We start from the raw sequence: 143763 nt of genomic DNA, 5'->3' as shown, positions 1-143763 counted from the left end.
ATCGAAAAGTTTTCCAAGCTTACAAACGTGATGTATAAAAACTCCGCAGTTTTCCCCATTCATTGCAATTGTAAGAAAGTTTTTTGTCTTTCTTCTTAACATCAGCGTTTGAATTCCCTGTTGATTTGGGAGTGTTTTCAAAATGCAGCACATTTGTTTGAAGAGGATCGCTCCATTTGAAAAAGTTTCTGTGCCCAAGTTGTGCACGTTTACTGGTAAAATGATAAAATATAGCAAGTCATTGTACCAAAAATTACTCTTTTGTATTCTTTCGCTAAAGATTAAGATTGGAAAGGCCTCTATTTTCACCTCAAAATATAACAAAGTTCCTGTGAAAAAATACAGGTTATTATTTTGCGGAAAAAAATCGAAATCTGTCACCATACTTGAAAAAAATATTTCATACAGGTTGAATACAGATCAAACAGAGATAATGACCAAGCATGTAGAGGATCAAAACATTGGAAAAGGAGATCATTAATCTCGACGCGACAAATTTTCTTTGGAGGACAATGATTAGTTTCCTTGAATTAGAAGGATATAAAGAATTTTTTGATGGAATAAAATGAGATTTCTAAACCGACAAAACAATGCGGATTTCAGCATCCCTGGCGATTCGAATATCTTGCCCGGAGATATTTTCAGGATTTTTTTATATACTCGTGAAAATGCATAAAAAATTACGCCTTATGATAACATTAAAAAGATAAAATATAATTTAGGCAACAAAATATACAAAAAACTAAAATGCAAAAAACACTTGAAATTCAGCAATACTTTGCTTCTTGACAAAACTGGTTGGTTATATCTTGGGCGAAAATGAAATGCTGCGAACACCGTTTGACATGGACGTGTACTTTAAAAAGGCCTAAGCTTGCTTTGAGGGCGTCCTCACAAAACTTCCTCGGATGGCCAACAAAGCAAATTTTTAGGATTATTTCAATTTATTTTGAAGACCTAATGAGAACATTTTTGGTCGTAACACAGGTGTCGCTAATGAGGGGGAGGTCTACAGCCCTCCCACTCAGGACCGTTAGCCCCCACTGGGGACAATTTTTCCCTGGGACAGGGACGCCGAAAATTTTTTTGGAATACTGGAGTGGGAAGGCTCTACATAAATTGGTGAAATTTTATGGTGGTTTGCCTCCATTATCATTGATATCTCAACTTTAAAACCAAACATCAGCGAAAAGTGGGAGTATAGCCCCAAGCCCCCCTCCTCCGGCGTCCCTGTCCCAGGGAAATATTGCTTTCTTATGAAATTGATAGATAGGGGGGTCATATAAGCTGCAGGTGGACGAAAAATAATTTTTGTTGAATCGAGGCTTGACTTTGTTATCTTTTGGATTATTTGAGGCTCGGGTGTCTTTAATGCTGTTCTAACTAAACATTTTAGAAACAAATTGTTTCTAAAAAAACTTAATAGTTTTTTGGCGTCATTTTTTAGTACACGATTGGTTACCTTATCAAACATCCTCTAGTTTGCGTTAATTCAGAGAAAACTTTCTTTTTAAGTAACGATAAATAAACTTCTCCACGCATGTTATTCAGTGTGCAAGTTCTGATGCTTCTAAAATGCATGCATTAATGGCTCTTGTCAAGGAGCTTAAAAATTTTGTGCATATTTTGCAGAGAATTAAGAGAAAAACTTAATATATTTCAATGCATTAGCAATAAAGGCAGAAACACTGTCGAAACAGCCTTGCCCTTCTTTAACACTAATTATAATCTTAATGCACCCATAGAAGCTTAAACTTCGAGGATAATGCAAACCTATTTCACTAATTTCCCGTTTAGAGGCATTGAGGCATCTTTAAGCTATGGTCTGTAGGATCATATTGTTATTAAATGAAACATTAATTATTAACTTTGTGCGATTTTCTTTGTTTTGTAGGATGAGTCGAAGATCATACAGATCGCGAGACAACATAAGGTTGCATGCTAGGCATCAACAGAGGAATTAGCTGTAAAGGGATCGACTTCCATGATTTTCGTGATAACATTTATTGCTAGTCGTTGCATTGTTCGTCTTAATGTTTACATCTGTAGTCTTGGATAAAGCTATTCAGAAACAATTAAAGTTTCCAAAATGCACAAACATAACTATAACAAAAATAACCATATCTGCAACCTCCCCTCATTCCCCCAAAGCAAAGTCTTGTCGGTAACATCTAACAGCAAACCCAAACACATTCTCGATTAAAAAACCAAATTGGGAAATATTTGGCGGTTTTTGTCTCGAGAGGAAGAGTACAGAGGGGCCACGAGCCTGCACATGTCAGTAAAATATTTTGCTAATAATTGAACATTTTTAGGGAGCTCCAAGCTCGCGCAGCCCTTGAAATGCTGTACATTGATAATGAAGAGGAAGCACCATCTACGGACACCTCTATACATCGGACACTGCTCAACAACGGATATATAATTTTGTCCAATTTTGCCATTAAAGGAACCTCTTTTACAACGGATAACGACACTGATCTGAACGGTGTCCGGTATGTAGAGGACCCACTGTAATAGATAACACTTTTCGCTGGAGGCTCCTACTCTATGTATATAAGATATAAAACATATGCATTATACAAAAACAATCTCTAAAATTTATTAAGTCAAAGAGCCATACCAATATTGTCTCAAAAATAATCCCAACAATGACACCCTTAAAGAAAAAAATAGCACAGTCTGCAATTCTCAATCTGATTCAGTTAATCAAGGAAAAAATTTTACTCCTGTTAACTTTCGTTTAAAGCATCCATATATTTCATCAGCGTGATCTACATAGTAACCGCGTGACATTTCGTGCCCCCACTTCAGAGAGAAACCGAGAACCCATCCTCAGTTCCCTAAGCACATTTTAAATTTTACTCAAAAATTTTTACACTTAGAGTTATTTTAAGATACCCAACAACTAAATTGCCCTTGAAAGATCCTTTTAGCCTGTGTCCCAGACCCCTGCGCAGGCTAGATCCTTTAAGCAAACTTTTTCTGCAATACAATGACAAAACCTATAACCCAAGACTTAGACTTCGGCAAAAGGGGTATTGAAAATGTATCTAAAATAGAAACGACAGTAACAACTTCCCTTTGTAATGTACATTTATGGGGCAGAAGAATACATAGATGATAAGAAAAGAATGGGATAGCTCTAAAAAGATTACTAAAATCCGTAATTGTTGTGCGTCTGGTAACCAATGCACTCTTTAGCATAGCAGTGCAATTGTGATCAGTTCCAAAAAGAAGAAAACAGATCTAAATGGGACAATAAGAGTGATCAAACCAAGTTGGCTGGGCAACAACGTTGCCCAGTAGTAAATGAACGGTTAACGAAAAATCTTGAAGTTTCATTCACTTTGTCATTTAGTGTACAGTAATTTGAAAGCTAATGGTGATATGTCGTCTGAAATTATTTTTGACAATAAAAAAACATATTTATTCCTCAAAGTGAAAAAAAATTTGAAACGTCTATAGATAACCACAGTCTATAGATAGGTTCACTCGTGAATATACGACCTCGTAACAATCATTATAAAGCAAAAACTTTTGCGACCCCGAAACGATGACGTACATGGGACGTCCTAACCTTGACGTACAGATTTCTGTAACAAATGTTGACACAAATACCCAACAACTAAGAAATATTGCTTGTTGGAGGTAGGGGGCGGTGCTGGTGACCTAAATTGGGATCAACTTCAGATACGAATTGACTGCCGTTTAAATGTAGAATTAGGACCGATTCCATCATAATGATCCTTTCAAACAAACTTTTTCAACGATTAAAAAGGGGGCGGGGGGGGATCACATCATTACCAATCACTTTTTTCCATATCCATCATGTTTATTATCAATCAATGCTGAACGCACGAAACTGCATTCATCTTTACCGTATTTCTTCTTAAATCATCTAGTCACACGACACTCCCCTAAAAGCACCTGCGCTTTACACCATGAAAATAGGATAATACCAGTCTCTAAGATCCAAAAACGTATCTAAAACCGTACCAAGTCATCCAGCTCTGGGCTTCAAGCAGATTTAGCCCACCTCCCCCTCAACAAAATTTTGAAAATACCAACACAATGGTAACTAAAATTGTTTTTAAACTACTATGGTGTAAACTAATGAGCCTTAGACACCAAAAAAACATTGGGTGGGCAAAGTGCAAGTACCTTACTTTAATAGGATTGGAAAAGATATCAAACCCTGTAACGAAACATATCAATTTTCTTGAATTTCTCACTAAAGTTGTGGCTCCAAAAAGAAAAAGGAGTGTGACTTGGGGCAGAGACCCTCCTTTCTGGAAAAGACCAGAAAATCTTTCAAACTACCATCATATCTCAGCTAAGGGGGGGGGGGTGGGATATTGTTTAGATTTCCTTAAGGGTTCCTTTCAAGAGGGTTCCTTAGTTAGGCAAATTTTAAACCAGAATTATCAGGTGAACAGCCTTGGCTTCCCGGAAGAAACGAAACTTTTCCAAGAGAAAATGACTCACGAATTCACAGTTCGAAACAAGTTTTCCTATCAACAAAAAACCGCGTAGTTTGGTACTCAACCTTTGCTTAGGGACATCGTCAAAATACAGTACTTGACTATAGTGATGACATCACTTAGCGAAAGACGGACAAATGCCCTCGGGGGTATTGGATGGGGATTTAGAAGAGACGTTGCCATGCGTTTGTGGTCCGCTGCTTGTTGGATATATCTGGCTATTAATTTTCGTAATCCCCTGTCTCGAGCCTATTGCCTCAAGGCAGGCGATGGATCACCTCCAATGAAGCACTGCTTCAACAGACCAAGAGGGTAGAGTCCATGTGAGTTTTCACAAACCATCAAAACCGTGACATAAACAGCCAGACTATTATCGACGAATGCATGTAATTTATGTATAGACAATTCCCATAGAACAAGAGATGTACAAATCTCACACCTTGAACAAGTCAATTGTGTTTTCGTTGTTACCTATCCCCGCGGTGGACAACCCTCCGGATGAGTTAGCGAGCGTTTAGAGCCACTTCTCTCGCTCTTTCAGAGCGATGTCACACCCTTCGCTGGGAAACGTAACAAAGAAAACTAAAAATGAATTATTCATGATGTGAGACTTGAAAAAAGCTACAATAAGACGGTCAGAATTACTCTATTGGATAAAGTGTCCTTTTTCCAGAGATGACTTCAAAACCTCCAGTTTACAAGTCGAGGGCACTCAAGCCGCTAAGGGTCCCGAAAGGGCACTCGGCAGCTCTCGAATTTGTTTACCATAAATAAACTGACCCTGCTAACCACTAGGAGCAGTAGTTTTTATTGTGAATTGCCATAACTGTCTTTCTTGTTACGCTTGGCAGAAATTTTGCTTGAAAAGTCCCTCAGGGCCCCAGCAACCACAGAAATTGTATTTTGAGCGTAAAAGAGAAACTTTGGGGATGACTACCGTAAGGGGGTTTCACCACTAGGTAAAAACTAGCCAATAAAGAAGAACGTATGTTTGTTGTAGAAGGAGAATTTACTTTTAGTAAAAATTTTGAATTCATTTAAAGCCTATAATATATCCTGTTTCATTGTATGATAAACTTCGGTTATAGGTCAATGAACAAACTGAACGGCGTCGTGGAATGAAAAAATGGCTTGCCATATCTTTTTTGTAGGTCTGCGAAATTTATGACCGCGTTTTAGAAGATTGTTATAAGCTAATAAAAAGCAGACGCGCGGACTTCTTATATATGCGCGATGTCCGCGTTTTAGGCCTAACCAAATTCTGATCGGACTTTTCAAAGATTATATTCATGTTTAGATTTATTATCGAAACGCTCCACTGCTGCAGACTGGACAAGTCGGGGCAGTGAGAAAACTAGAACTTCTAGTGCATGCTAGACAAAAAATCCCCTTTATTATGAATGGTTAATAAATTTCTCTATTCATCGATTGGCAACATGACAAAGGCACAAATTCAAGTTAAGCACCAGGGTCAAATTCAGATGAGTTGGTGTGAATTCATTGCCAATGCTTTGTTTCATGGCTTAAAATTCCTTATGAATACGATTCATGACATTTCTTCTAACTGTGAAGGATTTTATGACCTAAAAGGAAATATTTCAACGCAGCTTCAAATGGCCTGCACTTTACGAGACAAGTCAAGTTGAACTTAAAATTTAAGAAGGACAAACGGGCCATTATAATCATGTTGCTTTCATTTTCTCATTTATCAAATTCGGTGGAGATTGAAAAGTCATGAATATGAAAACAAATAGCTCACGGCATTTAAGATAGTAAAGAATGACCTTAATAGCGATGTTGTTCCTATGGTGCTTGTGTTGCATTTTGGGCAAGAATAGGGATGGATCAGAGAAAAGGTTGTTGGGGGGGGGGGGGTAAATGGCTCGAAATGGCTTGGAAAACTTGCCTAAAAAGTGAGATATTTAAAAATCTAGTAATTAAAGTAAATGGCCGCTCAAACAAAAAATCTCAGAAAATTTACCGAGCTTGCCACACTCAAAAAGCTCAATTTCCTCCACCGGAGCAGGCAAAGTGCTAAAAATTGCGTTATTTATCGGTAAACTGTAATACCCATAATACCATAGTATATCGGTATAACGTAATAGCTCTAATACCGTAATGAATCAGTAGAGTGCTATAGGTATAATACGTCCTGTGACCTTATTTAAATCAGAAGGCTCTTCCGCTCAAGTCACTGAAAATTGGTCTTTGTTCCAAAATACATGAACCAGGACTACCTTTTATTGCAAATTTTAAGTCTAATTTAAAGGTTATTATTAGCCTTGAAATTATATACCGTCTGTAACAAAGGTCATAGTTTTATTAACAAGTAAGTATTTCTCCAGTTATCATTAGGATCGATTTTGAATATATAGGTATTCTTAGAATAAGTTTCTAAGAATATATAATCAAAAGTTAGTCATGACAGCCATGACTATTCCCTATCGATAAAGTAAGCGTTCTGTGTTGCTAAAAATCGGTTTCCTGACAGCAAATGTGGCTGGCACAGCCACTGATTTCATTCTTCAGCTAAATACACTAAATTGGATCTTTTAAACAAATAAATCAAATGGAAGGGCAATGGGGCCAAAGCACACTGTTAGCCTTTGTAATTATTAAAGAAAATTATATAAATTTCTGACTTTAGTCCCTTTTTCAAAAAATATTCCTATGCTTTGAACAAAGCATTACTCAAGCAAACTGCATTGATACTTTCATGTACAAAAAGTTCGTCAAATCCAAGATTCCTACAGCAGATAGAAATAAAGCTATCATTTACAAAATAATAAGCAAGAGCTGTGAATCATTTCCCAAATATCCCTGTCCTCAGGCCTGCTCCCTTCCCGCCAAAGTCCTACCTGCATCCCTAAAGTGGATTATGTCCTTCTACAACTTTAGAACCTTGAGAATTTGATGCGTTCACTGTTGGATTTGAAGAGCTATAGAGCTTAGCCTTGAAGAAACTTTAACATTCACTGAAAAGTGCCATTCAAAAAGATGACATAGATTGAAAACTGAAGAAAATAGAATCAAGATACAGAAACAGTGAAAGATAAAAATGGCACAGAAGAAATTATACAGTACATAAATTGATCCATTATAAATTTTATGAAGCAATGCTGAGACCTTTTTGACTATATCCACTGTTATTAATAATTCATGGAACTAAAGATCAAAGTCTGACCTTACAAAATTTGTAAATTATTGCTGAAAACCAAAAATTTGCATAAGCTCATTTTGAGACTTATGAAAAAATAATAAATGATAAATATTTCATTCCATATGTGATTAAAATAAAAGGTATTGTTGAGCTCTTTTTTATTTCTTTGCTAGCAATCCAACAGTTCCAGTTAAAATGTGCTAAATTTACAATGCTTTATCAACTAAACCTCGGAACAAAAAAGACACATTATTTTGATAGAAGTCGGTGAGTGACACTCCTAGCAAATGGGGTAATATGACACCCTCTTAAAAAGAATGAAAACTGAAAGGTTTCCTCATAAGGCAACGTTCCAGTACTTGCCTAGAAAATTGATGTTGATATTTGTATGCAATCAGCTCTCATAATATTACCTTGAGAGTGCCAGTGGGGGGATGGGGGGAATTGCACTTCTCAAAAAGGGTGTTTAACAGAAAGTTTATAAAAAGATATTACCTGTGACAAAAAAAGGCATTTCCTGAAAAGGGGGTCTGGTATCCAAGACATTGTCTAAAGAATATTTTATGACCTTTCCTTTGTTTTTGTCCATAGTTCTGTAATTCTTGATGTAGTTCTTTAGCACACTATTTTTGTAGTTGTAAAGCAATTATGTAGTACAAAGGTTCTAACTCTCCTGATTTGGGCAAGAGTCTCCTGATTTGTGAGTTCTTCTCACCTTCGCCCGCTTTTCAACTTAATCTTCAGCTTTCAGGAAATTTTTCATAAATATGTTCTTAAATCTCATTTCAAAAAACTTGTTTTAGCAAAATAAAGATCTACATGAGTATTTGTGAAGTTTTGTCATTGTATCCTTCTCTCAGTGGTTCGAAACAAATATACTTTTTCGGAAATTCAAGTGATTGAAAATAGTGTTTTTTGGATAAATGTTCTAGAAAAAATGGTTCGATAAGCCATGCAGAGGCTGGTGTACCTGTCATGGCACAGTAGAAAAAGACAACCAACGATTTTATTATCCACGAAAATATGTTTTGACTCCAGTGGCGTCACCAGCCCGAGAAAACAAGGATGGACAAAAATTGTTTTGACCATCCCCTTCAGACTCTCAGAAAACGTACGTGGGATACACAAAAACCTCAACACACAGTCTCTCTCGTCGACAAGCCACATTCATCTAAGCAAAATAGCCTGACAACCCTCTATTAAAACTTAAGAAACGCAAAACAGAAAATAGAGAAAATATTACCTTTTAACGTATTCTTACTTTGTAAATACGGGTTTATATTTGCTTCTTTGCAGTGAAGTTGCATTGTAGCATTGTAGACAGCTTCCATGTTGTGTTTTGGTTTTGGCGCCCATTTCTTTATTAGAACGAGGCTCTTCTGGGAGGGGAGGCGTGGCAAAAATATAGGGTACTGGAGCATTTTTCGAAAAGGGGCCATGCTAGTCCGACCCCTTTTTCTGAAAACTTGACTAAATTCTTATCTCACAATAACAAACAATTAAATTTTAAACAACATTTATAACAGGCCTTCCGAGCCTATAGATCTGCATATCAGGAGTCGGGACAAGCACTGGGCATAGAAAACTGCCCGAAGCCGCAACATTGTTGCCGCCGAAGGAAATCAAAAGTGTATGATTTTGATGCTTCTATCTTGCAGGAAAATGCACACTTTTAAGCAATTCTTACTGAAGTAATTCTATGAATATTATTGAAAATTCTTTTTTTATTGCACAACAGATTGTGCAGCAGATAAAAATTATCAACCAGTGCCGCCGAAAGCAGGATTGGACAGGGGGGGGGAGCATAACGGATAAAAAGAGCACACATATATTTTTCCGAAAAGCTAGTAAGTGCCAAAAATAATACAGATTTCATGTTATTTTGGACATTTATAAAAGTAATGACACACATTGCACAGAGTGAGAACTATCTTCGCTGAAAGTAGACATAGCTTTGTACTCCGGGGACCACGCACTCTTGATCATACCTAATTGTATAGCTTCCCATTTCACGGCCTTCAGAGTTTTTTAAAAGCGTAAATCTTTTTTTCTTGTATGATTAATATCAAATGTTCAGATTTGTTGCAACATACCAACGAATCTAACCCAAAATATGAACTGAATGGAATTTTTGAATTCTAAGTCTTTGTATACTTCAAAGCCAATTCCAGTCCCTCTCCCTTTCAATGCGAAGTTTCAGTCTCCATAATTAACAAAAGCCCATTCGAATAATGTTTTTAATTTTCTTACTTTTACATCTAAGTAATTCAGTCTCTCTTAGTATTCGCACCTTTTCATCGCCACTTAAACACAAATTTGTTCGCCTCCTTGAAATATATTTAAATGGGGCAAAATTTTTAAATTATTTAAAAGTTTAAGTCATCATCACGCAATCAGCTGAAGGTGCGAGCACATTCTTTACTGCCGTAGCAAATTTAACTATTGATTAGATTTATCTTATCAGTCTTGTGAACTACAATCTTTTTTTTATAAGAACAATTTTATAAGAACACGAGCCTCAAAATGGGTCAAAATTTAAGAACAAATTAAGAACAAGCTGAGGCTGAGCTACTGTAAAATGAAATTTTGAACAACGTTTTATCTCAAAAACGAGGATTTTCAGCCATGTGTGGGTGATTTTTCGGTGAATATTAAAACATGGCGGCAAATTAAGTTTATCTCTACATACTTTGTTGGCAAAAGAGGCCTGAACACCTCCCCAGAACGAAAAGCTAGAAAACGCACTGCTCATACCCTATAAATTTAAGAACAAATTAAGAACAATCCAGCCTCAGATTTTCGGAAAAATTAAGAACAATCAGCCTGAACTCAAATTTACTGGTTCTTATAAAAAAAAGATTGTAACAAATTTTTTACTCTAGTTAGACTTGATTCTAAAGGGCTCAGCCAGTTGGTCAAATGTATATCATGTGAGTTCCAAAAAACTCTGAAAAAAGGTGGTCGCTAAAATTCTGGGAAATAGCATAATGACAAAATGGTTGCAGAAATTTACTGATATGATGTTACAAATATTTTTTAGGTAAATCAATGGCATTTTGAACTTTGAAGGACAACTAATTTTGCAACAGCATCTAGTCTTAATTTTTCTAATCCTAGATTAATTTAAGTCTTCGTTCATGTCTTTGCTACATTGTACTCATTGCAAGGACATTATTTTTTCATATCTTCATAAGGAACATTGAGCACAATGTTGTGAAGCAAGCAATATGTTGCAGTCTAAGACCATACGTTTGTTGCTGAAGACATACTAAGGGAACTTTCTTGCGAAATTGGCAGTCTCCTTTGCAATTAACATCATTCATCACAGGAGCTTGAGTTTTTTGCATCAAGACCAAGTAAAAATTTGAGGAAATCCAGTAAATGGTCCTCCAACAACGACCAGAGTTCTGTTGTTTCACCTAGTTTCTTAAGGCAGAATATCTGGCATTGAAAACATACACGCAATATATTTTTCAAAAAGGGCACTTGTTTATACTTATTGCAAACAGGGGGGCCTGTGCCCCCGTGGCCCCTGTGGTCCCTGTGGCCCCCGTGGCCCCCTTTGCTCCGGCGGCCCTGGTCAATTGACCAATCTTCCCATTGTGGAATTCCTTTTGGCGGGTAAAAAAAGTCTGGAGCTCATTGCGAATTTCAGTTGACGCTTCTTTCGAAAAACTGTAGGGGCGACTGGTAAAAGGACACATTTTTACCAAAAAAGGGTCTTTGCTCTCCATTTAGTAAGAACAAAAAATCTTGAAATCATTAATGTTTTCTTTTGTTTACATTCGGGTAAATATCCTATGTAACCAACCGAGCCTTTGCCGGATTTAATTACCTAGAACGTACTTTCCACTGAGCGGATAATGCCTGGAATTTCCTATTATGATACTGTTGAGGGTGTGGCACCCGTTGCACTCCCTGCCGCAACACTCCTGTATGGGACCTCTGGTTGCTTTCTGGGGTGCTTCTTTGGGAGGGGGAAGCTTTCTCATTAAGGCCTGACAGGGGGTCCAGTCGGTTTGAGGGTCGTACCAAATGGCTACCAAACTGCCCATTTTTGATAATAACTCAACTGCTCGGTTTACCTTGCGATTTTTGATAGATAATGGACAAGATTTTATTTTTCCGGAAACAACAACAGTCAGTTGTGAAGAATTTTGTCAGAAAAGGAACAAGGGAGCACAAAAAATGGATGCTGCTAAGGATATAACATCGTTTTTTATGCTACCACTTGAGGGTTGCTGTAAAAAATCTACCATTTAAGAGGAATTTTTTAAAATTTTAGCGTTGGCCCTGTTTGACCCTCACTGGAGCCCCTGTTAGGCCATAATGGGAGTACCCCCCTCCCCTCCGAGGATGCTCTGCACAAAAGAAGAAGTAGCTGGTCCCCATTCGCTGCCTTCTGACTATTTACAGGATACTTGCCTGCGAGTTTCTCCTCTGGAGCCCCAAATCTGCAACAAATCAAGTACCAATATATGCTGGATTTCTAGAGTGACCGGGAAAGTTTCATGTTGACATATTCGTTATTGGCCAGAAATTAAACGGATTGTAGAAGCAAGGGGGAATGAACTGGCTATTCTTAAATAAGCTTGAGCTTGAGATGGCTTTAGAAATAAATTATGATAAAAATCAAACCTGGATAAAGTCTAGTGGCCGGAGAATCTATCACTTTAAAAAACATGTAATCAAAACAACTTTCTAAAATCCCATCTAAAGATCCAATATCATTGGAGACAAGCAGTAGGGTTTCAAGAAGAACTTTTTACGTACAACAAAACTTCATCTCTTCTGCACAATTAGTGTTAAACAATACCCTTGCGAGGTCAGACCGATGTTATCTTTTCTCTAGGCCTTTAAAAAAGTCTCGCACCGCAAAATTTCACTAAAATTGAGAATTTATGATTATAAATTATTCATTAATTTATTCTAGATTATCCCTAGATAAAATGTTTCCTGCACAAAATACGCAAGTTTTTGCATTCTGAGTGGAGAATAGCTGCATGATGGACGGCGAAAAGCCTCCCTTTTGTGAAGTACTTTCTTTAGTTTGAAAGGAAACAGTTTTTGCTCAAGATAATTCCTGTGCTTTTCAAGATCATAGCATTTTACACTTCAATATCAACCTTCCTGCAAATTATTGTGTATCAGACCATGAGAAAAGTATTGAGAGGTTAGCAATACTTTGCAAGGTGGTTTTAATCAAAAGTAGAAACGACAATAAATAGATTCTGCTGTAAAGGGCTGAATTTTTCTCAGTTAGCTATCATGATTGAATTCACAAAAAGACATTTGCTTATTGGTGAATCTATAGATTGGCAACAAAAATTTTGTTTCCACACTTTGATTCTGTTGTCTTGTTTAGAAGGTTCGAGCTTCTCTCTGGCATTATCAAGATAAAATAAGAGAACTAGTTTTCTTATCTTAAATTAGTATTATGTATTATGTGTTACCGAAATACAATATATGGCTGTTTATTATCATAGATGATTTTAGTGAATGTCAAAATGTAGAAAGGGAGAGTGTAATAAAGGGATATCTTGTTTGCATATTTTCCTATTTATTTGCATAATTTGTTAGGACAAAGTTATTATTCGTTCTATCGCATTTTTCTTTGCCGATTTGTGCTTTCTCACCACCGAATAGAATACAGATAATAAAGATGCTTTTAAGAAGTACCTTCATCATAAGTTGTAATAGAAAAATTAAAAAAAAATGAATATTCAACAAATTGCAAAAACAAACAAAAGATTATGAATTTTTTTCTAAGCTTAAGAGAAATCCTAATTTGGCAAGATTCTTTTACGGAGACATATTTCTACTTATAACGCCAGTTATACTAAGCAGAAACATGACTTTAATTGAGTACCGCATACATGCAGTACTATTCGGAAAGTGAGATTGTACAAGTGTGCTGGGTTGTATATAGGATCAAAGATGAAATCAAGTAAAGCAGTTGTTTTGATCTATGTGTGGTCACATTGAGAGGAAGGACAAGGGCACTGCTCAACAAGCCTAGCTTTTAAGTGTCCTAAAAACTTGCTCTGTAAGCTAAGTAGTTGCAAATATGATACAAATTTGAATGGGTGGTGAAGTTAGGTGATTAAAAGAATTGGGTCAGTTGAAAATATTCTTTTATCAGGGCTGGTGAAACGTATTTGAAAGTGGAGGGGCCAAATTAGACAGGGAATTTTTAACAACAATCGAGCAAAGTGCCTAACCTTAGTTTTTGCTCTTGATTTGGGTACTTTAAGCCTTTCTGAGTATTTTAAGCCTTGGATACATTTTTGTAACACAATAGAAATCACGTGATCGATGACGTCATTTTCCCCGGTCATCAAAATTTTATAATTCTCTTTTTTGCCGTAACTTTCCAATCTGAGAAAGCTAGATGCATCGTCAACTTCGACAGACATTCTGATAACTTCATTCTGATAACGACAGCCAACTTCGACAGACATTCTGATAACTGCAACATTGCCTGTAATTGTGATGATTGACTGCAAGAGGTATCAAGTCATGCTTGGCATGTAAGTGCTATTTAATATTGCACTCTCTAGCTGCTGTAAAAGTTGGAGTTCATTGCCGAGCAACAATGCTAACGAATCGACGGTCTTTCATTGCTGACGAAAGCTTCTCTGCAGTATAGCTTTTTTGAAGAAAAAATTTTATTAGAACATTTTCCTTTTGCTTGCATTTTGTTCAATACTTAGTTTCCAGGCGTGCAAATGTATCAGCTCAAATGACATTATTGAGTTGTCGAATAACACAAAGGTCAAAAAACTTCAAAATCGAGGTAAAGCAACCTAAATTATGACCACGAGCCTTTGAATTCCACGTGCTTGAAAACTGCAGAACCGCCATTTTGATGACGTCATGCAAACTTTAAATAGCAATAACTCGTTGTCTGCAGGTCTGATTGAGTTTATTCTTAAAAACTTTTTGCTCCTATTACAATGCCAAACAAGATGGTTGGAGCGATTTTTCAATAGAGAATTAAAAATTTTGATGACCGGGGAAAATGACGTCGTCGATCACGTGATTTCTATTGTGTTACAAAAATGTATCCAAAGCTTAAAATACTCAGCAAGGCTGAAAGTACCCAAATCAAGAGCAAAAACTAAGGTTAAGCACTTTGCTCGATTGTTGTTAAAAATTCCCTGTCTAAATATGAAAGTCTTGAAAGTGCTTAGGTTAGGCCGCCATCATGGTTTGCGGCAAGAAAATGTTAGGATTATTGTACTTTAGGGATGGCCAGAGACTGTATCTAAACTGGATTTTTACTGAAGGAAAATCCGAAGCAATATATTTAAGCTTTGTTTAATCAATATGTACAAGTTTAACAAAGACAGAAGAACTATCAACTAAAACAAAAGCAAATTAAGCAATTTGTCACTTGGGATATTGTTTTGTAACATCTGATCTTAAACATTTCGGAAAAAGGTGCTTTTAACAAAAATCAAAAGTAGTTTTGATAGAATTTACAATTGCGTCTAGATTTTCTTTTTTCGTAGGAATGGATTATCGATACAATCAAATTTTAAAGTTTTCTTGATGTTACTTTTATAGAACAAATCTGCCCATTCTTTCTTTCTCATCTCCTCAAAAATTTTCTTTTTGTCAGTTTCTTTCCCTTCCACATTGCTAGCAATTTCTCTTTTTTGCAATTTTCCTGAGAAATTTGTTGTTAACAAATAGACCTTGTGAGCCACGTTTAGGCAATAGAAAAAACGAAACTCCGTCAATTTGTGCTGGCACCAAGTTATTCTGGGTCAGGTTTCTCGATCTATTCCTAAGCCAAGCTGTTACTCGTTGTACATCCTAGACAATGACCGATTTCTTTGATCTTATTTCCCATATTCAAATTTATACATGTCTTCTATGGTAAAGACATAGCAACCAAGCTAGATCTAAAGGCATATGTAAGGGATTACTAAGCACAGTTACTTACTGAATCATATACTACATTTATTTCCACTTTTGCCTAAAATTTTCATTTAGCTCAAAAATTTTAAAACCTTGTATCAACCCTGGTACGGGCTGATTTGTAAATTGTTCTCTTCTTTATTCTGCAATACCAAAGAAGGATAGGTAACGCCACTTAAGACTGAATACCATGTTCCTTTTTTTTGTCTTTGCGTTTTGATGAGATATTTTCATTCCATGAAATGTAGAGAATGTTCTTATTTTTCACCTACGAATATTTTCAGCTTACATGCGATGATTTCTAAGCTCTGATTTAATCATATGAACTTTTAAAGCAAATATTCTACAGAAACAGAGCAGACACGTTTTTTCATGAGAAACTCACTGGTAAAAGGCCAAAAAATTTAAGAAACTTCCACTAGCAAATTAACAATCGCTAAGAAACTTTTCGATTTTTTTTTCTTGCTTGAAATACGGAAGATAGCCACTGTGCATGGTTTTATCCCCTACGCAAAATATCTGCATTTTATGACAAATGGCACACTTGTGAAATAAAGTGGTTCAGCACGAAGCTTGGGTAATACCGAGTTTTGTTTCAAGACAAAAGCGAAGACTATATTACTCGTGCCGATATCAATAGAGTAGATGTGATGCTCATCAATTAACGTTAGATATACAACTATATCAAATTGATTTTCCAGCCTAACCTTATTTTTCACTTGTTTTTCGATGTTTTTGATTCCATACATGCGTTTTTTTCAAATATCAAATTAAGCATTTTTTAAGAAACTTTTACTGGTAAAATGTGTCCACAAATGCCCTAAAGTTAAGAAACTTTCACCTGTGAAGCTTTAGCTAGGTTTCTTATAAAAAAACGTGTATATGAGACGGTACAACAGAGGGCAAGGTACCATAACAACCTTGTGGCCCTTGCACTAAATAGTAAGAAAATTGTAACCATTTACATACAAACAAACAAAGTTAAAAATGCGGACTGAATATGTCACAGGATAAAAGCTGAAACAAGGCCCCAACAACACCATAACAAAGCTGGAATAAGATCCAAACAAGACCGGAAAAAAATAGGAACAGGACCGGAATATGGCGGTAAAAAGGACGGAACATAACCGGAACAAGATCATAGGAATATGAACGTAGAAGGACGGAATAAGACAGGAACAAGACAGGAACACTACCCAAGCAAAGTAAGATAAAACGTGGAAACCTTTCAAAAATTATGTGAAAACGTGAAAAAATGAAATATTTATAAAAATTTTGGACCTTCATGCAATGTCCTTTGGATTAAGATGAAAAACTGTATCGATTATCGAATACATGCTTGTCAATTTTTTATCAACCAGACTTTTTCTTTTTCATAAAAAAGCCATTTAAGCAACTTTCCTGTTAGTAAGAGGCAGAATTTTCTTAATCTTCAATCGCTTAGATTCACACTGAGGTAGTTTTTCTGCAATGAACAAACTACCACAATTCTTTTATACAAGGAATGCATCCGTAGAGAACTTTTTTGTTTTCGTTTTGATTGGTGCTGTACTAAAATCAAAAGCAAATTTGTAAGCCAGGCATTTCTAGGCTCTTTTTTTCTTCTTTTGTCCTTTGTCACGGTCTTTTCAAAAGAGCATGCATATTACATGGTGAATGGCCTTTGAGTTGAACACTTCAAAACTAACAAAGGCTCCATAACTTTTTGTTCCCAGGTTTTTTTGTTTATGAATTACTGTTGTTCTGAACACTGAAATGAAATTTGAATTGTTTTGCATTCTAAGAAATCGGCAGGTATTTCCTATTAACCTCCTCTTAATGAGGTTGTTCCCGATTTGTTTTTCGGGAATCGGGAAATACCATTTTGCTTGTCGGGATATATTTGAAACTAATTACGAGCGGAAATAAGGAATGTGGAAAATCTAGCGGAAAACCAGGACCAGACCCTCCTTTATTTGATCTCATTCAGGTTCGACAATTATTAATCTGTTATTTATTTTGGATTGTCCTTGATTTTCAACAGTTCTCGTTAAACCCAGCCTTTTTTAAATAATTGAGTTCTATTTTTTCATATATCGCTTAACACTAAGTAACATATCTTATTTAATTTGATTGTAAATGCGAATAAATGTTTGCACGTAGCACCTTATACCTTAAGAAGTTTGCGCTTTTTAAATCTCTGACAGCAAAGTTTATGCATAAATACCTAAAGGTCTAGTTGCTTATTCTATCTGGACTATGGAAAATTAAATTTCATAAAATTATTAACATCAAAGTTAAAACAGTAAAAACTAATTATTGGGAGGACAAAAATATTTTTAATGTGTATCAAATTGACTTCAGATCATAAAGGCGCAATGTTTAAAAGAATATTCTGCTCTGCATTCTACTTAGGATCAATTTAAAGCTAAACTTATCGAGCTAAAAAGATGTATTTTCTAAGGTATCCATTACATGATTATCATCGATGCATTGGCTACGATTTAAAAGATACTACAGTTATGGTTTTAAGTTATTCTCTTTAAGAGATACAAACTCGCAAAAAGTGCTTTAATTTGTTGGTTTGGATTAGTGCCTTGTTGAAGCTAGCGGCAATTTTGGAGAATCATGTTCTTTAGGACAATTGAGGGGGAATAGGGGGAAATTGAGAAGGGAAATTTCAGAGCACCCGGGTTAAAACCTGCGCCAAGGCATTTCATAATTTAGGGAGTAATTGATGGTCTAACTGAGAAATAAAAACGACCACCTGTAAACAATCGATTCATGAAAATCGGGAAAAAATTTGATGATTTAGAAACTTCCGGTTACAATAACTATAAAAACAAATCATTAGACGAGGAATTTAGAAAATTTGTGAGAGGAGAAGACTGACTTAGCAGACACGCAAGAAGCCATCAAGAATGTAAGTCTGAGAATTCATTTAATTTTAATAATATGTCAGCCGATTAAATTTTAGAAAATTGATTTTAATAAGACATTTTTTGTTGGTAAACGCATTCAAGACAAACACCATAGTTCCTGGGAAATAACTTCGTTTACGCAGTAAAAAGGTACAATGATGACTTTACAAATGCCGATTCCGTTTTAAATAACCTTGATTTTTGAAATGTTAGAACTTGGAATCTTATTGTTGGATAAATCATGAAAAAATAGCTTCCATTAATTGGTTTTGTTGTTTCAAATCAATTTTTCACATTGTTGAGTTGTCCTACCTTCTTCAATAAATGAGACGAAGCTAAGAATGCTAGATTAAATGATTAAATTTATAAAGTTTGCTTATCAGGAAAGATTACAGAACGAAAAAGTATTATTGTTTATGGAAAAACTAGTTACACTACTAAAAACGTCTTAGAAAAAATCAAATTCAAGCTCTTTAATCGGCATTGAACAGTTGCCTATTTAGCAAATTATGTGTTTCACGATGCTTAAAATGTCCATACAACTTCGAGATTTTGTGAATAAGACCAATTCTATTTGAGGAAAAATTAGAGCCATTTTTCAGTCATTACAATTCGACGTTTCATTTTTTTTTCAAACTATCAGCTGAATTATCAAAGGGCATTTTCATTTTACAACTTCCAATGAATTACACATTATTTTTAGTTGCAAAAGGCCGCGTTCTAGAGAAAGCATGGAAGGGAAATTTATGCTCCTCACCTTATGTGTTGCGTTCATTAATGTCGAAGGAACAAAGACATACAAGCATGGCACGGTGAAAACGTCGAGCAATGTTCGCAAGGAACTGATTAATATCAAACAGCATATCGACCGAATCGTCAAAATATACGTACGTATTAATCATTAGTTAAGTTAAAGAGTTATGTCTTATTAATTTAATTATTTGTTTACTGTCCTGGGCTAACACTTCAAGCTTTTCTATACAGTGTAGGGTGGTCTGTGCCAATGTTTTGGTTCTGAAGATTCACACTTATGAAGCAATTAACCAACGATGCAGCAAAGGAAACATTAAACGATAAAACATCGATATTACCGTAATGCCTTGAATAAGCGCTCCCCTCGAATAAGCGCCCATCCTTCAACCTTTAGAAACGGGCGATAATTCGAATTCTATTTATCATTATTAAGAAAACATGAAAACAAGTGCTTCAATTTAAAAATACATTCATTTTTTTTAATTACTTCCAATTCTTTTAAATAAGCGCCCGTCTCAATTAAACGCCTCCCTCGATTTAGCGCCCACCCTGGAGCCTGAAAAATCAAATAAGCGCCCGGGTGCTTATTCGAGGCATTAAGTGCTTTATCACGTATAGGCAGAGCCGTACATGTTTCTGGTGTATAGAACAAGTTGATTGCCTCTCCGAGTTTCACGATTTATACGTCATCAAGGAACTCTTCCATCTAATATATTTTCCTTCATCTAGTATATTTATATGTATATTTTGTGCATGTAAGATCATTTAGTAGCATCTGTCTTCAAATGCTCCATTTCAGGATAAAAAGTCTCAGTGTCTTCAGCCACTTGATTTTGGTTTTTTAAAATATTTTAGGCCCAAGAACACTTAATTTGGGTTCAAAGAGATAAGCTTTCAATCAAGAAAAATCTAGCTGTCACATGCAGAAATAGGATCATCAAAGAGAAAATGTCGGTAAGTTTTATATTTCTTTGCGCAAATCGGGCTAAAAAGGATTCTAGTTAAGATGATGACAGAAAATAGTTGAAGAATTTGAACGTCAATATATCATAAAGAAAACAGCTCTGCCTTTATTCAATAATTTATTCAAAGGCAGTTCATTTTAGAAAACTAATGCTTATTTTTATATCAAAATCTGACTGTTTCATAGCTATTTCGACGTCTTTTAATCAGTCTGTGATCTAATATGCTTTTCTTATTAGTTTTTTAACTCTATACATCTTTTACTGTTTCTAATTTACATATTTTTGTTAGATGCAACTTTTTTATCATTCTTTACTTGTTACTCCATATTAATTTCCATTTTCAGGCTATATTTTAAATTATAGAAGCTAATGTATCAATAATCAGCGAGTTTCTGCATGCCTGAATTAGTGACTGAAATGTTGATAATTAAGTTACCTTTCCATCGGTAGACAAAACACAGAGCGAGGGAAATATTAGAGACAATTCAAACAATGGTTAACGAGCTTCAGCAAATGCAAATCGATGAATCGCGCTTACCTAGCGGAAAACAAGATCTTGCAAAAGAGCTGAGGCATTTAGAATTTGACTTGCGAGATATAGCCGAGTCAATGTTCACTAGAACGGTACGTATTGCAGTTTGGAAAAGTAGTTCGAAGATCCTTTTGAATATCATATTCATTCAAGACAAACTGTTGAAAAAAGGAGAGTCAGTATACAAGAACTACGATGATTGACTCGAAATAACTACGACATGAATCCTATTTTTTTTAATTTCTAAGATTTTTCATCGCTCGTCTCTACCATGTTTAACATGATTTTTCAGAGATTAACTTTTAATTTTTATCAAAATTTCAAACAGTACTTTAACCAACTCATTTCGAGACAACGCATCATAGATTGCATCATTGCACTCGTCTCAAAAAAATTTTTATAAGAACATGACCTTCAAAACTGGTTAAAACTTAAAAAAATCAGGTATGTCAAACGTAGCCTTGAACATCGTTTGTTTACATTCCACTTTTAAATTATTTGCATGGTCGGTATTATTATCAAAAAATTTGTTATCAAGAGCATTGTAACGTAAATTATTAGCAGGCATGTTATATATTTTGCAGCTATCAGGAAGCATAATCTGCATTCTACATACCCAAAATGTCTTTTATTTGCTTCCAAATAATTGAAGAAAAAACAAAAAAATTTCCGACCACAAAGTTTGGAAAAAATCAACTTTTCCTGAAGCTCGTGCATTGGCCAATGAGAAAACTGCCTTTTGCATATGAAAAACAAGCCATGCTACTTCATTAGACAATGAATTACTTTGAATCTTAAGACCTGCCGATAGGTAATTTAGATGTTCCTAATTTTTTTCAGGTTAAAAGAATCATTGGTCAGAGTTTTGTTCCATATAGTGTTGGCAGTCTTCCAAACAACCCAAGTCCTTACTGCTGTAGGCCGAAAACTGTGAGAGCCATTAATGTTCTTCAGTTACATATGTTGCAAAGCTGCATTGGGGATATCGTACGTGCTTTGAAGAAAGAGCTGCATTATTTGGTGAACTGAAGACCCAAATTGTCCTTCATTATCTCTATCTATTTATGAGACAAATTTATTGTCAAGCTTTAGTAGGTTTATCTTTACTACGTTTTAAAAGTATTGGAAAGTCTACATTCCAGAATTTTTTTAACACTTTAGTACAATATAATTTCCCCTGTACTAGTATATAATGATAACATATTTGCTCAACGTATGTATACTGTTCAAATATTGGTAACTTTACTGCTGCATTATCATAATTGATTCTATTTAAAAGTCATAGCTTTTTATTGAATGATATATATTGGAAACTGTTATTATTATCAACAGACCAAATTTCATTTAATTTTCTGCTTCACTATATGGCCACAATTTAAGCTTTTTGTGCATAGTGGAATTGCCTTGTTTTTTGGCATCCTATTAACTCATTATTATCCGGAATCAAAATAAATTTAAAGGCACTTGTGCAACCAGCACTCACTGCAACTATATTTTCAAAACCTGTGTCTATTATTCAACAACATAAAATATACAGCTAATTTCTCCCTGCTACTGCAAAAATCAGCAACCACAAAGCATGCCAGTTGCACAAGAGACTTTCAATGAACAAAATTTTGTTGTTGGGTTGGGATCAATCATTTTTCACAAAGAATTTTCAACATTCTTTGCACCATGAAAAAACTTTTGATGAATGATTAAAGCATACATTAGACATAAATTCTCTTGGCTGATGCTATTTCTAGCAAAACAATATTACTAAAAAAACAGACATTGGAATTAAACATTAATTGGTTGAAATAAATGTAAACATACATATTTCAGAAGATCATGTGTGGATTTCTATACAAGAATACCCGAATAAAATATAGGCATTTTAATCATGAAACTTCATTGCCAAATTCATTCAGCATAATTCATTTTGGTTGCTACTCTGGAATGTTTGTTGGCAAAGAAAGCTGCATTGAATCAAACATGTGCTCCAATGCAGACATCTGGTCTGCAGATTTACCATGACGCTCAGTGCTATACTTCTCAATTATTTCTTGGGCAGCCCAATGAGAATATCTTGTATTATTTTTCTTTGATTTAGGATTGCTTTTCATGTTTGAATTCTGGCTAGAAAAGCATAAGAATAAGCCATACAATGCTCTGATGTTGTTGGGATCTAGTTTATAGGCTTGAGCAAAATACTTTCTACTCAGCTCTATACTGTCGCTGGTGCCAATTGTATAGTGAATTTCTGCATAGCGTTGATGATAGAGATGGTTGTGTGGATGCGTCAAAATCAATTCTTCAAGGCAGAACGCTGCCTTGTGATACTCTTGCAGGCTAATATAGAGATCAGCAAGCTCCATCCATGCTTCTTGGTCACTCATGAAAACATCAAGATATTCTGTCAGCTCTTTTACTGTTTCATAGGGATTATTCTGTGCTTTAGTGACTGCTATGCAACGTTTTCTCACAATAAGGTTTGCAGGATCTTCTGCTAATATGTTTTCGTATATCTTTTTCGCATTTTCCCAGTCCTCCAGCGCCTCTAGTCTCATGCCTCTCAACTTCTTTACCCTAAGACTCCTTGGAAATTGTTTATTCAGTGCTCTCAAGCAGCTTGTTGCTAAGTCTAGTCTGCCACTGTCCAGTGCAGCAACAAAAACCTGCTCATGGATGGTCCATAGTTCATCCCCGAGTTTATTGCCATGTTCAAGCAACAAACACTCTCCGAACTCAACAACTTCGTCGCTGTTTCTATAGCCCTCTTCCCGCCATTCTTTCATTTTTCTCCTCGCAACTTCCACGTCAACAACTTCTTCAGATGATGCCATTTCTCTGTTACTACAAAGATTATTTCCAGTAAAGCTAAAGAGATCCTTGGGCAAAGAAATACCGGTATGTTGACTTCACTGATCAGCGGTTGACTTATTATTCTTCTTCATACAGCAACAACAACAATGTGTGGTGTCATTTTTAACTGGCCTCAGTCTGACACCAGCCATTGAGGTCGGGTAAAGGCAAGAACAGTGGGTAAAGGGAAAATCAGTACGAGGAAAAAGACTATCCATCTTTCAAATTGAATAATTTTTGGAGCCTTAGAGCTGATCGAGAATGGTGGTATGTTTCAACTTAGCAAACATCTCTTCAGACCTGCCTGCTATATCAACATAAATAGGATACTTTCCCTTGAGCTTTGACTCGAGGGGAACTCTTGACACTTCTTGGCTCTTCTTGAAAATGCGTCCATTTTCACCGAAATCTCTTTAATGGGTCCCTGGTATGTCTGAAATCCCTGTTTTGTTGCACTCCACGAGAGAACAATGTATCAATATATATGGCATGCTTTCTTTGGCACTTAGCAGCATGACTCTGTGGAAAATTGCAGCCCAGTTATCGTGTTCTTCTGTTTTGCCACATTAAGACACCATAGCTGATTTCAAACACATTTGCAAAGTGGGGTGTTTTATCAAATTCTTAAGGGTGTGTTCAAAAAGAATTTCCCTGGGTGTAAAACCCTCTTTCAAACCATCTTTGGGGATATTTCAAAAGGCTAAATAAAGTAACGGACGGAATATTTAATGCTATAAAAATGTAATAAAACAAGGAATAGCAACACAGCTTTATGATAATGTACATAAGGTACAAATATACAAGTATGCAAATTTTGAAGCAAAAAGGTCAATGGCACTTGAATTGGATACAGGTTATTTATTTGGTAACAGAAGGAGGGATAGATTTCCTAGAATAAAATCTTTATGGAAAATTGTAAATTCTATCTCAATGCTGCAGCATAGCTAGTGTTAGGCTGTTTATGAAAGATGCTACAGGATCCTTCTTTATAAATCATTGGCAAAATTTCAATGTCAGAAACAAAGAAAGTTACCAGTAAAGAGTTTGTAGCATGCACATAAAGTAACAGAAGAAATAGGAATAAAGTAACGGAAGGATGCATCTTAACAGATGTGAACAACTTCAGAATTTTTTCTTTAACCCAACAACTATGACAAATATTAAATGATCTGATACTGTGTAAATCAAACTTTATCCGAAAAACTTTGATGAAAGAAGGAGTAACATCAGATAGAAAGGTTAACAAAGGTCAGCATGCCTTGCACATCTTAACATACATTATTGTAGGTAGAAATTGAACTCCCTCAACAATCTGTGCAAGCCTTAGTTAACAGTACAGTTTTTCAGGGCTGTCAAAAATCTTTAAATACTTAAGAAATCTTAAAATACTTAAGAATACTTGGAACCGTTACAGTGTTAATATTTGCAAGAAATGTACTAAAGCCTTCAAAACAATATCTTGATCAGTTTATCATAATACCATATGAGACAAGTATCACCCTTCTGAATTTCCCAATTTATTTACCAGTTCTGAGACATGAAAATTAAGTAAAATCATGCAAACCTTTCGAAATCATGCACATAAACTTTAAAAGGCCAGGGCCACATGGTACAGAGCACTGAAATCATTGTGGCATTCCAAAATTTTTGCGAAATGACTACCCTTATATTGTATGACAACATCTTTTATAGAATGAGGAGTGAATAATTCTAAAACAGCTACAAATATTAAAAGATAATAAAGTAATGGAAGGAAAAAGCACCAAAAAAGTAACAGAAGGAAAGTTTTAAGATACCCTATACAGTTGAAAGAACACTTTAATTGACAGCAATCTTATTTGATATGTACAGAAAAAGTTCAAATATATGGTACTGTTGAGTTGACTGTTAAGTACCCAGAAGAGAATATTTTTTATATATATAAAGTAATGAAAGGAATTTTATTACTGCAAAGCATAAAATGCTTTTGATTCCTAAATAGAGTAATTGCTATTGTCAGCCCATTATTTAAAAAAGGATGTATCCAATGAAGTAAAGAAAATCTAGAAACTCAAAACCAGTAAGCCAAAGCTGCGCTACTAATTTGTCATGCTTCTCCAAATTCAAAGACCTTCAAAATTCAACAAACAAAAGGCAATAAACAGTGTGACACACTGCCTTTAGCATAACACTATCCGCCAAACCATTTAAATAAGCTAATGGTATTGTAAGTGTCAAGGGAGCTGAATCCTCTTCTGCTCAATGTTTTAAAGCATAATTGCAAATAATTATATATGTTTTTAGAGACTATATTAAAGCTATAGCTGATTGACCTTGTGGTTATCTGGAACTGCCAGGCTCCTTTTAATGCTTCTAAGATGACAACAGATAACTTCTTTTTTGGGCTTAGCTAAACTCCTAACCGAGCCTTGATAGCCTAGTAGCAGTGCTATAAACATATTTTGTTTAAGGAATCCATTCTAGTGTAACTCACTTAGCACAAGTTAATTTGCTTTACTGTTTTTCTTGACTAATTAAATATATTTTTCCAAAACAGCTCCCAATCTCATTGTTGAAAAAGGCCCATAACCATCCAATGGTAAGCTACATTTTTATATTATTTACAGTTATTTTTTACTAAAAGTGACTGTTTACTGAATATTGTTATCTAGTAATTATATAGTGATTTGTAAAATTTTACGAAAATTTATATGTTACTTACTTATAAGGTTTTTCATTTTGATAATTGTGTTCTTAAAATCTAGCCAACATTCACTTATGCTATTAGACAATATTTTGGTGATACAAAACTTGAAAATGGCTTTGAAAAAAGCAAACTTTTGAATAAGCTAAAGCTTTTCGTCTGACACTCTTCAGAGTTTGAAACATCTTAACATAGATTGAAAACTCTACGCTAGGAAATATATATACCCAGTTGTGGATTGAAATAGGCCAAAACTGCTAGATGGATAACTTTATACTTTTGTACTTTTACTTTATACTTTTGTAGCTTGTTGAGTTGAAAAATGGAGAAACATACAATGGACATCTTGTAGCATGTGACAACTGGATGAATATCAATCTGCGAGAAGTTATTTGTACATCAAGGGTATGTTTCAAAAAATTTTAAACTTGAAGTTTAGCATTAAAATTTTATTGTTGGATTCTGTTTTCTATAGAGTAATTTGGTAGGCCAAATATTACCCTTTTAGGGCTCAAGCCTTCAAACCTTCAACCCATCTGTAATCTCATATTCCTTCATCTGGCGATAGTTTTCTAAACACAAATGAACTTGCAGCTTTATTCAACAAACTAGATTACTGTCTTTGATAACTTCCTTTCTCTTAAGGATGGTGAACAGTTTTGGAGGATGCCTGAATGCTATGTACGTGGCAGTACAATAAAATACATGAGAATTCCAGATGAGGTGAGTTCATTTGCTGTATGTGATAAGGGCTGGGAGGGCTGCAGCCTCCCTCATCTTGCAAAATTTGCTGCATTTTGGGAAGTTCTGTCTCATTGAAGCATACCATCCTTTGACGTGGGTGTTTCTCTATTGTTTTTGGCTAAGGATATTTCCAAAATTCCAATTGCTAGATCAGAAAATTTGACAGTCAAGTTTTTGACATCAAGTTTTAAAAGATATTTGAAACAATGCGTTCGTCTTGATCAATTTCAAAACTTTGTAAAAGTTAAAAAATTTAATTTTTCAATTTTCTGGCTACAAAGCTATTATGTTAATGCATACTGTGTTTATATATATATGTTGTTTAAATTGTATCGTCAGTCGTAAAATAAAGCCATTAGAACAATTTTTAGTAGGCCAAAGTTTAAAAAATTCAGGGGGAGCATACCCCCGGACTACCTCAAAAATATTTGCCTCCGGCTTGCCTTGTTAACTATGCTTCGTTCTGACCCGGGTCCACAAATCCTCTCCGCGGCCCTGATAGTTTGTAAATTGTGCAATTCGGTTTGGTAAGTGTGTCTAGAAATTTGTGAAATCACGCAAAATGTTTTGCATCGTCAGTTATTGCTATTTTTCGACCTTAAGATTACCTTTCAAAGGTGTATGTTATGTTTAAAAAAGATCAATGGCCGCGGGGAGAGGATGTTCTAGAGTGTTTAGAGTCTAGTGTAAGTTATTTTTACAGTCAATGCAACTGCTGTTGTTTTTTATTTGTAACAGGTAATTGATTTGGTAAAAGAAGATATCCAGGAGAGATCAAAGTCACAAGGTTTGTTTGTTGTAGTTTGTTGTGTTATTTACAGTTGTTTCATTAAGCATACGAGTGTATAATAGTGCGAACCGATTGGCAGTTATTAATTGTGCTGTACTTGCACTGCATTTTCGCTACCTCCATATCGACGAATGCCTCATTCGGCCACAAGATTCGGCCTGCATCCTTCTAAGATTTTATCAGCCTATAATGTTACATGCTCAGTTTTTTCGTGTTTACTGTAAACAATAAACTGAATTGATCTCATCTCCCTCTGCCGACGTTTATATTTATGCCAATAACTTGGTTACTTTAAATCCGTATGTTAACATTTTGTTGATTTCGATTTTGGGGCAAAGAACATTAAAATTTGTTGGATGATTTTGCTGTGCTTTAAAAATGTTATTAGCCTTGCGGAATCATGGTTGTATTTTTCATAAAATTTGCGGAATTTTTGGTCACGTATTTTCAGAAATGTGCGGAATTATTGGTCCAAATTTTGAACAAAAAAGGGCACGTCTCCGTCTAAAATTAGGCTTAGCTATTTGTTCTGTGTTTAGCTCAAGAGATAAAGATCCATATGATGGTTTGTTATACGAAACAAATAATTCGTTATACGTACTATGTTAGTTAATATCTGCCATAGCGCTCGGCGTATACTTTTATCCTCTGAGTTGAATTTGCTTTTTATCTGTCAGAGTAGTTTTAGTCGAGGGGCAAATCACTCCAAGAAAATCTTGTACACCTTTTGTAAAAATCCTATTGTTTTATCTAAAAATCCCTAGAAATCCTTTTGTTTTAGGGAAAATCTCGTACGCTATTTGCAAGAGTGAATTGCCCCTCGGTTTTAGTCAGGAAGCTTAATGATTGCTGAAATTCGAAGGACATTTTGATAGAGCTTTCTCAGACCGTTTGGACAGTTAATAGCTAATGGTATAATAGAAAATTCATACTTGATGCAGAGTCATTCAAAAATTGGCTGGAATACTTCTTCATCAACCAAGCAAAGGGCAGAAGAATCCAAATTGCAGCATCTAAGCAGATTAAGCCTGCAGATGGGCATAATAAATTCAATTTTTTGGAACAGATCTAAAATATTTCTCTTAAACTCCTATGTTTTCTCTCACTACCTGCCCTTGTACGTGTATCCTGCAGGAAAAATCTACCACCACAATGAAAGATTTTCAGTTTATAAAAGATGTTTAGATTTCCGGTGCCAAGTTATAATGAGCGGGCTGGGGAGGTGTGGAGTAAAATGCTGATTGCCAAAGCAACTTTATATGTAGCTATTACAGATCTTGGAGAACAAAGTTTAGAAACAGGATGCAGCTTCCTTGATATATTTGTGTAAACACTCATTTATAGAAAAACATGCTCTACTTCTCAGCTTTACATATGGCATTTTCCTACTTTCCACGTCCAATTAAATAGAGAAATTGAAATTTTCCAAATCTTCGATCTTAATTGAATCTTTATTTTTCTAGTTGCAAACTTTTCTGCGACTTGTTTCCTGCAACAAATGACAGATATTCACTTTCCTAATTGTACTTGCTCATTTTTTGCTCTTAATTTTCAGCGCGAGGTGGTGGACGTGGCGGTGGACGTGGTGGTGGCCGCGGCGGTGGAGGACGTGGAAGAGGAGATAAGGCACGCCGGGGCGGTAGGAAAGACGAGGGCAAAGTCGATCGATAGATGGACAAAGTTCTGTTGTGTTCCCGATGCCCATTATAGGAGAAAGCATATTTCAGCGCAGTATCTCTCTCTATGAAAAACACTGATATATTACATTTAACATAAAACATCTCTCCGCCCTTCGGACAGAAGTTATTTGAAGTTGCCTTGCTGAGGCAAAAGGGTTGTGACTTGGTTACCTGAATAAGCCTGTTTCGAGGATACTGGCTAAATACTATAAAGCCTGATTTGTTGTAGTATTCGAATGAAACTGTTTTGTGTTGTAAATGCGTTGTTTTCTGATAAGGAAAAGCGAATGAGGTCATTATTGTGACTTTTATTATATCCTGTTCTTCCTTACATATTGGTGCTTGTCATAATACCACCCAAGTCCATTATAATTGGTTGTAAATTGGGAGACGCCCAAGGTGGTGCCGCATAAAGCATTTCTACTGCACTTGCCCGAACCAAACATTGTTTTGATATTTTGTTGAAACAAACGCTGAGAATGTTACCCTTGGTGCCAGAGTCGTTCGTCCAAACTTTGCTGAACATCATATTTGGCTTAAAAAGGCTAATTAAAACCAACAACTAAGCTAAACAATATAGCTAGATAAAAATGATTAACAAAATAACAAGGTAATTTACGATATTGTGCTAAATCGACGAATTCGACGTTACTTATGCACAGGTCAGAGATGCATTTTAATTCAGTGAAGGTTTTTTTTTATAATTCATGTTTTATCATAGTGAAAACTGCCAAAGATTTAGCATTTTTCATTCCATTTGGGACATTGTTCCAAATTTCACCCCATCATTACGAGTCAGTATCAAATCCGTAAATTTTATAATTTGGCTCTAAGCTTTTAAATTTTGCAATATTAAGTTACCGTATATCCTCGAATTCCCCCCCTCCCCGAAGCCCCCACCCTAGAACTACAAATTGTCAATAAGGTCCCCCTCCTCGAATAAGCCCCCACTGTTACCGTAAATTCTCAAATTGGACTCCTCAATTCGATGATTTTTGCCACCTGAGGTTGCCTATGGCGTTTTATTGAATTACCACAACAAATTCATACTTTTGGTAGTAACTAATTAAATGCTCATAAAGAAATTTCTACTAAAATAAACGAGGTCTTTTAATAATGTTTTCTTAATGTCTACAATAATTTTATAAGCCCCCTCCTTATATAAGCCTCCCTCGAATAAGCCCCATCCAAAAATATCAAAAATAAATAAGCCCCCAGGGGGCTAATTCGAGGATTTACGGTATACATACATTCAATGGGCGAAAATGTTTCCAACATAAAGATTTGATTTACACCATTTCATGTTTTGTGGCAAGCTATTGCAGAGGTATAGTTGCTTTGCTTTTTCCAGTAATGAAAGAGTTACGCTGTTCTAAGGGCTCTTTCGTGTATCCTCTTGATTTTGCTGCTAATTTTCCTACTACAAAATGTTAAAATAAGGGGACAGTAATTGAAATATGATATGACAAATGATTTCAACATTGGTATTCGTTTGAATTCACTCGTATGAGAGGAAATTCTTACAAGAGCGCTTACCTTTTTACTTACATTCGTTTATAATGGTTTCATTGACTTTTACTTCAACTGTTTGTGATTTAAAATGATTAACTAGAAAGGTTACGAGTTTGTATTTCTCTTCATTCAGTACCATAAGATTGATTCAGAAAAATGTTCTCATGCTGTTGCTACAACCCCAGGCCCGTCGAGAGGGGGCAGGGAGGCACAACAGAACCTATTTTCCAAGGGGCATATCACCACCTGAAAATCCCAAACACGTTTGGCAAAAACTCCTTTTGTTTTCGAGAAAAATCCTCGAAAAATCCTTAGAAATCCGATTGTTTTGAAGTCCCATATGAATTTTGCAGAGAGTGACACCCCTCGGTATTTTCGTTGCTAACTGTTGATAAACCCTTCAAATCCTGAACTTTACCCACAGAAAGTCGGATCTTTTGGAAAACCAAAAAACAGTGGCAAAGCCAAAGGGCAGGCTGGTCTTTTGCAGACTCACCAACAATCTTCAGTGATATGTTTTTCCCATAATGAAAAAATAACTAAAAGAAAGAAAATATCCCTTCTCTACGTCCCCCTCTATCATCTTCAGATATTCGCTATTCTGCGGTGGAGCGCATTTATTTATGGAGCAGTGGTTCACTGCTGATTATGATTATGATCAAGGTCAGGCTTCCAGAAATTCGCCTGACTAACATCATACACTCTTTTTTTGTAAGAACCAGTAAATTTGAGTTCTGGCTGATTGTTCTTAATTTTTCAGAAAATCTGAGGCTGGATTGTTCTTAATTTGTTCTTAAATTTTGACCCATTTTGAGGCTCGTATTCTTATAAAATTGTTCTTATAAAAAAAAAGAGTGTAGTTTCCCCCAATGGAGCTAGGTGATTGGCCAGAAGTTTCACGCGAACAGATTGTTTCTGACATTTTGGTCAGGGTATTTCGGAAAGGCCTGACCAATCGTTCAGGAAACAATAAGTTCGAGGGTAATAATTCTTGCCTCTGTCTTGAAAACAGTCAAGAGTCTTACTTCATTGGCTAGGGATACAATCTTGTGTGTTTGGCAGAAATAACATTGACCTGAAGAAAAGATTGGATCGAACAACCTATTGTTCTCCTACATCAACACGATGAAGCTGATCGAGCCTCTCCATCTTGAGACCTCTCGCGCCTAAAGCTTTGGGCTTCCATTTGTTAAAAAGGTGCACACACAGTGCTGTGCCTTAAGTTGTGCATTAACCATTAAATTCTAGAAGATATAAACAGGCCTAGGAAAATAAGTGAACAGTGAATTCTTTGTTACATAAGCTTAGTACTTTGGCAAAAATTTTTAATGTCACTTACGAATGATGCAAGTTTTTGTTTCAACGGTTACTTTAAATTTTGCTATGAAAAAGCAAGTTGAACTGAAACCAACATGATTGCTCTCTAGTCTCATACAACACAGCGAGGTCTCAAGATGGATGCTGCAAGACGGATGTGGAATCAACGCTGGGCTGGAGAAGCTCGATCCAGTCTTTTTTTTAGATCGGTGAGAAATATAAATTTGGTCAGGCTCATTCGAAATGGCCTGACCTTGTTTAGGAATTCCCTTCAATGCACATTTTGTCAAAAAGTTGTTATGGCTCACAAATCTGAGGCGAAGCGTGGTTCAATTTTGCGACACTTTTACTGTAATTTGCAAAGAGGGAAGTCAAGGCATGGAAGCATTTCCAGTGCAAGTTATTTTCGCTCATTTGTCTGTGAAACCTTCTGATGTTAGGCTATCAATCAGGTTTCAAGTTTCATATAGGTAATTATCAATACATCCTACATTCAATTCTACACAACTACAATACAATTAAAAAAATACGACGCTAAAATTAAATACAACGGTGCTACAAACTAAAGAAAGGAAAAGACATTATATGATTGTATATAAGATAGATTTATTAAGGAGGATAGGCCCATGTTGCATGCTACGATAATGCCACTAACGACTGTGTTTTGCTGGCCCTCAAAAAGAACACCAGTCGTGTGGAAAGGAACTTTGTTGATATATTTGCTACCTGTCAGGCTTATCACGGTGAAATTTGCCGCTCAATCAAAGCATCGATTTTCTAACGTTGTTTGGACCTTCTTGATAGGCTGATCATGTTTAACGCGGAGCGAAAGTGTGTTATTACACTGCAGTTCACAATAACATATATTTTGTTGATTTATGTTAATGTGTGGAAATATCAACTTAAACAGTGTGAATAGTATGTTGTTGACTAACGAATCATCACAGACAAAAGGCATCTTTTGTGTACTTGTTGAGAGCCAGGGGGAAGCGTAATGAAAATAAGAAAATCATTTCTGTGTGATTTTCTTGCATTTATTCTAAAAAAATTCAAAATTGCTGTACTAGCCAATAATCAGAAGCCAGTCATTCTGTAAATTCTACTTACTTTTGGTTGACATTACCATATGAAAATTAAACTTTCTACAGAGTTCTTTTACCATCGCTTACTGCTGATAGCCTACAAAATGAGCTAAATTTGTTGGAAAATTGTTCCGATTCCCTTGTTCCACCATGAATAATCCGTGAAAATTGTTCCACCATGAGTAAATTTTAACAAACTAGAAGTAGGTGTTTTATCATTGGGCGTGGTCAAAAAGGGCGTGGCATAATGTTTCTGAGCCTGACCGTCCCACCAAACCTGGCTTCGCCACTGCCAAAGAAACATATGACATTCTTTATTTATGAGGTTCTCTGAAGTTTTGCTAAGTTCTTTTTGGGCTAAACTGGGGAATCAAGGTAGGATAATCCGATTAACTTCGTGTCATACACGTCAAGAATTTTTTTTACTATTAACGGATCACAGGTCCCCTAAGGTTAGGGAACGCTCTCCTATCAATATGACATCCAGCAAAACTTGATACCTGTCATGATTCGTCATGTCCCTCTTTTTCTTGCATTTGAAAGTTCATTTTCGGTTCCTTTTTAGGGGTTTTTTAGCTATTCATAAATTTTATTGGGGTCAAATCCAGAACTTTCCCCTAGACCAGGGGTTCTCAATTATCTTATGTGCCGGGCCAGAAAAACATATAGATTTTCTTCAGGGGCCAGTTGGTTTTCAACTTTTACATACCTTGTGTAGGCTGCTCAAAATTAAACTCGGATCTCATTTACCAGGCTAAGTTAGTGATAAGATAGACAGGCCTTTTATTTCGTGCCTGCCTATCTTATCTACCTTCGCATAAACCCAAAAAATAGTTTTCACAAAGGTTTGTAACTTTATGTTTCTTGTACCAGGCTGAATCAGAAGATCGTTCTTTGCTATTTTTACAGCGTATTTTAAAGAAAGGCCAAAATCTTATGTTTGTGCATGTATTTAGTCAAGGCCGCCACCATGGTTGGCGCCAAGAAAAATATTAATATAGGAATGACCAGAAACAACACCTCACATAGATTTTAAAGGGAGAAAATTCAAGGTAATTTTCTTAAAGTTTTCTTAACTAGGTCCCATAGTTTTGTGTGACAAGCAGGCTGCTCGACGGACTCCGGGAAATCTTGCGGCAAAAAATCGATACTGATTTGTGTGTTTGTTGTTGTTTATTCTCGTCGCGTTGCGGTGTTCCTTAGGCTGCGTTTACACGGGGCCGGCCGAATATTTGATCGGCCAAAAATTTGACCTGCTTTTGAAGCCGGCCACAAATGAGGTCACTTAGGCGTTGCGTTTACACGGGGCCGCTCAAGTGACCTAATTCTTATGACTTGAGCAATGTGTCAAAAACTTGAAGCCAAAAATCATTGTTAACAAAGAGCTAACAAAACAACTTCTTTCATTCTCTGTTCTCCTGGGCTCTCTTCACAAAATTATGTTTAAAGAGGATGGCTGACATAACTGCTATCAATGATTGGAAATTTGCGATGTTTGCTATGCTTTTTATTTTTTAATTTCAAAATGAGTCTTTCGACGAAAGTCGTTCATATTTTCAGAAAAGCACAAGCTACAAACGCAAATTTCAATTTCCCATTTTGTGTTTGCCTCCGTAGCACGTATCAACACTTTCTTTTTGGTACCGTGCAAATATTTACACGAGGCCGTTCGCGAATTCGGCCGGCCAAGTTTCAAGAAGGACGCTTTCCTAGGGCTGCGTTTACACGGGGCCGGCCGAATATTTGGTCGGTCAAATATTTGGTCACTTAGGCCTTGCGTTTACACGGGGCCGGCTAAACGACCTCAAATTAGGTCACTTAGGCGCGCAAATATTCGGCCAACTAGGAAAGCGTCCTTCTTGAAACTTGGCCGGCCGAATTCGCGAGCGGCCTCGTGTAAACGGTTATGGCCGGCCAAATATTTGCACGGTACCAAAAAGAGGGTGTCGATGCGTCCTACGGAGGCAAATACAAAATGGGAAATTGAAATTTTGGGGCCAAAATTAATGTATTGTTGTTGGCTAGAGTCACTGGTTATATTTTGCGTTTGTAGCTTGTGCTTTTCTGAAAATATGAACGACTTTCGTCGAAAGACTCATTTTGAAATTAAAAAATAAAAAGCATAGCAAACATCGCAAATTTCCAATCATTGATAGCAGTTATGTCAGCCATCCTCTTCAAACAGAATTTTGCGAAGAGAGCACACGAGAACAGAGAATGAGAGAAGTTGTTTTGTTAGCTCTTTGTTCACAATGATTTTTGGCTTCAAGTTTTTGACACATTGCATAAGTCATAAGAATTAGGTCACTTGAGCAGCCCCGCGTAAACGCAACGCCTTAGTGACCTCATTTGTGGCCGGCTTCAAAAGTAGGCCAAATTTTTGGCCGACCAAATATTCGGCCGGCCCCGTGTAAACGCAGCCTAGGTGGCCGAATATTTGCACGCCTAAGTGACCTAATTTGAGGTCGTTTAGCCGTCCCCGTGTAAACGCAAGGCCTAAGTGACCAAATATTTGACCGACCAAATATTCGGCCGGCCCCGTGTAAACGCAGCCTTGTACACTCTTTTTTATAAGAACCAGTAAATTCAAGTTCAGGCTGACGGTTCTGAATTTTTTCGAAAACCTGAGGCTGGATTGTTTTTAATTTGTTCTTAAATTAAGAGGGTGTAGGCAGTGCTATTGCTAGCTTTTTCTCTCTAAGAAAAAAGAGTGTACACTACTATTCCATAGATTTACCTGTTGATATAAAAAGGGAAACGCTATAAAACGATAAAATGATTAAATAAAGCACTTCCTACTGTATTTAGGTACTCCCTTTTGGACTAATAGCTGTCCATGAAACGCATTTAAAGTTTACTACAAAAAAAAATATCAGAGGGGACAAAAGAGAACCAAAGATAAATCGAATTCCAAATTTTGAAAATGTTAGCAAAAAAATATTTTCGAGGTAAAAGGCATTCAGCGGCCGGATGAAATTTTGCAGCGGGCCGGAGTTTAAGAGCGGCTGCCCTAGACTGTCTTCTCAGGGAAGTGCACACAAGGATCGTTGACTGGCATCGCTGGCATCTGTCAAAAGCGGAAGCACGTGACACAAGGAGCTAGTATTTCCCGCATGCCTTCCTTACTTTGGGAGGCTTTGTAAACAGGAGCGGTTTCTTGCTCTATTGTGAATGGCCGTTGAAATCACTAGCAACAAAGTTCCCGCTGGATTCTACCGACTTGTTTAAACCTTACATAGGGTCAGCAAATCGTTTTTGATCTTCGCCAAAAGAAGGAGCTCCCAAGATGAATGTATCGCGAATCTTTGTACTGGGTTTCATCTTGTGTTGCTGCGCTTCCTCGATTCTAGGTAAGAGATTTTTCGTAAATTCATTCAAATCTGCAATGTTTTTTAGAGAAGGGTATGTTTTATTGCACCACTTTGTAATAAACGGAATTTCCCTCTTTCATAAGGGTTTGCAAGTCATCGTTCAGTTGATACCATGATACCGTTTCTCGGTGGAACGGGCTCTGTTTTCCTAACCAAGAACTTTTGCCGCAATCGATCACAAATTATTTCTTCTTGCGACCAAGACAGAGATGTAGAGCTATCAAAACAAGGGGGCCCTTGCGGGAAATTTTCCTAAAAAACAATAGCAAAAGTAGAAATTGGCTACTTATCGGCATTAACAAAGGGGGATCAATCCCCTGACAGAACACCCCTGTTTTGAAGAATTGAAAATATGATGCTCCTAGATATGTGTTTTGTTGCGTCAAATAAAAGTGACGCTTTTTTGTGGACTCCTTTTTAGATGCTTGAAATGAAACAGTATTTGAACTTCGAGCCCACAGTTGAATGTTATAGAGACTACCATATCGTGTTGCGTCTACACCATCTTATTGTTTTGCAGCATGTGATTAATCCTGCACTTATTTACTGAATGCCCTTCACGACAGCACCATTGAAAATCTTCTTGACAGTGTCAATTACTTTGCTTGTGCAAGACGCTACCTGCCATTGCGTGACAAGAACAAATACGAAGAGCATTTCATAGCCAACAGCATTCCCTTGCGAATATTTTACGACCCTACTAGTTGTACGGCATACCGTAAAAACAAAGCCCTAAGACCCAGGACCCTTTAGTACTCATATTAAAAAGGACCCTTAACACCAGAAGGGTCTTTACTGCGATAAGACAAAGGTTGATCACTGTTGAATATCATCATCGCACCATGAGAGAGTGATGTTCAATCAAATCTACAATTACATCAGTGTTAAACTGCTCCCTTTGCTTTGTGAATTCAGAAAAGGTTATAGCACAGAACACGCTTTATTGCGACTTATTGAAGGCCTGAAAAAGTGCCTAGATAAAAAAGATGTGGCTGGTGCAGTTATTTTGGATTTATCAAAAACATTTGATTTTTCACCCCCTTATACTTCCAGTGCTGAGGAGAGGGGGGTCAGGAGGGTCAGTGACCCGGGGGCCCATGACTTTAGGGGCCCATAGATAATAACTTAGCAATTCAGCGTCTCCATTATCAAAACTTGTCAATAATAGAAAAAAACCTTTAAATGAAATGAGTTAAAAGCAGCAACAGTATTAAAACCCCATTATGTTTGTCAAACAGAGCTAGTAGCTTTAGGTAATTTTCTAGTTAGTTAACAAAACAATTTCCAAGTCTTTACATCTGTAAAAGGGTCGATTATGGAGCTATAGTAAATTTTTTGGAAATTTCAGTTTCTTTGGACAATTTCAGTTTCTTTGGACAACACTAGCAAGCAAAGTCAGAAACAACCTTAATGCAATGAAAACATTGGGAAATAAGCGTTGCAAATTCAAATGCTTAAGCTTGTTCAACAGCTGCAATGGTTGAAGCTCCTTAAAAAATGTGACTACCCGGTGATGTTAGGAGATATGTCATCCCTTTTTGCTGCCCAGAATTTTGCTCTTTTTTGCTAGGTCATCTTCCTTCAACCTTGTGTATAAACAAAGAATACTGAACCCCTCCCATATCTCGCCAATTGACGTGAATCACCTGATCATCTTTGCTGTAACACTATCAATAATAACAATGCCGACATTATCTTGAATTTTACCAAAGGCCTTTTCCTGGTTTCACTTGTAGACAGAGACAAACTTGACCGATTTCAGTTGGTCTTAAATTTTTTGAGACATCTAGCCCCTCGTCTAAACGAGCTTCTTCCAAGATCAAATCAACTAGGTTTTTATTGACATTTAAGGGTTCCATTCTGATTGCTAGATGTAAAGTTTTTCAAATTATTTGAATAGTGAAAATATATTTGGTGCAGCGTGTCCGTTTTGATCAAATTTAGTATTTAAACGTTTTTCATTTCCTAAGATTTTTGAATCATGTAAAGAATCACATATTTTATATTTTATAGAAATACGCATGCATTGTGACGATAGAATATCAGTCATACTTCAACTATATTGAAAATAATAAAGAAGTAATAGCCACCATCGCAATTTAAGCAACCAAAATGGCCGCAATTTTAGCAACCATCGTCTCAAACATTTCCCCGGACCTCTTAAAAGGGTCGCCTCCAGTGTGCCTTGCTTTTTTCTTTTGTTTTGACCCGGGGCCCAGAAATCCTCTCCGCGGCCCTGTATACTTCTACTAGCCAAATTGAAATCTTATGGCTTCAGCAACAACGCAATGGAATTTATGTATAGTTATCTAGATAAAGGAGTACAACTAGTAAATATAAGATCAGATGTTTGTGATTGGATGGAAACAAAGCAAGGAGTTTCTCAAGGATCAATCTTAGGCCCGTTGCTTTTCAATATTTTCATAAACGATATTTTTCTGCATTTGAACAAAAGCAACTTATGTAACTATGCAGATGATAATATAATTTGGCTGTCAAGTACTGATATGAACGAACTAACTGACGTTTTAGAATCGGAAGCAGCTTTTCTTAATGAATGGTTTTATGAAAACTTTTAGGTGCTCAATAGTGATAAAAGCATACTTATAACATTTAAAGCCAATTGATCCAATTCAGAGGAATCTAAAATTCAAATAAATGGTTCTACTATAATAGAAAGTAAGAATGTTAAACAAAGTAGGGAGTAACACTAGACCACCAACTTAGATTAGAAGAACATATTAGAGTATTTTGTAAAGAAGCCGGGAAAAAGGTAAATGCTCTAACCAGGATTGCTTCGTATATGGTCGAATCTAAGCGAATTCTTTTAATGAAAACGTTCATATTATTATATCTTAATTACTGTCCTCTTATTTGGATGTTTTGCAGTAGGAAAAGTAATAGCCAGATAAACCTGATTCATGAAAGAGCACTGAGAATAGCTCATGATGATTATGAATCAACTTTTGAACAACTTTTAATAAAGAATAAAACAATAACTTTTCATAAGAAAAATTTACAATATCTTGCGATAGAAATTTACAAAACATTTAACGGATTGATTTCACCTTTTATGGATGAAATATTTTCCATAAATGAATGCCCATCTTAAGAAACTCCCAATTCAAAAAAGCGGAGCCACATTACAAAATATATGTATTTTACCGTATCATACGGATGTATAGCCAAATATGGAACTCAGTTCCAAATGAGATAAAGTACTCCACTAATTTACAAATATTCAAGGAAAAAATCTCAGAATTAACATCGTTTAATTGTACTTTCAATCTTTGCAAGGGATACTTTAGCAAGGCCGGTTATATTTGATTTACATTATATTTAGCGTTGGAGATTTAAGTTAGTTGGTTTTATTTAGCTTGAGTAGCTAAATTGCATAGCTAAAATTGTACCAACTTTAAATGAAGAAGAAAAAATGAGGAGTTAAAAATGAAACTGCAAGATCGTTTTTGCCACACAGAATTTGAAACTTATGTGTATTTTAATATGCCAGTAGTTGAAAACTGGCATACCCGGACGCTCGTCCGGGTATCATTGAATGACTGGAATCGAAAGAGAGAAAGCAAAAACAATCAGAGAAAGAGAAAAGTCAGTCTTTTTTTCTTGATTTGGTGTTGGAAAGCAAAATTCCTTTTTGTTTTACTGATCGATTCCTACATTTTGCAAAAAAACTATTCCAGACGGTCGATTTTTTACAACACCACAATATTGAAATCACAACTCTACAAAATATGTTTAAAATACCACAAAATAGTAACAAAACCACATTAGAATAACCCCTGGGCTGGGAGAACTTCCTCAAAGGAAGTTCTTGAAAGATCATTGCTCTCAGGAGATCAAAGAGGTGCCTCAATCCCACAACCCTTTTTTCTCTCTAGATTTTATAAACTTTGAAATGCTCTACCATCTTCCTAATGCCCAGACTCTTACAACCTGTCTTTATTCAAAAATCAGTAAATCAAAAAACTTGATCTTTCCCCCCTCTCTTCCTCATCCCTCTTCCCTTTCCCTTTTAAAGCTTAGCTATAGGCAATTGAGCCTTTCCCTAGCACTGCCATATTGGTGTTTCTTTTCGCATGTTTCTTGGTAACACGCTTCAGAAACTTTATTCAGAAACCTAACATAGCTGATCTGATTCTATATTTGTAATGTATTCAGTATACAAATAGTTATAATTCTATGGCGAAGATAGTCCTTTAACAAACGGTAGTTGCAGATTTGAGATTTTAAAAGAAAACTGCGCCAGATATTGAAGTCTAGTGTTACTGGCACGAATAGAGTCGTCATTCACCGATCATAAACCTAGGTATCATATGCTTGGGCGTCACTTGCACTATGAGATACAAATTTGAGATGGTATTGTAATTGCGGTTTTTTCTGATGAAATGCGATCTGAAGTTCCGTTATGGGCGTCCTTTGTGGGGCTTTACAATCATGTGACTTTACTTAACTTGTGTAAAGGTCAGTTTACACGATCATATTCAGGTCACATTTGCATCACATATTTTATGTGATCACAGAATGTGATCGTGTAAACGACCTTGCAAGTTGCTTGAAGTTATACAAAGCAGCAAGAATTAATCCTTTTTAATTGCCTGTTAATTCGATGTCACAGATTTTTCATTTGACCAGTGATCAAATGGAAATGTCTGTGATGCAATTTTTTCGAAGGCACCGACAAGTCTTTGCTGTCCTGGGTAGATCGGGAACTGAGGGAATCTTTAGGTGAAAAATGATGGGGATGCGCCATTGTTAATGGGGTGTATAGTTCCTCTGGGTTTTACATAAAACCCACGATTCCTTGCCATGTTGTGCTTCTTAAACAAGAAGTTGTGCCTTTTCTCTGTTGGTCTTTACCTTAAGATGTACAGGACGTATCCTGTTTGACTTCCTGCAGATTTCAAATTCATCATTCGTTAAGTTTCAAAATTATGACACGTATTTCCACAAGTCTGGGTCTTTGCTCTTTTGGTAAAAATGTATACCCATAATTCCAGGTACCTAAATCTTTTTTGGAAATTTACCCATAATTCTGAACCTTGTAAAAGAACGTGCCTTTAGTATGGTACATCTCCGCTATAATATACCTATCATGTTAACCATGGAGATATTTACTCTTTTGTTCAGACGCTTTTTGCCAACAAAGTGAGAAAGATCCATTAAGCACCTCTAGATGGCAAAGAACTTTTAAAGGGGTTTCACAACTCTGCCCAAAAATACTCTTAATAGTACCTCAGCCACAGTTTGTTCTTAATTTTTTAACCTTTAACAAATTTTAAGACCTGTATCTCCTAAAACTATCTCTCTTACAAGATAAAGAGTGTGCATCAGTGATAGTTGGTGAAGGAAGGAGTTTTGAGTCTGAAGGTGCGCCAAAAGTACGAGCTTAAGTATGAATTTCGTTCTTAAGATTGATCATGTTTATTATCAGTAGGTTCGATAAAAGCATTTTTGATATAAATTTTTTATTTCCTCAAATTTGGTCCTATTGTAGGCGAAAAGGCGTCTGAAATATACAAGAGACAAGAGAAGGATCCCTGGTTTATGGACGGAGTTAAATTCATTGAAGATGGTGTTAAACTGAAGCAAATAAACACGAAGGCGAAGAATGTAATTTTGTTTTTGGGAGATGGCATGGGAGTCAGCACCGTAACGGCTGCAAGGATTTTGCAAGGACAGCTGCAAAAGAAAACCGGTATGGTTTGATAATTTAATGTGCATTTGCATGTGTGCGGAAAGTAAAATTTGATCTATTGCTGAAACTTCAAACCCCAATCAAAGATTTTGTTTGCTAAAAGATTTTGATGGATCAAGCTCAGATTCAAGACCATTTTTATTTCCTTATAGAACTTTCTTTCGAAAATTGTTAATTTCTATAGCTGTGAATGATTGAATTGTAGCTAGAAATGATTTTCAATTTAAGACAAGCTGACACATACAATTTAGAAAAGAAACGTTTATGAGGTCCTTGGGCAGATGCAGCTCATTCAATAAAATTTTGAGACAAATAGATACTTGTACTCAACAAGAAGTACAGAAATATACCAAAATACAGTATACGATGCAATTAAAGATTCAACAAATATGTTGAAAAGAGATAAGATGGTATACAAGTCTGCCTTTTAATGCAAATTTAGGTCCACATTTTTCTTGCCACTCCTTGCCCGCAAAATCATTAATAATAATAATAATAATGAATAATAATAACGAATTATTTAACAGGATAAAAACTTCAACAATTACGAAATTGCTCTTATCAATGTTTATCCTGTGAAAAGAAAGGTGCTTAAAAGGAAGATATATAAATATGTTAAAACTGCAGGTCTCAAAAAATCAAAATCAAATTATTGTGTCATTGTTTGAGCCTGAACGACACCACTGCTCATGCTGTTTGATTCTAGTTTCAGGAAACATTGAATAAACCCTAGTATAAGCTCCTCTCGAATTTCAGGTTTGTTTTGAATTTGACACATCGGTCGTGTCATGGAGAATGTGAATAACGATTTCATGCATATATGCAACATGACACTAATGAATGAAGCTGTGTCGGTTTGAACAACTTGTCATGGTGTCGCTTTACAAATGGATCTAAGGAGAAGGAGCAAGCTATTGTTGTGTGACCTTTTTATGGGACACCATCTGGGGAGTCAAACATTGATGCTCTTTAGAAAGTGATATGATATATTGTCTAAAACAAAGAGATATCATTGGAGTGTCAATGCCCCCTCCCCAGCTCATTCCAGCTACCCGAGAAAAGGAACAAAAATTGATACCATGAAATAGTTCTATAATTCTTATTGCATCAATTCTTCCCCCTGATGAAGAGTTATGCTTGAAAAGTCGTACTAATAATTCATTTCTTGTACAAAGTCGTTATTTTATTGTATCAATTTTTGTTCATTACTCGACGTACCACACGCGCAACTCCATTGATTACCTGAGAAAAGGCCCTGTGAGGGGTTCTACGACTTCTTGACTTCATCTAAGCAAGAAACCTTGGAGGTTATTCTCTTCTGTTTCAGAGCAGACGATGAAGAATGCAACAAACATCGAATTGCTTCACAAATATGGCATTCCTGTGACTGTCCTTGGCTATTATTAATGTACAATCCTTGCCAAAAGTCTTGGTACACCAAGCTAAAATTTTGCATAACTTCAGTAGCATCCCCCTCTCCCCCTTGAAACAATGTTGAATAACAACAGTTTCAAAGCTTGAAATTCGTCCAATGTCAGTTTATTAGCTAGGGTAAGTAATAGGCTTTTCAGCCAACATTGTTTTTGGGGGGAGGGGGGATATTTCTGTATCTTACAGCCGGAAACCTTTATTTCATCAAAATCTTTCATTGGTCGCAGGGTGTTCCAAGGACTTTTGTCAAGGATTGTATCTGCAAAATTTTCCTTTTTGGAGGCAAAGGAGGTCCTTCTTTTACATGCCTTTCATTCTGATTTCAGGGGAAGAACATATTCTGAGCTGGGAGAGGTTTCCAAACGTAGCTCTGTCAAAGACATACAACACAGATCAACAAACTCCCGACTCTGCAGGAACTGCGACAGCATTTATGACTGGTGTGAAAGCAAAAGCTGGTAAGTGACTAAGAATGTCTTTAGATGCCAAATGAAAGATCATGTTTGGAATTAAAAACAATCCCCCATTCAGAGTTGGTACTGATGAACTTAATAGAGAGATATTAACAATCAAAAAGGGGAGGAGATGAAAAATATCATCACCGTGGGTCCGGGATTATTCTATATTGAATTGAAAACAACGATAATGCAAAATTTCATATATACATTGACATGCGTGCCGTATATTTACATGAAGTAATGAGTGCTTTGAAGTGCGCTTGTCAAATACATTTGTTACATCTTGTTTGCATTGTCTATAGCACATATTATTAAACTGACATTTATATCACGTGAGTAAAAAAGTAACAAAGAGTTCTTTATTTGCACTCAGGTACAACTAATAGTTTTCTTAAATATACTTTGTTCTGTTAAAGCCTTTGGAACCATAAAATTTGAAAATTCCCATTTTTCGTGCTATTTTAAGGAAAGGGCTAAAGTCGAAAGTACTTCGATTCTTAAAAGATTTTTAAGTAGAACTCAGCGTTATTTAAAATTTTTTTTGCACTTTTACAGGCGTAATTTCTGTCGACGACAAAGCAGATTATGCATCATGTGAAAAGTCGTTCGGTACCAGTGTCCTATCGATTGCAGAGATGGCAGAGCTAAAGGGTTTGGCCACAGGAGTTGTGACTACTGCGCGCATAACTCATGCCACCCCAGCAACTGCGTATTCACATACTTCATCGAGAAGGTGGGAAAGCGATGGGTCACTGCCAGATAAGAGATGTAAAGACATAGGTTAGTCTTGGCGTCTTTAAGGGATAAATTGGGTGCTTGTTTGCGTTTTACTAAGCATCTCTGGGTAGTTTTTAATGGGAAGCTGATTCAGAGAGTCACTTGGTCCCTGAAACGTTTCCAAAGGAAGGGTGAGGGGTGCTGCACCCTCCCTTCCAATTTTGGGTTTGTTGGCAAATGTCAAATATTGTCTAGATTCTCTAAGTTCATTATCTGTTGCTATAGTGTTTGAGTGTTTGAAGAAGTATCAAGAGTGATAAACACCCATATAGAATTCTAAAGTGAAACGTCACCAGAAACCAATTTTAGAATTTTCGAATTTTAACCACCTAACATAAAAGATCACCATGAAATACTTTCAAATATGCAAAATTGGCTAAATATGTCTAAAATCGGTTGAGATAATGCCAATGAAAGATTTAAAGTTTGCTAACGAATTACTGTTAATTTGGCTCTGTTCCTAAAGTTATGAACAGAGACCGAAATACAGAGGATTGATGGGGAAAAAGCTAAGACACATGCTCTTTCAGGTTATGGGATCCAAATTACCAAAAGTTACATCTTAAAAGTGCCATTATAAATAAATAAATCAAATAAGAGCAATTTTCCTCTTGTAATAATGGTTTTGTGATCATCAGATGTCAGTAACCACACCTTTAGGTTACCATACCATAATCCATAACGTTTTGTTTTTCAGCACGTCAGTTAATCGAGTTTTCACATGGTGATGGTCTTGAAATTGCAATGGGAGGAGGAAGATATAACTTCATGCCGGATAACGAAACAGACCCTGAGTATCCAACAAAGAAGGGAAAAAGGAAAGATGGAAGAAATCTTATCAACGAATGGAAAGCAAAATCCAATGGAGGACAAAAATGGGATTACGTTTGGAACGATTCACAGTTTCAGCAGTTAGATGTCAACAAGGTCGATCATGTTCTAGGTAGGCTATTTTGATGAATTTGTAACGATAAGGATTCTTGTCATGACGGTGAAGAACCAGTTAATAACCAAGCTCGTTAGTGGAGCGATGGGCTAGGCCAACGGGCCTAAGCCCCAAATAGATAGCACACAAGAGATACTCGTTCTTTGATGTTATCTCTATTGTCAAAACAGTAAGACTAAATTATTCTAAGTTAGATTACATTATATTAAAACACAAACATTATACTCCCGGAAAGGGAGTTACTAACACAACAGCGCGACAAACAAACCTGTGACATTAACACGCAACATAATCAAAGATCTAGCTGAACATAATAATAATAATTACTGACGTTTACTAATGTTAAAACGTTACAAATTGCTAGGCATTTGATTTCAGGTGTACAAAGGTCCTAGATTAGAGTCAATTTTTACTAGATGCTCCACTATCCTCCTTCGTACGTTTCTAAATCTTCATTACAAGAGGTAGCACAATAATTTTGACTGGCATGAAATACAGCACAATTTCCCACGAAGATGTCAATAACATTTTAGCAGCTTCTTTGCTACTGGTCGATAGAAGATTTGAGGACTTGAGCAAGGACCCATTTCCAACCCAATTATTGAAATTGTCATCAACATATCAAAAATGAAATCATGGTTTTAGTTTGATAATCAATGGAATTGTGCGTGTTGTACGTTGAGTAATAAACAAAAATCGATGCAATATAATAACTTTGTACAAGAAATGAATACTTAGTACGATGTTTCGAGCATAACTCTTCATCAGGTAGTTTTAATTTGTCTTCTAGCCTTGGTTCCTGCAGGAGTAATTAAGCGATGACTGCTGAAAATAAGGAGCCAATCAAACGCAGCTTCTCTTTCTCGAGACATTTTGGAGTAAATTTCTTTCCTCTATCTTCATTATCTGATATTTCATTCTCAGAATAATCCGAGAAAAAAGTGTCAAATTTTTTTTAAATTTTTTCCGTACGAAACTCATTACTTGCTTATAAGGTACCCCTCAAGATTTTATAAGGTACCCACTCGGAACCAGGTGGTAGTGACAACTCCTTGTCTTATCTTCCCCTGTTTGGATTTCAGATTTTTATTCACAAATTGGTCTTTTGTTTTTTACCTTCTGTGCCTATAAAAACAAAAACTAGATGGAGGGGTCTGGTCTTACACATCCTTGAAAATTCTGTATAATTAAACTAGAGAGATCCTTCAGCGTAATCCTACCCACAAAATCATTTAAGTGCTCATAGTGCTAATTTTGCTATTTCTGATAACCAATTATAATATCTATAGTTATCTTATTTTCGTACTTTTCAATGTTTAGGTTTGTTTGAACCTAGTCATATGCAATATTCTGTCAATCGACTGGCTGATGCAGCAGGAGAGCCCTCACTTACCAACATGACAGAATTCGCCATCAAAATGCTCAGCAAAAATAAAAATGGTTTTTTCTTGCTAGTCGAAGGTGAGTCTTAAAGACATTTTACCATTCTTAAAGAATGCATTCATGAGAATGACAAATATGGGATGGATGACTGGATCACAAAGTTAAGCTTAAAGGTTTTCGTTAAAAATGCTATCAAAAATATTAAACAGTGCTTTTGAGGCGATGCATGTGCATTCCAACATCTGCCCCACTAACTTTTCAAATTCATGTTGTCGTTTGATATAAATTTGTGTTCGTTTGTTATTCTGAAGGCGGTCGTATTGATCACGGGCACCATTCTTCGAAAGCTCACTTGGCCTTGCATGATGCGGTGGAAATGGCAAATGCCGTTGCGAAGGCGGTATCCATGACCAAAGAAGGTTTGTTTCTTTATTTTGCACTGGAGGAAAGAACTCTACATTCGGTTATTATGGAACTCTTTGTTGTACTCTAAGGTCGAGAATCGACGTTTACTCTCTGGCTTGCTCGGGATTTCTGAAGACTTCATCAACTAAATCAATTTCCCTCTATCCCTTTTTTACATTTCCTTAAATTCATTTGAGTTTTCGGTAAACCTGTCTCGTAATTCTTCATTTAATCTAATATACCTCGTTTGTAAATTATTCTTCAAATATAGCATAACGTCATTTTGCAAATCTTCAATATATTATAATATTGACACTTTTTTCAACTTTTACTTTCAAAGAGGAAACATTGATTGTTGTAACCGCGGATCATTCACATACATTTGTTATTGCTGGGTATCCAAAGCGAGGCAATCCTATCCTCGGTCTGGTTGATGAAACTGGTGCCAAAGTTACCGGCTATGTCAAGGACAAGAAGTCCTATACAACTCTTGGTTACATGAACGGCCCGGGTGCTAAAGTCAATGCCACTCGAGACGATCCAGCAAAAGATGACGTTAAAAGTGCTGATTACAGGCAACAGAGTTTGGTTCCAATGGATTCGGAAACGCATAGCGGCGAGGACGTTGGTAAGAAGCAAAAACACATAAATTTAACCTAACTCTAAGCCACAAGAAACAAAAGAGTCCAGAATACCAAAAGCGGGAAATAATGCGATGTATTTGGTATTTTTATTTGAATGCTTGATAGGTTGATAGAGAGGAAACGTGAGCTCGAGAGCCAAACTGTAATAGTATCACTTACTAAGGCTTTTAAAGATGTCCAAGTAATTAGGTTACGATTTTCATCCCATTTTTTGTCTTGTTCCTTTCAGGAGTGTACGCACGTGGCCCAAGGGCGCATCTCATTCATGGAGTCTTAGAACAGAATGCAATATTTCATGTTATGGATTATGCACTTTGCTTGTCTGATAGCAAGAAAACATTATGCAAAGATCAAAGCCATGTCACCAATTCTGCATTTTCGAGCAATGTATCAAGAAATCTTCTTCATATTATAATGCCAGCTCTTACTTTTTTGTTTTTCTCAAGATTGATCATTATATAGATTTACATAGCTTGCTGAAGTTTAGAAGCATTTAGTGCAAAAAATACCGCAGTAATCAAAGCAGACGAAACTACACCTGCCAGTCCCGTTAAGATTTTAATCGTTCAAACTTGTAATACTCAAGTCATTATTTATTTTACAAATCCTTGTTTAAGGCTCTCGAACAGATGTTAATACCAAAACAAATGAACAAATTCAACCATCAGATTCTTGGGTGGGAATATAAAAGTTAATGGCCTACAAATATGAAGCTTATTTTATCCTGACATTGAATCTCGTGCAAACCTCTTTCTAACCCGTGCAAATCGTAATATTAGACTGCAGGTGATGGTGATAAAGGGGGGTGGGGGTAGAGATTTTCTCTTGAGATCGAAATGGTGTAAGATCTTTTTTTCTAATTACGATTTTTTTAAATTTTTTTCAAATTTTGTCTATCTTTTCTTTTAATCAATTTTGCACGCTACAGTGTACACGAAGATCCATACCTCGTATGCGATTATTAAAATTATTAGATTTACTATCATGATGAAATCATAGATAAAATATATATAGATAAAGCACAAGCAGCAAATGTTTCATGTTTGCTACATGATTTATTACGGCTCTGATTTCAATATTTTATTTGTAGTAAGGTATTAATTTTTTAACCAGTTGTGCTAATATTATAAAACTTTGCATTGTAGTTTTAACTGTAAACGTCATTATCACAATGAAGAAGAAAATTGTTTGCGTGAGCCAAATTTTCTGTTGTTCTTCTATTAAACATTGCTTTGAAGTAAAATCTTCATCGTTGATTTATTGAGGTTAGAGAGAGGCAGGAGACATCAGGGCTTCAAGGACTCCATAACTGAGGATGTCATTTATAGTGGCCATAGAAAGAGGAGTCTTTGAGAATTTCCTTGAAAAATCATAAAAGAATAAACGAGCTTCTGACAAGAAATTGCTTGAAAAAGGGCTGGATGGAAGGTTTGAAGCAATAGCAAGGTTAAGTTTGTGCAAATTGAAAATGTCATTTTATTTGTGAAAAATATTTTGAAGCCAAGTTCATTTAGTCACGTGTAAAGAGGCCTCACTTTCAGTCTATAACCATATCAATTTTGTTTACACACTTGATAAAATGTATTTTTTACAACTTTTCCACATTTTAATCAAAGTAAACTTTTCTAAAAAAGTTTCCTGCTCTAAATAGGTATGTGAAAACAAAACAGACGTTTACATTGAACATAGAACTTTATTAAAGTTAACATCTTTCGAATTGTCTTCAGATAACACCATTTGACACGACAAACTGCGCTGATTTTTTTAAAATTGTTCCTAATATCAGGGCCCGCGCCCCCCCCCCCCATTTTTTTGTGAAGCAAGCAGTTTTAAAACTGCAATAAGAGGGGTAAGAAGCCTTGGCCCCCTACATTTTTAGCCTTGGCCCCCCCTTTAAAATTCGTGGCGCGGGCCCTGAATATACATTCTTACCTTTTTTCCATAACAAGGTCTTTGACGGTACGGAAGCCCTCAATACAGTGTTCACATTCCAGTAAGGTGCCTTTGAGTGATTGCGGTAAGAAGAGGCAATGGGTAAGGTCGCAGTATACCTTAAGAATCTCTCTACTTTTCCCCCTTTTCCTTTCCAAAATTTTTTTGATGAAATGCTGGTGAAAAATTCAACTTGTGGTTAGATAAATCCTAGTAAACGCTCACGCCATATAAAGAACATGTGTTTTAGTATAAAAGAAGTTATACATAGAAGATTTCCAGAGTGTTTTTAATAGGAAGAATCTCTATGTTAAACCCTTTGCTGCTTTGAGAGGGATAAGCCTTATAATCTTTTAAAATAACGTATTGCTTTGGAACATGAATTCTTCAAATAAGGAATATTTTGACTCGACTCTAAGATAATCTTAGGCAGTAGATATTCTAAGATATTTGCAGCTTTACTTAAGGCAGTAGTTTCTTAATTTCTCACTTGATTGTAAATTACAGGAAAAGCACATCTTTTTTCATGTCATGCTAGATCTTAGATCAAGCATTTATAGATAAACTAAGTCGTTCAGTGTTGCAAAATGCAAATGCACTCTGTGTTTTAATACATTATATTGAAACGAATTACAAATTGTTGCCAACTGTGGTACTAGAAGTGCAAAAAGCTCCATTTAGCTTATTCTTAAGTCTATATATTAACCCGCCTATCTGGTATAGTTTGAACATACGAGGTATTCAAAGGGGCCTGTCTTTTAGAACAACACTTGACTAATTTCTAATATTGTGTTCAAATTTGTCAAAAATTGAAAATATTTGGTATATTGTTGTCGGAAAACTCAGTTTTTCGCCCTTCCTACGAGGTTTCCTATCTACTTCACTGTTTATAATCCATGAAAATTGAAAAGAAATGTGAATGAATTGCTAAGCACCAACACAAAAAGGGACTATACAAAGTTTTCACAAATAAATATACTCCGCTTACGCCATAACTTTTTGCCTATAGGCAAGATCACACTGCTCTTCTTATAACTTTTGCTCAGTTTTGATGGTAAGCTCTTTCTCAGGGACGGAGTTAGCGGGGGGGGGGGTGTAGGGAGTGCGACACCCCCAAATAGTTATATGTCCTTCGGTAAATTTTGTTTCATTCGGTAGAAGTAGTAACAAATTAACGCCAAGATTTTACTTTATTTGTTTTTTATCAGTATTTATCTCCTTATTGGTAGCGTAGCGGGGGGGGGGGGATATTCTCAAATATATTTTAGGCTAATCTCAAGAACATCGTCGCAAATATTTTCTTGTCGCTTCGCTCGCAGGAGAGCTTCAGTTTTTAGCAATTTCCCTCGTTTTGGGGTTTTATATAGAAAAGTCTTTCACGTTCTTGAGACATTCCTGGTCAAATAGAAACTAAAATGATAAAGACGTCCAATCCTGAAAAAACTTTGGAAAATCACTTTTTACGCGTAGTGCTTCCTCGCCTTAAAGAACTCAGGATATAAACGTTAGTGGAATTGTGAAGGAAATAGACAGTTGTAGAATATGGTCAGCCACAAAACGCTAAATATGACGTTGTATAAAGGGAAATTGTCACGTAAAAATGCCATGGCTTTTCCAAACGCATTTCCAAGATGGGTGTTTTCCCAAATTCTTAGGGGTCTGGTCAGCAAAAATATTTCCCTCTTTGGCCTACCAATCTTCCAACCCTGGCTACTCCACTGCTTCTTATCGTCTTTACCTTCAAGATAAAAACCAAATTTTTAAAGTTGGCGTTTCGATCATTTACCAGTGACCTGAATGGTGTGGCCCCAAAATTAGTGTCTAACACCCCCCTCCCCCAATCATTGTTGCTTAAATCCGCCCCTGCAGTCTTTCTGATGGTATCATTAGATTTAGAAAATTCGAAAGTCTAAATATTGCTGGCCTTCACTTTTCATGCTTCAGGAAATGCGACTTCCGGTCATTTGCTAAAATGTTGCCAAGGCTTAAAAGGATCAGTGGCCTTTACTCTTATGATTTAAACCAGGGGTCGGCAACCCGCGGCCCGCGGGCCAGATGCGGCCCGGAAGGTACTTTTGTGTGGCCCGGAAGGCCCCTGTTAACCTGTAAATAATGTGGCCCAATGCACGAGTGTCAGCTCGATATTGAATTAGTGATCTTAGATCCTTGCCTAGATTAGCATTCCTCGTTAACATTACTAGTCACTCGAACAAGCTGAAGAAGAAGCTTCAAGGCCATTGTCATTTTGTGAATGTCATGTATGAACATGTCATGTTCCTGCTTATGCTACATCAGGGCCGTAAATCTGTCATGTCAATTGGGGGGGTCAGCAGAGCAAATTAATATAAAGTGTGCAGTGGGTCACGGCACCACCGAGCAATTTATTTCAGAGACAGCTTGAGGAAATTGAACCTGAGGGGCTGAGAAGCGCGCTTAGTGATGTAGGAGGACCCACCATGGTTGAGGCGGACGCGAAAGAAAATTTTTTAAACCATACCTTCTAAATAGCTAGAAAAGCATCTCCCAGACCAAGTTTAACAAAATACTATACCGTTCAGAATAGACGTTTCTCAGAAGAACACTGATTATTGTTCTGGGAGAAATTGGGAAGGGGAAGAGTCATGCTTAAACTCTAGTGACAGACGTCGGGGAAAGAAAGAGAAGGTGTTTTCTATTCGAGAGCAAGTGATTTTTTCCTGAAACCATATCGGATTAAAAAAAATAAGGATGTATCTAAGAACATATTAGGGCTCAAAACGAAAATTTTCTTAAAAAAATAAAGGCTGAGCAAAACTATTGCAGTCTAATAATAAAGAGTGTAGTCATTGCTTCTCGCGCAAATTAATTTTGCTTCTTTCCCTTTTTTGTCTTTTGGCCTTGTTCCCAGCTACAGTTAAAAACAAAACTCAGAATTTCATTTTTTGTGTCTATGCTATCATCATGTCACTAAATGTGCAATTCGACTAATAGGGGTTCAAAAATTCGGAACTTTAGGACCTAGGCTTTGAGTTGGGATTACATGTTTTTGAGATTTATTTAAGGGGTGATATTTAGGGCTAATCCCCTACATGGGCATCGTCACTGACTCGACACCACTCTGCAAACATAAATAACTGCCATCAACAATAGTCAACTTGCGCTTGACACCATGACATAGAGTGGCTGAGGTTTGTTGCAAGAACACATAAAACTTAGTTCGGTTCTAACCCAGTTACCAGGGATTCCTTCTTTAAAAGAAATTGACGATAATTTCTCAAAAAAATCGTTTTGCTAAAGATTTTTGGGGGGGGTCCAGTCCCCCCCGTCCCCCCCGGGATTTACGGCCCTGTGCTACATCTTTGGAAAACTCAGCTGAATCAATGGAACTTGGTTCACTTTCCATCTTCAAATGGAGTTGATCGAGCTGCAGGTTATTTATCAAAAAGGGGCATTGATTAGATTAGTAGTTAGGTTATTAAAATTATACTGTATTTTGAGTTGCGACCCTCGTATGCATTTCAAAAATCAAATTTGGCCCCCTGTTTTATAAAGGTTGCCGATCCCTGATTTAAACTTTAAAAACTTAGGTTAGGCTGGCTGCTAGATGGTTACCATCTTTACTCGAGTGAGTGCCGCTCCTGTCAGGGCCGCCAGAGCCAAGGGGGCCACGGGGGCAAACGCCCCCCTGTTTGCAAAAGTATAAAAAGTGCCCCTTTTTGATAAATAAATTGCGTGTATTTTTTCAATGCCAGATATTCTGCCTTAAGAAACTAAGTAAAATAAGATAACTCTGGGCGTTGTTGGAGGACCATTTACTGGATTTCCTTAAATCTTTATTTGGTCTTGATGCAAAAAACTCAAGCTCCTGTTGGTGAATGATATCAACTGTGAAGGAGACTGCCATTTTCGCGAGAAAATTTCCTTAGTATGACTTCAGCAACAAACACATTAGTGAAGGTTCGGCATCAAGTCCCCGGCGGGCACAGTCAGTTGGTGCAATGTATATCGTGTGTGTTCCTGAAAGTAAAAACTGGACCCCTATCTCTGATTCTGGGTTAAGTAAATGTACCCTCTCTTCGACTTTGCCAAAATTGTGAAACTTTTCTCACTGAGATTATTGAAGCTTAAGCAGAAATATTTTATACCAATTCATGTTAGAACCATTCCTTTTCTTAAACTTGTTAGAACCATTCCTTATCTAGGCAAGTTAAAAAGCAGAGTTCACTAAATTTGATTTTAACAACAACCCTTTATAGTTCTTAATGTATATTAACAAAACCAGACAGCTGTAAAACTATACCTGCAACATATTGCTTACTTCACAACATTGTGTTAGATATTTTTATGAAGACATGAGAAAGTTGTGCCCCTGCAATGAGTACATGCTAGCAGTAAAGGGTCTTTAAACAAAGACTTTAATTTCTTATCTAGGATTAGAACAACATACAAGATAAGATGCTAAATTTGTTATACTTCCCTATAATTCCTGCCCTTTTGTGCTTCCTCTGACTGATTAAAAAAGCAATCCTATTTTCAAGATTCTATGTCCCAGCATTCTAGTTTTCAGACCACCCTTCTTTCTCAGAGTTTTTCGGAACTCACATGTAATACGTTTGACCAACTGATTGAGCCCGCCAGGATAAAGAGTTAAAAACTTGTTTCTTTCATAAGACTGATGAGATGAACCTAATCAATGTTGCAAATTGAAATTTCTATGGCAGTGAACAATGTGTCCGCACCTTTAGCCGATTGCGTAAAGGTTACTTAAACATAAAAATTTGTAGCTTTTAAAAAATATTCCATGGAGGCGAACAAATTTATGTGTTTAAGTGGCGATGGGAAGGCACGAATACCAAGGGGGGCTAAATTGTATATGAAAGTAAGGAAATTAAAATGATTATTAGAATGGGCTTTCGATAATCACAGAGACTGAAACTTTGCTCGAAAGGAAGAAGGACTGGAATTGGCTTTGAAGTATGACTAAGAATTCGAAAATTCCATTCAGTTCATTTGGATTGGATTCGTTGGTATTTGTTGAGTATAATGCGCCTGCCACAAGTATGAAAGAAGGATGTGTGCCTGCTTCTTACCCGGGGCCAAATTCACCTACAATGCAAATTATAAGGAAAACAAGTACAGCTTATTGTAATAGAGGTATAAATCATAGATGGAAGGAAGATTTACACTCTCAAAAAAACTTGAAGGCCTTGAGATGGGAAGCTATACATATAATTATGATCAAGATTGCGTGGTCCCTAAATAGAGTAAATAGCCATGTCTGCTTTCAGCGAAGGTAGTTCTCACTATATACAGCATGTGTCATTATTTTTATAAATTTCTAAATTACCATGGAATCTGTACCATTTTTGGCTTTCACTAATGTTTCGGAAAAATATATTCGTGCCCTTTATTCGTTTTGCCCCCCCCCCCCTGTTCAAACCTGCGTCCGGCGGCCCTGCCTATAAGAGCGCCGCCCCCGAATAAGCGTCGCATCAAAAGTACTTGGAATTAAAAGTGAGTACATCACTCGAGTGAATACGGTCACAGAATAAGAATAACGGTTATTCTTATTCTGTGATACGGTATGCAAAATTCCCTGTCTAGTATCACAGCCTCGGCTTGTTCTCAATTTGTTCTTCACTTTTGACCAATTTTAAAGCTCGTGTTTTTATAAAATTGCCCTATTCCTATTGTTAAAGTTGTTTTTTTATAAAATCTAGCTTTTACAACAGATTGCAGCTTGATGGTACGAAAGAGCTTCGTATGTAAAATTATGGTGTTAATTATGTTTGGTTCCTGAGTGTAAATATGTAGCGTAACCCCCTGATATTTATGTTATCAATAGTTATGAGCAGGGGGTAGCATGCAACTCGTCAAAATGCCAACCTGTGAACAATTATTATTACTGGTTACTGTGAAGAGGAGGTTGGCCGGGAGTTGATTTGCAAGCCGAAGGTGCTTACTCATAATCAGTTGTTAAATCTCATGGATAGCTAGCAGTCATGAAGAAGTCTGAGTCGTTAGGATCTGGTAGAAAGTCAAGCACGAGTGGCGTGTCTTCCCACAGCTCAAATCAGTCATCACCAGGAGCAATGCCACATCCTTCACCAAGTGGAGCAACACCAACAGGCCTAGTCATAAATGGCCTGTCGCCAACTTCACCAAAAAGCGAGACACCTCTAAATGAAGAATGCCATTCTGAGCTGCATTTACATTGTTTATCGGTTTTGAAACAGCTCAACGACTTTAGGAACTCCAATATCTTATGTGACGTTACCCTCTGCGTAGATGGGAGAACTTTTTATGCGCACAAAAGTATCCTAGCATCATGTAGTCCTTATTTTAAAGCAATGTTTTCCACTAAAATGAAAGAAGCAACGGAAACAAAGCCAGTTATACTCAATGACATAGAAGGACATAACATGGAAGAGCTACTAAAGTATATTTATACGGGTGAAATTGAATTAAGGAATGATAACATAAGACCGATTATATCCGCTGCAAACTATTTATTGATCACAAGCCTTAAAGATCGGTGTGTCAGGTTTTTGAAGAAGATGTTAACACCGGCAAACTGTCTTAGTATTGAAAACACAGCAGAACAGTATGACTGCGAATGGCTAAGAGCAACAGCTACTTCTTATGTTAAAGAAAATTTCCTTACAATTATACGAGCTGATGAATTTAAAGATCTTCCTGTCGAAAAACTGATCGAACTTCTGGCCAGTGATGAAACAAGAGTTGATCGTGAAGAGCAAGTTTTTGAAGCTTTGATGTCATGGATTAACCACGATATTCATAAAAGGAAGCATTATTTTGCAGATTTGGTTGAACATATTAGGTTCCCTTTGATGTCACCTTACTATTTGATGGACCATGTTGAAACTGAAGATCTTGTCAGATCAACTCCTGAGTGCATTGATCTACTGCTAGAAGCCAAAAACTATCACATGCTTCCAGATAGAAGATGGCAGCTGAAGAGTAAGCGTACTACTCCAAGGGCATCAATGGGTATCGTCAACGGTGTTATTGCAGTTGGTGGAATCCAGGGTACATCTGTGGTTGCATCAACCTCATGCTACCTTCTTTGTGCCAACCAGTGGTTTGTTCTGGCAAAAATGAACACTCCAAGATGCAGGCATGGTTTAAGTGCCACGGGTGAATTCGTTTATGCAGTTGGTGGTCAATATAGAGAAGGTAACATTTATATTTATGTTTTTTAACTTGTCTTCTGTGAGATCATTCCCAAGCACATGCTCATGTTCTTCCAGCTCTTGAGATACCAGCTTGTGTAAGTGAATCTTGTGTCTCAATGAATGAAAATGATCAGATAAGAATTATGTATAATCCTGTTTTTTCTATTTACTTGTTTCAAAAAGTTATTTTAGGGATGACAAAGAGGTCTTGACACAATGTTCTTAAACTTTAGGTGATGCATCTAGGTGATGCATTTCTACCTGTAAGTAATTGGTGCAAACTTGCAAAACTTGCAAACGAGCATCTTGAATCCTAACTCTCTTAAACATGCATTCACTTCTGCTGGAAGATTTATAAACCTTTTTTAATTGTTTTCTTTTTCTGTGAATATATTTAATAACAGCCCAGAACTGATGAAAATATTATCTTTTTAGTCATGGTAATCTGAAAAATCTTACAATAATCTTATACCCTTCAATATCAAAAAAAAGTTTTACAATTATTGATAATTTTGTAATGCTGTAAGTTTTTCTTGTTAAGTTGCAAATGGAGTTGTGTTGTAAGGAGGAGAGCTTACAGGTGAAATTTAGACCTGCTGTGGGTCACTGTCCTTGCAACAGTTTGAAATGATTGGGATGATGGTCTCAAACTATAAAATTTCGTTATTTAGTTTGTGCAAGCATGATTGTTGTGAGATCTGACCCAATATGATTCAGTTTTGACTCCCTGCTGTAGCTTCAAAATGCTTCTTGTACCCTTGTTTGTTTTTATCATTTCCGAACTTCAAAAAATCTTTCTGAACCCTTAGCAAACTAAAGTACTTTAAGTTTCTTCACAAAGAGCTGTTAACATGAACTTTAATATATAAAAATGTTGGGTCTTTTGTGAATCCAATGAAAGCTATTAAGGATGAAAAGGAAGTTCTTGCCTATCTTTGCCAATTTTCCACCATAGTATATCAGCAAATTAAAAATTGGTTTTTAAACTGCAAGCTTAAGTTGAGCTGCTTTCAACCATATATCTAACATCTGCACTTTTTAAACTTTCATTAGTTTGTAAGCATTTCCTTTAATCCATCTCTTAAAAACATTTTACTGCTGGTTTAAAGTACATTTAGGGAATTTTAGTTCAGAAGTCTTATTTCAGCTTTGAAGACTATCTCCAGATGGATAATGTAAATGCAAGATAAGCCTGTGTATCCCTCACTGAAATCATGCGATAAGGTCCTTCTTATCTGGCTTTTTAGTAAGCTTCTTGTTTTCTAACTTACAAGCTTTAAGAGCAGATATTTTTCTTATTTCAAGCAAAGAGCTTTTGCTGGTATTGTTGTGAATTATTAACAAAAGATTTAGGGTACAAATGCACAGATGTTTTCATGGACATTGCTCCCAGGAGATTAGAGATACCATCGCAGGTCTTCTGAGACATATCAGATACACTAGGCAGTTTCTAAGTTTCTTTGTCAGACTGGTGAGCTCTGTATACTTGACAAGCTTCTGTGGTGTCTTGCCATAAGATTTGTGAATTAAACTATGCGATTGTGTATGAAATGGTAATAATAGCATAAGAAAACCTCATTTTTAGCATTCGTTATTTGCTTGTTTCACAAAAATGCAGAATGTAATATGCACAAATGTTGCATAATGAAAAAAATACCACCAAGCAAATCTCTGTTTTATTTAGAATATTTTTTACAAGATAGCAATGATGAACATTTTTCAGTTCCAAATTTTGATTCTTTATCAGAATATACAGAATTATAAAGGATTAATGACAGCTAACTAATTCACTTGCCAGTTAAACTGCATGCTCTCATTAATTTGAATATTGTACATAGGAAGTTTATGCCATCAGACTTATTAACCCCTGAAATTATATAAGACTTGCACAAAAATGGAATGTTTGACAGGTATGACTCTGTTTATTCATTTTCCTACCCAGAGCTTTTAACCTTTTGAAGGCTTTACTATCTTCTTGCTTCTTAATTTTTATAACAAGGCTTCCAAAAAACCAATTAACTTTCTCGTCTCACTTCACTTTCTTGTTAGCCCATTCCTTGTTCTCCATGTAAAGTTCTTTGATATAGGCCTCTCCCTAACATGAAACATTAAAACAAGAAGAATAAAATTTATAGGATATTGCTAAATCAGCTTTTGCCTGTCCCTAAATTTTCCAACTTTAGCCTGTGTATGTTTATAAGATAAGTAACAACATGTCAACTTTGAAAAAAGATAAAAGGGCCTTTAGAGTAGATAAGAGATGAACTTTTTAGAGGCAAGGGTGAAAAGTATTTTCCAACCAATCACTTTGGTTTCCTTTGTTAGAACCAAACAGTTTTTCCTTCCAGTTTGGGTAGAGGTGCACCACCCTTCTATCCAAGTTAAGAAAGCATTTGAAAATGGATTGACTCCTTCACATTTCTAATGAGGAGGAAATTTACTGCTTAAGGCTGACTGTTTATGGGGAGGACATTTAATTTGTAATATACAGTATAATTGTCCAAACTAATCAATCATTAGGCTGCTGATGAAGCTCTAGAACTTGTGCTGTTAAGTTTAGTTGACAATTAAAAGGGATGGTCCTTTTGACAGTCTTGTTGATATAACACCTGCTGAAATATGTCATTTATATAAAAGACAAAATGCCAGTTACTGTTTGCCAGCCTATCATAAAGTGCTCAATGCCTAAGACAGAGCTGTACACACTATTTGGTTTATGGAGCAGGACAATTACAAGTTACTATTCTGTGTCTCAGACCTACCAAAGTCCAAGTCACATGCATTTTGCGTGCGACACAAGCATTTCGGTCCTTTCCCGCGCTCACATGCATCAAAGCAGAATTTTCACGCATTTTGCAACAAATTTCTTGGTTCATTTAAATTTTCAATTTTCATTCCAAATCCAAGCAAAATCTCTCTTTCCAAACAAGGCAAATTAGAACGATAACAGCAACCACCTAATAAGATGACTAGATAACAGCGAATTTGCACAGGTTAAGTGATGTTACATTTATTGGCAAGTCTGCATGAATGGCAGGTTAGCTCTATTGCAACAATTTCACAATGCAACTTTCTTTGAGATGTACAGGAGGAGCATAATGTCTTTTAAGTTGCAATCAGAGTGGTCAGAGTGATATTTGGGATACCAGCTACATTACGACGCTCTGCTTGCCTAGTACCTTCCTTCCTCTGCATTCTTGGTCGACCGTGTTTTGTCAACCTTCTTTTTCAAAAAGCTCACTCATTTTCAAAACTGAAACTTGACAGGTCTGGTGTTTCATGCTTGATCCAATCACCAAAGTATCCATGAATAAATTTTTGCAGATAATAGACAATTTTTTAAAATGGTTCTAATCAAGGTTGTACTTAAACGCATATGCCTTTCACCATAGTAAACATGAAGTAGGCTTTAAATAGCTGCTTTTTGATAGCTATTGTTGTCTTAAATCTTTATCAGCTCCTTACATTTTTGTGTCAGAAAACAAATGCAATTCACCAAACAGGCCTGAGAAATGGAGTGAAAATTTTATCAAGCTTAACAATTATTTCACTCAAGCAAACTGCCCGTAAGCAGTTTTATTTGGCTGTCAAGGACCATGTAAGCAAAGAGCCTTGAATTTGCTCACCTTTTTCAAATATTTGAATACATTTTGAGTTTTCTTTTTCATCTCACTGCACTGTTGAATTTATCCTGCTAAGTTTGTTGATTGTATTGACAAATCTATCATTGTGTGTATTCATTCACAATTCCTTGTATTTGTCAATGTATTTCTTGATATGTTATGGAAACATATTATCCAAGTTGTTAATATCTGTGAATCATGATTCTATCAGTTTATCTACATCATTTGTTTTACACTCTTATGATACATGCCTGCTGACAGCCCAGGGAGGAAGCTGTGTATGTGAGGCCATTGATTTCCAGCATGGACTCTTCGTTCAGGCTGCCATATTGGCATAGGACTGAGCCTGAATATATTTCTTTGGCAAGATGATCTATTTCTTCTTTTCAAAATCTTTCATTTGCTAGCAAGCATCTGCAATAGATAAAACACTTTTTCCACCCTAGGCCATAACAAGACAAGATAAAGAATAAACAAACAAATTAGTCTCAAAGTCAGCTTATTTCAATGGTCCCTATGTCAGACAATGAAGCACCATCCAATAATGCCTGCCAATATTTCTTGTACCACACACTAGATTCTATTGCAATTTTTCAATTGCTTACCCTCCAAACAAAGTTTTTAGTACGATTTTTAGATATTCAGTGTTGTCCATGTGATTCCTACTAGATTTTTATGATAATATATTGTTTCGGGATGATTGGGTGCATTGTAAGCTTTTTTTCTGGCAACAGTTATTTTCTGCAGAATAACTTTTTAACAACTGGGTATTCCGAAGACTTTTGGAAGCAATCGTAGATATTGTACAAAAAAGCTCCTTTCTAAAGCAGATTCTTCTTAACTAAAGGCGCATAAAGAAACCAATAATTTGATGTCTTTTGGAGATGAAAAATTGTCTTCAAACTTGTCATTACTTAAACTATATTACTTTTTGAATTGTTTATTACTATCAATATAATATGTACAGTCAAAGTCAAGAAACAAAAATTTCTATGCTAAATCTTAACCTAAAACATATTTTTTATTGTTTATCATCTTGAATCAAACTAGACTGTCTAGATATTCATAATCGCTTTAATCCTCCTTAGAGATGCAAAACCTCTTTCTTATGATTAAACCACTTTATTATTAAACTAAAAGGTTTTGCACAGCTCAGTATTGCAATATTTACGGTAATTCATGGATTTATACGATTACAGCTTAATAGGATGTAATGCCTCTCTTAAAGGCATAATTACGTTAACGCAATAGTAGCTCGTTTATCTCCATTCATTCTACTTACTTCTCACTGCTTTTGCTTTGCAAAGTCTCATCCAGCTTAGACACAGGCGACAAAGATTTTCAGATGTTAATTAATTTCTGCAGTATTCAGAATTTTCAGAGAGTCTTTTCATCTCTATCATAACAGATGTGGTAATAAGGGGGGTGGGCAAAGGAACATTTTTGTGATTTCGCCCTTTGGATTGTCGAAAACGCCCCTTTTTGAGAAGTGATATAAATAAGCTATGATGTTGGTTTATGTCACAGGCTAATTGCAAACTTGCACTCTTCCTAAACTTTCCAAACTACCTATTCAGACAATTTTTTTGTGCCTGGCTTTCATTACCAGGTAAACTTAAAAGCTTCAGACCTTTCACGCTTTCTCCACTGCAAGATGGTACTTTCTCTTGTCGGAGACCATCAAATTTATCGTGACCCTAGCCCCCAGTCACCATAGTCTTGAAAAAAACTGAACTTACTCTTGTGCGTGTTCGTGTTTACTTACTTATCCGAGATACAAATGTTTGTTTGTAAGAAGGAGGTTTCTATATCGTATGCCTTCATCACGTCTGTCAATATATTACTGGTACTCAAGTTGCCGACAGGTGGCAGTGAAAGGCACAATTTTCCTGTGTCTTTGACGTTTCTATGGCCTGTCATATTCATGTTTTGTTAGGGAGTTGGTCACGGTTGCGAAATTTTATTTTTGTTATGCTAAGAAACTAAGGTCTTGTCATGGTTGCAAGCATTTCATAACATAAACATGCAAACATCGAAGTGTAACATGCAAACTTCGCTTGATTTAGCAGAAAAGCCTCACGAAGTTATGCATTGGAAGGTGATTTCACAGAAATAATTTTAGGGCGGACGATTATAGCTAAATATATTATCAGTGCCTGAACTGGACCTATCACTCAGTGAAATTAGATTCTTCCTAATCTTCGTTCTCTCACTTTCTTTCTTGTGCTAAGAGATTGTTTCATAACAAGATCTTAGGAGTATATCCAAGAAGAAAACGTCTAATCCACTAATTATACTTTATTTCTTCAAGGTTTTATCTTTTTCTACAGCACCTGCTTGACAAGAGAATCCTGTTAAATTTTCAAATTAAGACCAAGTTTCTAATGGATAAGCCCAAGCTATCACATTGCTTTGTCTTTCTTAGTTTCTAGAGCATCTGTCGTTACAGTATTCTAGGCATTTAAATATCAGGAATTTTCGAGATTTAATAACATTTTGGGTCTTTCTAATTTCCCTAAAGTGTTTACCCAGAATCTAACCGGCTTTACCTATATTGTCAGCCCAACGAATCTTTGTTTGATAACAAGAGATGATTTCTACGTGCTTTGATGGTAGCTCATGCAACCACAAAATCAAAACGAAAACTCTCTACAAATTAATCATTTCTGTCATTGTCAAAGAGATAAGTATCTTTTGAGCTGAGAAGAAAATTCAAAGATTGTAAAAGCAGCTAAAAATATATGTTAGATACAGAATATATCCCATTTGGTAATTCCTTAGACGTTAATGATCATTTAGTGCATATATCTTTATTATAAGCAAAGGTAGTCACCTAGATTGAATGATCTCTAAAATAGGAAAATTTCATAACAAATTAAGTTGTAGTCAGTATGCTAGAAAGATAATGTTGTAAGGTAATTTTACTTATATTGACATATCTATTTAGTTGCCTAATGATCACATTAATCATCGAACTCGGAGTTGCTTTGAGAACCGTCCAGTTTTATAAAAAGAGCATAATGTAAATCTATGATATTTAATGTTGATAATTGTAAGTTTGATTGAAGAGAATTCAAAAGAGCCATTCTTATAAATCAAGGATTGTAGACCACTGACTACGTAAATCACAATATCAAAAACTATTTTATAAATAAACAAACACAAAAGAAAGAAAGAAAGAGGAGATTTGAAGATTTTTGTTCCTGCATTTTCAAACCGTTTGGAGGCCTGGATATACTCCGGTGTTGCCGTAAGGATTTTTGCATTTAGATCAAATTGTAACTGTTCGTGGCCATAAAGGATGTTGACCACTGATTTAGATAGCTGCTAATACACTATTTGAGTTACTCTTTATTTACATTCTCGGTGAAAGAAGCAACGTAAATGAACATCCAGTATTTCTTGCGAACACTATGCAAAGCAAAGGTAACACTTCTAAATTAAGGCAATCACTTCAAAAAATGTCTGTTAAATTTGATCCATGTGGTGTTAGTAACAGACGGAAAGAAGTATTTGTTTAAGTTACCGTCATTGCATACCTGCTTACATCCCCTAAGAGAATGTATACGAGGGTCACGGCACCAAAATGACAATCGTAACTGGCTGTATTTTCTTTTTCAGTAACGGTATCTATTGAGCTTTTTGTGGAGTGGCTGAGCACAAATAATGATTGCTTCTCTTGTAGAGCACAAAATCAATTTGCAACAAGAGACAATCTTCTAAAAAATCTAATTTTTTTCAGGAGCGGCTCAAAGTTCTCTTGCAAGTGTGGAGAGGTACGATCCAAAGACGAATACATGGACAAACGTCAGTCAAATGCAGTGTCGCAGAAGTTTACTAAACGTCGCTGCTTTGGAGGGTGAGTCCCGATTCATATTTTTTGAATCTCATAACAAGTAAGTGATTCCTAGCGATCGAAATTGGAAGCACTTGAGTGCCAATGAATAACAAGAATTTAGATGTAGTAGAATTCTCTCGGTGTAAAATGGAAAGAAAGGACAGTTTTACATCCTAACTTGTTTAATCCTTTGAACAAACATTTCATCGTAAAATACCAGTCCAGGCGACGTACAGCTGAATGTCACATTACCGTTACAGTCACATAGAATATAGGCCCAAACATGTAAGACTGTTCAACTTTGGTATGACTATAATGGGAATTTACTGAAATAATCTAATATGACTATAATTATTTCTAAGTCCATCATGATATACTCGGTCCTGTGTTACTGTTTCATTCTTAGGTTCTATAAATATACCTGTCTAATTGAGATGAAGTTTTATCTTAACGACCAAACCCCGTATGGTGTTTAGCCCTAAGCATGTAAAATTTAATTTTGTTTACTGCCACGCCTTGCTTACAGTCATACCATATATACTGTTATTTGATGTGATTACAACCGAAACCTCCTGTAGATTGTAAGGTATTTCTTAAATCTTAATTTTTGAACAATGTTTTTATAGTCTCCATGTTTACACGTACGGTGTATTTTCCAAAAGCCCTATTATCACGATGTGAAATTTTATGTGATTTGAATGTCATCATTTGTGCCACTGAGAATCGTAGTCATATAAACAATCTTTGTTTATGATGCCCTCTTCTCGCTAACAAGGCACACAGTAACCCACACGAGATGTAGAACATAAGCTATTTGTTAGCCATGTACCTAACCAGTTTGTCAGAACATAGGACGGAAGAGTTTCATTTTTATATTTTCTTCTGGGGATGTATTTCTCGAATGTTGAAAAACTGGAGTAGAATGGCCTGGAGATATTGTCTGTGTTGTAAAAGACAAAAGCTTTAAAAGCATGGTTTTGAAAACACGTTTTTGAGGCTATAGAGGCTCTTATTTGAAGCTAATGGGAAATCATGAAAAGCTGAGACGAGGAGACAAGGTGCGCAAGCTCGTCAGCATCGATGTTGGCGTCCTAATCTAACTTTTTCCTTTTCATTACCGTAAATCCTCGAATTGCCCCCCCTCCTCGAAAAAGCTCCCCCTCAAATAAGCCCCCCATCATATAACCCCCCTCGAATAAGCCCTTATCCAAAAATATCAAAAATAAATAAGCCCCCGGGGGGGCTAATTTGAGGATTTACGGTATACCTGGAATCTCTCAAAAATGTTTTAAAAGCTGTTGCTCTGCCATTCACATTCAATCAAAAGTTACAAATACTTGTTTACCGCTCTGTCACAAGCTCACAAACATTTGTTATTAGATCACCCTTCCAAACCTTTGTTGAATGTTTGATCGTGTTGGCTGTTTGATTCATTTCCCTCCTGGAGATGCAGGAAGAGATCGTTTTCACTATAGCTTCTTACTTTAATGCCTCATGTATGATTAAATCATGTGGTCAACTTAATGATACTTCTTCATTAAAGGAAATTACTACAGAGTTGGTCTTCTAAGCTGGTAGGCTGGACTTCATCTTAGTGTGATTAGTATGCTCCACATTCAATACTGCCGGGTCATTTTCTATCCTTTGAATATAAGCAAGGCAAGCGTAGTTTAATTATATTTGAATACGTCACGTTTATTAATGGGCCTGGGTCAGATTTAATCCTTATATGCTGTACCTTTGAATGTTTTTATTGCCTTAGCAGGACTATCTACGTTGCAGCTTGAACTGCTATCAATTGCAGGCTGCAATAAACCATATTCCTTCAGACGCGTGAATGTGATTTTTGTTTTCTAAGCCGTGTGAATATGGTTTTGATGTGACATAAAAAGCGTAATTTTTTTTGTTCTACTAGCCCGTTTTTGTATCAGTAGTACCTTTTCATCTTCTTGATGAAATTATTTAAAGCTTATTGATACAGATTCACACGGAGTGATGATCCCTGTTATGTTTCGTTGTTCTTTAACGGCGAAGGAAGAAGACCCTTTTATTGTAGTTTATTTTGAATATTTCATACTGTTTGCTTTAGCCTTAATATTTCAATTTCTCAGCCGTTAATCTTCAAAATGTCTTTTAGGAATGTTGTATGCGGTGGGTGGCTGTGACGAAAATAATCTCCGCCTTCACACCATGGAAAGATACAATCCGTCAACAGACACGTGGTCATTCGTTCCGCCAATGAGCACTTGTCGAAGTAGCCCCTGCGTCATTGGAGATAAGTATCTTTACGTGATTGGTGGAGTTAGCTACGTTGGAATTGCACTTAACACTGGAGAAAAGTTTGACCCTCACACGAATACTTGGAGCAAGCTAGCACCAATGACCACAAAGCGCGCAAGTGCTTGTGGTGCCGTTGTCAATGGAAAAATATACGTCATAGGTTAGTAGAACTTTTTTCCAAAGCTCCTTGCAAAGCTCAGGAAACGCAGCTAGTTTTAAATGAAACCTGTTTGAGTAAATTCTTCTTTCTACGTTTTCGCACTTTAGAGAGTGCATAAGAAAACAATTCTAGTAAAGATGCTCCTTTTTTGGACTGCCGGTGTAATATGCGTTTTGGTACCCTATGCTAAAGTGTAATATTGTGAAATGCAATGTACTTCGAATCATGTGATTTCATCTTAGTGCGATGTTATGACACATTGCGAGTTAGAAATGGAACACAACGTTTTTCGTGTTTAAAATTTCACACTTCTCAATCACCCAAACTTTGGAGTCGCGATTAATATGGTACTTATTTGCATAAACTTAATAAAGAATATCACAGCACCGCTTCTTATTAGTACCCCCTTGTTAAAAATAGTTTGATTGTTATTTACATACTGAAAAATGTGAACCAGAATGTTTGTGTACGCGGACCGCTTCACAGTGTGTTTTATCATTATCTTAGTTGACATTTTGCAACTTGACAACGATAAAATTGCATTATGGGATATTGGAACTCGAGAATGCTCATGGTAGGCACAGGGTCCTTTAAGAAATTGTTTTATGCTACTGACAGGTGGTGCATGGTTTGCTTTCTCTTTGCGAGCTCTTCCCGTCTTAGGGGATAATCATCGTTTTTGTACTTTCGCTTTGGCTATGCGTTTGTTTGTAATATGCTTCGGAATTTTCTTTCGCATTACTTTCACAAGCTTCTGTTCTCATTCTGTGTTGCCTTGAACTTGAATAGTTTTCTTGGCAAAGCCACTTTGATCTTCCCATTGAACACTGCATACATACCCCAACAGCAACCAATATTTAAAGCCCGATGTTTTCAGATTTACCTTTAGTCTTCTTAGAAAAAGACCTCTTCGTTTACCCTAAAATTTTCAGTTCCCTTCTGATAGTAGTTCCATACCGGTCGTGTTTCTTGAAAACACTTTGCCAATACAGAGTACATAACCTCCTTCTCATCAATGCCTCTGTTTTAGTATTTCCATTTGCTTCTATATTATGTCTCTAATTTAAACCAAAGAAGCTTATAATTACAGCCGAAATGAGGACAAGTCGCAGAATTTCTGAAAATCGCTTGCCAATACCATTGTCTCCTGATTTTTTCAAATCCCGCCCAGAATGTCTCCATATTGTTACATGTGATGCATTTTCTTCTACTTCTTTTGACAATAATGTGTTCAGCCTCGTAGTGCATTGTTGAATCCGCTAGGAAAATGCTTTCTAATTTCCATATATCCTGTCATCTCTATATCATCAAATTGAATATCATCCCTTGAAGGATGCAAAACGTATGCTTCCTTTTTGCGATTTCTTGGGAGCCTTTTTATAGCTGCTTTCAATTTCTTGGAATACTGATGATTATGATAGAAGAATGAGAATATAGGAAGTGGTTATTTGATTTTCATATGGATAAATGTCTTTCATCTCCAATAGAGCAAATTTTATTGGATGCAAAAAAACTGCAATACCGTTTGAATAATGGATCTTGGGGTTGCCGTATTTTCCAGCTCAGTAAGCACGTTGTACCCCCGTTAGAAAAGATATCCCTGTGGAATAATCTAGCATGATGTCAAGATGTAATCTATCAAAAATGCATTACATTCTCGATGTTCAAGTATCTTCATAATTGTTTTCGTCATTCCTCGAAAACATTGTCAGTGTAGACGTGTTTTATATTTAGCCAGTGTGTTCAGATCTCTTTCGATATTAGAGGCCTTTCAAGGCTTTCTTTTCTGCTTTCAATTGATGCCTTGATTAGCTCTCGAAATACTGACATCAACTATTGAAAATTATTTCAAGAGATTTTAGCTGCTTTTTCAGAAGTTTACACATTTGGTATCGAGCCCTTATAGCAAGAATTTAGAAGTAATGAGCTGCACAGGTTTTGGTCTGTAACCACTCATTTTTGAAGAGCTGAATGCATTTATAAGCATATAGTATGTCGCAAAGACTACTTTTCGAATAGCTCTGAATAGCAACTTGTAACCTTTGCTTATGCCTCAGCCATTTTATGTGCCCATTCTTTATATGGATAAAATATCCTGGTAAGATAGGAACTGGAATATGATCCATATTTTGCTACACCATGCAATTTTTTAAATAAACGACGACGTACTGGCGGTTCTGGGTTTTACTGAGAAAAATCACAACTCAAATTTCTGTCTTTGAACAGCTTATGCCAGCCTAGAATGAATAATAAATGACAGGCTTATTCGAAAGCCTATACTGTAACAAACCCAAAGGAAGGTAATCAATGAACAAATAGGATAATATCACCGTACCTCGTAAAGAATAACAAGATTAGGGGATTTCTCCATGGTTGGGATTAAAAATGACCTGAAATGTATTGGTCATGTGCTCATCAATTCTTGATCCCCGCTAATTCTCTCATCTCCTACTTAAGGCGTGGAATTATATCCATAATAGAAACGGTCCTAATCCATAGAAACTATTACGTTAAAAAGCTTCTGGATAGAATCAAACGAATAGAAACAAGGCGAAACAGTGAGAATGTTTTGATGAGAATTTGAGGTCCATGCACCTGATTTGTAAGTACTCTGCTGGGAAGAGAGAATAGGATTAAGAAGAAAAGGTCTGGAATACGTTGACTTGTAGAATTTAACAAACAAACAAGATGCGAGAGATTGTCCTTCTACTTTTGTTTAATGTATCTGCAAAATTTATAGCTAGATACTTATAAGCCACGTTTCAGCTGAAATGTATCAACTATAAGAAAAGGAACTAAGTCATCTTTCTATTTTCCTCGTCAAATCCTGTGTAAATCAATACAGTGTTTTATCTGACTTGGGGTTTTTAAAAGCTTCATTTCAAAGAAACATATTGTCAATGTTAAACTTACGTACTTTTTTTACGACACATTTAATGTATAAACGTCGGTTAATGGCTAAAGTTAAGCAGAATTTATATCCAGATGTGGATCGAATGTCTTGTGAGAGGAAGAATGTCGCTTTTGATTGGTTCCTTGTTTTTGACCAATCCGCGACCGTTATCTAGTTGAAAGTCCAAGATTGAAACGAACTTTTTCTGTCTACACAAGTCGGGATCTTTTGTTTTTATTGACAGATCTTTCTATTAGCCTAGGCCTGATTTTAGACAGAAATTAGGAGCATGCTCAGTACAGAGATTCTCATTTGCGAACTTTATTTGCCACATAATATGCCAAGCCTCTATCAGAATAGACATAATTCTTTTTCCCACAATGCAACCTTCTTTCGAATTATTAATCTAAGACTTTGTCACTACATTGAAACCCAGGAATTTTTGGTATATTTTTATTTCAGTTTCTATTTGATCAAAAATAGATACCCTATAACAGAAAACTTGAATAAATAGAAAACTTTTTTATTCTCTAATGAGTTATCGATTGTCTAGTTAGTTTTTTATTCATCCAGTTAATTATGTTTACAAAAGCTGATTCTTCTTTTGCCATTAAATTGCTTGCCATTTTATTGCTTTCTACATGTACCCCTGAAAACAAAGTGCTTGATCTTACTGCAATGTTCAGTATTGAATGCAGTATGAATTTTTTGTGTAGATATTGTGAACTTATGTGCGATGATTTTTGCTTTCTTTGGGATCTTTCACATGGACTATTTAGTAATTGTAAACAAAATAAGCATGGGACAAAGGCAGATTCTTATAGTACCTGACATGTTGTCAAACCTGCCATGCGCGTACTGTTCTGATGTATCTATCACTATAAGCCTTGGTAAATTTTCAGTTCCTCCATTTCCTAACGCATTTTCAATCAAACTTTACCTATTATTTATTGTATTTTTTTCTAGGTGGCTGGGATGGTACAAACCATTTAAATAGCGGTGAAGTATTTGACACGGAGACTGAAACGTGGAGTCAAATAGCGCCAGCTAATTGTGCTAGGTGGGATGCAGGAATAGCTGTCGATGGTGATAAAATATTTATTGTTGGCGGTTGTGATAGAAATGCTGTTTGTACACTTGAAACTGAATGTTACGACTCTGTTAAAGACACATGGACTCGAGTTGCCAGCCTGCCGGTTGCGACTCACGGCTTGAAGTGTTGTACCGTTCAACTCCCGAGCAAATTTGTTTAGAATCTAAAGCTATGTTACACTCACCTTCTCACACCCTCACATTCAAGATTCCGCCACAGTTATTCACCGACAGAGTTGCTGTCGTCCTCTAAGAGGCTCCCTTTCTCAATACAACCTCGTTCAGAGCTGTTGTGCGAGATTTGTGTATTCAAACTTTAGTATTAGTAAAAGAAGTTCCAGGTGAATATGCTTTTAATCTTGTATTAACAGTATCTTCAGTTTTGTTTCTATAAGAATAAGGTACCAGGGTAAAACTTTAAATTCAGCAAAAGCAGTCGTAACACAGAATAGGAATTAGGCAGAAGGGAAAATCCTGCCCATCAGGTGAAGCCTGGAAATTCTAGCGCATGCGTTAACTTATACGAAGTTTAGCATGTATCTGTCGTGAATGTTTTGAAAAAAGGAAAATAGACAACTTTTTTTATCATAATTCGATTCAATTCAACGAAATTCAATTATATTTATATCATAATTCGTTTACTATCTGATAAATGAACGATGATTTGTCATTGCTTAGTTCCTCTAATGAAATCGAGGTTAAAGGGAAATTAAGAAATACTATAGGTGATTCAGGCTTCAAAAACAATAAAGAAACCGATTAGAGTTACCCTTCTGCCTATTTCCTATTCTGTGGTCGTATGTACAAGATATCATGTTCATAGAACTGCGTTTAGGTAGGTTTACATGAAAGAGAGCTTAGCAAAGACAGCTTAAGTGCGAGAGGTAAGAACAGAGGTAAGAGCTTTGCTCGAATTCTCCAAGTTGTTGCTAAGTGTCTGTACTTAGCATTTTAATACGCTATACACCCCCATTTCTGTTTTCAAATGGCTTATGCTATGCCCAATTGTTGCTGTTTTGATAGGCATATCTTTTGGCTGCAAAGACGGGGATGCTCATTCTACAGAGACTTTCATTCGTTTGTCACCCCATCAAGTATTCACAATGCATCAACAATCTTTATTGGAAAATGATTTTGATGACTTCACTTTGAACAGAATGATAGCGACTAAGTTAAGTGGAAAACACCACGCTAGGAGTGAAGATGCGTGAAGATTGATGATTAGGACCCCTTGTTACACTTTTAGGCGGGTTTTCTCTTGTGTAAATACAGAGCTTTAGAAAAAATGTGAAGCAGATCGGCTATTTATCTTATTTGACTGCACGAAAGATTTCAGGCTATCTAACCATTGTAGAATTTAGTGACAGAGCAATCTAACAACTGTACAAAATAGAATAACTTTTGATAATATCCCGTTTTAATAAGAGACAGCCTTATCAAATTTTAAACAAGATAAAGAGAGACAGAAATGTATACTGTCTCGTTTTATTACTAAATTTTAACAGATTATTCCAGTATAATGCATAGATTGACGAAAAATAGAAACAGTTCCTTGCGTTAAGGTTTTGTTTATCACTTAGCGAGTTTTTCTTTTATTGTTACGTGCTTTTAATAGTAGTTTCGTCCAAATAAACATCTGAAATATTGTTAAAAAGATGATCCATAATTTGTTTTGCAGTTTTATCTTATTTGTCGTGTAATTATTTGGTAGTGCTCACGAAAGCATTTTATCTAGTAACTGTAGAAGTGAGCAGACAAATTTGTTAATAGCGAAACTTTCTAGAGTTGTATACAAACATAGAATAAGCGATACTAGATACTGTACATGCTATTGTCCAATAAATACCCAAGCGAAACCATGTTTCTGTTTTTTGGTTTTCAATGATTTTCCTGCTTAATTTGGCACACACACGACTTTTGAAGAAGTGCATTCGGCAAAACGACGAACAGAGGAGAAGTTCAGGATATAAAAGATTGGGACAAATTAAGTCAGGTCTCAACAATGTAGATACGCTACACATTCGGGATGGGGGCGGGGAGGGGGGAGGGTCGGTAAGCAGTGGCGGAGTAGCTATGTTTTCCCTGGGTTGGCCAATTCGATTTTTGCGCCCTATCTATGTATCGTGGTTATATAAAAGCACGTGTTTCTAGAAGGGAAATCAATTTTTGCAACTTGAATTCAAATTTTCATGAATAAGTTGTGACTAGAAATGCGAGTATGAATGGAAAGTTATGTAATCCTAACATCTGGCCTTCTCGATCGTGGTTCGGTAAAATATCAAGCTATTTTGAATTTGCTTATTTTCGAGAGTCAGCCTATTTTCGAGGAAATACGGCAGGCAAAACATAAAATTCTAATCAAAAGACATTCTATTCAATTACACTGATGTTTCATATAGGCTGGCGGCTCCTTGAACTCGTTTATTATATCTATAATAAACGGCTCAAGTTTGTCATTCTTTAGTAGTTATTAAATAGTAGTTTCTTTCAATAACATGACAGTTTCAAGCATTGAATCGTACCATTGAATTGGACAAAAGCGGCGGGGCACGAAATTGAATCTGGAGTTGGGCTAAGAATCAAGTTTAGTGAAATAAGAGGACCCACCATGGTTGGGTCCAAAAATGTTTGAAATCAACCCTTCTAGAATGGCTAAAAATATCCCCCAGACTAAAATTTAACAAATTACTATACCGCTCAGAATAGACAGTTCGACGATGCTCAGAAAAACATTGATTTTTTATTTATAGAAAAAATTTGGGAGGGGAGGATTCATGCCTTGGGGAAAGAAGGAAAGGTTGACCTTTGGTTCAGAGTGCACATCGATGTATCCTGGGTTCCAGAGCGTCAAATGTAGCAAGTGGGGCGTCGACAGAGCGTCAAGTGTAGCATAGCAAGTGGGGCGTTGAGTCGACGCCCCATTTGCTCACTTGACGCTCTGGAACCCAGGGTAATATCGATGTTAATAACAAGAAGCTGCTGTATTGATTGCCAGGGTGCATTCCATGTACTTAGGCCCGAAGATCTTCGGCGTACACTTTTGGCATACGTAAAATCTTCGTTAGTTGGCGTGCTAAACATGAAGCTATGTACACAGTAAACACGAAAACATTTGACACAAATGTTGATTGAGTCATGGCAACGCAACGTGCTTCGATTGTAGATAGAATCGCACGTTTTATTAGATTGTTCACAGCAAGTTACAGCGAAGTGTTCTACCCATGTACGATCAAATATTACAAGCAAACAATTTTGGCGCCCCCTTATCACCATTTGCGCCCATATTCAGGGGGGCATGCCCCTCTTGCCCCTGTCACCACGCCACTGTCGGTAAGTCTGCAGAATAAATTCTGAAGAATAAGATCCTAAACAGTTACTAAGCTGTTTTTCTAAAACTTCATCTTAAAAATTCAGCACAGTCAATTCCCGGTGCTTCTAGGGACGGATTTAGGGGGGGGGGGCGTTTAGGGTGTCGACTTTTAAATTAAATTAAGAAGCTTTAAAATCGTGATAAAACTGAGAACAACGAAAAAAGAGGGTCACTATTTTGCTTCGTAGGGCCCAAAGGGAGTTTGTAGGGGGAAATATCAAAATGAAGACACATAGCAACAGCGTTTCCCAAACTCTTTTTCTTTGCAAAACCATGCAAAATAGTGACCCTCTGTTGGAGGCCCTGCTTTTAAGGGTCACTTTTGACAAATCAACTTTTCGACATTGGGAAGAGCCACTCTGCATCGATGATAAAAAATGAATTAATCATCTGCAGCTTTTGGAAACTATCAAAGCCATAAAATATTTGGATATTTCCATTTTTATGAACCGAATACAGCAGTTTCTGAAACTGTTTTAAAATACTGTATCATCAACCAGATTTTGTTCTATTTTTATCTATTCTCTTGGTACCCTGTATTTCTGAAAATTCCCGGATAAAAGGAAAGGGCGCCAAATCATCTGTCACGCCATTTTGATTTTGAACGCCATGGCACTAAAACCTAGAAATATGGAGAAAATGTTGAAATTTCAAATTTTGTGTAAAAGAATTGTTAGAATTTGAATTATTGGTGATGAATGCATGGAAATTATTGGATTATTGCAGTATTTCTGTTTATAATTGTACTACAGTTGATGTGACGACAAAACAACCTGCCTAGGCCCGTTTTTTTCAAGACAAATGGTATCTTCAACAATGCTCATTGACTGATGAATTGTTTCCTTGATCTAGCATAAGAGGGAATAATTGAATTTTATGCAGATTCGTATGCAATTCTAAATCACTGGAGTACGGCTGATATTTGTGTCGTTTTAATTGAATACAATCAACAGTAAAACCGGCGAATCCTTTTTATGGAACAGGTACCTCTCTCAAAGAAAGAAGAGATAACTGGCATAATTATAAAAACTCAAGCAGGAGGAGAAACCATTTATTTCATTTTCTAAGGAATAACTAATGGCACAGGATATTGAATGAACTGGAATTTCTGGTTTAAGAAAAAGGACATTCAAAATGAACAACAAACCAGAAAACGTGCCTATCGCTACATTATCTGCTCTCACCAGCCTCAGTGATGGTAAGTTTGCTATTATGGGCCTTAATTTGAAAATACAATCCTTTGTTCAGAGTATGAGTATGAGTTGATGTAATACTTCATGAAGGTTTATGTTTGTGATTTTATGTGACACCAACAGCCTCATAAAATCAGTTTACAAGATGCTATTTTTCCTTGCATCTTACTTCTGAGTAAAATTGTTAAGGTTTTTTATATCAAGGAAAAGCTTTTGAAATGGAGCATTTTGCCCATGCATCCCCCAGTGTGCAGACCATGGCAATGGCACAACCAACCACACTGGTAACTTTGTTTCTTAGGCAGACAATTCCATTTTGAAAATTGGAGACTGGACACATTCAGAATTCATACATATTTTTAAACTTTGTAAAATGTAACATCTACCCCGCTTGGCTTATCGTTGAGACAAGAGTGTTGGTGATAATGCTTGTCCACAAAATACGACAAACTTTATACAACAGACACTTTTTGAAACATCAACTTGCCACATTTCAACCTCAATCACCAGCAGCCACTTCCATATATAGACACATTTCACTTGCACATCTTTCTGCCCTGTTTACTGCATTAGATCACAAAATGCGACCTTCACTACATTGGGGAGACGTCCAGGCTCTCCATGAAAAAAACAACGCAAGCTATAAAAAGCCTTTGCCAGTTTGGCTGTGTTGGCTATTTAGCCCTTGCAGAACTGCTGTTCATTTTTTTATATTTGAGTATTTACAAAGGCAAAGATACATTACCTTGCCAATTCTTTAAACACTATTTGCCTTAAGAAGACATTGTTGTGTCTATTACTAGACCTTTAAATTTTGTATTACCACTTCTTAAAACAAGACAAGAAAGGAACATAAATTTTTGGAATATAGCAAAGTTTTGTTAGTTTTTGCTGCTATATTTTATTCCTTTCGTGTGAACACATTTCCTTTTCCATTGGAAGTTTTAGCAAATAATACAATAGTTTGTTAACATGGGTTAAACACATAGTTGGTAAGACCTCTTTCTCTTTATTTGCTAACACCCTGATAATTAGCAGTAAGTAGTACAAACATTGGGAAGCTAAACTACGTGGGCCTGGAGACATCCTGTCAGTTAAATGCCCATTTTGGTAAACATCTCTGCAATTTAGAAAAGAAAGTACATCTTCATGAATCCAGACAATATATTCTGAATACCACAGTCTCCATTCTTTTAATCAAAGATAACCATACACCAGCTAACATGAAAATCAATGGACTTTGCTATATACCTAATAGTATCTTTCCTAATCCAGCTATTATTATTTTATATATTATCTCATCAATACACTTTCTACCCCATCACGTATTTCCCCCTTGTCTTGCATTCTATGTCATATTCCCACCACATTCCATATCTATCAGTTCTACTCTTCTATTCTCTTTTAACCATTACTACTCCTATTCTTTTTACCTGGTAAAGTGTTATGCTCCAAACACCATACTTACCTTTTATTCATGTTTATACCAAGTTATTATTTAATTGTATTAATAATTGCAAATGTGCTTTGAATTTTGAAAAATTTTCAAACAATCATTATAGTGTCTTGTCGTTTTAATTTGGTGACAGCAAGGGTGAATCATGTTTCAGTCAATTAGCTTTCATTCCATGCCAAAACACAAAAGGGCATGTTGAAAATTTAAACCAGCTTCTTAAGAAAACCTTGAAAAATTTTTCCTGCCTCTCTGATAATCCTGACTCTCCAGTAATCCCACATTAATAAACCTCACAGCAGGAACACAAAAGAGAGAACAGTATTCACCAACAAAACCTATTACACAAAGGGGTTATATATACATTGTTGTTGGTGCTTGAAGAAACATTGATCATGAAGAATGAAGTCTCTTCAACTTGCCAGATTTGCTGATTTTTGGCATGTTGACCATAAGAAGTTACTCAAGGTTGGCACAGAGAAGCCAATCATGATTTTAACCACAGTTTATGTCAACATTGCTGAATAGCAACCTAGATTAAAGGGGTTTTACTTAGGAATCACCTTTTTAATGCATCATGTGTCATGTTTTACAGTATTAGTAAGCATTCAAGATTTATAGGGATCTAACCATGTATTTAGAAAATAGTGTCAATACCAAAATATTGCCCTTTGCTAAGTTTTATATTCTTTGCACCATGTTGAGAAATTAGAAATTTAAGCTGATATGGCCAAGATTTATAAGCAAATTTTGTACCATATGCCAACATTTCTGATCTTCTCAACCAATCCAAGTCAGTTTGAATATATGAATTATGTATATAGATGTGTTGTCCTTCTAGACTGAGAATCTTTTGTGTCTTTGTTTGCAATCATTAACATGTATTGTATTCTTTCAGTTATTGGCATTCTACCCCTACCAAATGGACTTCCAGGTGAAGATCGACATTCAAACAGTCTCATTTCAACACAGGCAATATTGCATGATGCAAGACAGATACTAAATGGTGAACAAATTGACCATTCACTCACACAACGATTGCAAGCATATTTGAGTAAAATAAACACAAGCTATCTGTAAGTTTCATTCTATATGAAGAAAAACCATTCTAATAACATATACACTATTGATCTTTTCTTTGTTTTTGAATTCATCAATTTACTGAATATTGTCAGGCCTTGCCCGGAAAGGCGCTCGATTGAGCGCGCGCGCCTAGAGCGCACCCAAAAAGAGCCTTGGAGAGCGATTTATAGAGCCCCTCAAGACGTAAAAACAATATTAACGCGGAGCAAAATAAATTTTTGGAATTTGTTAAATCAACTTGATTAAGCATAAACAATCTTCCCAACAGACCGCAATATTATGATTTGCGTAAGATTACCCCTTGAGAAAAAATTCAGCAAATTTGACGTTGGGTTTTCGATATCATTTTTAATCTGAAAACCCTCTAATAACCATCAAGGATACAGGCCATCAAGCCTAAGCGTATTCTCCGGCAGATTTATTTGATTTTCGAGCAAGCGTTAATCTTCTATTGAAGTATATATTATTTTCTGTTTTTTTAATAACTTAAAATCGCCTGTGCAAAGCAGCGATCACGTTTGCGTCCAAATTGTCGCATTGCTTTTCATTTTTAATTTGCTTTTGCGAGTAGTAGATGTTCTAGCGTTTCTTATAGAATGGATAACATAAAAAAAGGAAACAAAGTTAAATGTTCGATTTAAAGCCATGCGTTTTGATGAAGCAATATGTGAAGCTAAACATAACAGTAGTGATACTGACACTGATAAAAGCTCTTCGAATGATGGCAACTTACATATCTAGAAAAATCTGAACAATTTTGCGACTTTGTTTTATTATATTTCTATATTTATATTAACATAGTGTTTGTTGCATGTTTTATTATTTCATATTATGGTGCTTTGTGGTATCACCGTTGAATTTCATATTTAACATTCTTCCGAAGCTTTCGATTTGAAGCTCTCGATCTCCTAAAGCTCTCGAAGGATGCTCTCAAGGACATTTACTTAGAGGTGCGAAATAGAGCGCCTAGAGTTTCTAAGGGGCTCTTTTTATGGAGCACCTTCATTTTACTTAGAGCAAGGCCTGTATTGTGGTAGCAGTTTGCTATTCTCTTGTTTTATGTCAAAGGTGAATTAATATGTAATGGAATCACAATTCCATATTCCTGATTAAGGCTTTGCAGCCTTGTAACTTAGTCCTCTGAAATCATTCTAGTGTCCACTTACATTCTAACAACTAATGGGAAAACCTTTTTTGAGTTGCATATATAATTTAAATGGAAATCACTGTTTCTCGGTCTGTCATAAAGTGAACAGTGCCGTATAGGCAGAGCTGTACACACTGCTAATTCAAATGGTATGAAATAAGCTTTCATTTATTTTATCAGGGCTTTTTTGTTCATAGAACTGAAAAGAACATTCCTCTTCTTGCACCTAACTCGGTCATATTCTGTTTCATTTGTTTTATTCAGAGACTTCAAGAACTTGTCACAGCACAAGGTAGCAGATTTGAATAGAGACCAAGTTCCTGTGTTACTACAGCAAATGCTTGTTACCACTCCGCATATTTTTACCCCTAATTATGAGCAGTATGGTATGGAAATTCATCTTTTGATTTTCAGCATTTAGATAGTAATAGTGTGATGATGTAGAGCAATTATTGTACATATCTAATAGCATACCTGTTTCACAAAACAATTCCCTAGCGTATTTTTCACCCATCATGATGTTTGCAGCATAACAAGCCAGAATCAAATTAAATATATCAAAAACAAACAACATAACATGGGAGTGTCTAGACATCTGTCAATTTTTATTGATTTTTAATGAATTTCTAAAGTAGAGTAGATATTTAATTCTGCAAAAAACAGAATGCCTTCATATTTTTGTTCAAAGAATTTAAATAAGTTAAGCAATTTTTGTTTTCAGCATCTCCTTCAAAAATGGTTAATATTGACCTCACTACATCAAGGCATTCACTTCTGAGACCACATGGACCTCAAGTTATCTTAAGCCCAAGCAGAAGTGGTCACCACATTCCTGTTGCCCATGTAAGTCCACTAAGGCAAGATGTGCCGAGCCCTAGACAAGGTCTGCAAAAAGGAACTCCAGTTAGAAGTTCTTCTTTATTACATGAATGTAATGATCCCCAAAGATCAAGAAAAGAAACAGGAAATCAGCACAATGAGCTGGGTAAGCTTATGCATGCTTAAACTTCTCTTTCTTTTTTGTAGTATGTCCAGAAATTTTTTATAATGGAAAAATCTCACCAATGTCTGTAGATATTTTTAAAAAAAAACAAAGAAAGCCTTAGCTTTGAACCTGCTATGCCATCAAACAAGTAGCTTTCATTTATTTAAATGACTTGAGAACTGATCATGCATGCATAATGCTTGACATATTTTTATCAGGCTATTAGTTTTGAAAAGAAACATTCTGGGTGAATAACAGGATGGCTCTAAGTTACTACCACAAGTTTCTGAAATTATTGAGCAAAAGTTAAAACTACTCTTTATTATTTTGAAAAGATATATACATTTGCAGTGCAAAATCATTTCTCTTCTTACTTGAAAATTCAAAATCTTAAAAATTCCTTATAATGTTTTAAATTTTTGATGGCTTTTTACCTATTAATTTTTTTTATAAATTTGCATGATAATGAATAAATTTGCATTCATTAATGATAAAGAAGTTTCATATATGAAACTTCTTGGGCTTGTTGAATTTCATGCAAAATGATTTTTTGCCAGAAGCCCAGAGAAAGCAAACAGAGCAGACAGCTGTAGCTGGCAATACTGGCTTTTCGTTACAATCTGGCTTGATACAAAAGAATGAAGAAGTCAGGGTTCAAGGTATGCTTCTAGAAATACAATATACCATCTTTGGTTTTGAACCCAGCCAATAATCTAATTTGCAGTCATGTCAAAGAATGGAAAATTTACAATTATTCACATTTATTCAATCAACTTTTAATTTATGGCTTGTTCATTTATCATGATATTAACATTTGGAAATTTTCTTTTTTCCTGCTTTTTAAATGTTACTTCTCTGTAGTCGCATAGATAAACTTTTTCAAGTAACATTTTGTATTTGCGGTATGTCAGTATAAATGTTTTAGAAAAATGATAAATTAGCAGATACCATATGATAATGTACGTTTTAAATAATTTATCTTTAGTAGTTTGATTTGTCTAGCGATGCGCGTTTTCTATTAGTGTGTTAGAAATCAAGTGTAATTAAACTGGATAAACATTTTCAGATGAGCACTCTACAAATTCTACATAATCAGTGATTTTATGAAGTTGCTGATAGCAACTTCTCATAGTTTGTCTAAAACGGTTGATTTTTTAGTTTGTTTAACAATAAATCCTTTTAATCCTTGTAGAAACGATTATTTTTCTGTTTAATGGACTAGTTTTCCGTAAAAATCCGTAAAAATCGATTTTTAGAGGTGCAAGCGAGTAGCATTGTAAGAAGGAGAAAATCAAGCGGAAGTAAGGAGCATGTGAGAAGACAGTTATACGACCATGAGGAAAGTCAAATTAGGACAGAATCAGAAAAACCACTGAAAAATTCCCTAGAATCACGGACTGCAGAGGAGATTAACCAGCAGATAGGTAATGAGGGTCTTAAGAATAAAGAAAGTCCAGTTAAAGATGCATCTATCAGTCCGGGAAGTCTCAAGGTCAGCATCAATCGAAGTGATCTTAAGGAAAGTTCCAAAAAGAGCCCGGAGAAGGTAGGTGCAGAGGAGGCACTACAAAAACGAGAGTATCCGAAGAGAAGAAGAATCGATCGCTTAACATACCTTGAGACAGGCCAAATGATAGTTAGAGATGAACATCAAACTGAAACATTATCTGAACCTCAAGCAAGGGCTGCAAATAGTCTAGCGCAAATCGGTGATGCCAGTGATGAAAAAGGGGGTTGGGCAGAGCAGATGTATGATGATGTTATGCAGTCGGATAGTAATGAAAGAGAAGCACGTCCAATTATACCGAAGCTTGTCTTAAAAAGGGTCAAGCGAAAGCAAGGTTCAAAAGAGTTTGATACTTTGGAGATAGTGTCTCCGACCAAAGCGGAATTAGGGCTTTATTATGGCCAGCAAGAGGAAAGTGTTGAGAGTAAGAGCACTGCGGAGGAAAGCGAAGTGCTCGGCCAGGAAGCAGTTGTATCATCATCCGAATTAAGACATGAAGAAACAAGGGTACAGCAGGAGATAAAGACAGGCGGTTTAGGAGATATACCTGAAATCGTGCAACCCAGTGTTAGTTCTCCTAGTATAAAGCTTGATAGACAAGTGGTTCCAGTATTACAAAGAATAGATGCAAGCATAGATAGGAATATATTTCAAATGATAGAGAAACGAAAAGCAGAGCAAGTTGTGACGGATAATGCTGAAGGAAGATCACTTAGAAGAAAGAGAAGAAGGGTTAGCAGTGAAAGTGAAGAAGGCGAAGAAATGTTCACAGATACCCTGCAAGATTATGGAGGTATGTAAAGATTTGTTTAGTGCAGATTTAGCGTTTGTGTTGGTGGTAATAATGGGGGGTTGAGGCATGGAACTGACCAATGATGCACCAAAGACGATGGAAACGAATCCTGGGCATTATTCTTGGTTGTTTGGAAGATTCTAGTGTACCAGGACGACCGACGTGTGGGACGGGGGGTGTTGAATGGGATTTCAAAGGCGCATTAATGATTTCTCTAATGATTGAACCCAATAGTGTTAGCAGAAACTCTCAGGAATAAATTGATTTCTCAGGTTCCAATGTATAAATGTAAAATGTTCACCCATGTTTAATGTTCAGTGGAATATTAAAGTCATATAGAAGCCACGATCATTTATGGGTTCTTGTGGCCCAGCAAGTGTGTATTCCAAAGAGTTCCTTCTTTTTTGCCTGTGAACTAGGTGACATATCACAGTCTTCAATAGTTCCTAAAACGTTCATATACCCTATCGATTTTTCTGAATTGTCCAATATTTCCAGTTGTAGATTGTTATCGGTGTTCGTAGCTATTAACATTCAAGATAACACGTCTTTGCCGTCGTATAATATGCTTATCACCACTCTACCTCAGTGAATTTATATTCACAGCGGTTATTTCTCTGTTTCCATTTCAGGAATATCAAAGAAAAAGAGAACTAATAGAGTGTTGCAGTTAGATCAAGGTATTCTTTTGGTTAAAATTTGACAGAATAACCAGGAAAGTTCTAAGAAAGTATTGATTCGTTATAGGCCAAATTAATGTTTAAGCCTTGTTTATTAATTTATAGATAAATCTTAAATGTGAAACAATATCTTAATTGATAGTATTAGTAGATGTCATAGTTAGTATCATTTGGAAAAACAGCTATTGACTATATACTTGAATTTCTGGGCATTATATCTGAATTGCTAGTTTTGAAAAAAATTGGTCTAAAAAATCATTACTTCGCCCTTATACTTTACTTCGCCCTTATGGTTCTATATATTTGGCGTCCTTTTAGCAAGCTTTTAAATCTTAATCCTGACTTTTTCTCTGTTTATGTAAATTTTTCATTACTTATCAAACAAATTACATTGGGTTTTACGTTGTTCCACGACGCTGTAATTACCAAGGCTGTTGCTTGAATTCACTTTGTTACCTTATCATCTTTTTGCTTAGAAATTGAAATCAGAGCAGACACAAAGCGACTGATTCAACTGCTCCAAGAAATACTTAGCACCGAAGACGAGTTAGAATCAGATGGGGCATTAGATTTTGGCGATGATGGAGATATCCCTTTAGATGCGTTGCTTCCAAGGCCCCTTATAACTGATTTCTACATTGAATTGTCAAAAATAAAGTCTACGAGCTTGACGTCAGAGGTATTGTTGCATGAATTGTGCCGTGTCATTTCACATTGCTTAATGCCTTTCGCAGCCTTTTTTATATTATACTGTTGTGAGTTATTGCTGGGCATGATATTTCTTAAACGTCCTGTATGTATAAAAATAAGAAAGGACATTTCTCTTAGAAGGGAAATATGGGTTTGACTTTGAAAAAAGCAACAATTTTTAAATTTTTGCTTTTTTCAAAGCCTTTTTAAATTTTGCACCGTCAAAAACTTTTTGCACATTTGTCTAAAACCAACAGCATGTTTAGCAAGCAAGGCCAATTTTTTCCCTTTAAGCTATGAACTTCCTTGTCAATGTTAATTTCCTACCTTTTCAAATATCAGATAGTTGATTCCATCTCAGTTTTTGCATTATATGTCACCTTCAATTTGCCTAGTTCAAATCTTTTTTACCGTGCAAATAGCTGCTTCATTTTTTTTAAATTGACTGAAAAAGCTTTTCGTCAAAACACTGACCAACCTTTTCGTCAACATTGTACAAACAAGGCTAAGAGAGTCTATTACGAGTTTGCGAATCTTAGAGATAAAACGTATATAAAAAGACTGTTTTTTGTATTTTTCATGCTTATTACCACTATCATGTAAAGGCATTGAGTCATGGTAAATAGGCTTTCTCTATAGGGGGTCATTTGGTTTCGGCGTGATCGCTGCTGTTTCATGTGATATTGGCATCCGTTGTTGACAACTTGCTATTGATGGAAACTGTTATGTTAATCAGTACAAGGTGAGTTCATGTGACCAGTTCAAGGTCAACCAATAGCATCGCAGTCATGGAAATCATGACTCAGCGGATTTTGGCAATTTGGGTATACCCAGTCTATTTATCATGACTCAATGCCTTTAAGAAAAGTTAAGAGCTAGAGTGAACTATAACCAACCCCCCCCCCCCCTTCCAATCCCATCTTCAAAATATTGATGTTAGTTTTGACAAAGTGGCATGCTTTTGTTAGGCTCTTGTTCTGCTATTAAGGTATCGACTTAAGACTATAGTTGCTGATAACAGTTGATGTTACTCACTCTCCTTCATAGCTTCCACATGATCAGTTGGTACGCATCGTTTCCATAATGGATCGTCATGTTAGAGCGAGTTTAGAGGTGCTCCTGAACCAGCCTAAGGTAACTAACTTATCCCTACTTTCTTTAGCACCTTACGCTTTCACTGACAAGAGAAGCAGCACTATACCTGCTCTTGCTTTCATTAGACTCATTAAAACTTTGAAATAGGCAAGATCAAGTAAAGAACCAATAAACCAACGCTGACTGTTAATTAATTTTATTAAAACATATCTTATGTATTATACATTATACATTGTATACATTATTCATAAGTTATAAGATAGAAGAACCAGGAAGCAGAAACGAAGGTCGTCATTCAATAATTTTTATTTTATTTTTATTGGTCATCGTGTCCTTTTTTAAACTGAACGCTGAAAGCAGGATGGGCTACTTTTTTATCAAACCAAAACCCATGCAATATATCAAGCCTGGACTGTTTGCAGTTGGAACTTACACATTCTGCAATTGTTTTCAAGATATCTTAAAGATTATGATCTGAGCTTAAAAGAGAAAGTCTTTTCAAAACACAAAAAAGACCTCGAGAATATTGGTTAACACTGCTTATTCCTGCCTAAAGGCCGGCCTTTTTAATGCTTTGAAAGTTTTTCAATTCAATTCAATTTCATTGACAAATATAACTAAATACATTTTCAATACAGAAATAAAAATAATTAGCATAACATTACAATAGTTATCCACACATACAATCTAATAAATTAACTTAAATATAGAACATTACAAGACATTATATATTTAAATATATTTGTCTAAGGAGGAGCTCTCTGAAAGGTAGAGATATCTGCATTAGCTGAGTTGACGCGTATTCTTTTGCCGTCAGCATTTTACAAGTAAACTTTATTAAGATTATCTTTGTTGAAACAGGACGCGGAAGACGAAGAGGAAAAGCTGTGGAAAGGTTTGAAAATGGACCGTGTACTAAGAGCCTGTGAGGCATCGCTTATTATTCTGCATATAACAACAGCACCTGAAATGCCAAAGCAAGTGTATATGGAAGAAGTCATCGAGCATGTGGTGTCGTTTTGTAGATTCCAGTTAGAGAATACTATTTACCCAGAATATGATCCTGTATATCGGGTGGATCCCGATAGTAAATGTGAGTACAAGCTGTGTTATTACCAGTTAGACTTTTTTTGCCCCTTTTCGTTGCACCTGTCTTCTAACAATAGAACAATAAGACTATGGAGGACTTGTCTTCGTCCTTGTCACTCATGATTTTCCTAGGATAAGAATGTGTGTACTGGAAAGCAAAAGAAAATTTTTTGCAGAGAAAGAATAGGAAATTTAGAGGCAATGATCCAGAGTAAAAGGCTATCAGTAAACTGTACCTGATACATTTGCGTTTCATTTTTTCAATGAGTAAGGATTTCATTGATTGTACTCATTTTGATGTGCCTTGTTCGTTTTATTCTCATTCAGTCGATTCGTCTATAATGCTGCCGAAATCTCGTCGTGCCAGAGGGGTGAACAGTACCAAACTAAAGCCGATTCTACAGCTTTATAATAAACTTTGTGAACTGGTTTCACTGATTGCCGACTTGGTTGCTTTGGAAAGCCTCAATGACATCATTATACTCAAGGTACTTTTTGCAAATGATCTGATATTTCCGTAATGTGTTTCCAAGTAATTTGTTCAGTGATCATTGGCCATTGTCGCCAAGATTCTCTATTGTAATCGTAAAGAATTGTATTGTATATTGTAATCGTGCTCTATTCTATATTGTAATTGTATTTTTCAATGTGTAATTATGCACTTTACCAGTGATTTTGTAAGTCTTAACTTATATGCAGCCGTTTGATAGAATCTTACCGTTCTGTTCTTTTTGTTTTGAAATTTTGTTTAGTATAGGGAAGTAGTTGTGTTGGAAGCAGTTAACTTCTTTCATAAAACTTCAAGTCGTTTTTCGTTGAACTGGACATGTTTATGATATTTTGGCTAGATTTTCAAATGATTTTATTTTTAGCTCAGTTCTTTTGCACCATCTTGAGTTATGGTCTGTTTTGCCGCATTGATTGATGGAATCTCCTTCATATTGTTTGCTTATTTTGAATTCGTAGATATCATGCATCGGAACAGCTCCATTTTTCGTTGAAAATATCAGCATTTTGCAGCTGGAAGCGCTGAAGCTTGTTCGAACGGTATGCACTGCTTTCGGTCATGTCAAAGAAGTTTATCTTTGCCCTTATAATTGTATATTACGCATGACTGGCATCTTCATCGTTTACAGCTGATTTATAGGGAGTCATGCCTGAATTGATTTTCAGTTTTGACACCACACTGTACATTTTGGTTCATTCATTAAAGAACTATCAAATAATTTATTCTATTTATTTATCAAAAATATGGATGTCCCTTATCACAGGTTTGACGTCATTGCTCGCTTGACTGCTTTTTATTTCACGTTCGAATGATTTCCTTGTAGATTTTTAGAACGTATGTGAAACACAGGGACCTTATATTAGATGACATTCTGGCATCCCTTGCCAGGCTACCAAGCAGTAAAAGGAATCTCCGAAATTACAGGTACGTTTTTGTGCAAAGTGATTGATTAGGGTGAAATGATTAGAGCATATACCCTAGAAGCTGTTTGTGTGAAAGATAGCAATATTATGGGTATTCCATGGAGCAAGTTTTCTATGCTTCGAAGAACACTTTTAATTGGCGTACGTATAGTCATACGTAAAGGATAGTATAGCCATAATCTTCTATAGTATATGAAGTGAAATAGTATTCAGCATACTGAGTAGAAGCTGTTTGTACTTCAAAGGTTATGGTCTGTTTTACTTTCACGCCAATTTACAAGTTCTTCGAGAATAGATCATGTTGAATTTTCTCATTTCTGGCTGTTGGACTAGCACTTTCCAATATTTATATGATTAAGCAAAAGTATTCCGGAAGTGAAATAAAACCTTTATATTATTAAAGGTTGTTTAAGAATAAGAATAACAAATATTGCAAAGTGTCAATTAGTATTATTTCAAAAGATTATTTTTATAATTTCTCTAGACTAATAAGTTGTTTTCACATATTATTTCAAATTCTTATATTTTTATTATTTAGCAATGTGCATTGTTATAAAGTCTAGCTTTCTGCTTTTTGTTTTTCCAAACTAGAAAACATCGGTTTGTATGCAATGTGCTACAATTCCCAAAAGCTTGAATTTCAAAAACTCTTTTAGTTCTTGGTTTTTCTTATTGCTTTGAGAAGGAGCTACAATAAAGAATATTATAAACGAACAAAACGGCAGCATGTCTTAAAATCGTTTCTATGGTTAAAGCCAGCGGCCATACTGCAATTTACAAACACTGTTTGTAAGAGAATTTCCCACAACAACTGAGCCTAAAAGTCAAGTCAAGGTGCTCTGCTCTTTTGTGCACGTTTTTAAAGCAGTCTTTATGATTTATTCTCGTTGACTCTATGTAGGTTATACGAGGACAGCTCGATTCAGATGGTTACAGCGCTGGTGCTCCAGCTTGTTCAATGCACCGTTAGCATACCGGATTCATTTGACAAGAAAGAAGATACACTGGTTTGTATACATTTCTATTTGAATTTTCAATTGGTGTTTGACTCTATTGTTCCTAATGTTTACTCTTGTGAAGCCCTGTATAAGTTCACTTATAATTTTATTGCAATATTTTGGCTCTTCACATTAGTTTTATTTTCATTATAGTAGATTGATTCTCTTTGTTTTGCGGCGTTTTCACTATCATTTATTCCACGGTCAAAAGAGTCTTGGATTTTCTTTAGTAAAGCAAAAATGGTATAGACATTTTTAGAAATTGAGAGCTGTTTTCAATTCATCTGTCACTCTTACAGATATTTAAGTCTAAATTGTTGGCGTTGCATTGGCAAGTTCGTTTTACCAAGTAGATTTTTCAGACAATAACTAAAGTTTCGTTACCCGAAAATTGTTATCTTGCCCATCGCTCAATTGTTGTCTTTTGCCTCGTGTATTTGTGATCATTCCCCTCGTTCAATTGTCCTACAGTGTTGTATTTCATTTGCTACCTAGCATCTAAAGGTAGGTTTTAGGGCACTGAGAAGCTGAGCTTATTTAGCAGTGTCCTTTTCCTTTCTCACGTGATTTCTACGCCTAGAGTTACAGAGAGCTGGAGACTCTCCTCACTCTAGGCGAAGGTTTGGTCATGTAAGGGACTAGAACCACAGATCCTTTAATCTGCAGTCATCGCCTCTAGCCATTGAGCTATTCTCTTACCTAAGCCCTAACCACTGAGCTATTCACGTCTACAGTGCTTTAGATGAAAAAACACGCTTCAATATTTTGTTTATATTTTAGGTTGACATAGATGTCATGATTGTCACGTCGTATGAGGATTCTCTTCGAGCTGCTCAAAATTTTCTGGCGACGTTTCTCAAAAAGTAAGTACTTTCTTAGTGAGATAGTAGGCGAAAATTCGTCTACCTTTTCGTTTCCTGGCTGGCTGTTTCCAAGCTTCTTTCTTTCAACCCAATTCACTAGCTGTCACATTGGCAAAGAGAGAATCCTGAGTAATAGTGCTAAGCTTTAATGAATACCTCATTTTCATTTTGGTTAATTTTAACTGTTGCTCTTCGCTTAACAATGGTCGGTCTAGGCACAAACATATTTTGCTCAGCCTTGACTGCCAGACTGACATTTTATTGGTCCTTTTAAAGAGATGATAATGGGTTTTACTGTCAGCTTTGGCACTCTTAAATCGAACCCATGTATCTTCTACAGATGCAGCTCGGCAAGCAAGGATGAGAACGACTTTCGGCCGTTATTTGAGAATTTCCTTCAAGATATTTTGACAACCTTAAACAAACCAGAATGGCCTGCCGCTGAAGTTTTGCTGACCTTGCTCGGAAAGCTACTGGTAATTTTACTATTGTACTTGATTTTTGAATCGGTTTTTTGCCTCTTTTCAGCAGCATTTGATGCATCTAAACCAGCATTTGTTTTTATATATCACCTAGCAATGCATCTTCTTTTATTTAACCTTTCTCTCTGTGAAAATAACTTTAGACTAAGATGATAGGTTGCTCTGGCTCGTTGTTATTGCTATAGCCAGTTTGCTGTAATAGAAAGGATTCCAGCAAAGTAAAACAAAAAATTTCATTCACAGTTTGTAAAGCAAAAGCAACAGTCTGTATTCTAAATCCACACGCGACAATGTTCGAGATTACGAAGCTGAAAGGTCACTTTCTATATAACAATAAGATGATTGGAAAATTTTAGTTTTATCTATTACCATCCTCATGCTGTGTTGTTAGCTGTGTTGCTTGTTACTTCTAGATTGTCACGTTTAACAACAAATCTAACGAAATGAGTTTACGAGTTGCGGCAATGGACTACCTTGCGTTGATAGCATCGCATTTAAGGCGAGATGCAGTCGAAAGTAGAGGAAGGGACAAAGAAGATTTGAAGGAAATCATTGGTCAGGTTGGTGGGATCCGATCATCCTCGTAATCAGTCATTGCCACCATTATTGTTATCATCAACATTTGCCATCAACATAATTAATTGTCATGATCATTGCGATCATTGTATTGTCGTGTTGATGATATGATCTGTTCTCTAAGATATGATTACGACATCAGCATACTGAAGCCTTTTTGCTATACCTGTTATGGCCTACTTGTAGTTTTCGCAGGGACTAACGGTTAGAGTAATCTTTCTCCTTACTTATGCTTACAGGGCTAGAAACATAGACGATAATTATCTCATCAAAATTCTGCCAAATAATCTTGATTATTGTCTGTCATAGCTACACAGAGATGCTGACATTGAAGACAAAGATGATATAAGTGTCGATGTAAGTTTGATATTTATGTAAGAACTATTTTCATTATTAATTTTTTCACAACTCCTTCCGTCTGCGTATATATCTATTTAAAAGAGTTGAGCATTAGTTTCATGATGATCAAATTCAGGATGAAACTTGGAGTTGCAATTTATCACTGTCTTGTTCTATACCATTAAGAGGACAATTTTTCCAAGGATGTATGTAAAAGTTTACCTATACCATTCTGTAATATCTTGTCACCAGATGATCGATGTTCACATAAACACTTTGCGAAAGGCTCTTCTCAGTTATTTGGCTTACTCAGCTGAAAAAGACGTATCTTGCAAGGTAGGCTTTTGCAATTCTTCTTATAGCAGTATCAAGGAAATTTCAGGCTTGTCATGAGATCTCACAGCATATTTGTGATCCTGATGCTTTATTTCAACCCTTTGGACTGACATTTTTTTCAATGGCATTGAAATCGGCTGTCTTCTCAGCGGAATGCTTGTTTTTGTTTCAAAATATTGTTGCCTAATGCTGGAAGCATCTTTGCCTGGCCGAGAATCTTTCTCGTTTCATGCCTTCTACACAGTCCTTTGTAAAGAGCTTAACGTATTAGTTGTCGCTAGTTTAGCTCCAATCAAGACTATTGGTGCTTTGTTTTATAGTTCCTAAAACACCGAATACGACCCTGTTTCTTTGTAGTTCGCAAGAGAGTTCTACTTAGGCCAATGGATCAGGGACGTTCACGTGGAAATGGAGAAGTGCATGAAAGCACCAATGATGTCAATCCCGGGTGCTGCTTCTACAGAAATACCAACCGATGCAGGAGAAACCTCAATTGAAAACCTTCAAGAATTAGATGAAAGAAAGAGATATTATCATGCAATGGCTACAGATAAATCTAGTGACTCCCTAAGGTACCTTTCTCAATTGTTGCAAAATGCATTAATTGTTGACCGTCGAAGTTGCCAATTATTCTTCAAATGGTATTTTTTGTAGGAGACATTTATGCAATTGATAGCTTGATTAAAAAAGGACCCTTTCAGAAAATAGAACCTTCAAGGGTGGAAGTATTGGTCGATGAATATATGATATTGTTCAACTTGATTTCAACTTCGACAAATATATGAGAATTGGCAATCAGTTTTAATTTATTGCATGGTTGAAAGATAGGCTCAGTGTTTACCCTGTTGTACTTTCATAGCTAATGATTTTCATTTATTCGGATTAAGTTTTTATTGTACTTTTTTGCAGATTATCACAGCAAAATGTTACCTACCAAGAATCATGCATAATTACCAAATACCTTACTTCTTCAAGGTCCTTTTGCCAAAGCTTTGATATTTATCTTCAACAGGCATGTCAAATTTTTTATTCAGTCGTATATTTCATTTTGATGCTGTTTTGCTTGCTTGTTGCGACAGACTGCCACTTTTGTCTTTGCCATATACTGGTATAAAATTGCCATATAATGATACCAGTTTTGCTAACAGTTTTTTGTTGATATAATCCCTGCATTTCATATTTTAATAAGCAATAAATAACATCAAAAAACTCACCAAACCCACTTTTAAATTCGCACCACTCTGTACACTTTTTCAACCTTGAATGCTCGCATTCATTGAGTTTTAATGGACAAATAATGTCTTATGGTTTACCAAACCCTTGCTACATAATCAGTCTTCACTAGCACGAGGTTCTCTATTCTATTGCTCCATAGTATTAATTTGTATTTGAAATAAACAAGAAAAAAATTCTTTTTCTAATCACTTCAATTTCGGATATCTGACAATTCATCAGTCAACTGAATTTTCTTTTGCAGATTTTCAAGATGTTGAACGAGCCTGCAGTCGCCCTGAGGACCAAAGCAGTGAGAGCGCTCACTTCTATTGTCACAGTCGATCCAAACATTCTTGGCAGAGTAAGTCATCATTTTACGGAGTACGCCAACCTTGGACTCTTAGATTAAGACTCTCAAGCATTTTTCATTTCATTAAGAACCCTTTTCGTGATTCATGTATGTATAATCTATTTTTCTGTATAGAAGTCTTTCCTCTGTATCCTAAATTTTATCCAGTTCTTCATATAAGCTTCAAGAACTTATTCCACTATTTTCCATATTTTGTTCAATAGGTGGCAGGTCTTCTTTGTCTTGAAATTGAAATTGTCAAATTTATTCTTCTTTTGTATATACTTTGTTATAAGACCTCTTGCCAAATTATCCTAGAAGACTTGCAAATTCTTTCTTGGAAAAATTACAAATGATAAGCTAGTTTCTTTATACCCTGCTAGGTTTTCAGAAAGACAATGATAAGATCTTGTTGTTTCTTTTATAAACAGGAAGATGTGCAGATCAGCGTGCACTGTAGATTTCGTGACCAATCGACTCTTGTGAGAGAAGCAGCTGTAGACTTAATTGGACATTTTGTTTTGAAATGCCCGGATATTACAGATAAATACTATGATATGATCATCGAACGAATACTGGTGAGTAACAAACTGAAAACTGCAAAATTATGAATTTTCTTCAAAAACTTTATTGTATAGTTACAAACCTGATGAAACTACTTAAAGAGGCATACCAAGTAAAGTGGTAGTGCAAACAGCCGTTCCCAGAAGTAGTTAAGTGGCTAGACAATCTTAATTTTGTGTGTCGTCTGGAATGCTTTGGATGTGCAATAACATGAGTTCGCTTTTCTTGCTATTCAGGGACACATTTTGTATTGTACACTTCAGTCATTATATGATTTGTCTGACTTCGCCTATTTGCTTGTGTCTTAGGATACTGGAATAAGTGTTCGAAAAAGGGTGATTAAAATTCTGAGGGATATTTGCATAGAGCAGCCTGATTTCCCGAAAATTCCAGAAATTTGTATCAAAATGATAAGAAGAGTAAACGATGAGGAGGGTATTAGGGTGAGTTTGGTTTCATTTTTTTGTGCTTTGGCATTAGACATTTCCCATTCACAATACCACGAATGTAGACAGAAAAGCTGGAAATGTTGCAGCACCATGGCAATTATACTTTGGTGGCTGGCCGGAATTCTTTCAACATTTTTCTGCCAATTTTCTACCCTTGATCTTGTCATCTTATCATTTCAAATGTTTCTCCTTGAATTTTCTTGTATTTTCTTTTTTCGGCCTTCTGCTGATTTTTATTCGCCTTTACTTAATGTCTGAGAACCATTCACTTTTCTTTCTCGTATTTATGATATAGTTGAATCTTTAATAACATTTTTGTGTTTTATCTCTCCACCGAAACTTCTAAAGGGCATTTAACTTAAAATTAGTTTTGGGATGCGTCTTTTAGAAAAACGGGAAAGTCTAACTTTGGAAAAAGGTAGTATTTATGATTTTACAAATATTTTCAAATATTCTTCTCTTAGGATCTTGTTACAAAAGTTTTTCAGAAGATGTGGTTTACCCCTGTTGCCGGAAGCTCAGAAAACAATGCCGAACTGACTAAAAAGTCAAAAAATATCATGAAAGTGGTGAGTCTATTTTCTATGGTAATTTGCATTCTTTATTTATTATATTTACCTTTGTAGATTAATTTTTATCATCTTTTTTTCCTCTATTTATTTGTTTATGTGTTTGGAAATAAATTTGCCCAGCGATTAAAGCCACATCTACAAAACCTTATCTTTTTTAAGAAGCATACTGTTGAACAATTGGCCAACATTTTTTGTTTTCAGATACATTTATCATTCAGGGTCACCCCAACTAAAATCCATTACTATATATGTTGAACATGTTTCAAAGCCCTGAACCAATGGCGATGATAGATCTTAAAAAATAATGATTTCTCTGCAAAAAGTTCACCAATAATCCTGATATTAGTAGAAATAAAAAAATGTAATTCTTGTTATTTTGACATAGGTTGCTATGTGCAAGGATTGCGGCTACGAATGGTTTGAAAACCTTCTTGATAACGTAAGTAAACTAACTTTTTAATGAATTGAATGCTTTCCCATATAGAACTATGTAACTTTCATTAGCACTTCTTGCGAATTCTCCGATATTCCTAAACCTTGATTATTATTTTATCATTCCCAGAATATCAAAAATTTTTCTTATTTTATATCTCAACAGTCCATTAATGCTTTACTTTTGTATGCAGCTTTTAGATGGTGACGATGAAAGCGTGAAGAAAACAACCGAGAAGTCATGTCAACAATTGGTCGCCTCTTTTATCCAGCGACTTATAAAAATGGAGCAAGAAAATGGTAAGTATCTTTTCGGAACAACCTTGAGAAAGAAGTTAAAAAGCAGTGGATAGAAAAACTTTCTCTTTCAACGTCTCTAAGCAAAATTGCTAAGGTTTTGGAACCCAAAAGATGTGCTATTTTTCTCAAACATTTTATATAATTTTTTTCACCTTGAGTTGGAAAATTGGCCTGCATTAAGTGCTCGTATCAATCTTTGAAGCAGATCAAATGGATAGGTAATTTCAATCATTTTTTGCTGCAATAGATGTTGAGTGCTTCCTTTTCAGAAGGTTAACCCATTCTTCAAAGGTGATTAAAAGTCAGCTTGATTTGTCTTTTTTACCTGCTATTTCCTAAATTCTATCTCTTTTGGGTTATGTTCCAAGACTTTTGGCAGGCATTGTACCTAAAGACCTGAAAACAATTAAAGATGTGTCTAGTCTAGTCCTATTAACGGTAGCATAACTGCCAATCTTTCTCATTCTCACTTCCTTTGTTTTGTTTTGATGATCCAATGACTCTTGTTAGGATTCCTGCGCAGTTAGATTCTCAGATTCTGGTATTGTAAATTAACTTTTCATGATTAAAACTGTCAATTCAGCAAGTGCATTTCCTCGGTATGCTATACGTGTGTCTGCAAACTTTCTTTTGTTTGTCTTAGGATCAGAGCTTGTTGCCTGCCTTACAACATTGTATCTGCTTTGCAAAATTCGCCCGCAGCTGTTGGTCCAACATGCGACAACTTTGCAGCCATATCTCAGAATCAAATGCAGTGTAAGAATCAACAATACTTTTTCCATTTCTCGGCTTTGAGCTGCGATGAACAAGTTGATTCACTTGTTTATCTTGTTTATCTAGTAAAAATTAGCATGCGCTGTTTAAAATATGAATGCATTTAGAATATCAATCAATTCCAAATTTATGTAGAATCAAGATGACTGGAATCGCAATAAAGTATTTTTGCGATTTTGAGAATATTGTGAATTTTAGATGTACTCCTGCATGTTGTATATATGCCAATTCATTTGTTTGATAATCTTGATTTCTTTGCACAAAGGTTAAAAGCCATCGTTTCTGGCAAAAAAATTACCACAATCCTTGTTACTAGAAGTTGCGTTCGATAGTAACTAAGCCGCAATTAGAAAGACTTTAATTTCCTTTGCCGTTATAAATTAGGCAGCTTGAATATCTTTATAACTTTTAGCCGATTAGTTATTGATTAAAAACTGATAAAATAGATTATAGAATTTCTCAATCTTTTTAATTTTTCTGACCTAAATTTCTGAAAAGGGATTTACGTGTATATGCATAAGGTGTCACGATGTAAATTTAGCTACAGTTAAAGTATCGCGAAAACACCTCTCTACCCCAGCCTTCAATGAACGCGTTCTTTGAAAGAAAGCCATTTCAAAGTACATTTAAAATTAAGTATACTAGCGTGTCGCTATTTTTTCATATTTTTGAAATTGTTCATTTAAAATCATACTCTTCTTTCTTTCGTAAAGACTCAAGGCGATGCGCTAATCATCCAGAATGTTGCCAGAATTTTGGAGAACGTAATCCCGTTGGTTGATCATCCGAATCCAAAGTTCCTTGCTGATCTAGAGGAAGACCTGATGAAATTGATCATCAAACAGGGACAAAATGTAAGTAGTGGAGCATAATATTTACTCGTGCCCAGAAACTAACCGTACATGAGGTGTTTGCTGGCTTCAGGATTACCTAGCGACACCGCTCGAAAATTGATGTAAAAGTGGAGTTTAGTGGCACGACGCAAAACTTTTGAGATCAATGTATAAGAGAAAAACGGGTAAGGTATGAAGTGTGACATCACATCCCTCTCCCACTCAAAATTAGGGCTTATGCATTTTAATTTAAGTATGTTTTAATAAAAAGTTGCAAAAATCTATAAACTCGTGTCATTGAATTAATGAATTTTCATAAATTAGAATTTCTGGTTTTTTGGTATTTCAAGAAAGTATTTGATCTTTTACTTTTATTGTTTATCTAGACTTCCCTGTTTATAATTAGTAATTATATAACTTCTTTCCTGAACACAGATCGTTCAAAGTTGTATCAGCTGTTTAGATGCCGTTGTTAACCAAGTCACGCGAAATTACAAATTTGTTTTGGACTGCTTTGAAAAATTCCATGGTAAGTAAACTGTTGTTAATTTCTTGAAGGTTCTTCAAACGTTGTCATCGTGATATTGTAGTTTCAAATTTTAAACACTGAATCCTCGAAGAGCGGCGCTAATAAGAATGACACCGTAGACAATTGTCTAGAGCTTTACGGCTGCAAGTCATTGTTCCCATTATCGTTATCATTTAAAATTTCATTATTGTTTGGGTTATTTGCAGAGACTCGCTTTTTGCAGCGTCTTTTGTGACCTGAACAATTGATTTGTACCATGATACGTATAGACGAGCCTGAAACGTTTTTTTTGAAACGATCCTGTTTGAGGATCGTTGAATATGAAAACCTTGAACGAAATGCGCCCAGGGCAATGAGCCATTCCTCTCCAAGTTAGTGAATCATTTCTGTGAATTCGTTGCAGTGTTTTTAGAGAAATCAAAGAAAGACCTCAGTGACAATAAGCAAAGTGCCAAGTTCGCGGCAACCCGGCCTGCTCTTCTAAGGTCTTTATTTATCGCTGGCCTGCTCTGCAAGCATTTCGATTTTGACAGGCACATGGAAGAAGAAAAGAAGGTGATTTTTAGAACTCTTATATTTCTCATCTTTTTAGCACTTTTTGTTCTTCCATCTCAACTAGTCAAAATTTACCGGCAATATTTTTGTTGCATTACATTTAGGAAATATTCAGAAAATTTTGGCAAGCTAATAGCAATCAAATCTTCTTTCATTCTTCCTTCAAACTTTTTTTACATTGTATTGCTCGACATTTAAATGGTATTTTGACACAATGCTGCTACAAATTTCCAATGTTCAATATAGAATTTTTTCAGCATTTGACTTATATTCCTTTTTCTAGGGACCTGTGAGTTTGAAGGTTTTGGAAACTTGCTTATTTTTTGCAAAGCATTCTGATCAAGAAGTTAGATTAAAAGCAATTATGGCTGTCGGTAAGAGCGTGTTTTGTTTTTATTTTATGTCATGTTATCTCCCTTTAAAAAAAGCTCTTTCTCATAAGAAGCAGAAATGAAAATATTTATTCTTCATGCTCTAGAGATCTATGTATTCAGATTTATATGGCCATTTATCTATAATGTATTCCAAAAGTTCAATCTGATTTCCACTGTGTAACAATTTTTCGTAAAAAATCAAAGTGAAATTATGGATTATGCAACCGTTTTATGTGTCAAGAGTGGGCTGTATCAGTACGGTTAGTATGCGTGGATTCAGAACCCAGATATTACTCTTGGACAAGTATAGATTTCAAACGTGATCATTGCTTTATCTTTTTCCGCGTTATGTTTTTATTTGCTATGTATATAGGTTTCTCTTAATCGACAATTGAGAAATATTCAAATTGCTTTTTTCAGGTTTTGTGTGTATGACAAAGCCAGAATATCTATTACGGAACGACTGCAAAAGTTTGTACCAACAGATACTGTCAGACCAGTATCAATCAGCGAGAGGAAAGTGTATGTTGTTGAAAAGCTTGCAGAATCATTTGATGGAAGAGGAGGCCAGAATGACTCAATCAGAAGGTAAAAAAAATTGGATGCTACTTTTTGCTATAAATAACTTGATATCCCTTACCTCGACCAACTTCCATTATTGCAATACGTCGCCAAATGTGCATTAGAAAACTATTAATTGCTAATTACTAACCATAATTTTCCAAATATTAGCTTGATTGTTCGGACCGGAAAGAATATTTATCACTAATTTTTTTTATTAAGGCCGCAAGAAGAAGCTCAAGAAGCAAAAAGTTAAAGAAGAAGATGGAAATATAAAGGAGTTTGGAGATACACAGGCAGGGTCGGTTGATATACTATAATTAGTCTAAATTCGCTTTATGTTAACCGCTCCTTTTTGAGTCGTGAGCATAATCATTGCTCTTCATCCGTCTTTTGTTATTTTCTGAATGAGATGGTAGTCTAATCTAAGAGCTTATTAAGGCTATGTTGGAAGACAGATCCATTCTAAGACTTCGGTTAGAAGACAGAGCTATTCTTTGAACTTTCTGTGTATATATTATTTGATTCAAAACGCACATCGTGAACGATGTTTCGTCTTTATTGTTACTCTTGCGTTTGTTGACTTACGAGGATCAATCTTAAAAAGAAAATCAACAAGTGCAGAAATTACTTCTAATAGATGAATAAAGGGCTGAAACATTATTTTCAGCATTCCATGAAACGTTGCATGCTCTGGTAGTCCCGACCTACGCCTTGCAGACACTGGTTTAAGAGCCAATCCTTATGGATATTTGCCAGCTCTGCAAATATTAAATCGCTAATAATGCAAAAAATAGTGTTTAGATTTCCTATGTTTATCAGAAGTATTTAAATGAACCATTGCCAGTTAGAGGGTGATGCTTATCGTCTTTCCCTCCATCATTAGAACGACGAGTGCTTTTATGCAAGTCATGCTAAAGAGCATCCTTGACACGTTCTTCAATGCTGATGCAATGGTGAGACTTGCTGCAGTTCAAGTCATTGGTCTTATTTTGAGGCAAGGCCTGATTCATCCAGCACAGGTAAATGTTTTGGCGACTTGTCCTCTCACAAAGTATACATATACATTTGTACACATTTTGAAGCCGCTCCCAATAAGCAAATGACAAATTGAATATCCCTCTTTTTTGAGCTATAAATGTTTCGAAAAAACATTGATATTGAGCTGGTAACCATATTTTTATCGTTACTTTGTGATTGTTAGAGATCTAAGAAAACCAAATGTTGATTTACAAGTTTCTTTTTGTTCAAAAGAGAAAAAATAATTCCTTTGTCTGACAGCTTATAAAACAGGCCTTACATTTGAACAAGGTGTTCCCCTTCCCCTTTCTTCAAAATCACCATTAATACTTTATCGTTCTAGCAATTAGGTATGTTTTAACTTATGTAACCCACTATGCATTAAAAGATAACTGGACTGCTAATGTTATGCTAGATTTATTGAATTCCCTGACTGAATTTATAACATACAGTTTCATTGCCAAGTAGCAGTTTTATTTCACTCCGAAATACTCTAGATAGAAACATTACCAATGAGCACCTTTGAAAATGGAATTACTCAGGTCATTGTTTTGATAAATCCCTGCTTGCGTTTAGTGTGTTCCGTATTTGATTGCTGCTGGAACTGATGACGACAAGATGATAAGGGCCAAAGCAGAACAAGCTCTAGCGGATATTCACAAGCGACATGCTGCTTTCATTCATGTATGTACCCTTTTCATCATTGCATCGCTTGACTAATTAATGTCTTTTAATGCTCAATTTTTGCTGAAAATATTTTGAGATACTTAACACTAGTTAGGAACTTTTTACTGGTCTAAAATTGTTTTCATTACCCGTCATATCTTGAGGGATAGACTCTCTGATCTCAAATCCTATTCTCAAAAGGCGTTAAACTTATTTCCTTTTCCTGCATATTAAGTTTTATTTTCAAGCTTAGCTCTCATGCGACAGATGCCCCTAGGGTAATATTTGTGGGCAAAAATCAGCAATAAATGATTTTTCTTCAAGTCTTCAGTTTTACGAATTTCCTTTCTTCGTTATTTCGTCAGTTTCTTCGATATTCAAGATGTTAGAGGGTTGTGTCATTGTGTAACTGATTCCTTCTTTTATCGTATTGTGATTTTATTTTCATTTTAACCATAGATGAAAGCCGTACAAGGAATAAAACTCTCGTACCAGCTACAGAAACTGATTCAATGTGTGAGTTTTGTCTATCCGCTTTATAATTTCAGTGTTGAAATGGCTTCTACCACGTAACCTATGATCTTCTTTGCCTTTGAAGAAATATGGATGCATAGTTGTTTCGACAGAAAACGTTAACTTTGAAGACTGTTTAATTTATTCAAATGTAAAACACTATACAACGACTTTCGTGTTTTTGCAGACTAATGGAGGCTATTTACAAGGATTCCGAGAGGGAGATCCGAGAAGTGCCTTTACAAGTCATGTTTATTCCATGGTTAGGCCAAATAAACAGTACAGAAGACCGTTATTGCAAACGATGCTCAAACAATTTGACGACCAGGTAGTTCACTTTAGTTTTGTGTTCAAAAGCTAACCATTTTAAGGAAACTGATGCCTAAACAGCTTCTAATTTTGTCCTTATGTTACTCGTTTCTTTTGTGGTAGGCTTGTGATACAATGGCAGTTTTGCTCCTAGGGTTTTGCGAGCCCAATCACATTTTTTCTATTCCTTGTTACCACTCACTAGCATTGTGCCCAACTCCGATAATTGGAATCTTTATCAGTACATAAGACTATATGTCATAGAAGCGTTAGGACGACTAATTTGACATATTCTATTGCTGAATTTTTATTTTTACTCTTTTACTTACCATGTATGTCCCACGAGTTTTTCTCTGTTGGGTAAATAGTCTTGACAGTTTATCATTGTTTATAAGTGCCTTAATGAATACCTTAATGAATTTTAGTAAGTGCGAACAGATACTGATGTAAGCTAGATTTTACCTGACTGTATATACCAAATTCTTTCAAAATGCCTTCTATTATTTATTAATTTCAGAAAAATGAAATCGACTTCCTCTATTACCTGGCCGAAAACCTTGCATACCTGCCTTACGTCACTCAGGAAGAACCCTTGTTTGTTATGCATCATTGCGACATGGTTGTGTCAGTGACAGGGGCTGGGTACCTTCAGAATTTCAAAGAAGTACGCTCTCTTTTTTCATTCATTTTCATTTTTCCTATTTACATTCATCATTGAAAGCCTTGATTATGACTGAGATTGATAAATCTTATTCAGTTTTGTGGCATGGCCTTCTAGTGTTGCCCCTTGTCAGGAGACGTTCGCGGGTCAGGAGACCTTCCAGTGCTTTGCAACTTGAAGTTGCTTAACAAAAAAGGCTTTTTCTTTGGTTGCCATTCTCAGTTTTAAAGCGACCTACCATATTTCAGGTCAGACAGCTGTCAACAATGTTACTAGATCGAGTAGTAATGTAACTGCGAAATCAAAACAAACGAGTTCAATTAAGTGTATAAACTCGATAGGCCTACGTTGTAATGCTTCTTTTTGTCAATTGATCCATATAGAATAAACATTTTTGTTTGTTTATTGGAGCTATTATTTCCAATGATACTGTTTGATTTTTATGTTTGCCGTTCAATAACGCTGACTATGATAGCCAAATTCCAGTATGTTTCTCAATATCTTAACAAAGAATTGGCTCATTCCTACATAAAAAATTACAATTTTCTAAAAAAAACTGCATATTTTTAGGTGTTTTTCCCAGCAAGAAAAGGAAAGGGTAAAGGAAAATCTCCGTCTCATGCGATGGAAGATGAAGAAGATCTTGAAGATGCCGAAAGGCTTGGAGGTTTGTTACTGTATGATATTGAAACTGTTACCGGGAATCAAAACTACGATTATTTGTTGTAAGATTGTGCTGAGCTGTACAACAGACAGGGACGGTGTTCGGTTCCCTGGGTATAGCTCTTTTTCTGGCTCTTACAATACTGCTCCTTTGTGAATAGGGGTAGCATTAAACTGTTTATTAACAGTAAGATTTAAAAGATGATTTCAGCAGATATTTGATAAGCTCTGTAGACCCCAAGCTTCCAATGCGTAGTTTTGTTAAAACCGTTGGATTTCCCGTGGCATGGAAAGCATTGAGCCAATGATGGTGACATTGACTGTTGTTTCCAAATATGTTGTTAGTTGTATTGGGCCGTACAACTTCTAAGTAAAGTCACTGTTGAAGTTACAAATTTCTTGCTTTACAGTTCAAAACACGCTTTTTACCACAGGTGCAGAGATGGATCTGAAGAAACTGGAAGAAGTTGTCCGGGACTCGTTTTCTTGCATGCTGTTGTTGGAGTTAAAACAGCATTTAAAACAACTGTATGGCTTTGCTGACAGGTATGCCACTTCACAGTATTTATTTTTAACAATGATAAAGATTTACGAATTAGATAATACGCTCAACGTCCGATAATTCGGCTACCTTATCAATCGGTTTTCTTCTTATTTGATCACAATTCTTTCTTTCATAATTGTCTCTTCAAGGCAAAGTTTTGATGATTCGAACTCTTCTTGATGGAAATTAATTTTATCTTGCCTTGAAGTTCGATATATCAAGTGTTGACTGTGTATATAGTAGCTAGCGGTTGTGAGCAACAGGAGTAATTGGGCCTCTTTAAAACCCATTAAGAAAATTAGAGGTATCCGAACTTTTAATGTTTATGAAGCCACTGGTAAATCAGTCGTATGGCTGATGAGAGAGGTTGCATTTTAGGGTTTTGTTAAACGAAGTATTGACATTGAATTTGTAAGGACGTTGTTGCCCACAAGTGGTAGGACAGCAGCTTTAACCATTGGATAGTTAGGCCTTTTCTTCATCTCCATCTGGATTGAACTAAGACTTCAGCAGCTGGATCGCAAAAGCTATAGTCTGAACTTTTTCACGAGGACAGGTGTTGCTTTTAGATTTCTGTGGCCTCCAAAGACTTTGATGTCACTGCCTTGAATTTGGCAGAGATCACTGCATTTTAACCACCTACCATATAAATGTATATAACATTTTAAATTGTGATGTTGATGGTAAAGAAAAGATTTTCAAACAATTTTTGTCCATTTAAAAGTTCATCTAATTGGCGTCTTATGCAAAATTAAATATCTTATGGTCCCTCTTACATCATAGTAAATGCCAGAAGTATTCACCATCAGAGCCATCGAAACTGTATGACAAAACAATGACAAGGCGAGGAGATGTCCACTTCAACTCGCACTTCAAACAGCTAATGTTCCATAAAGACGCACTAGAAAAGGAAGAAATGATCAATTACTACATAGAGGTAAGAATGCCTGCTGAAATATCACTAGTTTTTTGATAGAACGACACTTATGCTCACTGCTCATCCATCAAGCAGCAAATAGGGATACTGTGTTAGCGTAAAGGAGCCTAAAAACAGCTACAAAAGGAAGTGTCTACCCTCAATCCTCATGTGTTACCGGTACAGATTGAACAAATATCCTATGTAACACGCGCTACCCTTTCTGAAGTACCGCTTGCGAAGCTCTTTGCATCATGTTACACAAATCGCTACTAACTTTTGCATCATCATCTGCTTGGCTTTTATTTTGAAAAAGAATTGCATATTAAGCTGAAGACATGGATGCTTCTATTGGATGCTGTTGTTTGTTTACAGTCTCGGACTTTTGAGTCGTTTAATGTTAGCCTCATGCAAATACGTTGAGATGAATCAACCCATTGCACCAAGTTTGTAATTTTTTACTTTGGGTTGTTACTTATTTCATTCTTTTCGAACCTTTCCATTGCTATTGTAGTTCAAACAATTGATGTTGAGTCTGGATGCAGAAGAAGATAGCGAAGAATTAGAACCACAGGAAAAGCCCGTAGAAAGCAAGCCTGAAGCTAAGAACGAAGAGAAGGCAGCTACTGATGGCGTTCAGATGATGACTGATGAGAGGCCTGCTACAGTAATGGAAGCAAATGTAACACTGCAGACAGCTGTAGAACAAAAAGAGGCAGAGGAAATTGTTGATGCCAAGTCAAAAGATGCAGTTTTGTTTACAGAAAAGCTTCCTGATGTACGTTATAATTATTTTAGTTGCTTTGCATAAAACATAATTCTGGGATGTTTTTTCGTTTTGTAGTTTCGAAAACACTTTTATGTGACCTATTTTTATGTTTATCTTTATCATATTATTTTTATGTTCTATGTCAATGGTTCTTGTCTTCAAGTTAATTTCTTAATCGGGGAAGCAACACTAACAAGAGAAGTTCTTGAATTTTAAATAGCTAGCTCATAATTTGCCATCCCTTATCAAATCAAGTTGCCAAACAACTCTGAATTCTTGGCAAGGAATGGACAAAAAAGGCTCACTCTGTCCCACCAGAGAGACGATGCACCATTCCTACCTCGGGATCTTGAGGTGTGCGAGGGAAAGAGAAAAATAACTTACTTACAGAGCCGAGTCTATACTTAAGTCCAGTAAGAACTGTGAATTAAATCCTGCTGTGAAATTATACTCCACAACCCTTTCATGAAAAAAACGCAAACTTCGAACTCCTCTAAATGCTCCTAAAGCATCAAAGTCAGCTAAGAATAAGCTATAATATAAACCCATGTGAAATCACACTACTACCGCACCCTTATTAAATTAGCTCTGCTAATCGCCATTTTAGTCATTCCATTGGATCGCCATTTTAGCCATTCTTCTTTTTCCTTTTCGGAATAAATCGATTGAACTAAGATTTTTCGCCTTCCTGCTAACTAAAAAATATCAAATTGCCCTGCTAATTTGTATTCCATTGCTATGATTTACCAATATCTTTGTATTTTCACAATGATAACGTTTTTTATGGTTGTAACAAGTAATATTATATATTTTAGGACACCGGTAGTAAACAGATTGAAGAAGATTGCGCGAGTGACGGCTCATCTGGTTCAAAGACAAGACGGAGAAGCTCTAGAGGCAGAAAATGAGCCTCAATGCCTGTGTTTAAAAGGTATGGAGATATTTTAGCTGTTGTCAATATACATGATTAATCGCTGTTGGTCATTAGACTGCTAGAACCGATAGTACCAATCCGATATCTCATTTTGATAAACTTTAATAGTGACAACAATATTCAACTTAAAGTAGGGACTTTAAGAATGTTAAGGTAGAACTTGAAAACCAAAATAGAAAAAACAAACTTGAAAGAATCTGTATAGCTTTCAATCTAAAATGCTGCTTATTGGAGTATTTCAATTTGTGATGTTATCTTGGGATTTCTACGGCCGTATATTAGCTTTCTGCGAAGAATTCTTTTTAAGTCTACAATGCCTGCCAAAAGTACTTGAAACATTCGACAATTTGCGCTGTGTTTCATACTTTCAGTTTATTTTCTGAATACTTCTACTTTCGCACCGCTTCCCCCCCCCCCCCCCAAACAATGTTGATAGTATAGACAAACATTATACCAGTAAGAGGGAAAAACGTACTTCCTGATCTCCTACGTTTTTTGTAGTAAACAAACATTGTTAATAGGGAGGAAGGGGAATCGCCGAGTTTGGCCTTGAAAACTGACGTTAGTGTGCCAAGACTTTTGGCAGGCATTGTAGGATATTTGCTTGATGTCAAAAGGCCGCACAGTGTCATCATCAGAAATGATTGTGTATAGTATAATAATAAGAAGTGTTGATATTTTGTAAGATGTTCACCTTCAGAATACCAGTTTTCTTAGAATCGTTTTTGCCTTGTTTCAGGAATATCGAAAGAAAGGACAAATGGCTTGATTCACATTACACTTTCATGCATACATATCTCCAGACACTAAAAAGGATATTGTCAGCATTTGCTGAACCAACCTTCTTTGTCTTCTCTTTTGAAAACGAAGATAATTATGTACTCCAAGTAATATAAAGTAGAAGATACAAAGGAATTACTTTAAAAACCAGGCAAATTGTGGGGCAAATTGTGGGGGAATTTTTCTGTTGTAAGAAGCCTTTGATATTTCAAGGTTCTTGTAGAAAAACAGAAATTGGAATTTCACAAAAATAGAAAAAAGTCCAAACTCAAGATACATTACTGTTACTTATTGGGTGGTTTACTTGTTGTTTGGTGTATAAATTCATTTTATCCCTACAGGCGTTTTCCATGCCTGTCATTTCTAGAGTGGTATGCCTTTAAGTGTTCTGTATTTATTTCTCGTTGTACATGGGTGGTTCCAGCTCAAAATATCAGGGCTATTTTGCATTCGATAAATTTATCAAAACTAACAATTCGTTTCAAACGAGAAAAAGAAATACCATTTTGACTAGAAAATACCATATAGATGAGTTAAAACAAAGTTTGATGGAGCAATTTTCGTTACATTCAAAAACACACATCCCCTCCCAAGTAAAGCAAGATTCACTGCCCGTATTGGACGCCCCTGTAGTTTTACCTGACTTTAACGTTTTCATACACGGTGTATAGTTATCCATTTCATCATTGTATTATAATGTAAATTCGTTGCAAGTTTAATGATTAATATCAACATGTATATTGTTGTTTATTCACCTTTTGCCAGCTTAGTATTCTTGTAGAAAGGTGTTGGTTCCATTTGGTACACGATGGGTTTCCAATTATGTACATTTTACCCCCATTAGAAAAAGCTATGCTCGATTTTTATGCTGGCTGCTGGACTGACAGATTTTAGTCTTGTGTTCGCAAAGTTGTTTTTTCTGGCATCTTTAGCTGTTTAAGCTGCTAGGTTTCCCCTTTGTTGTCGTTTTTTGTGTGCTTCCATCCCACCCTAGGCCCTATTCTTGTCAAAATACTGATCCCGCTTGAAGCTTGCCTTTCCATCATACATCTGCGATTTATTCAAATGATATCAACTGAAAGCTACTATGATACAGCTATTCCAATTTTTCGATAGCAATTTAATTTTCGCGGTGCGGACCATTTATTAAACCCAAATAAAGGTGAATTTTTAGCGAATTTTAAAGAAGATTTTTAGTTTTGTTGTGTATTAGCTTTATCCCTGTAATTTATTTTGAGCATCATTGGTAATTTACAACATTTGGGAAAAAAGGAATTAATTGTGTTTTTGTATTCTTCATCTGTTACAAAAGTGGATAATTTCTTTACTGTCTCAACATCAATTTCTACTTCAGCTTTGATAAAAGCGAAGTGTTCGGTTTTGCCTCCTTTTTTATGCAAATTTTCCTCCTGTGTTTTCATGTTCTTGCTAACCACCGAGTGGCTCAGGTAATTTGATTAAGGAGCGCCACGAAGGAGCAGTTGATAACGAGGCAGATGTACTGGCGGGATTTTTTAATGTCGTCAGCTGTAGGATAGGTAAGTTGAAAAATGCTTTGTGATCTGTATAATCAAAAAATTTAGCTTTGTTACTATTTCTTGTTTACAAACATTTTGCATAGAATGTGATCAAGAATGAAGGCTTTTAATTTAGTGACGTTGCAAGAATTTTATTGCACTCCAAACTTTTTGGTAGGCCTAAAAAGACAATCTGTAAGTAAAGATGAAATGTTACCGTTATTATAAGAAATAGAGAGAATACTTGTTGGAGAGAAGCATTCATTCTCCTCCTATACTTTCATTTCTAGTATCAGCCAATCATTCTCCAAGTTACATATCAAAGTAATAAAGAATATTGCAATGCAGAATGTCTTCCACATCGAAAAGAACATTTGCAACACCAGGTTCAAGAACATTTGCAACTCCAAGCACTGCAAGTAGATCGTTTCATGATAATGGTTCTTCCTCCCAAATAAGAAAAAAACATGCAGAGGTCAATACTTCGGGGAGCTTTAGCAAGGCACCACAAAGCAAAATCAACACAACTGAAATGATCAACCAAACTCCGGATAATGGATCAAATTTATATAAAAGATCGTTACTAGACTCAGTAGCATATGCGCCTACAAAAAGATCAGTTATTTACACTAGCCCAGATTCTGAAATATTGTCATCAAGCCAGAAAAGCAGTGCAAATTTTGACAAAACGTTGCAACCCTGTAACTCAGAAGGAAGTAGTACAGGTAGGACTAATTCTTATGAAGATTTTGAAGAAATTATGATATTAATCCATGATTAAACGACTCTGTAAAGACAGACAGATATAATTAATGCTTTCACAAGTTTATCTTCTTGTATTCCTAATTAGTTTTCTTGCCAGGAAATCTATTCTCAAAATTGTACATATTCAAGGCTAATTATTTAACTTGATCTTGCATGCCTTGCAGAGACCTCTAAAGAAAATATTGTACTTTTTCTAGCTTTAAAGACACCTTTGGATTTACAACCTGCAAACAGAGATCCATCAATGAGACAGAACAGTACAAGCCTACCACTGGGAGTATCTGGTGGTGCTTATAATGTTACCTTAAAATCAACAAGCTCTACTTCTTGTAAAGAATCCTATGCTTTTAGAGATGTTCAAATGTCTGCAGACAGAAGGTGTAGTGACTCTTTTTTAGTGCAGAAACAGAGTTCTATAAGAGATGCTTCAGATTTTAGTCAAAATGAAAATCATCAACTTTCTAAGCAAAACACCATTTGTTCTGACAGAAGTGATGGTGATGCTAAGGTGAGAGCATTAATACTTCTTTCACTATTTCTTGAGATATATTAAAATCACTTTAAAGTGATGATCTAACAGGTTTTCTAGTCTCAAGTTTCTAGCCTTTGTGAAAGCTTTATAGATTTATCATAATTAGTTCCATTCTTATGCTATACTGAGTTCATAATTTTGAATTTCAATAAACCAAATCCTTATTTTTCTCTTTTCTCTGATATTCTCATTTCAAATTCAAGGGCAAGAAGCTAGAATATTGTCTTAGCTACCCAGCACATTTTACATTTATCAAATTTTTTGTCAAATCATTGTCAAGTATTTCTAAGTTAAAATATAGTGTCAAGTAGGTTAAAATATAATTATTGTAGTTGGCTTATTTACTTGTAGATTTACATGTGTGCAGTAAAAAGCATTGGGAAGATTGGAATTGCCTATTACGATACAGATAACTGTCAAATCAAGATGATGGAGGATGTGGTGGAAACAGCTGACTATCATTTTCTCAAACTCAGTGAGTTCTCTTAAATGATTTCTTATAAACAAAATATAAAGGAGATTGACTTATCAGATGGCATTCTCATTACTAAACAAGATTCAGCCTTATAAGCTGATGTACTTAGGCAAAACCAGTGCTTTAGACTAGATTTTTGATCACATTTCCTTTATTGGTTACTTATTTTTTTGTCAGTGAAAAGACGTATACAGCCTGATGTAATTATCACCAATGCTAAACAAGAAGAAAGCTTCCTTCAAGCCCTGAGAGAAGAAGGTAAGGCCTTGTATATGTTTTTCTTTATCATAGAAGCAGGTAGAAAACATCAACCAAAATTATTCTTCAGTTTTATTATTCTTAACTTTTCATAACATTTGTGAACGTGTCAGTTTTGTAAAAAGTTTTTTAGAAATAATCATTTTCTGGAGCATATTCAGGATTTAGCGTATGTCTTATCTTGCAATTCTAAGCATTCCAAAAAATTGTCAATTTATCTTTTGCAGATGAAGAGGAGGGATCTGTTCTTGAAAAGCATGTGCATATAGAAATCATTCCCTGTATGATGTTTGGTGAGTAAACGCGTTTGTCGGCTTACTATTGCCATTCTTAACCTAATCATGTCGCTTAACGGAACATTGTATCGAAAGCGAATTTTATCGAACACCCGAATCCATCTCAATACCTTAATGGGTGGTTAATTTCTTGACACTTAGTATTCCTTCAGAAAACCATATAGATAGAATGATGTTTTGGTAGTGTCTTTCAGAAATGAATTTTTTAGATATTTCCATAGTTCTCAAAAGCGTATATCATTGTGATTAAATCCCTTGATTAAATCGGGTTGGGTCCATGCCAAACCAACCTTTTTATCCTGATCGAGTACGACCTATTTGTACTATCTTTTCGATGATCTGTTCTCTATTAAGGATATGAGCTATGCAAGAGAAGGATTTTGACATTAAATGGCCTACCTGATCTTCCTGAGAGTGCGTCAGAATTAGAGAGAAATGTCTACTTTGGATCGATGTTGTCTTTTGACAGTATCAATATGGTATGTATACTCTGAAGACACCCTCCTTTAACTGCAGTAGTATTATCATTCGCAATTTCGCTTCCAATTTATTGAAAGTTTTTCTTCTCCATTGTAGTACTTTTTTCGGCAGTTTTGTCTTTGCCCCTAAAGCACATCTTTTTCTTTTTCATAATGCAAAAGTCGCTGAAAGGGTTTTCTTTTTCCATAGGTGAGAGCTGCTGGGGCGCTTATAAAGTTCCTGGACAAAAACAGAGTTGGGGTAGAGCTTGAAGATCCAGGCACGAAAGTACCCATTGTGGCACTGAAGTCGTTTTCTTTGTAAGTGACGAAAAGCAAATTAGCTTGCTAAAGAAAGTAGTGAACAACCTTGTTATACAACCTTTGTTTGAGACCGTAGCCAGCAGAGTCAAGGAAATTTATGAATATTTTACATCAATCATTTCTTTACTCAATAAACTTCTTAAAATTGATACTACAAATAAAAGAAATATACTCTGAAAAAGTTAATCCAAACAGTGTTTTTCGCCTGTCATTCTATTCTTTGCCATCATTTTAAAGTATATCTAGTAAAGTAAATCTCTTACCTTAGCGCCAATTCGGCTTTAATGTTAATTGTCAAAAAGCAAAATTTTAAACAATAGTTCAAAGTTGAAAGATATTTTTTTATTTCTCTAATTAGAAACTCTGTTATGATGGTTGATGATACAACTTACGGGTATGTTAATTTGAAAACCTTTTGTTGAATGAAAGAAAGAGCTTGTTTATCCGATATCTTTACTATCAGAAATATTACAGATCTGCCTTTTAATCTTATATTGGTAATTAAAACTCTTCAATGTCCTTAGCTGAACTAGTTACTTCGAAATATTTTTATTTCACTGTAATATTTCAAATACCTGAGATTCAAGTAATCCTAAGAGTGCCTTGCAAGCTCAATACTTGCCTGTTCCATATCTGATCATCGTATTATTTTCCATTGCCAAGAAAGTACCATTATATTTCGTATTAAATATATTTTTCTCAAGTAGTCAAAGGGCTTCTCTGTTTCAGGGCCTTGCAGATTTTTAGCAAGGAAGCACATCCTTCTGTTTACAAAAGTGGTGGCAGTGGTTCAAAAGAGGGCCTATCTCTCTTTGGTACAGTAAACTTTCAACCTTCTCGCAGTTTTTTAAAAGACACGTGTACAACTTCGATGGAGTAAAAAAGTTCAGTTTTCTGTTTTATAAGAAATATATTGTCGTTAGGCCATTGCTTTCTTATTCATTTCGAATCCTTGATCAAGACTTTCTGTAACTACGCTTTTGTCTTATACGAAACTTGTAAGGATACTTTCAGCCTAGCATTTTGATAAATGAAGCATTTATTATTGTAACTTAACAATGATTATGTTTTTAGGTATTATAAACTACACTAAATCGACAGCTGGTTCTAAACTACTTCGTCAATGGTTTCTACATCCTTTGACAAACATTGATGAAATAAAAGAGAGACAACTGGCCATCGCTTCTTTTCTTTCAAACAGAAACCTTGAAGCAGTGATGGCTTTTCAGGACAGCATGAAGCACATGAAAAATATTTCCGTGAGTTATCCTGTGATTCAAGTTTACTTTAGATTTTAGCAGTTTCCCACCCGTTAGAACCATGAAAAATGTGCCAACGTTGGTAATTTCAAATACTTGTCCCTCATTTGTAGAGAGGGCAGGACTGGATGCATTGATACCTTTATGTCCCTTCACATTTAAGTGTTGTTTCATACGCATGATCAGATACTTATGGTCTAAATATTCTCCTATATTCAAAGTTGAAGAACTTGACTATGAAGTACCCATGAATGTGAACCAAATTTTTGAGCGTGACATCTAAGTATGCAGAGGTATGCCCCATTTGGACGTGGCTAATTAAAGGTCATTTAGAAAAGGGGATCTTTGGATGAAGATTATGAGAACTTGCTTTTCTTTCAAATTTTTGTAAGAAGAAGAAGGCAGCGCCAGAAAAAGTTGTCTTTTCTAAAATTTTCCAAAAAAGCAAACTATAAAACTAGCGATGAATAGGCCAAATAGATTCAATTTTGGTTTTTAAAAGTTCATTTAAGAACATTTGGGTAAAACTTAACTAAACTATTTGCATTTGATTTGTCATCGTTTATATGATGTCCTTTGATGTCCTTTATAATATAGCGAAAGTGAAGCAAATCAAGAGTTTTTTGCAATGAGACCCTGGTTTAACTCACCTTAATAACTATAGCTGCTGCGTCATCGACACATTTTTACAACTTTTTTAAAGTGATAATTGCATAGTAAACACTGAGTGAGGAGGAAATAACTACTAAGATATGCATAATAGTGAAAAGAAAAAAGAAAAGAAAAACAAGGAGCTCCCGTGCGGGGAATCGAACCCCGGCCACGGCGGTGAAAACGCCGGATCCTAACCACTAGACCACACGGGATATGAGTAACGAGTACGCGAATACTGGTATGTTTGTATCTATTGCATCATCTTTCAGGGAGTTATGTCCAAAATGATGTCGACAGGAGCAAGTATTACCGACTGGCAAAACCTTTATAAAGTAAGTTTTGAAGTTTTAATTTTTAACGAATCTTGGAAAACATGAGATAGGCAGAGAAGTTAAGTGATAAAATCATAATAATCTACTCAGGGATGTCGGAAGTATGAAAGAGCAAGAGGGGGGGGGGGGGGGTTGACAAATTTTTACTAAAGGCATGAAGATGGCATGTAGGTGAGGGAATTGAAATAAAAAAGGGTGGTTCAGGGTGCTCACCTGGGAATCTTTTGCTACTACATCCCACATTTTGGGTTAAAACAATATCAATATCAAATTATGTTACACTTAACTTCATAAACGATCGAATATTTCATAGCATTTTTCCCTGCTTTGACTCTTTTCATTTTTGAAAGTACTTTTCACGTCTAGATTTATAATAATTTTCCCGTTCGCGGCAACCATGGTGCCGCCTCAGGTAGAAACTTTATTGTATCCTTGTCCTAAACTATCTTTAATGTTTTAGGGTGTCATGAAAGTTCACAAAAAGAATGAAGAAATTGATAAGATAAAGTGCATTTTAAATATCTTTCTAGATACGGCAAAAGTTGCGAGTTTTTCTGTCCTCCTTACACTTACAGGAATTGCTTCTATTTGATTAAAACATAAAGAAATTTTTCGGAAAATTTCCTTTCTGGTCCCCTCTAATTCCTTTCATTCGCCACAATGCCCTTGAATTTGTAGAAAAATCTTATCTTTAGCAAAAAACTGACTCCCTCTGTGCGAACTATGTCTGTGTCCTCCTCCCAATTAACTTTGAATCATTCTGAAGACACCATTCAAGCTCTTCACGAAACTTAAACACAAGACTATAAGCATTAATCGAAATCTAAAATGAAAGTTGGAGAGTGAGCTTAAAGAAAATTATTCGAAAAGATTCTTTTCACTACGCTTTTTTCAATGTTCTATGTAGGGCCATTTTTCAGGTAAATATGGGTATTTCAGAATAAAAATCAGAATTAAATTTTCGTTTAAAGCTGAGATAATTTGCCTCCTAACTAATTCATTTCTTTATGCGAATCTTTTAGGTCGTTTGTATCCTTCCCATCTTTCAATAATTATAATTTCCTAGAATTACTTTCAGTTTCAAAACTGCTTGTTCCTTGTTGAATTCAGGTCTCGAGTGCATTTTACCGAAAACACTGGGTGTGTCTAGTGGCCGATTAATTTACTTTGACCTCTCTTTCATGCTTACAGACGGTATCATTAATGTAGTAATAAGACCTAGACCAGACTTATCCTTTGGGCCAATTTACACAAAGCGATGTGCTTTTATGTAGACACTGCGATCTACCACCAGAACAATGTGTTAGCTACAGAGATTAAATCGAATCCTCTGTGTCCAATGGTTGATCTTCTGTAGGCCCTTGATTAATTATAATCAAGACTTTCCGTGGGAGTTTGGTCAAAGTTTCGCTGTGAAGATTATCGAAAAACCTATCCAGGGGCAGAAGAATTTTAGAAGAGTCTTCCATCTTTTTCATCTCAGCTTTCGCAAAAGATATTTCATCGGAATCCAGAATTTTGGTCAGTGATCATGTAACTTCGATATTCTATTTGGCTGCATGGAACCTATCGTGTTGCAGAGAAAAAGGAAAACCCTACTTCCCTTGTCTGCTGTTCTACCTTTAGCCATAATTACATCATTTCTCTAACTTGTTTCACTCACAATATATATCTGCCAGATCACTCGCTTACCTTGCAGCATTCTCTAATCGATGTTTCTACCCTATATCGAGAAAATTGAGATACTGTTGGAATGACGTCACCTAAGCATATTACTATTTTTAATACATGCCTTTCTAAACGATTCTTTAATTTTTGCTGAGCCTCAATATTCTTGAAAATTTGTTATTTAAATTATTCTTGAATCATTTTTTAAGCGACACAATATGTAAATTTAGTAAAATCGAGAAAAAAGTCTGTCTTTTCATCATGAAAACATTTTAGGAAACAAAACAAATTATCACAATACAAGCTTGATGAATGTACCTCAAGCGTTTTGCGTTAAAGTCACTTATAGTATTCATTCTTAGGACAAAGCCCTCCTCTGGATGCTATCAGAATATGTTTGTGATGGTGTTGTAATTTTCATAAAGTAATATATAACTAAGACTTAAGAACTTTGAACTTTGAAGTTAAAACATATCCTTCTAACAAAGAAATCAGTGCACTTGGTAGCATTCTCTTAATATTATTAGCGTTATTAATGCAGTATCATTCGTATTATTTTTCATGAAGTCGTTGTAGTCAGTTGTAAATTTTCATAGTCAAAAGTTATTGCAAATACCAAAAATTTCAAAATATTTTGTGCCGTTCGAAGAAACTGCTCATATGCAGATTTTTTTGCCTTTTTCTGACCCAAATGAGAAAATTCTAGAAGTTAATTAAGCTCATTATTTTTTCCTTTACTTCCTTGTATTTCCTTAAATAAATATAATCTTCTTTCCATACCGCAGACAATTTATAATGCCATCTGTATTAGTGATATTTGCCGAGGCATGCAGCAAGACGTTGGGATAATCAAAAAAGTATTATATTTGTTTTTACACTACTTTTTCAAAATGTTGAAATTCTAGAGTTTTTGAAATGTTGAAGATATTACTTCAAAGATGTTTTCATTATATCATAAGAAGCAAAAATAGTTACAGAAACCGCTTGCTGTAAATACTTTGATCAAACTCATTTCCTCCATCAATTTATTGAAAATACTCCTTACCGTTAGCTCCATCTCTTTTTTTATATACTGAACATTAAATTTATAAATGATTAATCGTGAATGTTGTTTCACTTAATTTTGGATTATATTATGGAGCCCTAATTTTCAGTTAATTCCTTTCATGATATGACTAAGCCAACCTTTTGTAACATGTTTTTATTTCCTGTCTTTGAATAGTCATGGTTTTGAACTCCGTAACTTGAATGTACACACACACAGTGTGTTGGAGTTACGTTTATTTCATTGCTATTTTTTTCCAATTTATAATTCTAAGGACAACCTGTTTTATTGACTTTGTACTAGCAGCGCGTGACAATCTCTTTTTTTATGTTTTACAATGGTTGTAATCTACTTTCTTTGTATTTTGATTTAGATAGCAAACTCATTCACACAAGAGCTGTATACAATGGCAAATCTTATCAACAAAATAGTAAGCGTAACTTTCTTCCAGAAAATGAAATTCTAAATGATGTCATGTTAGAAATTTTGTTGTTGATATCTTTCGCGTAAATTGAGGCTTGGAAAACTCTCTTTCGCAAGTTCTTTCCTCCGTATCACTTGTGCACATCTATTCCGTGTCTAAGCTAGAAAATTATTGGTACTACTTTTTCGTTTGAACCAGTAAAGAAGAACTTTTGCGAATCGAATCGTGACTTTGATCTTTGAATATACACATTATAGTCTGCCTGCAAACTAAACAATACGGAATGTTCCACTATTTAAAAACGTCTGCAGTCAGGCTACTAATAACAGTTGATCATGCATCAAACCGACTGTACATTTGTAAATCCAATTAATCCTATCCCATCATTAAGATGAGGAGAAACCGCAAATCTCACGGATAAGTAACAGGAAGGTAGCATTAGATGTAGGCAGGAAAAACAAAAAGGGTGCAGACGTCAGCTTCAAAGGACTTTGGATAAACATTGTTGCGGTTCCAAATATCAATCCTGCTGATCAATAGCCATATTAACTTATATTTCTGATCAACAAATTTCTTCACAGATTAATTAATTGTAAATGCTCTTTTGTAGAATTTGTATCCCTCATCCCATTTTTCATTCCGATTTTGACCACATATCTTACTCCAAAGCCCTACAACTGTTTATGATAATGAAACACCAGCATAGGTAGCGGGTTTCATAGCAGTAAAAAAAGAAAAAGAAAACAAATCAATAATATGTATAAGGGGTAAATTTACCCTAGAGCAGAAGCGGCGCCACGGGGGGGACTGGGGGGACACGTCCCCCCCAGTTCTCAGCAGAACCGATTTTGTATATCGTCCAAATTCGATGAGAAAATGTTGGGGGAGGGGTAATATTTTGACACCGTACTTTTTGTGATGTAATCCTATGATTTTCAAACTGCCAATTTTCAAGTGCATTTTCTGGTGGTTAAAATGGCGTGGCTTAAATTTTTTTGGTTTCCCCCCCCCCTCCCAGAGCTTAGTGGCTGGCGCCGCCATTGCCCTAGAGTGTAGCTATGCAAGATATTTGTGTGGGTTTGTAGCGCTGTAGTGATTAGAACTCAGGGATTAGAGAATGCTTTTATTGTGAGTTTTTGCAATGATATAACGAGAATGAAACATTTAGGTTTCTGTACAGGATAAGGGATTAATGGTAGACTTCTATTTTATCTTTATTCCGTCATCCATCTTTTATATTAATTTAAGTAATTGTATTATGTTCTTGATAATGATATGCCAACAGGGGAACAGGGGCGTACTGCCATTAAAAGAACAGTTAGGTCTCTCCCAAACTTCTCAAAACAATCGCAAATAGTAAAAAAGTGATTCTTTTGGCATTAAAAATGGGGCTGTCAGTGTCAAGCTATGAAAACATTTACTTAGAAGAAGCAATCTTTTTATATATTGATGCTATTTAGGTTGACTTTGAAGAGTCTATTACCCAGTGCCGTTTTGTTGTCAAACCTGGCATTGATGCGGAACTCGATGAGCGTATGTATCCATACTGGCAGATTTGCAGTATACATGCATTTTCTTCCTGTTTCCCTACGTATACAATCTTTTTCTTACATAAGGAACAGACAAAACTTTTGCTGAGGCTTTTCTTTTATTTTGAATGGCGAAGGTCGAGAACTCTCAATATTGAATTTGTCCATGTGTCAACATTGAATTTTCTACAACCATATTTTATTAATCATTTCACTTAATGACCACTTGATGACAGTTTTGCATGACATTTTCAGAAGCACGGTAGATTAACTAATAAAATGAGCTTTGCTTTATTAAAAGGAGAGTAAATTTTCCAAAGAACATTGTCTTTTCTTCTATTTGTATCTAAAGCTGGGTACTTGTTTTTATTTTTGATAAATTCAGCTTCTGTGTTCTTAAAAATTTGTTTTTTATAAAAAATGTTATTACTAAATAGCTGCTAGATCTTGAGGACTTTCTTTCCTTGAACAACGAGCGTGAAAAGCAAGGAAAAAGCTTGTGCTGGCACTTTCCCCAGGACCTGTTGCTTCGTTTTCAGTTGCAGAAATCTTTGTTGACTGATATTTGTTATACAGAACTCTGGACGAGTCAAATTGCTTTCTTCTGCTCAAATCCAATTGAAAGCAAGAAAACTCATGCAATGAGTAATTAATGTTAAATACGTGAATTTATGAATCATATCTTTCTTGACTGTAATGTCATTTTACAGGCAAGAGGACTTATAATGGCTTACCAGATCTAATGACAAAAGTGGCATCAGAAGAGTTGAAAAGGTTGGATGATTCAATAACCGAGTGTGGAGTCTCATATCTGCCACAGGTTTGATATGTTAAAGGTTAATTTTTTTCCTTGACTATTGATTGCTGCCTTCCCTCCTCGAAATTATAGTGAAAGATCAGTTTGTTGTTTCGCATACTTTTCTCTTTCCTAGATATACTTTTTAGTTTTTCTTGGTTTCAGAACATCTGAATTCTTTTCGGTTTTGTTCAAAACATATTAAGCCATGATTTCATAAAGTCATTAAAGCAGACAGAACTAGAAGAAACAACCTCGCTTTTCAAATAAAACCTTCTCCTTTTGTCTTAGCTGGGGTACTTGCTTGCTGTACCTATAACAGAGAAGATGAAAAAGGAGCAAAAGTTTGATGTTGATGGACTTGAGTTTGTGGTTAGTTGTTTTGATTTACCAAGACTAAATCTCGATTAATGTACCATGACAGTAAGTATAGGAAAGTGGTGAATGAGCCTGACATCTTGAAAGTTAATTACTCTCAAATCGCAGAGTTTATCCAATTTCCTTTCCACTGTAATTTCTGTTTAATTTCCCGACATTATATGCTAAGGAATCCGTCATCGGGCTCGTCTTAATGAATAAGAAAACACATCAGAATTAGTGTTAATAGCTACAAATTTTGTCGCTTTGGGTGTAGTCTACTTAAAAAGGCCACAGTTTAAGTGTTTACGTTTTTCACCCTATTACGTGCTTCCTGTGGTCGATAATCTCCTTCTTTTTCAAGGGTTGCTGAAGCTCTTTTCAACTCTCTACAGTTCAGTTTATTTGCTTTAATTAGCCAACAGAAACAGTCATAGGAGTGGGTTTTTGCAATTAAGGTAGTTTTGTAAACAAAGTGCTGATAACAAAATGATCAGCAATGATTATACCCCCAACACATTCAATAACGAATTTGAGTCTAGTGAGTCATCGTCTGATTGCAACAAAGTTATGGTTTGTGGGGAACACCAACATGGATTAAAAAAGAAACCACCAAATGGAATTAAATTGAAAATCCGTGTCACCAAAACGTAGTCAGCTTATATCTTTTACAACCCTTTATGTTTTCTCTGCTAGAATTATTACATACACGGAAACATGAAAAAGTGCGCAGAAGCACAAATGATGCACATTTGATGATTAAAAAACTTTTTTGGTGCAATTCAGTAGGGAAATTTGAAATAGAAATGCACAACTTGTGTAAATCGCCTGCATCATGAAGGTATTTTCTAAGCTTAAAAAAATACAAGAAACTTCATTTGAATTTGCAAAAAAAATGGTTGATGAAACGTTGATATAACCAAGATGAAAATAAAAATAAAGCTGCTAAACAATATTATGAATTTACAGTATGCACACTGCTGCACACGCTGCATTTCCTTGGAAGTTGATGAACATAGAGAAAAGATTTTTGCAAAAGTAAGCTTCTGTGTATATCAATGTTTCATTTAGTTTTTTTCAGATGAAATAGTTCACTACAAAACAGCAGGGACAAGAGGTAGTAGCAATCTTGTTTACTTCTAGCAGTCTATTTTGCTAACAATGTCAAATTGGGATTGTCACATGAGACAGTCACGTGATGACTGGTCCTTATTGATTCGAGTTGTACCATGTGTATTATGTTAGCAGAAAGCGAATTGTACGCTAAAAGCCTCAGACTAACCAGATTGGGCAAGTGCTTGACACGCTTGTGATAAACAAGCATCAGATTCAATTCTGCATTATCTTAATTTTGTACTTATTCTCTGTTGATTGATTGTTTTCTAGTGGTTTCAGATCTAGTGGTTTAAGCATCGAACTGTTAAGCATGTTTTTGTTTCGAACCTTCTTGATGCATTTTGGCAACACTTTTTATTAGACAAACTATAATAATGTAATCGTTAGCTCCATGAGTTTCTTAGGTTATGAGTTATATAGTATACTTTGTTTTATATATTATGTCTCAAATGCTGTGCTTAGCTAACAGATCCCTCAAAACATTCATCTTTCAGAGCTGGATCAACTGCTAGGGGATACACAGTGTTTGATTTTTGGTATGACTAATATTAGCATTGTTACTGGGTATGGGGGGGGGGGGATATTTTACAGAAACCCACAAAACAGGGCCTTTAGCGTCCAGTGTACATTTCTAAGTGAAACCTGTTGCTAACATATCGGCATATTGGCAAAGTTGTGTTAAAGTTTTCTCTTAACTCAATCTTTTCTTAAAGAGGGTTTTTGTGCACGTAAACATTTTAATAGTAAGACGAGATGCCGTTAAAGTATTGATTAGTTGTTCATAAACAAGATAGCGTAACAGAAGGACAAACAAGATAGAAAGATAAACTTACGAGATAGTAGTATTCAAAGCTTGAATTACATCTCTTGTATATTTGTTCTGTTCCATTCAAACCTTTACAATAACATAGTACTAAAGTGGCTATATATGAATCACTTTACGATACTACAGTAACAATAACAAGGAGAGTAAAAGGCTATCAAAATACCATGAACATTAACATAGAGAGCACGAACTAACTTTCGCTCAATATACATCCTGTCCATTTAGAAACTTCAAGACCGTACAGGTCCGTCATCCCGATTGATGTTGAGTTCTTCCTGTTTCAAAATCAATATCTTCCGTAAAATGCACAGTGAGTAGTACTGCTGCACGAAGATCAGAAAGACGACAAACTTTACATCAAGTCAACCTAAATCAAGTCCTTTTAATCGAGACAATTACGTTTCCCTCGATGTATATCGAGAAGCTGCGAGGCTGGTCATGTATTTTAACTTTTTACATAGATGTATATAAATGAATTAACATCAATGATCAAGCTAGATTCATTATCAAGAGCGCATGTAACACCGCATCAAATGTAATTTTGGAGCAGAATACATCGCAAAACGGAAATTCGTAATTCCCATGTAAATAGTAATTTTTTTCTCTGGGTTACTTTCAATTTTTTTCAAAATAATGATACTCGAAAAAATTATTAACGAAAGTAAAACAGTTTTAGAATACTTTTGCTTCATTCCTTGTTTCTATTTCAAGGGCGAGATGAGCTTTATTTTGTCTTTGATATACCGTCCTGCTCTATACACAAAAATATGACAGCTCTGCCTATACGACATCGAGCCCTTTCTGACAGACCGGTTAACCATAATTTTCATTATTTTGGTATGCTGTATAAACAATAAAACCTGACCTTTGTTGAGAAGGTCATTGGTTTCCTCAGCTTTCATGGCCGCCTTTTCACATAGGATCAACGACTTGATCGGCATTCCTCTGCTCAACGAGTGCCTTTAAATTAAATATCATCAATAAATTGGCTACCATCATTTATGCTGATCATTATTATCACCATTATCCTTCGTATTACTCCTTGTAAAGATTAAAATATTGCTATATAACATATAATTCGTTTTCAGATCACGAGACTGCCATAATGCATCGACTGCAGGGGGTCATTCTTGAAAACACCCAGCTTCTGCTTTCAGTTGTGGACTTAGCGGCCGAATTAGATTGGTGAGATACCAGAGAAGTTTTCATATAAACCCTCAATTTAGATCCATACGCATGTTTACGACCTTATGAATAATTGTGATAAAATCGTATATATCATCCTTGAAAATGCTTGATCTAGATACAGATTCAACATCTTTCTTGCTGTTAAGTCAGTTTCCAGTACAAATTTTCGGCTTCAGTTTGCTGTAGTGCTAATACTTTACCTTAAAGGACATATTATCAAATTATCAAGACATTTTAGAATGATATATTAGAACATTAGAAATGGGATACTTTTTATGCAAACATTTTTTACTGCAGGCATCATTTATGTAGCCAGATCCCACAGCATTACGATGTTAGGCTACATAAATTGATTTGCGAAGCTCTGCCCACCAGGAGTATGACCAGACAGTAATTTTGATTTGTGCTTCGCAGCTTTGATGAAGTTGAACGTCCTTGTTCCACTTGATAGTCCTCTATCCTTTATCAAATCGATTTTAATGCATTTTTCATTCTATTTGTCGAAAAATTGAGACTCCTACGCAATACAAGGTGTAATGTTAGTTAGGTAAATATTAGGTACATTGCTGGTCGCAATATTAGGTGCAATATTAGGTGCATTATAAGGTGCAATATCAAAACTGTAATGAGTATTAGATGTTGGTACCATGAAAATATCAAAGACGGGCATATCCTGAATGTTTTTCGATGCTAGATACTATACAACTTTAGGCATTTAATGCAGTTCTCGTTTAAATGAAAAGCAACACGAGTAGGCGGTGTGATATCAATAGGTTGTTCACTGTATTCCTGTTTTGAAAAAGTGCCATCTTGATTAATCAGAGAGCATATAATCTAACTCAGTATCATCATAACCAGTATGCTTACTCAGTATCTGAATGGCTCAGTGATGTATCCTGTTTAAGTATTTAAAACCATAACCTGAAGCATTTTTAGGTTTCACAGCTTTTAAAAGAGCAGAAATGTGGTTTTGCTGGTAAAATGAATTAGGATTTATCACTTTTCCTGTTGAAACACGTGCCAGTCACTGTTTATCCAGCGATTAGGCATGAACCAAGTAACTCGTTTTTTCACATGTATAACTTAGTAATTGCTTTCACCCTTCTATTGTTTACATGTATCTCCGCGCCATCGACCCTAATTTTTAAGGGCCAGCAATTGTAAAAAAAGTTTCCTCATACCTTCTCAAGCCCAAATTGTTTTGAAAATTTTGCTGACGCTGTTTGCTGAATTTTACTTATGGTTCAGTGTATTTGCTGTAATCTACAGAGTTATTTATTTAGTAATTTGAGATGATTTTAATCTTTTTTTCACAAAAAGTAGAGAGGCCATGGCACCCCTTTCCACCCCTGTAGCGCAGGCCCTGTTAAACAGTACAACTTTTCTTGTCTAAATCTCCAACTTTTCTTTCAGTTTGCTTTCATTGGCAACAGCAGCCCGTGAATGTAATTATGCCCGACCCAAATTAACAGAAGACACAGACATTTCAATAAAAAATGGAAGGTGAGGGTGCGGCTTTAATTTCTCCTTCACTCCTCTAAATCTTAGATTTTTAAACAGGCCTACATCTCTTAATAGGTAAGCAAGATCAAGTGAAATAAAAATATCAAAAATCCTTGTTACTCTAAAGGTTCTATTGTGGAATCTTTAGAAAAAGATTGACCGACAAACTGACGTCGGGAACCTCCAACTTTTGAAGAGCTTTGCACTTGAAATTGGTATAAAAATGCTGTGAATTTTGTTCATCTTGCCTGATCACGAGATGTAGAAAGGATCTGTGCTAGCATGAGCTATGTGAATCATTTAATCGATTAAAGTTGGAGGCAGGTTTATGTAACAATACATTATATTCCTGTCATTAAGCAGCCAATCTATTGATATAGATGTTAAGTAGCATCTAAACTTTGAGATAAGGAAATAATATCATTAATCTCGCGTAGATCATTCATAAAGCTCTTGATGAATGGGCTCTTGAAATCGAGCTTATCTCAATTCAAGATGTGCTATTTGAGAATATGGATATAAAATTGTGCGACAATGGTTAATGATTTCGCATGGCTGCAGGATTGATGTAATGTATCATGACCAGTATGCTGTTGGCATTCTTGAAACAGGTTATGCCAATCCACCTTTCGAAGTATCATTACCATCTTTGCTGGATAGGAAAGGAAATACTGAACAAAATAGAAGCTAGGCAAAATTAACCTAAAGTTATGGTTATAAAGAGTTGTAAAACAAGATATTCCCGTCTTTTCCGTGCACCGTTCTTTAAAGAACTGATTGAAACATGGTAACGTTAGGTAACTTAAGGTTGCCTTGCAAAATCACTTACTTTTCGAAAGCCATAGGGAACCCAAATTTTAAATAAAAACTTACTGAAGCCCGTACAAACCCAATATGTTTCTCGACTTGGAGATAAAATTGAAAAAAAGGCCTTCAAAAACCCACTTTCTTTGTAACCATGCTTTTGTTAAATCTCATTCTTTTTCTTCAATTTTTTTTACCATTGAATATCATTTTATCTGCAAGGCTTTGTTCGACCTTTCTAGGCACCCACTACAGGAGCTTTGTACCACTCAATTTGTCCCAAATGATTTTATAATGGATACGCAGCAGAAAAGAATCAAGATAATCACAGGGCCAAACGCTAGTGGCAAAAGTGTATATTTGAAACAGGTATTCTCGTCCTTCTGCCTGGCTCTAAGTTACAATGCTTATCTACTCATCGATGCCCAGGGTAGCCTTCACTCAAGGGAGGCAAGGTGCAAACCGCCAAGAAAAAGTCTGAACAAAAGCAAAATGAATAAGATTTCTTAACTTGATTTCTAAAAATGAATAAGAGCAAGGGGCTACTGCCCCCGTAGCCCACGCTGCGCAGGTGTCCTTGCCGATAACCAATGAGGTGAATAGAATACATCCATTGCCGATACCATGCTTAAATTTTCCTACAGAATTCACACATATGGATCAATAAATTAGTTAAGGTTTGGGATACTTGGCCCGAACTCCACTTTCCTTTTGAACAGCAATTATCTCAAAAATTGAACTATATAGCTAACGCTTCTGTGGGTACTGAGTGTGGGTACCAAGAAAATGGAATAGAAAGCACATGACCATAAGCTATTGATGCACTTCCCTCTTGATATACCGAAATATGTGTTCTTCTCCCTCGCCGACCTGATGGCAATGGGACGCCAGAGTTTAACCTTAAGCTCTTAATCCACCCCATATGCCTCAAAGTAATATAAAAGGGAACAGAGAATTTTCTTTTTTCGTTTATGTTCCTTTACTAATTGAAGAGTCTGGTATCTAGTTTAACGGCTTTTGATGGCCTATTCAATTTGCAATTTTTTTATATATGCAATTTCACTTCTAGGTGGGCCTCATAGTCTTCCTTGCACACATTGGCAGTTTTGTACCGGCCGAAGAAGCAACAATTGGTGTATCGGATCGTCTGTTCACGAGGATTCACACCAAAGAGACAGTTTCAACTCCCTTATCCACGTTTATGATAGACATTAATCAGGTAAGTTAATTCTCCTGAGACCACAGAGGAAATAACGGATTTGGGGGGAGAGACAATAGGGTTGATTCTCCTGAGATCGTAGAGAAATATTAGATTTTGAGAGAGGCTAGAATGTATTTGTTGCTGAAACTGCTTGAAGCATAAGAAACATGATTGACAGTATAGTTTGAGATGAATATTGGGAGATGTTAGGGGACAGAGCCTAGCCAGCCCCCTGCTTCAGCCCTGTACAAATACATCCACACTTGCGATCTACTGTTAGCAAAATTTGTTTTAAAAGGGAAAGTATAGCTTTTTGCACAGTTTGGGTATTGCAGTAAACATTTTGTTGATTTAAACGCAAAATCAACAAATGGTTTTTTTCGTGGGGTATTATGATTGCAAGAGAAACCTGGCATATGGATTGGCAGGATCATATCTTAGCAACCATTCTATCCACAAGCTCCAAAGTGAGCCCAGAAACGTTTCATCCCTGTTTTTAGCAAACACTCGTTAGCCTTTTGAATTGTTAATGTTTGCAAGTGACAGATCTTGTTTTATAAATGGTCCTCCATTTTATCTTGCTTTCATCTACCCATCCACAGATTTCTGCAGCAATTCACGGGGCAACTGAAAGATCTGTTGTCCTGGTTGACGAATTCGGCAAAGGAACATCTGCGGTAAGTTCTTGGAATTGTCAATTTTGTGATATCAATTTACTAAGAAGTCGGTCATCGCATACCAAATAAACTGGAAAATTCAGATACAAAAGGCAAACTTCCCGATGAATACATGGTAATTTAAAGTGTCTAATTTTTTATTTGATATGGAAATTTCATGCGTAAAATGAAATTGAAATGGAAAACAATCTTGCACAAAATGAAAATCTCTCACTTGAGATAGGGAAAATGCTCTCAGGTTTGGCTCAGTTTAGCATAGAGGCTGTTCCAGTTATTTTTTGTTCACAAAGAAGGCAGTGTCAAAATATTTATTTAGTATTGTATGAAATACGCTACTAGTGTGACATCAAAGGTCAACAAAGCCAAGAACACGCTAGCGTCATAAGACAACAATATCAATTTTCTTTTACCTAAATTCTTTTATCTTATTTCAGTAACCTTCGTATTTGTGCAATACATTTTCAATCATTTTCTCATCAGAAATCATGATTGTAAAACAAAGAATCATTCTCAGGGCTTTGTCGAACAAAGAATGAGGTTTTGCTTTGAAGAAGTATATTAAGGCCCTCCGAAATTAATCAAAAATGGTTGCCTTCTTTTCCAATGTCTATAAATCATCGAACTATGATGATACAAACTTTTGACCTTGATGTGTTGCCTTACCACAAGACAGTTAGTAGCAATTAGTGTTTTTGAAACATTCATGAACAAAAGTTATTCTTATAATCAGCTCATCCTTATATTAATCAAATATTTGTATAAAGAACATTATTCGATCAAAGAAAACAATGATATGGGACGATCTTAAATTGGCGCATTTTTTACAATTCTCGTTGTTCACACACGTATCCCAGCAATTTGGAGCGTACTATACCGTTAGTTCTTTAGTTGGAGAGTTTTAAAAATCAGTAATATATCATAATACGAGTTTGATTTTCGGACTGCAAATGCCAATAGACTATTTTCTATACTCTTTAAAACAGGCTTGATAACATTCGTTACTTGTAACCGCCTAGAGGGCCGTTACGAGGGGGCAGATTGCCTAAGGCCCCGGCAGGGTTGCCAGATTGCCCTTTTGGAGTCAAATTGGATGGAAAATTTGTTTTTGGCCTACTACTTAAATCTCGCCTTTTTGGCTATTATATATAATATGAGGTCATTTCTTTGTTTGATTTAAACTTAAACAGCCTAAGTAAAAACAAATTGAAAAAGCAATGCTGCTTGGTTTGGATCCAAATATCAGAAAATTATCAGCGAGCCTAACGATTACTGTACCAAAGATATTTTTTTGAAGGAGAACGTTTCTCAGTTTCTTGCTTAAGCTTGGCAATTTTCTAAAGGGCCTATGCATGGAAATATATAATTCACTTTGGGCAATGTATTTTTGGGGTATTTTCTAATTTGGCCTTCTTTTGTGTACCCCATCTGGCAACCCTGCTGAGAGGGGCCTCAAAAGCGTTTAACAAAGTTCCTATAGTAGCAACAGCAATAACAATAACAGCTTTTCTGACGTCATCATGGGACCATCTTTTTACCCAAGAAAAGCTCTATGCGGGTCTACTGTCCTATATAGAATCTGGACGACATCAAGAATTTTTTTTCTGAAACAGTTATATGACTTCTTTGATAATCTATAAAACCAAAATTGCCACCACGGTGTTGAATGATGTTTTCCCTAACAGGATGATGGTCTTGCGTTGCTGGCATCTGTAATTTCCCACTGGCTTGGCAAAGGCCCGAAATGTCCACGTACCTTGGTTTCAACCCATTTTCATGGCTTGATAAGCTATAACTTGCTGCCGGAGTCAGAGCTCATCCACTACCAGGTTAGCGGGTATCTGTTCATCAAATTTCTAATTTTCTATAAGGTTCAAGCAGTCTCAATCTGCATTTGTAACGTTGAGACGTCGGGGGTATGCTGCAGACAAGACAATCTTTGAAATTTACAGCAAATCGCCTTGTAAGCAGGGGTGTAGTGCTAGGGGGCTCAGGTGGACTGAGCCCTCTTTGTTGATGCTAAAAATTGGCAAATTTCTACTTTTGCTATTATTTTTCGCAACATATTATGCAAGAGAACTGAGAACTTCTTCGCGGCTCCATGTTGATCCACGATTTTGTTTGCAAGTTTCCATATCTTCATATATTCTATTTTATTTATTTGAACCTTGCCTGGTGTTTGCATGTAACGTATTTTTATTTTTCGGCGCGCAAAATGAAAACACATTCAAATATGCGCATGCGTTAAAAGAACTAGCCCAGGTTAACCCCAGGTTTTGTGTCCACACTAGAAATTCAGAACACTAACCTGGGTTAACTAAAACCTGGGGCGAACCTGGGTTAGCTTGTGTAGTGTGGACAGGGCTCTAGAGGCAGCAAGTTGTTATGTTGCTCAAACCTTCTGCTTTTATATTCTGCGTTACTACATCCTTAATAAAGTGGTTTTAAGAGGATTAATAACAAATCAGAATGGAGTTCATGAACCATTCACATTCAAAAAAATATTTATGGAATGTAAATCACCTGTGCTTGCGTCACAAAGGTACCAAAGTAGAATACCTTGTCCTGACATTGCCGCTCCTAATGCGCTGCCAGCAGATCTTAAAATTCCTCGAAGCACAATGTAAATCCTTCGCTTCTTCGTCGCTTCGCAACAAATGAATATTGGATAAGGGTTACTAAAACTCAATATCTTTATGGTCAAAACCCACCATCAATCGTTCATGTTGAAGGTGCTTGCTGACATGTAATTAGGTAACCACGCCCGTATGTTGATTTCGTTATCTTTTGTCTTATATTGACATCCAATTATATCGTTCAATACTAGTGGCACTAAATTTAGTACACCTCCCCACGCTAGGGATCTGATCAATTCAGAGTCTTCCGTAAACAAAGTCTGACGTTGACGCACACAACTGGATTAGCTGACTCCTTTCCTGGGACGGCTTAACATCAGGCTTAACATGTAGTTAGTTACAACATTCCCAACAAAGAAATGATGTCGATTGATTTTCACATGATCCTGGGTTAACTTTGATGTGATTCAGGGAAGGATGCATTAGAAAATCTTATGACCCCGCACTTTTCTAATCAATTCTAAACCCACCATCAATTCTAACTAAAAACCAAACTTTTTCTATTCCATGGGTCTCTCAAGTTCAACGCAATCCATTGGCGTACATTTCTAGAATGTTTCCGGTGCACTAGTTACACACATTTATCAAGAATACCTGGATGTTTGCTAAGCCTTGATTTTCTAAAAGAAATTGTAATTCTGAATCAAAAATTGTTTTTGAACCATTCTTAAGGCGAGTCTTAAAGACACAAATTGTAAACTTGGTGTTAATCTAGAATGAAAGATCAAATCTTTTTTGCTGTGTTTCTTCATCATGAAAGCATTTTAGAAAATTAAACAAGCTTGATGAATTACCAAGAGATGCAGGATCTGGGGAGCATTCAGGGATAAACTAACCGAGGGGTCATTTCGTTATACTTCATTTTTCTTTATAAGAACTTCCATTATATGAAGAAAGAGGCTCAATTTGCCGCATAAATCAGGCACCGCGGAGCGTTGAGAAAAGTGGGGAGTCTAAAAAAGTGGGGGGGGGGGGCTAAAACCGTATAAAAAGAGGCTTTTCTGGTAGTTTGATACTTAATATTTGGCATAAAGCTCCAAAATATCAGGGCATGTTCTTTGCTCTAAAGTTTTGCCATAATATGGCAGTTTTTAACTAGACTTTGCTTTTGCTTTATATTCCATGGCCCTACAGCTTACTCTTTTTGTCTTACCTTTAGACCATGGACGTTATTGAAGAAAACGGGGAATTAGTGTTCCTCTTCCAAATAAAAGATGGGCACGCAGACTGCAGTTACGCTCTTCATGTTGCAAAAGTGGCGGGAATCGATGAGAATATTATAAAACGGGCAGCAGAGGTAAGTGAAAGTTTCAAGAGGGTCCTTGCGGGGTAAACTGAAAATGAGATTCGCTTATTTTAGCACTGGGATTTGGGATTCAAGCAGTTGGGCCTTGGAGAATTATTCTTAGAATAGGATGACCATTGCAGTGAGTATTAAGGATTTGCGGCCACACAGCGTTGGAATAGGATTTTACCTAAACATGACTGGGAACTGGAACCAAGTACCCCCCCCCCTCTCTCTCTCTCTCTCACTCTCTCTCTCTCACTCTCTCTTTTTCTTTCTCGCTCTCTCTCGCTCTCTCTAGTACCCCCTCTCTCTTTCAAAATCCTCTTTTCCGGATGCAGCAACTTATGCGAATTGTTTTAAGAACAACAACTGGGCGAACAAATTTTAGAAATAAAAGGTACTGGGCAAATAAATGCCAAAGATGGTGAAGATCGAATTCAAAATCATGAATAAACACTGCTATGTTTTTGAACCCCCTAGTATAAAACCTCAATGAAAGTTGCTCTGTTTGAATGACTTTTGCACGCCAAAAGGGCTAATGCAGCATTTCTCCTCGTGTTAAAAGGCGTTACTATGCATCACGAAGTCAAAATGAAATTCATTCTTGGGCCTTCAATAAAAAAGTTGTAGTTCTGTTTCTTGGCCAAACAAAGTAACAGTATGAATGTGAATGCATCATTCGAATTGTGTTGACCAAATCGTGTTGCATTATGCGTCTTGTTTTTTTGTATGAAACCTTGTTTATTATTGTGGTAGAGCTTATTTGATAAACTAACAGCATATTTACAAGTGAATAACTCTTTATATGTCAAATCATTCTAAATTTATTCCTTATTTGAAATGTATTCCTCAGTGTCGCCAAGCCTGTTAAGACGAGTTCCAACCACAATTAATTCCCATTAACCAACATTTTCAATTCTCTTGTGTTTCTTTTTCTCTAAGTAAGTCCATGAGGTCATGCAAACCACGGTAAAATCTTAACAATACACAATAAATCAATACTATCATTTCTTGTGTTTCCGTTTCCTACGGTCTCCTGTAACTGTTATCGATTATAGACTGTTAATATCAAACCGTTCAATAGACACTAGTTTACTTAGAGCAGTTACCTAGGTGTGACGTCAGCTCGCTGTGACGTAGGGTCCTGCTTAATGAATTCAATATGCATCCGTAGTTAGTCGATTGAATAAAAATGATGTGAAAGAAAATAAACAGTGAAAAGAACAGTGAAAATTTCGCTCTAGAGAAATTAGATATTTATTTATTCATAAGTAAATCGAATAAATTTAAGTTCGAATAACAATTTTTCAAGCCTTTTTTGGTAATGTTTATTGTGCAGTGGAACATAGATAACTTTCGGACGCAGTGATAAAGAAGAGAAGGGTCAATTCTTAGCTAGGATATTTTGGCTTAAATAGACGAAACGGGCAGGTATCGTTGTTTCGTTCAATATTTCTTTGATTTTTGGGATTATCTCTTGAAACCATTCTTGGCTATCATTGGCCTATTTTTCCACTTCAACGATGTGGCAAAATTTATCAGTCACGAGCTTCCTGACTCAGCCTCAAGGGCGATCGGATAATTGTAGATGACTTGACAATCTATGCACTATAGACAGGAAGACTCTTCATTCGAGTTTAGGCTTGTTAAATTTCAGCCTCAAACGTTACTTGTTGTTTCTAAAGTATTGGAACCTCTAACTAGCAATTTAAGGCTGGTACAGGCAATTATATTTGTCAGTTTTCATTTCATCAAACTTGCATAAACGTTTTGTTTGATATTTCATGATATTTTATCTTTTTTTTAAAATTCTTAGGAATATGTAGTTCTGTCTTTCTCAGCCTGTCATTATTTCCTGAATGTTTCATGGTTCATGTTTTTTTACATTTATGTTTCTCACATAAAAACGTGTTGTATTTGAGGCACGTGGGCCATATGACGACCAATTGACATTTTCCTAAAAGTTTGTATGGGTTGCCACTATCCCCTTTCCAGCTTCTACGCCCAAGTTGATAACCAATTCAAAGAAGAATCCCAACATCTCAATTGAAATCTGCTGGTCAAATATCTGGAATTAGATTTATTCATGCTTAGTTGAAATTTTGCTAAAAGGTTTCATCTCAGTTTTCAATACAGAAAGAGTTATTGTTTTCACATACTGTCGTCTTTGACTATGAAATTCTTACACACAGCTCAGAATCACACAAAATCAGCACCTGGCCGGCTTAAAATTGTGATCGTATCTCAGCCCACGTATCATTGAAAAATAAACCACATTCTAGATTCTTTCGTTACTTCTGTGGTTTGAGATAAAATGGCCGTTAACCTACTCGTTATCATTCCATGTGATAGGCATTTTCTTCTTTACTCTTTCATTCAAAACAAAGCACCTGTGACGAAAATTCTGCATAAGCTGCTACCTATCATATTATGCTCGTGATGTTAGATACAAACACAGGGTATTTGATGTTTCTTCTCTTAAAACGACTATTCTCACATTTGAATTCGGAACAAAATTTTTCTCCTGTGTGTAATTGCTTCCATTTTGCTAATGGCCTACCAAAGAGCATCATCAAGAGCAGGATAGAGAACATAAGCTCTAGGGCTTGTGAAAATTTTATACCGATCTCAAAGAACCTTGGGCAGGCCCCTTTTGTCGCTGGGTCTTTTTCAGTTATTTGATACAAGAAATTTCATAACTTTATGATATTTAGATACAAAAGGTTTGCGCATAGATATGTTCTTAAGCTATTCTAAGACGACACTACTGTATTGCTATTATTAACAATGTTTAAAGCTCCGAGAAAACTCAGATAGTACGTCGAGTTTAAGCCTTGCTTCCATTTTCACATTTATTTTTAAATTTTAGCAATTTAAATCTGTATAATTTTTACTTTATAAAAATGTTTGTATTTTTTGACTCAAAAAACGATACCATTATGCCAATAATGAGTCTTGTCGAATCGTAGGTATCCAGGGTGATCGCGTCAGGTGGAGAGGTGGAACGAATGCACTCCGTCGATTCGGAAACGAGATTTGACAGGTATCATTGTTTGGTATATGCACCTTTATTTACACTAATATATTGTTTGGTATATGCAAGAGGCATTGAGATTACTGAGCTGTTCATGTATCAGCTCTTGAAAAATTATATTTTTGTGATTCCGTTGTTACCTGAAATAATTTTTTCTGGACCAGTCCTTTTTTGTTAGAAAATGAAAGGGACCTGTCGGTGTCAGCTGAAATTCCGCGAATGGAGTTTTCAAGTGGAGCCCAATAGCAACGCAACACTATTAATATGGAGCTATTGCTTAAATTAGGTGTTTATTGCAATGACTCGATAATATGATTATATATTTAACCATGTTTTATAATGACTATATTTCTAACCAAAACTATCAAGGCAATAAAACCTACTTCACCTTGTTTCATGGATTACTAAACAAGGGACTGCTGGTACTTACGGTTGCCCCTGTACATAAAAGTAGCAAAGGTTTCGATTTCCCTTCTCAACATTTTGCGCCTTCCATAACATTATCAAAAATTTAAAACTGGTCTGCGTATCTATTCCAGTACACCATACCTGCATTAATTTTAGTAACCATTTGCTGATATCTTTTCACAGGTTCTCTGCTATCACTGAAAAGTTCCTTGAATTGGATATAGAAAGCTGTGACGTCATTTCGTTTCTCCAAGGATGCGTAAGTCTTGTGAATGAAGACTGACCACTTTGCTTAAACATCTTCCTGAAGGAGGATTCGTCAACCTTGAAGTGACTATCTCTCCTTAACGAACCGGGAAGGAAAGGTCAATAAGTTATTTACCTAGTTAAGGAAAAGTAAATTTGTTGAATTGATTATAAAATGGGATCTGTTTATTTCAAGCTACACATGCGCAGCACGGAGTCAAAAAACTAAAAACTAAATGGTTCATTACAATCTCCAGTTGATTGCAAGGAATGCTGCTAAACATATTTGTACAGTTATTCAACCTTTAGTCACTTATATATAGCTGTGCAACAACAAGTGTTTAGGGCACTGTTGTATATTTGCATGATAAAATGTTTGCAATGTTAAAATGACGTTTATCATGCGCATAAAACAAGTTCTCGGTACAAGTAACAGTTCCTAGCCAATCAACATAAAGGTATCTTGGTCTAGACTTGAAATTGTAGTTTCACAACACTCCTGGTGTTAAAGGAGGGGACAGTATGAACAAAGTAATATCGCTGAAACGTTAGCAAGAATTAAATCGTAACCAACAAGGTCTTGGACATAGAGTACTGACAGAATTCAGACCATCGAACATTTCCAAAACAGAGCCCTATTAATCAAAGGATCCATGGTCTAAAAGGATTCAAAGACTAAAAACAGTTGTGAATCCTATTCGGTTTGTATTGCTACTTTCTGAAGTTTTAAGAAAAAAGTTGTCTTCATCTCCAGAATTTTAACTTCCAGTGTCCCCCTGTCCCCATAGAAGTACATAAATGCTGTCCCTTTTTTGACAAGCCACGCCCTTCGCAAATCATATAGATTAATCAAACTTTGTAGGTATCTGACACCCAGTTAAAGTATCTGTTGTCTGAAAACTGCTTTTCTGCTCCGAAGAAAAGTATTGTAGAAGTGTTCATGTTCTCGCCCAGTTACCCATTCTTGAATTTTTGCGGGAATGTTCTAATCGTGTTTTGCCGCCAACATGGCCAAAGCTTTTTACACGGACATTCTCGATAGAGCTTTATCCCCTCCGTGTCCGAAAAATTTTCCCGCCGAATGTTGAGAATGGATACAAAGTATTAGCAGGGAAAAAAACAAGCCGCAAATTTTTTTTTTTTTGGGGGGGGGGGGGTCGTGGAAGGATGAAAATTCCAACTTTACTTGAGGAATTTTTCTTTCGACCTTTAAATCTACTGTGCCTACAATTATATATGTTAAATGATAAAAATAATATTCATTCAAGTCAATTAGCAGCGATTCTTCTTTTTCTGATTTGCCCATTTTAAAGCTAACTTGCTGCAGATCAATTTTATCTAAAATATATCTTAACGATATAGAAGCATCAAGGAATTGAGTCTTCTTTGTTTGTTTTTGATCAAAGGGAATTTTTAGCAATTTTCAGAGGGTCAAATGCCCTTTCGTTGTTTACAAATGAAATGGGGATTCGAGAGCAAGTGCATATGCCCGATTCGTCAGATGAAACACTCTTCTTTGATCAAATTCTCCTGCAGCTTCTGCAATGCTTTCTGCCTTCACAACAGCTTTATCACAGCAATTTATAATAAGGAGTTAAAGACGTTTACAATCAGAAGGGGCAGCGTAGCATACACACGCTTTTTGTAAGAAGCGTTGAACATTTCTAGCACAGAAAGATTCTTAATTTTTATTCAACTAACTATCTACTTGTAGTTTCTTAAAAAGTTCCCATTTTAAATTTTTCTGATCAGTACAGGGTATTATTTTTCAAAACTGTAGGCTCAGTACTAGTAAAGTTTCAATTTTCTTATCTGGAAATTCACCTTGACTGTTAAAAATAATTTAATTCAACTTAAATCCCTTCAAAAAGGAAATAAACGGTGCAATGGTGTAATTTAAGATCCAGTGGATACAGGGCTTCACAATAGAAAACGATTACTGGATGGGTCCGCTCCACCCTGTGAATTTTAAGAAGGTAAATGTATCTACATTAAAATTACAAAATTCCTGTTACAAATTATAAAATTCACAAGTTTGGTCTTGAGAAAAAATTCAAATAATCTGTTAGGTTTTCCAACTGAAATTGGGTTTTTCAATCTTTGGGAGGGGCGTCACGCCCCCACGTCCCCTATTATTTACATGACTGAGTACTAGGCAGTTCTGCTTGAATGCTTAATAAACTATACCAGTGTAAGAAGGGGCAATCGGAAGAATAGGGACATGACTCTTGTTTTTAATTTTACCAGTCGCTAAAAGCAACCGTAAATTCTCGAGTTGTGCGAAGGCCAAAACGAGGGATGATTCCCTGTGTTGTAACTAGCGTACAAGATTGCCACAAAAACAAATGATTTCCAAATATTTTCAGATGAAAAATGGGATTTCCACCAAAGGTATGAGGGATTTCAATGAAGTGGTAGCCTCGGATCTTTCGGAGTTTCAATGGAGTTTTTGGCACCTCGGACAAAAAGGGATGAATCAAAGCACCCCCTCCCCGCCCCCACTCACTATACACAGAACGCGAAAAATATTGTCAAAAAGTCGAGACAAACTCTTTGGAAATTGTTGATACTTTATTCAGAATTGGCCTCTCAACAATGTCAGAAAAAGTTGGAATGTCGATTAAAATTGCATAAGGAATTAATTAATAAACAAGGAATTTGTATGTGAATTATTGTACTTACAAATGTAGCTTGTTTAGGGAGCATTATTCCCAGCAAATCAAATTTGACCTCCTTTTCAACACCTATCTATATGATTTTCTTACATTACAAATTTAGTGTTTATCCAATTTCAGGATAAGGTTTCGTATTTTTTATAAAAATGTCGTTAAATGACGTTTCACTGAGCATGGCGTTTAGAATTATGTTTCCATTTTAAAGAATCGACCTGCTAGCTTCTACTATCCGTTTCCCCGCCTAAACTCTCGTAAAATTGACCACAATTTCCATTGATTTCCTCAAATTCAATCTTGAATTCATAGAACAAGCAAACGTATTTCCTTTTGCCTTGTAGCCCATTGACACGCCTTACTACGTTGCACACTGCCGTTGAGGATTATACTTTTCCGCTATGCTTTACCACGTGGGTTAAGAGGAATCCATGAAATAGTATTTCATTCAATCTACAGTTCGTAGAAATGGGCTTGGCCCGTGTTGAGGTCACAAACTAGGGATAACACCGAAAAACAAAGAGTTATCTTGACAAAATTCTTGCGCTTTCATTCAATATCAAAGGTGATGCCCTGATTTTTCCTTTCTATTATGTTGCTAAGACACTTCTCGTCGTTATTGACGTCAGAGGTAAAAGTCCCATGACTTACGTAGGTCATCCCACTTTTGTTGAAATAGCCAATCAATTTCCGACATTGAAATCCGATAGAAACCGCGGACCAATCAGAGTTCGACAGTAGAATTGATGTTAAAAATAGAACCATTACTCAGCCCTAGATATATACAATCGAAACCCAACTTCTGGCAGTTGTGTTCATATCCTGAGAGTTCAGCTTAGTCATCAGTCAGCTATTCGAGGGACCATTAAACGAAATTATGTCAGAGATCACGTTTTATGAGGACAGCATATACACGGAGAGCATGTCAGAGAAAGAGGCCTATGATCGTTCAAAGCTTAAACTTGATTTTGGGAGTGCAAGTGCAATATCTGCCAGCAAAAGGAACTCTATCCTCGAGACCCCGACTAGTGGGGCTTTGCTGCAGTCTCCAGATCTCATGTTGCTTAAACTTGGATCACCAGAACTTGAGAATTTGATCATGCAAAATAATGGACTTATTACAACTACACCAACGCCAACAGATTCAAGTATATCAGATCAGAGTACAGTCGAAGAACGAGAACAGTTTGCCGCTGGATTTGTCAGAGCTTTACAGAAACTTCAACAAAATGGCGAGGGCATGCCGATGACTTTGAGTGAGGCCACCTCATATGCAGCATCTCATGCCAGTTCCAGTCATGCCCAATATAATTCACAAGGCTACTCTTCACAAGATGTAAATGCTAACACGGTTTCAGTCAAGAAGGAGAGAATCGAAGCACAAGTAATTAAATCGCAAACACAGGGTAGGCCTAGCTCGGGTGTTTATCCGCCACCAAGTTGGGTAAAATCGGATGCAAGTGGCGTACGTGGAGGGCAAACTTCAGTTGCTAGAAGTCAAGGAAGGCAGCAGGTTGCAAATAGGCCAGCATGTGTGCAAAGTGACCAGAATCAACAGCGATTGAGTTACGGGATCACCACACAACCGACCATAGTTCGTTATCCACAGAATTCAAGTTCTGGCCTAACTTCAAGGAACATTTCTTCTACTGCTTCAGTTTACTCATTGCAGCCGTCAAGCCTTGAAAGATCTTACCCTCAAAGTGGAACAACCAGTCAACAAAGTGTTAATTTAACTAGGAATGTCGCATCAAATTCTCCATATCCGGTGATAAGTTCTATTCGCTCGGCATCGTCGTCACCAAAGCCCCCAGCTTACAAATTGGAGGACGAAGCCCAGATTGTACCTTCAAACACTCCACCACTCCAGTCCGCCCCAATTGACTTGAAAATGCAGGAAATTATTAAACATGAGAGGAAAAAGTTGAGGAATCGTCTTGCTGCTCAGAGATGCAGAAAAAGAAAAATTGAACGGGAAGAAGAGTTGAAGGACAAAGTAAAGGATTTGAAAATGACGTACACCGAACTGACAACAACACGCTCTGAACTCAGAAAGCAAGCGATCGAACTTAAACAAAAAGTTATGAATCACGTGAAAATGGGATGTCAAGTCTTCCTTCCAAATTCATCTGGAATCGTTACAGAAGGACTATCGCTATCATCGTTAACTGAACTGTAGTTTAATCAGTTTGTGGTATCGCAACCCAGTGAAGCCATTTTCATGGGTTTTCTTCAGCCATAGTAAGGCCACTGTTCTAGTGGCGTTGGCTGTATTGCAGACATGGCTGTCAAATCTATTACCCGTGAGATTGTTATTGTTAGGGTAACTTCCCTCGAGGTAATTGCTTAGGAAATTGTCATAGTACCCGTTAATTTAGGTCAAGACTAAATAAATAGGCTCAGGATTGTTATTTGATAGTTATGAATGCTTTCACGCCAAGTCAAACAATTGCATCAAATCTTTTGTGAAGCATTCGAATTTCACACATTCTTTTCTCTCAAGTTAGAATCAGGTGTAATTTGACAATAAAAGGCTTTGTTTAGTTTAATAGCAATGTTAGAGTGATGCACAAGTTTCAGAAGACAGACTTTTCCGCATCCTTAGAATGTCTGCCAAATTTCCGGTGTCATTTCCCTTTAATCTAACATCATCATACCAGCATTTATTTTTGTTGTGAGTTTCCCTAAACTGGAAATCTTTACGTACTGAAGTACCATTTTCTTATTTATTTGAGGACTGTTTCGAAATACAATTTATGTAATTTTATAAGTTTGTTGTTTTGTGTGAAATTCAAAACCAGAATTCACTTATAATTTAGAAACCAATAGTTCAAGCTGGTTCTTGGAGAGCGACCACCAAGACTAGATTTAATAGAAAAAGGTTTATGTTTTGGCAGGGAAATTCAATGAGATAGATTTATAATGATATTATATTGTGACAAGATTTTCTGCGAAAATTGTTTGTTTTATCTTGCCTAGAATAGTTTGTAAAGATTTTGTACATTCGTATTGTAGAGATGGTAGAAATTGAGAAGTATTGTAAGTTTAACTTAGTTGATGATAAATGCATGCATATTTATTTACTTGTCAGAAAAAAGACAGTGTGATATTTTTAGAGGTTCAGATTAATCATTTGCTGCTAAAGACAAAATATACTGCGTATTTATATATCTTCTCTCGCTATGGTTTGTGTCGTCAGAAATTCAAGAAAGTAAGAATTTGGGCTTCAAATTCTTCTAAATTTTATTATAGTGTAAGTACCCTACATAAGTCATGGAGTAACATATAAGTATCTGTGGAGTGACACTTGACAAAGACACAGACAGTTTATGTTACGAGGATATTGTCTCGGTTTAAAAGCAGTTACGTGTCCTTGGGTTTCTCGTCACAGCTACCATCTCCCTCTCGAAGCCTTTAGTATTTCAAATAATTGAAAATTTAGGACTATCTATCTTGCTTAGGATAAACAACTAACAGAATTATTAGAGGTATCAGATAAAGTTATTATCACTCTATGAAAATCAGGTACGGCTTTAAAAAAATCCTTTTTTGAAGAAAGGTCCTGTTGATCTAAAATTATAGTTCAATCTTTGAAAAAGAGTGATACAACCTTTAATTTGATTAGAAATGGACGAGAACTATGTGCAAAAAGATATTGAATCTGTGTTATTGATATTGAGGTTGTTATTGATAAGGTTCCCACGAAACAATGTTTTTGAAAGGAGGATATATTAACAGGTACTCTCAATTTTACAATTCATATGTCATGGTAACAGGGAATAACTTATCTCCGGGAACAGGTATTTTTGTTTGAATATATGGTTGAGGGTTTTGGCAAGTTTATGCTTGAATAGGTGAAACAGGACCTGCTTTGTTAATGAATCTTATGCAATTGATACGTTAGCAATGGATCTTGAAATACTACCCCAAAATGGTTGTCCAGAAAAAAGCTTTCACTACTGCCCGTGAAGCCTGTGTTCAAGACCCCTATCTGAAGCACAGGCGAAAAAAACAGCTTTTCCTCCTGATTTATCAATAAAACTCCCTCTCGAATAAACCCCTCCCCTCCAATTGATAAAGAAGCCAACTGGTTGCAACTTCCTAACATTTTTTTCTCTAAGATAAGAAGAATATATCTACAGCTGCATTTAGCAGGGATGGTGCCATAAAATTGAAGCTGGGGGCTGATAATATAGTTTAGTGACATAGGAGGACCCACCATGGTTGGGTCCGACGCGCCAGGAAATTTTTGAAAATCGGCCTTTAGATTGGCTAAAAATTCATCTCCCAGCCTAGAATTCTACAAAATACTATACCGCTCAGAACAGACAATTCGTCGATACTCAGAAAAACATTGATTTTTGATTTTTAAGAAAAATTTGGGAGGGGAGGAGTCAGAGACGAGGTTAGGGAAGAAAAAGTCAGAGACGTTAGAAAAATAAAAAAAAGGTAACCTTTGGCTCAAAGTGCACATCGATGAGAATGAAGCTGTTGTATTGGTTGAGAGAATTTTACTTCCTGGACAGAAATGTGTATCTACTTTGTCTCGAGTATTTTCAGCAGACCATATTTGCACGTCCAAAATGTGGACATTGCAATGACACAGAAAGTTAGCTAATGAATTTATGCAAATAATAGACAAATAATAGAAACATACGTAAATAAATTAGTAAAATTCAGGCTGTTCTTCATATTTTTATGCTCTTTTTTAAAAATTGTTAAAAGAGACGGTCAAATTTTTTTTCTTGAAAAAGTAGGAGAGCGCTTCAGCAACCCAACCCACCCCCCCCCCCCCCCCCCCCCCAGTGGTGTCGTGCCTGTTTGGTTTATTTCACTAGCTTTTTGTTCAGTTAAATTGAAGAACCTTCTTCTTTTTTATATATATTTAGTGTCAAATATGTAAAAACGTGCCAATAAATCGAACGAATTCTTCATCCACAGTGTAGTTCATTTCCCAAGTATATTAAAATTGGAACTTTAGTATTTTGACGCTAATTTTGTCACATTACCATGCATTTTACCATTCATATATATTTTACCATATATATATATATCTTAACGAGCCATGATTTTGTTGTACGACGGTACCATCTGTCAAAACAACTTGGCAAACTCTGTTTTTATATATATTTATATATAGCTGTTTGCATTTTATTTGCTCGAAAAATAAAACTCTAGTTTAAGTAAGACATAAAACAAGCCCCAACTTGTTTTAAGATATTTTGCTAATATTTTGCTAATGCTTTGGAAAGTTTCTACTCAGGTCAAATTTTAATCTGGTTTGTGGGATTAACTCAATTTTTTGTTTTCTCTGATGAAAATTTTCTCAAATCACCTTTTCGTTAAAATTCTACGAATTAGATTCTGCAAGAAATCATTGATGCACGGAGGGTAATAATTCGTATTGTTTGCACCTGCCGGGTCCCCGACTTTGACGGAGTACAAAAAAGTAGGATATAAGTATCGTGCTTTTTTGTACCACGTGGGTTGTTTTTTAGTATTTGGTGAATGTAAAGTTACATGGACCATAGATTTTACATAGGATATTTTTAAAGATTTCAGAGATTGTCCTGATCGTAGGTCTTTGACCAATTTACCCCTTCAGGATCCGCTTTGTATAAAAGATACCCCTGAAAATGAATGGTCGTGCGCCACTAGTTTTACACAACTGATTCGACTTGGTCTGTCAGGGCAGATAAAGTCCAAGAAACAACGAAACCTTTTCATCAGAGAGATCTTCGAACAATTGGGGCAACCAGCCGGAATTTAATGAGCCATGTCAAATCTGTGGTTGTTTATCAAATTTGGATGGACAAGAACTTCCCCAATCACTTATGATGTAAATTGCTGAAGGTAAGAAAGCTTTTGTGTTTTATTCTCTGATATCGCATCATATATTTGCTATTTTTACATACCCTAGAACGTAAATCACTGCTTTTCTATTTATCGACCATTTAGCATACAGTAATTTATCAATGCAGTAATGCAGTAATGCAAATACTGTTTAGTTTGATATTGACGTCAAAAAGAACAACCGAATCCTAAAAATTTGCTGTGATATGGTTATAGAAAGACTTAAAATTTACCAAATAGTCAGGTATTTTGATGCAGATGGTGATGGAATCAATTTTTAGAAAATTTTAGTTTGTAAAACCTTGGTACCAAAATTGTTTACATCTGCACACCAAGACCTTGAGGTAGGAAACATTTTAAGGGTGCGGGGGGGGGGGAGATAAAGTCAAAATAGGGTCACCCCTATAAGCTACAAATAGGTACTTTACCACTGTTTCAGAAAAGTTAGGGGACACTTGCCTCCTGTGCCTCCTGGTTCTTTATACTTTGTACGACGGTGTACATTCACAACTTTAAAGTCGCCAGTCAAAAAGTTTAAGCAATAATAAGCAACTGTTTTAGTTTGGCGCTTAGAATCTACAATCAGAGCACTACCCTGGGTGCCAGAGCCTCAGAGAGTCAAAGAATGAAGAACGGGGGAAGGAATTGCAAAGGAGAATGGAAAGCCCTCCACTTTTTGAAAAAAATGCCAAATATTAAGTATCAAAGTACCAGAAAAGCCTCTTTTTATACGATTTTAGCCCC

General features: G+C 36.0%; 9 protein-coding genes and 1 non-coding gene across 12 annotated transcripts in view; 7 read left to right on the top strand and 3 right to left on the bottom strand.

The window, feature by feature from the left end:
• The window catches only part of LOC148957456 (uncharacterized), a 33114-nt gene extending 24042 nt beyond the window's left edge, over positions 1-9072 (bottom strand). The window contains exon 1 of the mRNA XM_089115345.1: positions 8888-9072. Within this exon, the coding sequence (XP_088971471.1) occupies positions 8888-9065 (178 nt within the window). The 5' untranslated portion in view covers positions 9066-9072. The remainder of the gene's footprint in view (positions 1-8887) is intronic.
• Positions 9073-18201: 9129 nt separating this feature from the next.
• Positions 18202-22336, top strand: LOC148957455 (uncharacterized). The gene is made up of 5 exons (XM_089115364.1): positions 18202-18472; positions 19174-19357; positions 20079-20177; positions 20639-20812; positions 21561-22336. Exons 2-5 carry the CDS (start codon positions 19202-19204, stop codon positions 21747-21749), a joined length of 618 nt encoding a protein of 205 aa, XP_088971490.1. The 5' UTR covers positions 18202-18472; positions 19174-19201; the 3' UTR covers positions 21750-22336.
• A 157-nt stretch (positions 22337-22493) lies between these two features.
• LOC135694522 (ER membrane protein complex subunit 2) lies at positions 22494-23665 on the bottom strand. Its single transcript, XM_065213299.2, has one exon. It carries the CDS (start codon positions 23543-23545, stop codon positions 22649-22651), a length of 897 nt encoding a protein of 298 aa, XP_065069371.2. The 5' UTR covers positions 23546-23665; the 3' UTR covers positions 22494-22648.
• A 31-nt stretch (positions 23666-23696) lies between these two features.
• Positions 23697-29759, top strand: LOC135694524 (U6 snRNA-associated Sm-like protein LSm4). The gene is made up of 6 exons (XM_065213304.2): positions 23697-23831; positions 26101-26142; positions 26554-26652; positions 26893-26970; positions 27730-27778; positions 29337-29759. The coding sequence occupies exons 1-6, from the start codon at positions 23826-23828 to the stop codon at positions 29450-29452; spliced, it is 390 nt and encodes a 129-aa protein (XP_065069376.1). The 5' UTR covers positions 23697-23825; the 3' UTR covers positions 29453-29759.
• A 2758-nt stretch (positions 29760-32517) lies between these two features.
• On the top strand, positions 32518-49688 carry LOC135694520 (alkaline phosphatase). Of its 2 annotated transcripts, none has more exons than XM_065213298.2 (9): positions 32518-32759; positions 42255-42455; positions 44213-44344; positions 44900-45124; positions 45819-46064; positions 47388-47528; positions 47762-47869; positions 48196-48483; positions 48729-49688. In XM_065213298.2, exons 1-9 carry the CDS (start codon positions 32723-32725, stop codon positions 48959-48961), a joined length of 1611 nt encoding a protein of 536 aa, XP_065069370.2. In that variant the 5' UTR covers positions 32518-32722; the 3' UTR covers positions 48962-49688. The 2 variants fall into 2 exon arrangements, with proteins under 2 accessions (XP_065069370.2, XP_065069369.2); XM_065213297.2 differs by lacking the exon at positions 32518-32759 and adding an exon at positions 36469-36721.
• Positions 49689-56298: 6610 nt separating this feature from the next.
• Positions 56299-73381, top strand: LOC148957454 (kelch-like protein 2). Its single transcript, XM_089115363.1, has 4 exons — positions 56299-57607; positions 64972-65088; positions 67205-67507; positions 71367-73381. The coding sequence occupies exons 1-4, from the start codon at positions 56413-56415 to the stop codon at positions 71651-71653; spliced, it is 1902 nt and encodes a 633-aa protein (XP_088971489.1). The 5' UTR covers positions 56299-56412; the 3' UTR covers positions 71654-73381.
• A 2044-nt stretch (positions 73382-75425) lies between these two features.
• On the top strand, positions 75426-108176 carry LOC135695052 (nipped-B-like protein). Of its 2 annotated transcripts, none has more exons than XM_065213997.2 (45): positions 75426-76060; positions 78407-78584; positions 80003-80124; positions 80460-80723; positions 81284-81382; positions 81980-83023; positions 83656-83703; positions 84180-84382; positions 85441-85527; positions 86350-86581; positions 86905-87065; positions 87544-87624; positions 87909-88009; positions 88910-89015; positions 89787-89869; positions 90210-90345; positions 90765-90911; positions 91237-91284; positions 91519-91602; positions 91960-92174; positions 92512-92614; positions 93080-93178; positions 93598-93744; positions 94039-94173; positions 94644-94748; positions 95137-95190; positions 95378-95483; positions 96127-96239; positions 96971-97111; positions 97526-97619; positions 98023-98174; positions 98458-98548; positions 98969-99136; positions 99332-99410; positions 99996-100131; positions 100706-100813; positions 101255-101311; positions 101496-101636; positions 102135-102281; positions 102849-102945; positions 103376-103487; positions 104269-104422; positions 104916-105179; positions 105986-106101; positions 106844-108176. In XM_065213997.2, exons 1-44 carry the CDS (start codon positions 75997-75999, stop codon positions 106076-106078), a joined length of 6399 nt encoding a protein of 2132 aa, XP_065070069.2. In that variant the 5' UTR covers positions 75426-75996; the 3' UTR covers positions 106079-106101; positions 106844-108176. The 2 variants fall into 2 exon arrangements, with proteins under 2 accessions (XP_065070069.2, XP_065070068.2); XM_065213996.2 differs by having other exon boundaries at positions 81281-81382.
• A 1214-nt stretch (positions 108177-109390) lies between these two features.
• LOC148957452 (mutS protein homolog 5-like) lies at positions 109391-137054 on the top strand. The gene is made up of 26 exons (XM_089115368.1): positions 109391-109674; positions 110050-110173; positions 110351-110431; positions 110659-110724; positions 111082-111206; positions 111397-111506; positions 111868-111903; positions 112239-112324; positions 112584-112768; positions 113692-113754; positions 116208-116279; positions 116841-116897; positions 118352-118424; positions 119131-119240; positions 119508-119588; positions 120645-120690; positions 121184-121225; positions 122604-122700; positions 124117-124206; positions 125253-125379; positions 126080-126229; positions 126814-126888; positions 128571-128714; positions 130681-130818; positions 133779-133852; positions 134435-137054. The coding sequence occupies exons 1-26, from the start codon at positions 109411-109413 to the stop codon at positions 134532-134534; spliced, it is 2616 nt and encodes an 871-aa protein (XP_088971494.1). The 5' UTR covers positions 109391-109410; the 3' UTR covers positions 134535-137054.
• Positions 113563-113634, bottom strand: Trnae-uuc (transfer RNA glutamic acid (anticodon UUC)). The gene has a single exon. It is a non-coding gene; the product is annotated as a tRNA-Glu (tRNA).
• Positions 137055-137958: 904 nt separating the features above from the next.
• Positions 137959-140317, top strand: LOC148957451 (transcription factor Jun-like). Its single transcript, XM_089115372.1, has one exon. The coding sequence runs from the start codon at positions 138044-138046 to the stop codon at positions 139343-139345; it is 1302 nt and encodes a 433-aa protein (XP_088971498.1). The 5' UTR covers positions 137959-138043; the 3' UTR covers positions 139346-140317.
• Positions 140318-143763: the final 3446 nt, after the last annotated feature.

The sequence above is a fragment of the Rhopilema esculentum genome, unplaced genomic scaffold (assembly GCF_057945365.1).
Source record: "Rhopilema esculentum isolate cy_ngs unplaced genomic scaffold, ASM5794536v1 HiC_scaffold_27, whole genome shotgun sequence".
Lineage (NCBI taxonomy): Eukaryota > Metazoa > Cnidaria > Scyphozoa > Rhizostomeae > Rhizostomatidae > Rhopilema > Rhopilema esculentum.
Note: the sequence above shows the minus strand (reverse complement) of the source record. Positions and strands in the feature narration are given on the sequence as shown.

Bases quoted from the DNA above. Each gene is read 5' to 3' on its own strand.
- LOC135695052 (XM_065213996.2), top strand. From the start codon at position 75,997: ATGAACAACAAACCAGAAAACGTGCCTATCGCTACATTATCTGCTCTC. The intron at 89,016-89,786 runs GTTTGTATACAT...TTTATATTTTAG, and splicing joins ACAAGAAAGAAGATACACTG to GTTGACATAGATGTCATGAT. The intron at 97,112-97,525 runs GTAAGTAGTGGA...TCCTGAACACAG, and splicing joins TCATCAAACAGGGACAAAAT to ATCGTTCAAAGTTGTATCAG.
- LOC135694520 (XM_065213297.2), top strand. From the start codon at position 36,658: ATGAATGTATCGCGAATCTTTGTACTGGGTTTCATCTTGTGTTGCTGC. The intron at 47,529-47,761 runs GTGAGTCTTAAA...GTTATTCTGAAG, and splicing joins TTTTTTCTTGCTAGTCGAAG to GCGGTCGTATTGATCACGGG. The intron at 47,870-48,195 runs GTTTGTTTCTTT...TTACTTTCAAAG, and splicing joins GGTATCCATGACCAAAGAAG to AGGAAACATTGATTGTTGTA.
- LOC135694522 (XM_065213299.2), bottom strand. From the start codon at position 23,545: ATGGCATCATCTGAAGAAGTTGTTGACGTGGAAGTTGCGAGGAGAAAA.
- LOC148957455 (XM_089115364.1), top strand. From the start codon at position 19,202: ATGGAAGGGAAATTTATGCTCCTCACCTTATGTGTTGCGTTCATTAAT. The intron at 19,358-20,078 runs GTACGTATTAAT...AAAATATTTTAG, and splicing joins ACCGAATCGTCAAAATATAC to GCCCAAGAACACTTAATTTG. The intron at 20,178-20,638 runs GTAAGTTTTATA...TTCCATCGGTAG, and splicing joins TCATCAAAGAGAAAATGTCG to ACAAAACACAGAGCGAGGGA.
- LOC148957454 (XM_089115363.1), top strand. From the start codon at position 56,413: ATGAAGAAGTCTGAGTCGTTAGGATCTGGTAGAAAGTCAAGCACGAGT. The intron at 57,608-64,971 runs GTAACATTTATA...AATTTTTTTCAG, and splicing joins TGGTGGTCAATATAGAGAAG to GAGCGGCTCAAAGTTCTCTT. The intron at 67,508-71,366 runs GTTAGTAGAACT...ATTTTTTTCTAG, and splicing joins TGGAAAAATATACGTCATAG to GTGGCTGGGATGGTACAAAC.
- LOC148957452 (XM_089115368.1), top strand. From the start codon at position 109,411: ATGAGACAGAACAGTACAAGCCTACCACTGGGAGTATCTGGTGGTGCT. The intron at 121,226-122,603 runs GTATGACTAATA...ATTCGTTTTCAG, and splicing joins TACACAGTGTTTGATTTTTG to ATCACGAGACTGCCATAATG. The intron at 122,701-124,116 runs GTGAGATACCAG...CTTTTCTTTCAG, and splicing joins TTAGCGGCCGAATTAGATTG to TTTGCTTTCATTGGCAACAG.
- LOC148957451 (XM_089115372.1), top strand. From the start codon at position 138,044: ATGTCAGAGATCACGTTTTATGAGGACAGCATATACACGGAGAGCATG.
- LOC135694524 (XM_065213304.2), top strand. The intron at 26,653-26,892 runs GTATGTTTCAAA...CTTTCTCTTAAG, and splicing joins AAGTTATTTGTACATCAAGG to GATGGTGAACAGTTTTGGAG. The intron at 27,779-29,336 runs GTTTGTTTGTTG...CTTAATTTTCAG, and splicing joins GGAGAGATCAAAGTCACAAG to CGCGAGGTGGTGGACGTGGC.